The sequence below is a fragment of the Ambystoma mexicanum genome, chromosome 3p, assembly GCF_040938575.1.
Source record: "Ambystoma mexicanum isolate Mex_15411 chromosome 3p, UKY_AmexF1_1, whole genome shotgun sequence".
NCBI classification, from domain to species: domain Eukaryota; kingdom Metazoa; phylum Chordata; class Amphibia; order Caudata; family Ambystomatidae; genus Ambystoma; species Ambystoma mexicanum.
The window spans coordinates 338,842,238-338,986,416 of record NC_090925.1 but is presented as its reverse complement, the minus strand read 5'-3'; the positions used below and the strand labels follow the sequence as shown (position 1 = coordinate 338,986,416).

General features: G+C 48.7%; 1 protein-coding gene across 1 annotated transcript; it reads right to left on the bottom strand.

The window, feature by feature from the left end:
* Positions 1–27,990: 27,990 nt before the first annotated feature.
* Positions 27,991–101,867, bottom strand: RSPO4 (R-spondin 4). Its single transcript, XM_069650934.1, has 5 exons — positions 101,762–101,867; positions 86,626–86,811; positions 84,865–85,008; positions 78,102–78,299; positions 27,991–29,788 (listed from the first exon to the last, which is right to left on the bottom strand). The coding sequence occupies exons 1-5, from the start codon at positions 101,838–101,840 to the stop codon at positions 29,718–29,720; spliced, it is 678 nt and encodes a 225-aa protein (XP_069507035.1). The 5' UTR covers positions 101,841–101,867; the 3' UTR covers positions 27,991–29,717.
* Between the last annotated feature and the right edge of the window lie 42,312 nt (positions 101,868–144,179).

Here is a 144,179-nt window from a genome sequence, read left to right as displayed (position 1 = left end):
CACAGAGAATCTAACCCTCACTCAGGCATATACTCCACTGAACACAGAGAATCCCGACCCTCACACAGGCATTTACTCCACTGAACACAGAGAATCCCTACCCTCACACAGGCATTTACTCCACTGAACACAGAAAATCCCGGCCGCCACTCAGGCGTATACTCCACTGAACACAGAGAATCCCGACCTCCACACAGGCATATACGCCATTGAACACAGAGAATCCTGACCGTCACTCAGGCGTATACTCCACTGAACACAGAGAATCCCGACCGTCACTCAGGCATATACTCCACTGAGCACAGAGAATCCAGACCGCCACACAGGCATATACTCCACTGAGCACAGAGAATCCCGACCGTCACTCAGGCATATACTCCACTGAGCACAGAGAATCTCGACCGCCACACAGGCGTACACTCCACTGAACAAACAGAATACTGACCGTCACTCAAGCATATACTCCAATGAACACACAGAATCCCGACCATCACTATGGCATATACTCCACTGAACACAGAGAATCCCGACTGTCACACAGGCATATACTCCACTGAGCACAGAGAATCCCGACCGTCACTCAGGCATATACTCCACTGAGCACAGAGAATCCAGACCACCACACAGGCATATACTACACTGAACACAGAGCATCCCGACTGTCACTCAGGCATATACTCCACTGAGCACAGAGAATCCAGACCGCCACACAGGCATATAGTCCACTAAGCACAGAGAATCCCGACCACCACACAGGCATATACTCCACTGAACACAGAGAATCCCGACACTCACACAGGCATTTACTCCACTGAACACAGAATCCCGACCCTCACACAGGCATTTACTCCACTGAACACAGAGAATCCCAACCCTCACACAGGCACTTACTCCACTGAACACAGAAAATCCCGGCCGCCACTCAGGCGTATACTCCACTGAACACAGAGAACCGCGACCGTCACTCAGGCATATACTCCACTGAGCACAGAGAATACAGACCGCCACACAGGAATAAACTCCACTGAACACAGAGAATCCCGACCGTCACACAGGCATATACTCCACTGAACACAGAGAATCCCGACCATCACTATGGCATATACTTCACTGAGCAAAGAGAATCTCGACCGCCACACAGGCATATACTCCACAGAGCGCAGAGAATCCTGACCACCACACAGGCATTTACTTCACTGAACACAGAAAATCCCGACCCTCACACAGGCATTTACTCCACTGAACACAGAGCATCCCGACCACCACACAGGCATATACTCCACTAAGCACAGAGAATCCTGACCACCACACAGGCATTTACTTCACTGAACACAGAAAATCCCGACCCTCACACAGGCATTTACTCCACTGAACACAGAGCATCCCGACCCTCACACAGGCATTTACTCCACTGTACACAGAGAATCCCGACCGTCAGGCGGGCATTTACTCCACTGAACACAGAAAATCCTGGCCGCCACTCAGGCGTATACTCCACTGAACACAGAGAATCCCTCGCGCCACACAGGCATATACTCCACTGAACACAGAGAATCCCGACCGTCACTCAGGCATACACTCCACTAAACAGAGAATCCCGACCGCGACACATGCATATACTCCACTGAACACAGAGAATCCCAACCGCCACACAGGCGTATACTCCACTGAACAAAGAGAATACCGACCGTCACTCAGGCATATACTCCACTGAACGCAGAGAATCCCGACCATCACTATGGCATAAACTCCACTGAGCACAGAGAATCCCGACCATCACTCAGGCATACACTCCACTGAACAGAGAATCCCGACCGCCACACAGGCATATACTCCACTGAACACTGAGCATCCTGACCGTCACTCAGGCATATACTCCTCTGAACAAAGAGAATCCCGACCGTCACTCAGGCATATACTCCACTGAACACAGAGAATCCCGACCTCCACACAGGCATATACTCCACTGAGCCCAGAGAATCCCGATCGCCACACAGGCATATACTCCACTGAACAAAGAGAATACCAACCGTCACTCAGGCATATACTCAACTGAACACAGAGAATCTCGACCGTCACACAGGCATATACTCCACTGAACACAGAGAATCCCGACCATCACTATGGCATATACTCCACTGAGCAAAGAGAATCTCGACCACCACACAGGCATATACTCCACTGAGCACAGAGAATCCCGACCGTCACACAGGCATATACTCCACTGAGCACAGAGAATCCAGACCGCCACACAGGCATATACTCCACTGAACACAGAGAATCTCGACCGTCACACAGGCATATACTCCACTGAACACAGAGAATCCCGACCATCACTATGGCATATACTCCACTGAGCAAAGAGAATCTCGACCGCCACACAGGCATATACTCCACTGAGCACAGAGAATCCCGACCGTCACTCAGGCATTTACTCCACTGAACACAGAGCATCCCAACCCTCACACAGGCATTTACTCCACTGTACACAGAGAATCCCGACCGTCACACGGGCATTTACTCCACTGAACACAGAAAATCCCTTGCGCCACACAGGCATATACTCCACTGAACACAGAGAATCCCGACCGTCACTTAGGCATACACTCCACTAAACAGAGAATCCCGACCGCCACACAGGCATATACTCCACTGAACACAGAGAATCCCGACCGCCACACAGGCGTATACTCCACTGAACAAAGAGAATACCGACCGTCACTCAGGCATATACTCCACTGAACGCAGAGAATCCCGACCATCACTATGGCATAAACTCCACTGAGCACAGAGCATCCCGACCGTCACTCAGGCATACACTCCACTGAACAGAGAATCCCGACCGCCACACAGGCATATACTCCACTGAACACAGAGCATCCTGACCGTCACTCAGGCATATACTCCTCTGAACAAAGAGAATCCCGACCGTCACTCAGGCATATACTCCACTGAACACAGAGAATCCCGACCGTCACTATGGCATATACTCCACTGAGCACAGAGAACCCGGACCGTCACTCAGGCATATACTCCACTGATCACAGAGAATCCCGACCGCCACACAGGCATTTACTCCACTGAGCACAGAGAATCCAGACCGCCATGCAGGCATATACTCCACTGAACACAGAGAATCCTGACCGTCACTCAGGCATATACTCCACTGAACACCGAGAATCCCAACGGTCACTCAGGCATATACTCCACTGAGCACAGAGAATCCAGACCGCCACACAGGCATATACTCCACTGAACACAGAGAATCCCGACCGTCACTCAGGCATATACTCCACTGAACACAGAGCATCCCGACCCTCACACAGGCATTTACTCCACTGTACACAGAGAATCCCGACCGTCACACGGGCATTTACTCCACTGAACACAGAAAATCCTGGCCGCCACTCAGGCGTATACTCCACTGAACACAGAGAATCCCTCGCGCAACACAGGCATATACTCCACTGAACACAGAGAATCCCGACCGTCACTCAGGCATATACTCCACTGAACACAGAGAATCCCGACCGTCACTATGGCATATACTCCACTGAGCACAGAGAATCCAGACCGCCACACAGGCATATACCCCACTGAACACAGAGAATCCCGACCGTCACTCAGGCATATACTCCACTGAGCACAGAGAATCTCGACCGTCACACAGTCATATACTCCACTGAGCACAGAGAATCCTGACCACCACACAGGCATATACTCCACTGAACACAGAGAATCCCGACCCTCACACAGGCATTTACTCCACTGAGCACAGAGAATCCAGACCGCCACGCAGGCATATACTCCACTGAACACAGAGAATCCTGACCGTCACTCAGGCATATACTCCACTGAACACCGAGAATCCCAACGGTCACTCAGGCATAAACTCCACTGAGCACAGAGAATCCAGACCGCCACACAGGCATATACCCCACTGAACACAGAGAATCCCGACCGTCACTCAGGCATATACTCCACTGAGCACAGAGAATCTCGACCGTCACACAGTCATATACTCCACTGAGCACAGAGAATCCTGACCACCACACAGGCATTTACTCCACTGAGCACAGAGAATCCAGACCGCCACGCAGGCATATACTCCACTGAACACAGAGAATCCTGACCGTCACTCAGGCATATACTCCACTGAACACCGAGAATCCCAACGGTCACTCAGGCATAAACTCCACTGAGCACAGAGAATCCAGACCGCCACACAGGCATATACCCCACTGAACACAGAGAATCCCGACCGTCACTCAGGCATATACTCCACTGAGCACAGAGAATCTCGACCGTCACACAGTCATATACTCCACTGAGCACAGAGAATCCTGACCACCACACAGGCATATACTCCACTGAACACAGAGAATCCCGACCCTCACACAGGCATTTACTCCACTGAACACAGAGAATCCCGACCCTCACACAGGCATTTACTCCACTGTACACAGAGAATCCCGACCGTCACTCAGGCATATACTCCACTAAGCACAGAGAATCCAGACCGCCACACAGGCATATACTCCCCGACCGTCACACAGGCATATATTCCACTAAGCACAGAGAATCTCGACCGCCACACAGGCATATACTCCACTGAGCACAGAGAATCCTGACCACCACACAGGCATTTACTCCACTGAACACAGAGAATCCCGACCCTCACACAGGCATTAACTCCACTGAACACAGAGAATCCCGACCCTCACACAGGCATTTACTCCACTGTACACAGAGAATCCCGGCTGCCACTCAGGCGTATACTCCACTGAACACAGAGAATCCCTCGCGCCACACAGGCGTATACTCCACTGAACACAGAGAATCCCTCGCGCCACACAGGCATATACTCCACTGAACACAGAGAATCTCGACCGTCACTCAGGCATACACTGCACTAAACAGAGAATCCCTACCGCCACACAGGCATATACTCCACTTAACACAGAGAATCCAGACCGCCACACAGGCGTATACTCCACTGAACAAAGAGAATACCGACCGTCACTCAGGCATATACTCCACTGAACGCAGAGAATCCCGACCATCACTATGGCATATACTCCACTGAGCACAGAGAATCCCGACCGTCACTCAGGCATACACTCCACTGAACACAGAGCATCCTGACCGTCACTCAGGCATATACTCCTCTGAACAAAGAGAATCCCGACCGTCACTCAGGCATATACTCCACTGAACACAGAGAATCCCGACCGTCACTATGGCATATACTCCACTGAGCACAGAGAACCCGGACCGTCACTCAGGCATATACTCCACTGATCATAGAGAATCCCGACTGCCACACAGGCTTTTACTCCACTGAGCACAGAGAATCCAGACCGCCACGCCGACATATACTCCACTGAACACAGAGAATCCTGACCGTCACTCAGGCATATACTCCACTGAACACCGAGAATCCCAACGGTCACTCAGGCATATACTCCACTGTACACAGAGAATCCCGACCGTCACTCAGGCATATACTCCACTGAACACAGAGAATCCCGACCGTCACTCAGGCATACACTCCGCTGAACAGAGAATCCCGACCGCCACACAGGCGTATACTCCACTGAACAAAGAGAATACCGACCGTCACTCAGGCATATACTCCACTGAACGCAGAGAATCCCGACCATCACTCAGGCATATACTACACTGAGCACAGAGAATCCAGACTGCCACACTGGCATATAGTCCACTGAGCACAGAGAATCCCGACCGTCACTCAGGCATTTACTCCACTGAACACAGAGAAGAATCCAGACTGCCACACAGGCATATACTCCACTGAACACAGAGAATCCTGACTGTCACTCAGGCATATACTCCACTGAGCACAGAGAATCCAGACCGTCACTCAGGCATATACTCCACTGAGCACAGAGAATCCAGACCGCCACACAGGAATAAACTCCACTGAACACAGAGAATCCCGACCGTCACACAGGCATATACTCCACTGAACACAGAGAATCCCGACCATCACTATGGCATATACTCCACTGAGCAAAGAGAATCTCGACCGCCACACAGGCATATACTCCACAGAGCACAGAGAATCCTGACCACCACACAGGCATTTACTTCACTGAACACAGAAAATCCCGACCCTCACACAGGCATTTACTCCACTGAACACAGAGCATCCCGACCACCACACAGGCATATACTCCACTAAGCACAGAGAATCCTGACCACCACACAGGCATTTACTTCACTGAACACAGAAAATCCTGACCCTCACACAGGCATTTACTCCACTGAACACAGAGCATCCCGACCCTCACACAGGCATTTACTCCACTGTACACAGAGAATCCCGACCGTCAGGCGGGCATTTACTCCACTGAACACAGAAAATCCTGGCCGCCACTCAGGTGTATACTCCACTGAACACAGAGAATCCCTCACGACACACAGGCATATACTCCACTGAACACAGAGAATCCCGACCGTCACTCAGGCATACACTCCACTAAACAGAGAATCCCGACCGCGACACATGCATATACTCCACTGAACACATAGAATCCCAACCGCCACACAGGCGTATACTCCACTGAACAAAGAGAATACCGACCGTCACTCAGGCATATACTCCACTGAACGCAGAGAATCCCGACCATCACTATGGCATAAACTCCACTGAGCACAGAGAATCCCGACCGTCACTCAGGCATACACTCCACTGAACAGAGAATCCCGACCGCCACACAGGCATATACTCCACTGAACACTGAGCATCCTGACCGTCACTCAGGCATATACTCCTCTGAACAAAGAGAATCCCGACCGTCACTCAGGCATATACTCCACTGAACACAGAGAATCCCGACCTCCACACAGGCATATACTCCACTGAGCCCAGAGAATCCCGATCGCCACACAGGCATATACTCCACTGAGCACAGAGAATCCCGACCGTCACTCAGGCATATACTCCACTGAACAAAGAGAATACCAACCGTCACTCAGGCATATACTCAACTGAACACAGAGAATCCCCACCTTCACTATGGCATATACTCCACTGAGCAAAGAGAATCTCGACCGCCACACAGGCATATACTCCACTGAGCACAGAGAATCCCGACCGTCACTCAGGCATATACTCCACTGAGCACAGAGAATCCAGACCGCCACACAGGGATATACTCCACTGAACACAGAGAATCCCGACCGTCACACAGGCATATACTCCACTGAACACAGAGAATCCCGACCATCACTATGGCATATACTCCACTGAGCAAAGAGAATCTCGACCGCCACACAGGCATATACTCCACTGAGCACAGAGAATCCCGACCGTCACTCAGGCATATACTCCACTGAGCACAGAGACTCTCGACCGCCACACAGGCATATACTCCACTGAGCACAGAGAATCCTGACCACCACACAGGCATTTACTTCACTGAACACAGAAAATTCCGACCCTCACACAGGCATTTACTCCACTGAACACAGAGCATCCCAACCCTCACACAGGCATTTACTCCACTGTACACAGAGAATCCCGACCGTCACACGGGCATTTACTCCACTGAACACAGAAAATCCTGGCCGCCACTCAGGCGTATACTCCACTGAACACAGAGAATCCCTTGCGCCACACAGGCATATACTCCACTGAACACAGAGAATCCCAACCGTCACTTAGGCATACACTCCACTAAACAGAGAATCCCGACCGCCACACAGGCATATACTCCACTGAACACAGAGAATCCCGACCGCCACACAGGCGTATACTCCACTGAACAAAGAGAATACCGACCGTCACTCAGGCATATACTCCACTGAACGCAGAGAATCCCGACCATCACTATGGCATAAACTCCACTGAGCACAGAGCATCCCGACCGTCACTCAGGCATACACTCCACTGAACAGAGAATCCCGACCGCCACAAAGGCATATACTCCACTGAACACAGAGCATCCTGACCGTCACTCAGGCATATACTCCTCTGAACAAAGAGAATCCCGACCGTCACTCAGGCATATACTCCACTGAACACAGAGAATCCCGACCGTCACTATGGCATATACTCCACTGAGCACAGAGAACACGGACCGTCACTCAGGCATATACTCCACTGATCACAGAGAATCCCGACCGCCACACAGGCATTTACTCCACTGAGCACAGAGAATCCAGACCGCCACACAGGCATATACTCCACTGAACACAGAGAATCCCGACCGTCACTCAGGCATATACTCCACTGAGCACAGAGAATCTCGACCGTCACACAGTCATATACTCCACTGAGCACAGAGAATCCTGACCACCACACAGGCATTTACTCCACTGAACACAGAGAATCCCGACCCTCACACAGGCATTTACTCCACTGTACACAGAGAAGTCCGACCGTCACTCAGGCATATACTCCACTAAGCACAGAGAATCCAAACCGCCACACAGGCATATACTCCACTGAACACAGAGAATCCCGACCGTCACACAGGCATATATTCCACTGAGCACAGAGAATCTCGACCGCCACACAGGCATATACTCCACTGAGCACAGAGAATCCTGACCACCACACAGGCATTTACTCCACTGAACACAGAGAATCCCGACCCTCACACAGGCATTTACTCCACTGAACACAGAGAATCCCGACCCTCACACAGGCATTTACTCCACTGTACACAGAGAATCCCGACCGTCACACGGGTATTTACTCCACTGAACACAGAAAATCCCGGCCGCCACTCAGGCGTATACTCGACTGAACACAGAGAATCCCTCGCGCCACACAGGCATATACTCCACTGAACACAGAGAATCCCTCGCGCCACACAGGCATATACTCCACTGAACACAGAGAATCCCGACCGCCACACAGGCGTATACTCCACTGAACAAAGAGAATACCGACCGTCACTCAGGCATATACTCCACTCAACGCAGAGAATCCCGACCGTCACTCAGGCATACACTCCACTGAACACAGAGAATCCCGACCGCCACACAGGCGTATACTCCACTGAACAAAGAGAATACCGACCGTCACTCAGGCATATACTCCACTGAACGCAGAGAATCCGGACCGTCACTCAGGCATACACTCCACTGAACACAGAGCATCCTGACTGTCACTCAGGCATATACTCCACTGAACACAGAGAATCCCAACCGTCACTATGGCATATACTCCACTGAGCACAGAGAACCCGGACCGTCACTCAGGCATATACTCCACTGATCATAGAGAATCCCGACTCCCACACAGGCATTTACTCCACTGAGCACAGAGAATCCAGACCGCCACGCAGGCATATACTCCACTGAACACAGAGAATCCTGACCGTCACTCTGGCATATACTCCTCTGAACACCGAGAATCCCAACGGTCACTCAGACATATACTCAACTGAGCACAGAGAATACAGACCGCCACACAGGCATATACTCCACTGAACAAAGAGAATCCCGACCGTCACTCAGGCATTTACTCCACTGAGCACAGAGAATCTCGACCGTCACACAGTCATATACTCCACTGAGCACAGAGAATCCTGACCACCGCACAGGCATATACTCCACTGAACACAGAGAATCCCGACCATCACACAGGCATTTACTCCACTGAACACAGAGAATCCCGACCCTCACACAGGCATTTACTCCACTGTACACAGAGAATCCCGACCGTCACTCAGGCATACACTCCGCTGAACAGAGAATCCCGACCGTCACTCAGGCATATACTCCTCTGAACACAGAGAATCCCGACCGTCACTCAGGCATATATTCCACTGAGCACAAGAACCCCGATCGTCACTCAGGCATATACTCCACTGAGCACAGAGAATCCCGACCGCCACACAGGCATATACTCCACTGAACACAGAGAATCCAGACTGCCACTCAGGCATTTACTCCACTGAACACAGAGAAGAATCCAGACCGTCACTCAGGCATATACTCCACTGAGCACAGAGAATCCAGACCGTCACTCAGGTATATACTCCACTAAACACAGAGAATCCAACCCTCACTCAGGCATATACTCCACTGAGCACAGAGAATCTAGACCGCCACACAGGCATATACTCCATTGAACACAGAGAATCCCGACCGTCACTCAGTCATATACTCTACTGAGCACAGAGAATCTCGACCTCCACACAGGCGTATACTCCACTGAACAAACAGAATACCGACCGTCACTCAAGCATATACTCCACTGAACACACAGAATCCCGACCATCACTATGGCATATACTCCACTGAACACAGAGAATCCCGACTGTCACACAGGCATATACTCCACTGAGCACAGAGAATCCCGACCGTCACTCAGGCATATACTCCACTGAGCACAGAGAATCCCGACCACCACACAGGCATATACTCCACTGAACACAGAGAATCCCGACACTCACACAGGCATTTACTCCACTGAACACAGAGAATCCCGACCCTAACACAGGCATTTACTCCACTGAACACAGGGAATCCCTACCCTCACACAGGCATTTACTACACTGAACACAGAAAATCCCGGCCGCCACTCAGGCGTATACTCCACTGAACACAGAGAATAGCGACCTCCACACAGGCATATACTCCACTGAGCACAGAGAATCCCAATCGCCACACAGGCATATACTCCACTGAGCACAGAGAATCCCAACCGTAACTCAGGCATATACTCCACTGAACAAAGAGAATACCAACCATCACTCAGGCATATACTCCACTGAACACAGAGAATCCCGACCATCACTATGGCATATATTCCACTGAGCAAAGAGAATCTCGACCGCCACACAGGCATATACTCCACTGAGCACAGAGAATCCCGACCGTCACTCAGCCATATACTCCACTGAGCACAGAGAATCCCGACCGCCACACAGGCGTATACTCCACTGAACAAAGAGAATACCGACCGTCACTCAGGCATATACTCCACTGAACACAGAGAATCCCGACCGTCACTCAGGCATACACTCCACTGAACACAGAGCATCCTGACTGTCACTCAGGCATATACTCCACTGAACACAGAGAATCCCAACCGTCACTATGGCATATACTCCACTGAGCACAGAGAACCCGGACCGTCACTCAGGCATATACTCCACTGATCATAGAGAATCCCGACTGCCACACAGGCATTTACTCCACTGAGCACAGAGAATCCAGACCGCCACGCAGGCATATACTCCACTGAACACAGAGAATCCTGACCGTCACTCTGGCATATACTCCTCTGAACACCGAGAATCCCAACGGTCACTCAGACATATACTCAACTGAGCACATAGAATACAGACCGCCACACAGGCATATACTCCACTGAACAAAGAGAATCCCGACTGTCACTCAGGCATTTACTCCACTGAGCACAGAGAATCTCGACCGTCACACAGTCATATACTCCACTGAGCACAGAGAATCCTGACCACCGCACAGGCATATACTCCACTGAACACAGAGAATCCCGACCATCACACAGGCATTTACTCCACTGAACACAGAGAATCCCGACCCTCACACAGGCATTTACTCCACTGTACACAGAGAATCCCGACCGTCACTCAGGCATACACTCCGCTGAACAGAGAATCCCGACCGTCACGCAGGCATATACTCCTCTGAACACAGAGAATCCCGACCGTCACTCAGGCATATATTCCACTGAGCACAAGAACCCCGATCGTCACTCAGGCATATACTCCACTGAGCACAGAGAATCCCGACCGCCACACAGGCATATACTCCACTGAACACAGAGAATCCAGACTGCCACTCAGGCATTTACTCCACTGAACACAGAGAAGAATCCAGACCGTCACTCAGGCATATACTCCACTGAGCACAGAGAATCCAGACCGCCACACAGGCATATACTCCACTGAACACAAAGAATCCCGACCGTCACTCAGGTATATACTCCACTAAACACAGAGAATCCAACCCTCACTCAGGCATATACTCCACTGAGCACAGAGAATCTAGACCGCCACACAGGCATATACTCCATTGAACACAGAGAATCCCGACCGTCACTCAGTCATATACTCTACTGAGCACAGAGAATCTCGACCTCCACACAGGCGTATACTCCACTGAACAAACAGAATACCGACCGTCACTCAAGCATATACTCCACTGAACACACAGAATCCCGACCATCACTATGGCATATACTCCACTGAACACAGAGAATCCCGACTGTCACACAGGCATATACTCCACTGAGCACAGAAAATCCCGACCGTCACTCAGGCATATACTCCACTGAGCACAGAGAATCCCGACCACCACACAGGCATATACTCCACTGAACACAGAGAATCCCGACACTCACACAGGCATTTACTCCACTGAACACAGAGAATCCCGACCCTCACACAGGCATTTACTCCACTGAACACAGGGAATCCCTACCCTCACACAGGCATTTACTCCACTGAACACAGAAAATCCCGGCCGCCACTCAGGCGTATACTCCACTGAACACAGAGAATAGCGACCTCCACACAGGCATATACTCCACTGAGCACAGAGAATCCCAATCGCCACACAGGCATATACTCCACTGAGCACAGAGAATCCCAACCGTAACTCAGGCATATACTCCACTGAACAAAGAGAATACCAACCATCACTCAGGCATATACTCCACTGAACACAGAGAATCCCGACCATCACTATGGCATATATTCCACTGAGCAAAGAGAATCTCGACCGCCACACAGGCATATACTCCACTGAGCACAGAGAATCCCGACCGTCACTCAGCCATATACTCCACTGAGCACAGAGAATCCAGACCGCCACACAGGCATATACTCCACTGAACACAGAGAATCCCGACCGTCACACAGGCATATACTCCACTGAACACAGAGAATCCCGACCATCACTATGGCATATACTCCACTGAGCAAAGAGAATCTCGACCGCCACACAGGCATATACTCCACTGAGCACAGGGAATCCCGACCGTCACTCAGGCATATACTCCACTGAGCACAGAGAATCTCCACCGCCACACACGCATATACTCCACTGAGCACAGAGAATCCTGACCACCACACAGGCATTTACTTCACTGAACACAGAAAATCCCGACCCTCACACAGGCATTTACTCCACTGAACACAGAGCATCCCGACCCTCACACAGGCATTTACTCCACTGTACACAGAGAATCCGGACCGTCACACGGGCATTTACTCCACTGAACACAGAAAATCCTGGCCGCCACTCAGGCGTATACTCCACTGAACACAGAGAATCCCTCGCGCCACACAGGCATATACTCCACTGAACACAGAGAATCCCGACCGTCACTCAGGCATACACTCCACTAAACAGAGAATCCCGACCGCCACACAAGCATATACTCCACTGAACACAGAGAATCCCGACCACCACACAGGCGTATACTCCACTGAACAAAGAGAATACCGACCGTCACTTAGGCCTATACTCCACTGAACGCAGAGAATCCCGACCATCACTATGGCATATACTCCACTGAGCACAGAGAATCCCGACCGTCACTCAGGCATACACTCCACTGAACAGAGAATCCCGACCGCCACACAGGCATATACTCCACTGAACACAGAGCATCCTGACCGTCACTCAGGCATATACTCCTCTGAACAAAGAGAATCCCGACCGTCACTCAGGCATATACTCCACTGAACACAGAGAATCCCGACCGTCACTATGGCATATACTCCACTGAGCACAGAGAACCCGGACCATCACTCAGGCATATACTCCACTAATCACAGAGAATCCCGACTGCCACACAGGCATTTACTCCACTGAGCACAGAGAATCCAGACCGCCACGCAGGCATATACTCCACTAACCACAGAGAATCCTGAACGTCACTCAGGCATATACTCCACTGAACACCGAGAATCCCAACGGTCACTCAGGCATATACTCCACTGAGCACAGAGAATCCAGACCGCCACACAGGCATGTACTCCACTGAACACAGAGAATCCCGACCGTCACTCAGGCATATACTCCACTGTACACAGAGAATCCCGACCGTCACTCAGGCATATACTCCACTAAGCACAGAGAATCCAGACCACCACACAGGCATATACTCCCTGACCGTCACACAGGCATATATTCCACTGAGCACAGAGAATCTCGACCGCCACACAGGCATATACTCCACTGAGCACAGAGAATCCTGACCACCACACAGGCATATACTCCACTAAGCACAGAGAATCCAGACCGCCACACAGGCATATACTCCCCGACCGTCACACAGGCATATATTCCACTGAGCACAGAGAATCTCGACCGTCACACAGTCATATACTCCACTGAGCACAGAGAATCCTGACCACCACACAGGCATATACTCCAATGAACACAGAGAATCCCGATCCTCACACAGGCATTTACTCCACTGAACACAGAGAATCCCGACCCTCACACAGGCATTTACTCCACTGTACACAGAGAATCCCGACCGTCACTCAGGCATATACTCCACTAAGCACAGAGAATCCAGACCGCCACACAGGCATATACTCCCCGACCGTCACACAGGCATATATTCCACTGAGCACAGAGAATCTCGACCACCACACAGGCATATACTCCACTGAACACAGAGAATCCCGACCCTCACACAGGCATTTACTCCACTGAACACAGAGAATCCCGACCCTCACACACGCATTTACTCCACTGTACACAGAGAATCCCGACCGTCACACAGGCATTTACTCCACTGAACACAGAAAATCCCGGCCGCCACTCAGGCGTATACTCCACTGAACACAGAGAATCCCTCGCGCCACACAGGCATATACTCCACTGAACACAGAGAATCCCGACCGTCACTCAGGCATACACTGCACTAAACAGAGAATCCCGACCGCCACACAGGCATATACTCCACTTAACACAGAGAATCCCGACCGCCACACAGGCGTATACTCCACTGAACAAAGAGAATACCGACCGTCACTATGGCATATACTCCACTGAGCACAGAGAATCCCGACCGTCACTCAGGCATACACTCCACTGAACACAGAGCATCCCGACCGTCACTCAGGTATATACTCCTCTGAACAAAGAGAATCCCGACCGTCACTCAGGCATATACTCCACTGAACACAGAGAATCCCGACCGTCACTCAGGCATACACTCCACTGAACACAGAGCATCCTGACCGTCACTCAGGTATATACTCCTCTGAACAAAGAGAATCCCGACCGTCACTCAGGCATATACTCCACTGAACACAGAGAATCCCGACCGTGACTATGGCATATACTCCACTGAGCACAGAGAACCCGGACCGTCACTCAGGCATATACTCCACTGATCATAGAGAATCCCTACTGCCACACAGGCTTTTACTCCACTGAGCACAGAGAATCCAGACCGCCACGCAGACATATACTCCACTGAACACAGAGAATCCTGACCGTCACTCAGGCATATACTCCACTGAACACCGAGAATCCCAACGGTCACTCAGGCATATACTTCACTGAGCACAGAGAATACAGACCGCCACACAGGCATATACTCCACTGAAAACAGAGAATCCTGACCACCACACAGGCATATACTCCACTGAACACAGAGAATCCCGACCCTCACACAGGCATTTACTCCACTGAACACAGAGAATCCCGACCCTCACACAGGCATTTACTCCACTGTACACAGAGAATCCCGACCGTCACTCAGGCATATATTCCACTGAACACAATGAATCCCGACCGTCAATCAGGCATACACTCCGCTGAACAGAGAATCCCGACCGTCACTCAGGCATATACTCCTCTGAAAACAGAGAATCCCGACTGTCACTCAGGCATATACTCCACTGAGCACAAGAACCCCGATCGTCACTCAGGCATATACTCCACTGAAAACAGAGAATCCCGACCGCCACACAGGCATATATTCCACTGAACACAGAGAATCCAGACTGCCACACAGGCATATACTCCACTGAGCACAGAGAATCCCGACCGTCACTCAGGCATTTACTCCACTGAACACAGAGAAGAATCCAGACCGCCACACAGGCATATACTCCACTGAACACAGAGAATCCCGACTGTCATTAAGGCATATACTCCACTGAGCACAGAGAATCCAGACTGCCACACAGGCATATACTCCACTGAACACAGAGAATCCCGACCGTCACTCAGGCATATACTCCACTGAGCACAGAGAATCTCGACCGCCACACAGGCATATAGTCCACTAAGCACGGAGAATCCCGACCACCACACAGGCATATACTCCACTGAACACAGAGAATCCCGACCCTCACACAGGCATTTACTCCACTGAACACAGAGAATCCCGACCCTCACACAGGCATTTACTCCACTGAACACAGAGAATCCCGGCCGCCACTCAGGCGTATACTCCACTGAACACAGAGAATCCCGACCGCCACACAGGCATATACTCCACTGAACACAGAGAATCCCGACCGTCACTCAGGTATATACTCCACTAAACACAGAGAATCTAACCCTCACTCAGGCATATACTCCACTGAACACAGAGAATCCCGACCCTCACAAAGGCATTTACTCCACTGAACACAGAGAATCCCTACCCTCACACAGGCATTTACTCCACTGAACACAGAAAATCCCGGCCGCCACTCAGGCGTATACTCCACTGAACACAGAAAATCCCGACCTCCACACAGGCATATACTCCATTGAACACAGAGAATCCCGACCGTCACTCAGGCGTATACTCCACTGAACACAGAGAATCCTGACCGTCACTCAGGCATATACTCCACTGAGCACAGAGAATCCAGACCGCCACACAGGCATATACTCCACTGAGCACAGAGAATCCCGACCATCACTCAGGCATATACTCCACTGAGCACAGAGAATCTCGACCGCCACACAGGCGTAAACTCCACTGAACAAACAGAATACCGACCGTCACTCAAGCATATACTCCACTGAACACACAGAATCCCGACCATCACTATGGCATATACTCCACTGAACACACAGAATCCCGACTGTCACACAGGCATATACTCCACTGAGCACAGAGAATCCCGACCGTCACTCAGGCATATACTCCACTGAGCACAGAGAATCCAGACCACCACACAGGCATATACTCCACTGAACACAGAGCATCCCGACTGTCACTCAGGCATATACTTCACTGAGCACAGAGAATCCAGACCGCCACACAGGCATATAGTCCACTAAGCACAGAGAATCCCGACCACCACACAGGCATATACTCCACTGAGCACAGAGAATCCCAACCGTAACTCAGGCATATACTCCACTGAACAAAGAGAATACCAACCATCACTCAGGCATATACTCCACTGAACACAGAGAATCCCGACCATCACTATGGAATATACTCCACTGAGCAAAGAGAATCTCGACCGCCACACAGGCATATACTCCACTGAGCACAGAGAATCCCGACCGTCACTCAGGCATATACTCCACTGAGCACAGAGAATACAGACCGCCACACAGGCATATACTCCACTGAACACAGAGAATCCCGACCGTCACACAGGCATATACTCCACTGAACACAGAGAATCCCGACCATCACTATGGCATATAATCCACTGAGCAAAGAGAATCTCGACCGCCACACAGGCATACACTCCACTGAGCACAGGGAATCCCGACCGTCACTCAGGCATATACTCCACTGAGCACAGAGAATCTCGACCGCCACACAGGCATATACTCCACTGAGCACAGAGAATCCAGACCACCACACAGGCATATACTCCACTGAACACAGAGCATCCCGACTGTCACTCAGGCATATACTCCACTGAGCACAGAGAATCCAGACCGCCACACAGGCATATAGTCCACTAAGCACAGAGAATCCCGACTACCACACAGGCATATACTCCACTGAGCACAGAGAATCCCAACCGTAACTCAGGCATATACTCCACTGAACAAAGAGAATACCAACCGTCACTCAGGCATATACTCCACTGAACACAGAGAATCCCGACCATCACTATGGCATATACTCCACTGAGCAAAGAGAATCTCAACCGCCACACAGGCATATACTCCACTGAGCACAGAGAATCCCGACCGTCACTCAGGCATATACTCCACTGAGCACAGAGAATCCAGACCGCCACACAGGCATATACTCCACTGAACACAGAGAATCCCGACCGTCACACAGGCATATACTCCACTGAACACAGAGAATCCCGACCATCACTATGGCATATAATCCACTGAGCAAAGAGAATCTCGACCGCCACACAGGCATATACTCCACTGAGCACAGGGAATCCCGACCGTCACTCAGGCATATACTCCACTGAGCACAGAGAATCTCGACCGCCACACAGGCATATACTCCACTGAGCACAGAGAATCCTGACCACCACACAGGCATTTACTTCACTGAACACAGAAAATCCCGACCCTCACACAGGCATTTACTCCACTGAACACAGAGCATCCCGACCCTCACACAGGCATTTACTCCACTCTACACAGAGAATCCCAACCGTCACACGGGCATTTACTCCACTGAACACAGAAAATCCTGGCCACCACTCAGGCGTATACTCCACTGAACACAGAGAATCCCTCGCGCCACACAGGCATATACTCCACTGAACACAGAGAATCCCGACCCTCACTCAGGAATACACTCCACTAAACAGAGAATCCCGACCGCCACACAGGCATATACTCCACTGAACACAGAGAATCCCGACCGCCACACAGGTGTATACTCCACTGAACAAAGAGAATACCGACCGTCACTCAGGCATATACTCCACTGAACGCAGAGAATCCCGACCATCACTATGGCATATACTCCACTGAGCACAGAGAATCCCGACCATCACTCAGGCATACACTCCACTGAACAGAGAATCCCGACCGCCACACAGGCATATACTCCACTGAACACAGAGCATCCTGACCGTCACTCAGGCATATACTCCTCTGAACAAAGAGAATCCCGACCGTCACTCAGGCATATACTCCACTGAACACAGAGAATCCCGACCGTCACTATGGCATATACTCCACTGAGCACAGAGAACCCGGACCGTCACTCAGGCATATACTCCACTAATCACAGAGAATCCCGACCGCCATACAGGCATTTACTCCACTGAGCACAGAGAATCCAGACCGCCACGCAGGCATATACTCCACTGAACACAGATAATCCTGACCGTCACTCAGGCATATACTCGGCTGAACACCGAGAATCCCAACGGTCACTCAGGCATAAACTCCACTGAGCACAGAGAATCCAGACCGCCACACAGGCATATACTCCACTGAACACAGAGAATCCCGACCGTCACTCAGGCATATACTCCACTGAGCACAGAGAATCCCTACCCTCACACAAGCATTTACTCCACTGTACACAGAGAATCCAGACCGCCACACAGGCATATACTCCACTGAACACAGAGAATCCCGTCCGTCACTCAGGCATATACTCCACTGAGCACAGAGAATCCAGACCGCTACACAGGCATATACTCCACTGAACACAGAGAATCCCGACCGTCACTCAGGAATATACTCCACTGAGCACAGAGAATCTCGACCGCCACACAGGCATATACTCCATTGAGCAAAGAGTATCCCGACCACCACACAGGCATATACTCCACTGAGCTAAGAGTATCCTGACCACCATACAGGCATATACTCCACTGAACACAGAGAATCCCGACCCTCACACAGGCAATTACTCCACTGAACACAGAGAATCCCGACCCTCACACAGGCATTTACTCCACTGAACACAGAAAATCCCAACCGCCACTCAGGCGTATACTCCACTGAACACAGAGAATCCCGACCGTCACTCGGGCATATACTCCACTGAGCACAGAGAATCTCGACCGCCACACAGGCATATACTCCACTGAGCACAGAGAATCCTGACCACCACACAGGCATATACTCCACTGAACACAGAGAATCCCGACCGTCACTCAGGAATATACTCCACTGAGCACAGAGAATCTCGACCGCCACACAGGCATATACTCCACTGAGCACAGAGAATCCCGACCACCACACAAGCATATACTCCACTGATCACAGAGAATCCCGGCCCTCACACAGGCATTTACTCCACTGAACACAGAGAATCCCGACCCTCACACAGGCATTTACTCCACTGAACACAGAGAATCCCTACCCTCACACAGGCATTTACTCCACTGAACACAGAAAATCCCGGGCGCCACTCAGGCGTATACTCCACTGAACACAGAGAATCCCGACCTCTGCACAGACGTGTACTCCACTGAACACAAAGAATCCCGACTGCCACACAGGCGTATACTCCACTGAACACAGAGAATCCCGACCGTCACACAGGCGTGTACTCCACTGAACACACAGAATCCTGACAGCCACACAGGAGTATACTCCACTGAACACAGAGAATCCCGACCGTCACTCAGGCGTATACTCCACTGAACACAGAGAATCCCCACCATCACTCAGGCGTATACTCCAATGAACACACAGAATCCTGACCGTCACTATGGCATATACTCCACTGAGCACAGAGAATCCCGACCGTCACTCAGGCATATACTCCACTGAGCACAGAGAATCCAGACCGCCACACAAGCATATACTCCACTGAACACAGAGAATCCCGACCGTCACTCAGGCATATACTCCACTGAGCACAGAGAATCCAGACCGCCACACAGGCATATACTCCACTGAACACAGAGAATCCCGACCGTCACTCAGGCATATACTCCACTGAGCACAGAGAATCTCGACCGCCACACAGGCATATACTCCACTGAGCACAGAGAATCCCGACCACCACACAGGCATTTACTCCACTGAACATAGAGAATCCCGACCCTCACACAGGCATTTACTCCACTGAACACAGAGAATCCCGACCCTCACACAGGCATTTACTCCACTGTACACAGAGAATCCCGACCGTTACACGGGCATTTACTCCACTGAACACAGAAAATCCCGGCCGCCACTTAGGCGTATACTCCACTGAACACAGAGAATCACGACCCTCACACAGGCATATACTTCACTGTACACTGAGAATAACGACCGTCACACAGGCATACACTCCACTGAGCACAGACAATTCCGACCTTCACACAGGCATACACTCCACTGAACAGGCATATACAAGCTCCTTTTGGTGGCTGTAGTAAGTCACTTGAGTGTCTGCAGCAGCTCCAGTAAGTACCTGCAAGAGCCAAGCCTGATCCCAGTCCAGGCTCGAACTGGCCTATAGGGCAACATCGCAATGCCCGGACCAAAAACACAACATTCTAGGCTGGCCAGTTTGTTGGGTCAAAGGGGCCCATTTTTTGGGAGTTTGATAAGTAACTTCACCATGTAGCTAATTGTTCTGACCAGTGCTATTGAATAAATATTCTTTAAAAAGCACAATTTGCATCACATTTTATCAAAAACCTCCCCCTTGGGTGCTACTCAAACCGTCTGTCATAAAAGGAATGATTTGCCATTTGCATCCGCGGGCCAATTTTTCATTTGTGACTGAGACAATCGGCCTCATTACACGGTAGGCGGTGAGCCATGGCGCTATTAGTGCCATGGCTCATGCCGGTAAAATACCGGCACCGCCTTGGCGGAAAGGGGATTTACCGCCCCATTCCAAGGTTGGAGGGGCGGTAAATCCCCTTTCCGCCATTGCCCTTCCCCATTCCCATTTCTGCCCCATAGGGCTCTATGGGAATGGGGAAGGCGCTAATTACGGCACCGCAATTTTGCGGTGCCGTAATTAGCTCCGAGGTCCCTTAGCGGGTTGGATTTTAACGCCTGCAAGTAGCAGGCGTTAAATCCTCCAACCCGCAAAGGTCCTCGTAGTACGGCGGTAAGGGTTAACGGTCACCGTTGCCATTAACGGTGACCGTTAACCCTTACCGCCGTCCGTGTAATGAGGCCCAATGTTGTGCCCCAGTCCAGTGTATAGTGCAGAGACCATGTCTCTTTGACAGCAAAATGTAGCCGTTCTTTATTGCTTCAAGGGAAAGACAGCCTCAAGGGTATTTTTCTGGACTTGTTAATTTTATTTGATACACTTTTCATTCATGTCTCACCACATGTTCATCGGCTTCTATATACATTTCATTTAAAAGCAGGGGATTAAAACGAAAGACGTTGTTACAGCAACAACACGTGCAATTTCTAGTGGATTACTCTAGCCGTAGAAATGCTTACAATAACGTTAAATGTTTTGCCCCGACTAATTCTCAATGCCCAAAAGATGCTACATATAGTCCTACTAGTACCACCCTCAGTCCCCTTCGTGCCCCAATGAATCTGCAGATAGCACCCAGGGTGCCACTGGTGATATGATATTTTATTTATATAGCGCCTATACAAAATGTGTTTCAAAGCACTTCAAGTCAAGGGAGGGAACAAGGGCAAATACAATGACATTCTTACAGGCCATGAACTATCGTACTCGGCCTGACGACATTTCAGATAGTGCAAGAGCTAAGACATAGGGCCTCATTACACGATAGGTGCTAAAAAACGGGATTTACCGGCATGGCGCTAGTAGCGTGTCCGCCCTCACAGGAGACCGCCAATAGCGTACCATTACGAGTAAGCGGACACACGCATAGGGCCATGCCGGTAAATGACCCTACCGCCATGCCGCAAAAGCACCTTACCGGGGCCGCCCAAAGTGCTCATAGCACCTCCGCCCTCACTGTACATGCTATTAGCGGTCACCGCTATTAGCGGTGACCGCTATTAGCATCGACCGTTAAATTGCGGAACCGGAAATAGCGTCATCGCACCGGAACGGGAAAGAGCACGGCGGCCATCTTTAAAAACACAATCCATTGCCATCCTCTGCCCCCTGGACCATTTTGGAGTTGGGAGCTGTGTGAAATCATCCGTGACACCTGCATCATGCCCAAGGCCTTGAAGAAAACCTGTGACAGGCAGCGGAAGGAAAAGTATACTAACGAGGAACTGGTCATGTTGACACAGACCCTTGCAGAGCATGCAGAGGTAGTCTTTGCCAATGACATGCGCCGCGCCACCTTGCTGAAGAAGAAAGCCATCTGGGAGGAGGTGGCTGTCAAAGTCAGTCCCGTGGGCAGCAGCATGCGCACTGTGTGCGAATGCAGGAAGAGGTGGGACGACCTCAGGCTACGGGTGAGGGGCATCCTGGCGGAGAACCATTGCCAGTGGAGATGGCTCCCCAATACGCCTGAAGGAATGGGAGCAGACATGCGCCAACATGATTGCCACCGAAAGCATCGAGGGAGTGGGCACCATGGAGGTCGGCGTGGCTACCACTTCCGATGGAGGTGAGTGTACACATGACAGGATGCGGTGTGAATGTACAGTCACCCCCATATGTGAGCACAGACCCCACTCATGCATGGACACACATCCACACATGCATCCATCCATCACCATGTCAGTGTCAGACCCAAACACACACACATGCACACATCACCAGAGACAAGTCCCACACTCAACCATGCATGGATGAGGCACTGAACTGGCACATCACCTGCATCCACAACTGCTAAGTCCCAATGGCCACAACTGCATCATTCCTGTAATTTACATTGAGTATATTGAAACGCAACCAATGCCACCCCCCTTCTCGTCCCTGACAGGTTCACATACAGATGGGGAGGATGCCGCTGATGCATCAAAGGCACCACCTACATCCAAGAGGCCAAGGGCACAGGAGCCGGAGGATACCCCTGCAACATCCAGGGGCAAGGGGGAAGGCCACACCTGAAGAGTGGCAGCCTACGTCATAATGCCACTGCCAGGGCAGCAATAGCTGCACCACCAACTGTGGCCCCACCACCGGAGGCAAACCCACTGTCAACAATGCCAGACACCCAGGGCCAACCATCAGCTGCGGCAAGCTCTGCTGGTGAGGCAGCCGCCACTGGCCCCCTGTCCGATCCAGAGGACACCCTACTCCAGCACATGGAGATGCACACCCCAAGCCCCCCAGGAAGCCCAGAGGCAGTGGCATCCCAGACCCCTGGTTCTGATGGGACTTTCGAGGACACCAACCCTGCAATCATGTCACCCATGCTACCATCACCTGTTGCATTGGAGCCATCTGAGGGCACGGCATCCAATGCACGGTCACCCGGCACTGACCTCCAAATTTCCACCATCCTGCAGCGCCAACAGGAGCTGACCATGCTGGTTGGCCAGCATGTCGCTGAGGCTGCCAATCTCACTGAGAACATAGTCCAGACGGTGAGGCACTCCACTGAGCGCTTGGACGCCAACACGGACAGGCTATGCAATGAAATTGCAAGTCTTAGGGAGGTGCTTGTCCGCATGGCAGACACAATGGACCGCCACTTTCACCAACAAGGCCAGTCTGCCCCATCCTCATCTTCCGGGTCGACACAAACAAGCCCCCTCAGGCGCTCGATGCGAACCACCAGGCGCACGTCTGGCAACCCTCAAGATCCTTCCAAGGACAATTGAAATTATTGGGTTGATGGGGATACCTCGGTGTGCATTGGCCATGGCAAAAATGGCAGAGACATGAGGGACTGTTGTGGGGGGTGGTGGGAAGGGTGTTATGGGTCTGTTGTGGGGGGTGGTGGGAAGGGTGTTATGGGTCTGTTGTGGGGGGTGGTGGGAAGGGTGTTATGGGTCTGTTGTGGGGGGTGGTGGGAAGGGTGTTATGGGTCTGTTGGGGGGGTGGGAAGGGTGGTGGGATGTTGTGGGGCTTGCACTTCTTCACCTTTATGTTAGTCAATACACTGGTTTCTGATGAAAACACAGCCTTGGACATCTTCATTGTGTGTGTGTGTACTTCATTGGCGACAGGGTCCATTGCGTGCTCTGAGACATACACCAGTGCATTCCTCCCCATATCCATGTGACAGTACGAAAACATGTTCCACAGATTGATTGGCTGATCAGATGCTGTCTCACAGCACGTGCCTCCTGGCCATCCCCTCTTGCAACACCTGCATCCCCTTCACCTCCGTCCACATCAACATCATCATCCTCATCATGTGCTTCTATTCCAACGTCAGGGGGCAGTGGGCCATTCCGTCTGTCACACATATTGTGCAGCATGACACATGCCATGGTGATCTTGGCCACCTTCTCATGTCCATACAGGAGAGCAGCACCAGACCTGGTAATGCACATACAACGTGACTTCAAAAGTCAAAAGGCCTGCTCAGTCACGATGCGGGTACGGGTATGTGCACGATTGATTACCTCCTCGTGCCTGTTCTGTGGTCTCCGTACAGGTGTGAGGAGCCAGGTTTTCAGGGGATAGGCCGCATCACCTGTATGGGGGGATGAATGGGGTCCTGTTACTGTTCACCTCAAGGGCGGCCTGTTCACATCACACAAATTGACATAGCATTGTGATGCAACTGCTAAAATGAGCGCATACATGCAGATGGTCTGTGTGACAGCAACGTGCAAGTGTGTGGCCGACCCTGCAAGTAGAAATGGCACAATAAGGCCTACAACAGTAATTTTCACATGTCCTGGGTGTGGCCAGGTCTTAGGTGTCCCTGGCCCAGGCAAATTTTGTAGCACACTGCTTGTGTACCGACATTCTGACACCAATGTTGCCATGCTGTGAAGCATCACTTCCGTGGTGCTATAGGTGTGTGGGTCAGTGCTATGTCTAGGGGTGTTCCCTTTGCATGCATTCAAGGGTACATTGCTGGATTGATGCTGTGATGCGCTGATTCTGTATTACCATCTTGACGCCATGTTGCTGATTTGTGTAATATGTGGCGTGGCATGATGTGCAATGGGGATGGATGTGTAATATTTTGCAGCCTGCATTGTTCTCATAGTCGTGCACCTTCAAATTGCATGTGGATTCTTCTCAGGTACATCGTGGCCTTCCCTGAAGGACATTGGCGTACATCTGTATGTCCATTTTCCCTACGGACGCCAGTCAACACCCAGTTGGAGTATGTATCTCTCCCCCCCCATTCACACCCAGTTGGAGTATGTATCCCCCCCCCCATTCACACCCAGTTGGAGTATGTATCTCCCCCCCCCATTCACACCCAGTTGGAGTATGTATCTCTCCCCCCCCATTCAAACCCAGTTGGAGTATGTATCCCCCCCCCCATTCACACCCAGTTGGAGTATGTATCTCCCCCCCCCATTCACACCCAGTTGGAGTATGTATCTCTCCCCCCCCAAATCACACTGCCATGTGCTTGCCCAGCTACTCACCAAGTAGCCACGAACGTTGTCCGGTGTGTCGCTCCATGTAGCGTGGCATACTTGAGTCCCGCAGCACCATGGAATCATGTGTTGATCCTGGGAATCTGGCACAGCAATGTGTGATTATCTTGCTGGCGTCACATACCATTTGGACATTGATAGAGTGGAATTGCTTCCTGTTTCGGTACACTGCTTCATTGTGATGTGGGACCACCAATTACGCATGGGTACAGACGATGGCCCCGATGCAACTTGGAATGCCTGCCAGTGAATAGAAGCCAACTTTTGTGTTTGCAATCTCCTGGGCAGTCTGTGGCATGGATATGTGTTCAGGTGCATGCTTCAGGAGTGCATCGAGTACCTGGTTCAGCGTGCATGAGGATACTGGTTGTGAGATGCCATGCATCTGTCCCACTGTATGCTGATAGGTGCCTGTGGGCAGGAAGTGGAGCACACTCACCACCTTCAGTAGCGGGGGGATGGCAGTTCTGATGTCTATGAGGCTCGCAATGTCGTCGTGGATCATGTCCACGATGCTGGTGATGGGAGCCCTGTCCAGACGGTACAGGGTGTGTATCTGCTCAGGGGTCAGGTTGAATGGACTGGCTCTGATCCTGGGTACTGGTGGGTGCCTCTGTGGTATGATTAGGTGCCGTTGTGGTGCCTGCTGTGCCTGTCTTGCCCTCCTCCTCCTCCTCCTCCTGCGTCTCCTTTGTGCTGCCTGTTGTTGTAGCAGCTGCGCTGCAATGAGGTCCTCCAGGCCATGTAATGCTGCCAGTATCGGAACCATCTTGGTGTGGGGAGGGGTGTGGGAAGGGGTGTGGTGTGCTCCTTTTGAGCTGCCACAGTGTCCATTGCCTTCACCTGTGCTGATTTGGTCCACCTGTGGCAGGTGGGAACACTGCCCATTTCCCTTAACGGGTGGTCAGCAATGCCGGTATTTGCACCATGGCGGTAAGGGGTTTGGGGGGATTTACCATGCCGCTATTAGCATGTGCACTGGCCTTGTGATGCTGTGCTAATAGCGGCATGGCGTAATTAACGGAATGGAGGGTCGCGCGCACGCGGCCTGCCCGCTATTAGTGGCACCGTAATTAGCGGTGCCGCTAATAGCGGTGTGCCGGGTCGTGATCCACATGGGGATTTAACATTACCGGTAATACATTACCGGTAACGTTAAATCAATACCGCCTTCCGTGTAATGAGGCCCTATATAGATAAGGAAGGAAGGGGGAGAGTGGGAAAACACAGCAGTCTCATTGGCACTCACCAGTACTGCCCATGGGCCTACTGTCGCCACGCATGGGCCATCCAGTGCCACCCGTGGGTCTATTGCTTTCTGGGACTCTATTGGTACACCCTGCCCTCTCTTTGGCACCCTTGGATGGGCCTACTGATAACTAGCCACTGTTGGGCTTATAAACCCCCTGCCCTACTGGCTTGCACCTTAACTCTACCACCCTCACCCATGGGCCTAGTCCCACCGCACTGTGTAAGAGGCTGCCCTGTCCAACTCCTGCCCTACTGGCTTGCACCTTAACTCTACCACCCTCACCCATGGGCCTAGTCCCACCGCACTGTGTAAGAGGCTGCCCTGTCCAATCCATGCAGCTCTGGGAGCCCAAATCCTAACTTTTAGGGATCCCTCAACATCCACCGAGACCCCGCCACCCAACTCCTGCAGAATAGTGTCTTCATCCAGCACTGATTTTTATTTTTGTTGAAAACAGTTGACTTTGTGGTAACCATTCCATCTTTTTTTAGTATTTTATTTATTTATTTGCATTTATATAGCGCGCACAAAGCCCGGGGGAATATCTCACTGATCCCGTTCAATGAGGCTCTGAAGATGGCGTCTGTCACAGTCTCTGAAGACAGATTCCAAAAGGCAGCAAATGGAGCCCTCCCGCTTCTTTTACTTGCAGATGGGTGGCTTCTCTGTGCATGCAAGCAGTCGCTTGGCCCTACAGGGCACTGCCCTTCAGGCAACAGTGGAACACTTGTGTTGCCCAGCATGCCATATATAGCCCTTAGAAGTTCTCATGCTTGTGCAAAGCGTGAAGGCACCTCCAGCTTTCTGATATTGGATTGGTTCTTCCTGTTGATTGTGTTCTATGTGGTCGGAGGCAGACCCTCTTGTGTCTGGAAACTTCATTTATAGGCAAAAATAAAACATAGAAATCAGCACACTAGGCAGATTGGTCGAAAACAAAGCTTTAAGTGTCCCGGGGCCAGCCCGGCTGGAGCCCCAGCAGTCTCCAAAATCTATCTTTCAGCCAGGGCTCCCTCAGTCCCCAATAAACAGCACCTGGTGTGACCTAAAAAGAAAGGTATGCAGGGAAGTGGTCTGCATGCTAAAGAAGGACCACCAGCACCTAACACCCAAAGAAAAACGTGACAAATGTGTATATATTGCTTGTAAGTTGCCGTCACTTCAATGCTAGGGTGCTATTATAAATGAAATAAGCAAAAAGGCCAGCGTGAATCATGTGAATCATGTGTTTGCAGGCTTGAATTACTGACACTGATATATGTCATATATAAAAATATGAGCTGCTTGTGACATTCCCAAAATGCTCTTTGATTTTATGCAAAGCACCAAGTACTTTACATTGCTGTTTTTTGTCTTCCTGCCCTTTCCCAGGAGTGCTTCCTTCCCTAGCTAGCACAAGTCTTCTCTAGCTAGAGGCTGCGCCATTTTGTTGTCTGTCTTTGGCCAGCGAAAGCACATTCAAAATGGCGCAGCCTCTGGCTAGAGAAGATTTGTGCTGCCCGAGAGAATATGCACATACCATTAAGCCCTCCTTGCAGGGGGGTAATAGCTACAGAGGATCACGGGACAGGCAGACAGCAGAGGAGCTGAAACCCCACCATGGAGGGGATTTACTCGCTGACTGGAGTGCTTACATCCCAAGTCAGAAAGGGGAAACTGAACCAGAGGGAGTTTTATTTACAGTATGCAGACTCAGTGCAACCAAGGGCCTTAGAAAGTAGTGTTTGTTGGGGCAAGTGGCCCTTGCCATCTACACCTTCTGTAGGCCATGCCCAGCACAATTTGGCCATGACACCTTCCAGAGGCCCCCACCCCGATGTTGAATCCCACTTAAAACACAGGTTGGAAATATGGGTCAATGCCTTCCAAGGCACTGAGGGAACACTCAAAGAAGTTAGTGAACTATACATGAAGACTAACTCTGGAGGCCCTGGGGGCAGCATCATGACTAATCACTCTCTGCAGAAACACTACTCCACATTTAGTCTGTGCCTCCCCTTTGGGGGCTCTGGGAACAGCACTTTCAAATCTGCGCAGTGTACGGTTTGCATCTGAGAAGTCTTTTGGAGGTGATGCCACAGCTCCTGTTCTGAGTCTTTCTTTCTTGTTCAGTGTCTCGCGAGATTCACAAGTGCTGATGAGCAAGTCTTCATTAGGCACCCTTCTGTGGCACCCTCACCCTCTCCTTCTCCTTCCGCCCTCTCCTTCTCCTTTCAGTCCTGTCTGAAGACAAGAAAAAATAATCAGATTTGTGGAACTGTTTTGTATCTCTTTGCAAATGCTGTACAACCCACCCCACTCCATCGCTATGAAGTACTACTGTCCTTTCCCAATCATCTCTCCCCTCTCCCACGCTGCTTTAAAGTGCATGGAATGTGTGGTGCTGCACCATGTCCCATTCTGACACATGCTACCTATGATATGATAAGTCATTTATAATGCGCCTGTACACTTGTGTTTCTAGGTGCGATAAGGGTATAGATGGAAGACAAGACAAACTATATTACTAGGCCTTGTGTCATTCAGATCGTGCAAGTGCAGGGTAAGGGAACTAGGAAGTGCAAGGGGGAGGTAAGGGTGAAGTGCAGCCAGGGCAAAATGGCTCTGGGTAAGTACAAGGAGGCGGGGGACTGTACAGTTTACAGTTACAGCCCCTAGTGTGAGACAGGCCCGGAGGCAGTGTGGGGAGACTGGTCAAAGAGGAGCCTTGTACCCAGTGAGACTCTGAGGGTAACCAAGCAATAGTCGGCGCAGCAGACAGGTAGGTTAGCAGGGGAGAAGGAGAGAGAAAGCAGAGGAGAAAAGGAAGGCCTTGAGCTGCTTTGGGAACTTCAGATGGACCGACTCAAGTTTGAGAGGGGCAGGGAGGCCATTTCAGAGGGTGGCACCTGCAGAGGAAAGTGATCTACCCCCTACTCTCTGCCTGGAGAAGCGTCTGACCCTCAAAGAGTTGGAGGCAGTGGAGGGAGGGGCTTGAGAAGGAAGGTATTTAGGAAGAGAGTGTTGAATGTATTGCAGGCCCTGGCCCCAGACAGGCTTGTGGACAATGCAGAGGGTCCGGAACTTGATCTTTGTTGACACCTAGAGCCAGTGGAGGGATTTCAGGGCTGGAGAGATACGGTCGCTGGGCTTGAGGCCAAGGAAAAGTCTCGCAGTCCTATTCTGGATTAGTTGCAGAGGGAGGAGACTGAAGGAGAGCAGATTGTTACAGTATTCCAGCCTAGAGAGAACGAGGGCACTGGAGACAGTACCACTGAGGCAGTGCAGATGGCAGTAGGCCTTCTTGGAAAAGGTCAGTGATGTGCAGAGAGGAGAGAGTGGAGTTGTAGAGGAGGTCCCAGATATGACCTGCACCCCTGCCCCCATTGTGAGTTGCCAGTAAGGTACTCGCCGTGGTACGTGACATATGAGGAGCAAATGAACCAACAGAGAGCCGGACTGGGACTCTGCCCCTTGTACGTAAGGAGATCAATACCGGTTGAAGCAGCCATAACGCGACAACCCTGGGCAGCACGATACCCTATCGGACAGCCATACCAGCCACTGATACGAAATGAGGAATACCTGCACATGGTCCACGAGGAGACCCCTAAAGCCTTAATGGAAGGCCAATAAAAATAAACCAAGGGTCCGAGCAGCCCCGAGAACAGACAGACTTGGCTACTGAAAGCACGAATGCCAGTACTAGTAACTGCAAGGATAATGATAATGGATGCAGGGGAGAGACACTGTTAAAACGTAAGAGAATGGTGCCATAAGACAAGATGGAAGCAACCGCCCTGCTGAATGTGTGTAAATAAGATTCAAATGCAAGAGGCTAAGAAATCGATAATGCTTGCAATGCCTAGTAGAAGAGTAGAGCGGCAAGCGCCAGCCGTATATCTACCTCAATACTGCACAATGTACACGTGCGACTCCATTTTGTGAAAGCAGAAATGTACCCAGGCGGCCAAAGGCCTGACAGGCCGAGTTTAGAAACCCAGAAAAGACCAGAGAAGGAGCGGAATCGAAACTCAACAAAGAGAGGCTTATGCTGGGGAGGTCGAGGTCAACCAGAGAAGGGGAGGTGAGCATGAGCTCACGAGACTCCAACTGCAGAGAATACCAGCCCGCCCGTGAAGGTCAAGATAAGAGAGGCCCATGCAGGTGGCCAAGCGCACACAGAATCAAATGCACAAAAGGTTGGAAACTGAAGCAGATTCACGGTGAACCAACACGTGACCAGACAGGCGCGAAGATGTACCACCGCCTGATGTCATCCAGAACCAGGGGGTGCCATAACATTTCCTGATAAGAGACTACAGATCCGAGGCCATACCCAGCCAACTAATTGACACACAGCCCTAAAACACTGATTGATGGAAGGGAGGAAGGGTGAATCTTGGGACACTAGGCACCTGGGTGTCTACTCTAAAGCTGCTAATTAAAATGGAGATTTATGTTTAGGGGTGTAACTTGCCCAATCACAAGGGACCATGTAATCTAGGGTCCTATAGACACTGTAACCAATGAGACGTCGTACTTGTAGTGACGTCAATCATGTGTGGTGTAGAGGGAAGGGCGTAGACGCCCACTCGATAAGAGTTATCCAATCCACTTGCATTATTCCCATATACAGATATAGCACCTATACTTAAGTTACCTTTCCCAACCAATTGTATTGCATGATGATTTTTTGTAGAATTAGACGTCAATGATGACGGATTTTGCTCATAAAAGAGGCTGTTTGACTAATGTTCGAGGAAGTCGAGGTGAGGCAGGTGTTTGTGATGCTGCTGATTTCCATAAACTGATGTATGTATCATTAAATGGACTTCCCTTTGCCAATTTACTGAGTCCTGATTATTGAACCTTGCCGGAGTATGTGAATCCTGCACTCTGTCCTCGCATGGTGCAGCTATCTTGTATTACTAGTTTTCGAGGGTGAGTACTGACCAATGGGCCCGTCAGTAATTTCCTCTCCTCGTCAACAGAGTCGAAGATGACACCAAGGTTTTTTGCATCGCAGTAAGGTGAAGGAAGAGGGCCCATTGAGGGGGGCCAGAGTGAGAGAGGGAAAGGAGGAGCAGGGGTCCCGATGAGAAGGATCTCCATTTTACTGGCATTAAGGCAGAGATAGTTGGAGTTGCACCAGTACTGAATTGTGGATTGACAGTCTGGAATGAGTGAGAGAGGAGAGGAGGCTGTAGGGAGTCTGAAGGAGAGTTGTGTGTCATCCATATAACACTGAAAGTTAGAGGATGAGGTAGAGATTAGGTGAGCCAAAGGGGCCACGTAGAGATTTAAGAGCCAGGGCAAAAGGTTAGAGCCCTGGCGAACACCACAGGTGGAGCTAGAGGTGGCAGAGAGAAAGGACCCAAGTTGGACCTGGGAAGGTCAGTCCAGGAGAAAAGAGGTCAGCCACTCCAGGGCCTGATCTACGATGTGCAGGTGCTCACAGAGTCGATTGATCAGGATTGATCAGGATGGTGCGATTGGCCATGTTCAAAGTAGAGGAAAGGTCAAGGAGGATGAGGACAGAAGGGGTACTGGTGTCGAGATTGGAGAGCAGATCTTCATATGTGTTCAGGAGAGCAGTTTCAGTGCCTCTGGCTGCTCTGAAGCCAGACTGGTGGTCATGGAGACACCCAAAAGGTTCAGTGTGGAGAGTAAGCTTTTCCAAACGTTTGCCCAGAAAAAGAGTGATAGAGATTGGGCGATAGTTAGCCAGACAGGTAGGACTGGCAGAAGGTTTTTTAAGGAGGGGATGCGTGAGGGAGTGCTTGAGGAGAAGGGGAAAGAACCAGTGGCGAAAGAGTGATTGCCGAAATCGGCCAAGGGTGGAGCAAAGGTGTCAATCTGGTCGTTGACGGTTCTAGAGGAGCAGGGGAGCACCTGTTTGGGCAACACTTTCATATATCAGACTTGGCTGGAAACATCGTCAGTTGTTATGATAGATAAAGAGGAGAAGGGAGGAGGAGAGGCGGCCAGTGGGGGGCCGAGAGCAGTAGAGGGAGAAGAAGATGTAAGCAAGGACAGGATATCCTGAGTTTTAGTAGTGAAGTGAAAAGGCAGGGCCGTACAGAGAGCCTGGGCGGGAGCAGGAGAGTTGGAGACTGCAGCAGGATTGACCAGCTCCTTGCAGATTTGAAAAAATGTAACTGTGTTGTTTGAGGCCACAGAGACGCGGGCTTGGATGTGGACTCTCTTCTTGGACAAGATAGAGAGTCTGTATTGCCTTTGGAGCAGGCGGCAGGCCAGTTTGTCAGAGGGTGCACCCGAAGCCCTCTACTTCCTCTCAGCCACCCTGCACTTGCATTTCATGGCGGCAAGGACAGAGTCATACCAACAGAGTCATACCAACAGTTGCACTTAGAGGCAGGCTTCAGGCGGATCCTCATGGTAGGGGCAAGGATGTCCAGAGTGTTGGAAATGGCAAGATGCAGATTAGAGAGGGCTGTGTCAGAGTGTGAGTCAGCCGCAGGAGTAGGAGGAGCAGAGAAGGGCGAGGTGAAGGCATCAAAGGACACATGCTTCATGGGCTGAATGACCAAAAAGGTAGGTGGCAATGCTGGGCTGGGCTTAACCTGGGGGGCAGAGAGTGTTAGGTGAGAGGAAACCAGAAAGTGCTCAGTCCAAGAGAGAGGAGTAGTGAGAGGGTTAGAGAAAGGGATGTCTGAGAAGATGAGAACATCCAAGGTGTGTCCAGCAATGTGTGTTGGACCAGAGGGTAGAATAGAGAGAGAGAGAGAGAGAGAGAGAGAGAGTCACAGAGGTTGCATAGGAGCCCAAAGGAGGGATCAGAAGCATCCAGGTGGATGTTGAAGTCTCTGAGGAGAAGTTGAGAGGTAGAGGCAAGGAGAGATGTGGAGAAGTCCGCCCACTCTGAGAGGAAGAGGGCAGCATGGCAAGGTGGCCTATAGATGGTGGCCACAGTCAGAGGAAGTCCAGGAGAGATAAAGAGCCTGAAGACCAGGCGTTCGAAGGAGGAGTAGTCCTGCATAGGAATGACAGAGGCAGGGACCCACTCCAGAAAAATGAGAGCTACCCCCTTATGGGTTGGTTGGTTCTGGGCACAGAGAGGATTTTGTAGCCATCAGGGAGGAGGGTGTCAAAACTCATGACTGAGCTGGCCGTGAACCATGTCTCAGTGAAAGCAAGGACATCCCGGTCAAGCTGTTCGATGAGGTGACAGATGTCAGAGGATTGTTTGGCAGCAGAGCGAGAGTTGAGAGTGGCAACGTGGAGCAGGTTGCCACCTTTGAAAGATTTCCAGGGAGGAGTACAGGCTTGAGGTACACCCGGCTGAAGTGGTAGAGGGGCCCAAGAATGGGCAGAGGTGATAGCAGGTGGTGGCAAGGCCGGAGCCAGAGAGGTGCTGGTAGGAGTAACAGGAGAAAGAAGGAAATTGATAAGACAGGGAGACACCTATGGAAAAGGAGAAGATTGGGCTGAGGGCCCTGGATCAAGATGGTGCCATTCAGATAGACATTAATGATGGTCTTGGAGGAGTGGAAGAAGGCGAAAAGGACCGCCCACAACGTGCCACCATTAATGGGAGAGGAGGAGATAGGAGAGAGAGCCGAGACCATGTTAGGGGTCCATGGGTCTGGTGAGGGAACGACAAAAAGGATGTCGGTGAGAGTTTGTCTGGAGGAAGCACTGGTGTAGGTATCAGCGATGGGGAGGCCCGGGTTGGAGACCAGGATGCCCCTCTTGAACTTCTTCCTTCTGGACTTAGTGAGAGGGATAGGATAGGAGATAGAATAGCAATTAGAGAAGATGGGAGGAATGGAATGCACCATAGGGGGTGCTAGGAGGATGGTAGGAGGAGGGATGGGGCAGTAAGAAGGATGGACGCACAACCCAGTGCTGCACAGCGCAGGATATACAGAGGGGGAGGGTGAAGGTCAGATTAGTCACCCCCTCCAATCTGGGTGCTGCAGTAAGCACTCCTCATGTCTCTAATCCCGTTGCTACTGCTCCCCAAACCAAACTCTTCCATACTTCTCTTCAGTACACACTCTGTTATCATCGTCCAGTACACTGTCCTTTAATGGATTGCCGCCAACTTGTCTGACCACTCGTTCTCCATCTCATGAAAGAACGGTGCCTGCATTACCAGTTCCCGGCCCAGTGGCAGTTTCCCGTGGATCAGTCCTTGGTTCCCTCCTCTTCACCCTCTTTCTAGACCAGCCAATCTCCTCCTTTGGCTTATCATATCACCTCTTAATGATGATACCCAAATATGTCTCTCCTTTTAGATCTCCCCTCCTGGAGCAATACACTCACAATTCTAATGTCCTACCCATTCGCGCCTCTACTCTTATTTCTACTTGACATCCTCATCCCATTCCCCAAGGCTTGTGACCTAGTTATTTTTGTTTAAAATGACCTTAAACTACAGCAGTGTATCACCCCCACATCCATAGCAACCAACGCTAACTCACTAAACATTCACAAAACCCACACCCAACTTTTGCTTTGCCAAAACCCTAATCTCCACTCTGGTCTTCAGCAGACTTCACCACTGCCCTGGCCTCCTGGTAGGACATCCCCTCTCCTCCTTCTCCCACTTATCAAAGTACTCGATTGTTCCGCCGGTATGCTGTTCAACCTCACACACTCCTCCACCACCTCGGCTCATTACCTGCCCATGAGCTGGATCTCAATGCAGCACCTCTCCCGCTTTAGCATGCTTCTTCTGGTCTTCAAGCCTATTAACAGGTACCGCCCAAGCCCTGAAAACTGTATATCCATCTACACCCCACCCACTTCAACCCTGGAATCTCAGGCCCAGCTCGACCTCTCTGTCACCCCAAACCCAGTTGTGTACCCCAATCTTGCTCCCTCTCCCTCCTGGCTTTCTTCTCGTATTTGAGGCATCAAGGCCAACTGAAGTCAACCTCTCATATCTCTCAAAGAGGCTCCAGCAGCCTCTAGCAGCATCGCCCCACCTCTGTAAACATCTTCCATCCTCGTGTTCTCTTCTCTGCTACCTCAGCACAGTTTGATTGATATCTCATCAATATTCCAACAGCCTACTAATGCTTAGTGTTGCTCTGTTTGTACAGTGGTCCTGTTCCAAGTACTATGTTACTTGTGACAAATAAATACAAACATAACTGTGATTCATATTTTCTAGGCGTCAAGCACTAGGTTGCACTACTGAACCAATCTTGGGTGACTCCAGCAAAGAAGATGCGCTGGCCCTTGGGGTTCATTAGATCGCTTTGGCTCTTTAAGACTTAAGAGGATTTGCAAATTTAGCATTCTTCAGGTAAAGGATTTTCAGGAATTGTGAAGCTCTGGGGCCCTATAGAGGTTCCACATGTCTAATGGTGGTGGGTGAATTTTTGAACTCGAGGGGCATACATGTATGCACTGAATATGCAGGAGCGGCAGAGCGCAGCGAGGGACCAAAGAGAAAATAATGGGGTTCGGCTGTGTTTCCCTTGCCTCCCTCCAGAACATTTTTTAAATAACGAGTTAGATGTTGCATTTTACACACTTTCTGTGATAAAATTGGCAAAACGCCACTCAATTGCAAATCAGTTTTGTATGATAGCATGAAACATGCCTATAGAAGCAAGTCACCAACAGTTCACAGGACATTTCCATTGCAAGTTCATGAAGCCGTTGCCCACAAGATATGCCAGTAAAAAATAAACAGTTTCATAGGCACCATACATGCCCATGCAGACTGCACCAAACTATGCCAGTATTATCATATAAGGACTCGCAGCCAATAAAAATGCCATGCCACAGAAAGAGAGTACATCCAGACTGGATATACCAACATAGGCCAGTGTAACACGTAATCAATCTTACATTTGCTTTTGCCCTTGATGTCTAATACAGAAATGCCATGACACAAAGAATATATGGGCATTGGAGCCAGCAATGTAAGCCAGTCTAGCCACGTACTAACACTCATCATGTTTGCTTTACCTTTGATGCCAAATAAAAAGTAACAAATGCCATGCCATGGTAAGAAAGTAAATGATCAGTGGCACTACCAATATAGGGCAGGCTAGCCACATAAGAACACTTATCATGTTTTCTTTACCCTAGTTGGCAAGTAAAAAAATGCCATGGCACAGTAAGAAAGTATATGGAGACTGGCACCATTATTGTAGGCAAATTTACCCATGTAATACCACTTATCACGTTTGCTGTACCGTTGATGCCAAGTAAAGAATCTCGTGCCCAAGGGTGCACCTAGGCTAACATTCTGGGGGAGCTAACCCTCCAAATGTTGGGAGTGGCGCTAACTTCAGAGACTTTGAGGGAGGGGCAAACTTACTTGTGTGGGGGCATCTAACTTTACACATTCTAATGAGACTATTTTAGTGAAGCTTCAATGTTACAATCAGTAAACTCTCTCCTTCACGCCTGAAACCACACAATTGAGAACTGCATGGCATGCAAGTACTAATCACCCATCACATTTTCAATTGCCTCAACATGTATGCATACAAATGCATTTGCGAACAATGAAATGCTTTACATTAGTAGTGGCCGGGTCTTTACTAACTGTGCAGCCGAGGCACCATTTATTCTCTGTGTCCTGTTCTGTCAGCCAGGTCACGACAACATAGCCCAAAATTTCAAGGGGGCTAACCCCTAATCTGCCCGATGGTTGTGGCACAACTGGTCATGCCACATTAAGGAAGTGCATCCAGACCACCCACAAACCAAGGAGGAGACGAACGGTGATGAGTCAACCAGTCTGTCGACCAGATGTGAGAAATGTCCTCAAATCTCCTTATAGAGCTGGCGGTTCACTCCATGCTCTCCTTGCCTGTCTTCAAGCTTCGGAAGAATCTGGCGCTCATGAACCCGGTCTTTCACTAGAGGGCACTGTCTGGACTTCTAGAGCCTCAAAACCAGCATTATTTCCCCCTCCTTTTTTTTACTTGGTCATGAAGCCCCTGCCTGCCATGATTCATCAAGCTGAGAGGGTTGGGGGGCATTCTTATGGGTCTGTGGGAGGAACGGCTCGGACTCTCTGCGGATCAACTGCTTATGCTGAGCTCAGACCCCCAGATCTCCTGCCCGCTGCTACTGAGTATGCTAGAGTGCAATAAGAGTGCCTGGCCAAAGGATCAACTAGGAGCAAAGGGGGTTCCCCTTAACTCCTGCTGCCACAGAGACATGTTCACACTTCGCATCTCTGAGTGGGGCAAGGTGGGTCTTGATTATCTCACTATAAACATCTATATCTATCTTTATGTCTGTCTGCAGTGGTCACAGGAGTATTGTTAAGGTTACATCACACTTAACATAGCAAAATGGACAAATGCTTTCTCCCTTAACTTTTGACCCAATAGATGCAACTTAACAAATTTGGCATGCAGCTGATCCAGGGACGTCATTTCACCAAAATGCTAGGGGTAGCGGAAGTGACATCACACGACCCTTGGCCTTTGATGACATCACAGGAAGTGATGTAATTAGACCCTACCCCAAAGTGACATCACAGAAGCGATGGAACATGACCTTTAACTCCACGACAAAACAGGAAGTGGCATCACATATAATTGTTTGTGAGTACACTACGAAACATATGGTTAGGATATCACTGTAAAGTGATATGCATTTCATACAGGAATGGATCGCCATATGTATCATTAATACCAGTGTGTATAGGCCCATATTACCAACTCACTGTGAATGCAAGCAGACGTCCAAGGCCACACGATGATGATGTGTTATTATATAGCACCAGGGGTCAAGTCCGAAAAATTAAAGTGGGGGGACTCATCAGCAAAGGTAATGGGATGTGACGCTGCCAGAAATTAGCTTATTAAGGTGAAATATGCACATTTCATTAAATTGGGTTTGTATAACCACCCACATTGCACAGGACGAATGGCATTTGCCTTTCAGAAAATCAACACACACACAAAACCAAGAGAGGACTTTAAAAGGTGTGCATGTTTGAAACTCCAAGAACCAATACAAATGTTTTCCCTGGAACTTGCAGTACCAAACGGGACATTTCACCTTTAGTGGTTTGTTATTTTTCATCAGGTAATATAGTGCAGCAGTGAAGTGTCCGGCCTACAAACCTGACGACTGTGGTTTGATCCCCGAAGTCAGAGGCTGGATTTAATTAATACATTGAAAGAGGACATTCTGAATAAAGAGGGTGGACTCCGTCCCCCCACGTGTACCCTCGACTTGAGCCCTGTATAGCACTTACGCTTAAGCGCTTCATATAGAACAAATATACATACAATACAATATCAGCCAATCTGTGTTGGTACTCATTTATCAACCCCAGCAGGATGAAAGGCTGAGTTGACCTTGCTGGGAGTCGAACCTGCAACCTGCAGATCACACACACATTGCAGCAGCCAGCTCTCAACCCACTGAGCTATCTTACCGACTATAGCCATCACAAAACCAGCCACTCCAGAAACAAAGAGCCATATGCTGCTGGCCACAGCCCATGAGCCTCAATGTAAAATATATATATATATTTTTATTTTTTTTACATTATCTTTAGGGGTAGCAAGGGAGACGCAAGAATGACGTCCATGAGCTGATCCAATCAAGCATACCAAGAACCCATAAACAGGTTCAAAAACTCTAAGAAGTTGGGGGGGGGCGTGTTTCATTTTCCTAGACTGGATATCTCCATAGGGGAAATGTGTAATTTTATATGCGAAGATACAAACATGCATCTGAAAATGAATCTAAAAATAAGGCATTGTGTGTCAGCACAAAACAAATGCACATAGGCTCGTGTTGTAGAAAATGTAAACTCTTGTAATGTATCTCTATTGGTGATGTGCAATAAGAACAGATAGCTGAAGAGCTAGGTAAAGGGATAGACGAATCCAAAGACAGGCAGAGAGCTAGGGAGAAAGATGCAAATATAGATAGAATAGATGAAAATGCCAAAAACAGATATGTCGCTAGAGATAGAATGATAGATGGATAGATAGATAGATAGATAGATGGATAGATAGATAGATAGATAGATAGATAGATAGATAGATAGATAGATAGATAGATAGATAGATAGATAGATAGATAGATATACATGCCCTGGTTTGAAACTTCGTAGTGTGTGTCTATTGGAAGTGTGTAATGTGAAATACAAAAGTTTGAAAGACTGTCTGAAAACATCTAAGAAATACCACCTTCTGTCGCAGAGCAAACAACTGCAGGGTAATTTGTACCGTAGAACGTCAAAGGTCTCCCAGTGTATGGACATTTGTAATTTGTAATGTGATATACGAACATGAGAAAATACATCTGAGAAACGATCTAAAAATAGGACATTCTGTCAGCGAAACAAATGCAAGGAGCGTGGCACTGTAGGACATTAGAACTCTCCTATTAGTATATGTCTGTTGGGAGGGCGTGATGTGAAATACAAACAAACTGACATACAGATTATAACTCATTTGAAAATGTAGTATTCTGTCTCAGCAGGAGCCCCCACACTCGCCTTCCACCACCCTTACCATAAGCTTCTTCCACCATCGGCACGCCATGCCACCACCCACCCACACCCTTGTCCAACAGTCGCACTACACAGAACATCACATGCCCGATTACATTTAAGACCTTTCGCCACCATCTCCATCCTCCACCATCCGCAATATCAGCCTCTTCCACCATAAGCACGACCATCCACACATACACCATAAGCCTATGCCATCACACATGCCCTGCACCACCATCCACACAAACTCGCCACCATCTCCACCCATCACCTTCCGCAATATCAGCCTCTTCCACCATAAGCACGACCATCCACACATACACCATAAGCCTATGCCACCACACATGCCCTGCACCACCATCCACACAAACGTGCCACCATCTCCATCCTCCACCATCCGCAATATTAGCCTCTTCCACCATAAGCACATCCATCCACACATACACCATAAGCCTATGCCACCACACATGCCCTGCGCCACCATCCACACAAACTCGCCACCATCTCCACCCATCACCTTCCGCAATATCAGCCTCTTCCACCATAAGCAGGCCCATCCACATATACACCATAAGCCTGTGCCGCCACACATGCCCTGCGCCACCATCCAGACAAACTTGCCACCATCTCCATCCTCCAGCATCCGCAGTATCAGCCTCTTCCACCATAAGCACGACCATCTACAGATACAGCATAAGCCTATGCCACCACACATGCCCTACGCCACCATCCACACAAACGTGCCACCATCCGCACCGACACCACCATCCATAACATGAGCATCCACCACCATATAAACCAACATGCACACATACACAACATCAGCCCATGCCACAATACGGACCACAATCTGCTCATAACATCTACACTGCAACCTAACAAATATTAGAACACGGTGAAAAGAATATTTAAAAAAAAGGTTGGTTACTATCTATAAAAAGTAAAGCCTGCAAACATTGGACAAACCAATGTGAAGGTTATTAGAAACATCTAATATAATTAAACATTCATAAACATAGTTTCTCAAACTACAACTAAAACCTTAACTAAAACTATAGCACTACATCATGACACTCATGTTACACATAAGGCTATGAAATGAGCGTGTGGTTGTCTGCATCCTTGAAAGTTGTCTGTCTTGGGTTGATGAAGTTATATATAAAAGAGTACTGCCCAATAAGACAAAGATAATTTTATGGAGCGAAAATACATTCTTTTCAGCTAATCTGTATGCCTGCAGTGCACTGCTCTATGGCTCTGAACTGCTGGTGACTGTCCAGTGATGTCTACTTGGTGATGTTGCAATGGTTGCAATGTTAGCTGAAATGGCCTATTCTACTTTCACATTTAAGGTAGAAGGGGATTTAATGCATGTGCAAACCCAGCATAACCCTGATGGTGTTTGCAAATCGTAACCCAATGGTCCAGTCACACGGATATCAACACTCATAATCACCGTGGTGGGTGAAATGTGTATGTGGTTGTCTGCATCCTTGAGAATATACTAAGCAAATGGCATCTACCTGCGAATGACCGAATACCTCTTAAAAAAACTATAATGCATCCACAACACAGCGGCAAGACTACTACAGAGACAAAATAGAAGAGACCACATCACTCCACCCCTGAGAGGTCTACATTGGCTACCATAAAGAAACAAATCAATTTCAAAGCCCTCTGTGTTGCCCGTAAATCACTATACAGGCAAGGAGTCGAATTCCTCCAAGCAAAAATCACCCAAAACATACCCAAAAAAACCTTCAGATGTAGCACTGGCCTCCAAATAGAAACAAGACTCTATGAGGCATCCAAGGAGAAGCTCAATTCCGAGGGAAATCAGGACTATAGAAGGCCACCTAACTTTCCGCAAACAACTAAAAACCTGGCTAGTCAACTCACCTGGAAAAATACTGGTACAACACCTACTACACAACGTTCATGCTTATATGGAGGAAACTCCAACCCGTATAGCGCCTAAACCACACTCAGAATTTGCATGTGTATGCAAAGATAAACACCCTAAAGTAAGAAAAGAATGGCACAGGAGCACAATATCCTGAGACCACACGACAACCTATTAACCCTTTCCTTTTCACTCTACCCCCTCCCACCACACACCTACCGCACTCAACCAGTTGACAAACTGACGACCCCGCTAAAACTTCCAAAACCGCACATCATGCTCAAATCAACTCTCAAACCAAAAAAGCCTCCAACACACAACCACTGGACACCGCTCATCCGGAAACGAACATCCAGTTGAACAAAGCAAAACACTTCCAGAAAGCAGACACACACACACACACAGATGTCAGTTACTCCTGGTTCTAAACACACCAACAGATGAGCACAATACCTGTCTTACCCCTCCCTTCCTCACTAACCAACGCACCCCAATTTCCCTTACAGAGCCACGACAGTGCCCGGAGATGGTGGTGCGGGGTATAAATCAACATACCATAACATGCATGTTCTTATACATGTAAGTTCTTATCTGTGAATTGGCCAGTGTAAATTGATTTGCTGTTGATTCTGTATGTTTCTTACTACACTTACCACTTACACTTACCACACTTACTCGATGTAGTAGAACAAATCGCACATATGAGTATGTCACCAGATAACATCGGTCTAACTGGAGGAGAATGCTAGGTTTGTGGATGTTGCTTTCTTGGGGCCTCGTCTTCGTCTTCTTTGTACACCCTACTCTTGTGTTCTGAAAGAGGGGTGCAAGTGTAGTCGTGACATGATAGTGTGTGAAATATGTATGTAGTGTGACAGTGTTGTACATACAGTGAAAGTGTGTGTGTTTTCTGAAGGGTATGTGTTTATATTGGTGGGTTCGAGTATTCATTTTAATTTTCTTTTGCATCCTTAATATTCTAATATTACAGAGCTTTTTTAATTGATGGGGGTTTGTCAGTTTGTGAATGGACTGTGCTGTGGAGTAATGTTTCTGTGCTATTTGTGTTTTCCTTTTATTGATAGGTATTTAGATCGCTTTTGATCATTTATATAGGTTTTTGAGAATCGTTGGTGTCTGTCCATTTCTTTAATGTGCAGAACCCTTGATATATTGTACGGTGCTTATTGGGTGTGTCATTTTATTCATGGGTGATCTTTTTGGCTGACGGGGGCTGTGCACTTTGGCTAATGCCGGGCAGGCTTCCATCCATGCTCATTTTGTGTTTTCATTCGATTCATGACTGTTTAGATTGATATAGTTCTTTTTAGTAATATCATGAGGGTATCTTTTGAATTCCCGGGAAGTCTTTCTTTAATCTTGATAATATCATCGTTACATTCATGCCAAATTGAATTGTTTAGAATGTCGGTGGCATAATGTTCCCGGGTTTTGGAATTGGCACGATGATAAAGAATTGTATTTTAGTTTGTCCCTGACACTGTGGTGATGCCGTGAAAAGAGAATCACTAAAAGTGAGTGTGCAGTCAACAGGATTTGTATTAATTGTACACGGCTTAAGGTAAGTGTTGGACAAACACCTATAGGAACTGGGGAAAGGCTCTAGAAATAATGAGGGATACGTCTGTAAAACAGTGCCAAGGATGTTACAACGCAAAATGGAGGTAAAAGTGGGGCTCTCCGGGTGCTCCCCGGACCTCAGGAAGGTGTGTTTGCTCAACATAAAAGTCTTAACCCTAAGCTTATAAGTCTGTGCCCTTCCAGGGATGCCCCAATCTATTACCCAATGTCCAAAAGTGCTTAACAGTTCAAATCTACTCTTAACAAGTACTTTAGCCTCAGGCTAACCCTATCCTCAAAACACAAAGGTTTTCCAGGATTGGTCAAGAAAGGTGTTCAAAATCCCAAGCTTTCAATGTCCTGTAAATAAATCAACACAGGATCCTCCGTTGAGCGATCCCTTTCTGGGAGTGTTGAGCGATCCCTTTCTGGGAGTGTTGAGCAATCCCTTTCTGGGAGTTCTCACAGTTCTGACCTCTTCACACCCTCTTCTTCTTCTTCTGAGCACCTACTCCCCTCCAGTCTCTTCTAGGCATCTTTTTCACATTTTCTCTCAACATGTGAGACTCTCAGACCTCACCACGCCTCTCCTTCTTCTGCAATTCTTATAGACCTTTTCCACAGCCCATCATTCTCCGCACAATTCTCAGAAGCTTTTTCCAGGTCCCCATGTTCTCGGGACACTTATCTTAGATATATCCACGAATTCAGATTTTCGATACAACTCTCTTAGGTCTATTCACGACCTCTGGTTCTTAGATCCTTTTAGGTCTCTTCACAACATCTGGTTCTCTTATGATGCCAAGTATTTCTCCCATCCCACCCCCCACTATAGGATTTATTTTTATTTTTAGGCAGACACTATGTTATCACTTCTGCCAGGGATTCAACTCTTTAATCTTCTCCTGGAAGTACCCACTGTGCAGGCTCTGCTTCTCCGTTTCATCCTTGCTGGCTCACGGCTCCACCCTCCGTGCACCACTAGTCCTGCTGGTGTGGTCTCTGCCATAGATCTGCCAAAGAATCTGCACCACAGCTGACAGCAGGTAAACTACCCGAGTCCAGGTGGACGTCTCCCCGTGTGTTCAGGGAGAGGTGAGTAGCATGGCTGCTTCCTCCCACCTTGCAGCGCTCTCTGGGATTCCCTAGTCACTTTTATACAGCTGGGCCAGATGATTTCTCTGTAAACTGGCCCAGTATTGGTCTTTCTCCTGAGTCTGGGTCTTTTGTTTGGCTTGGTCTCCAGTGAGGTTTTAATTGAAGGGTTGCCTCATTATTCTCCCATCTGGCATTGGGAAAGAGTTAATATATGTGCATATTGTTTAATGGCCATCTTCTAGGCTTTTAGTATGTGCCTAGCTATATGTGACATCTTGAAGCCACTGCCAGTCCCCCTGGGATTGGCTGGCTGCCCCTCTGCCCCTTGCAGAAGCCATTCTCTTGTCCTTGCAGGAACGGCTTGCCTCCTTGGCCTCACACGGCCTGTTGCAGCTATGACACCGTTTGGCTACTCCAAAGCCAGGCAAACCCCAGCCCGTCTCAGCTGCTCCTTGCCTGACAGCCACTTACTTCAATGGAGAGAGAGAGGGGTCTTCTCTTTTGGGGGGCGCTGGTGAATACCTCTTAACTGTCCTTTTGTTCTTTCAGCTGCCCCCCCAGAGCAGTCACACACAGGTTTTTTGAATCTCGTAGACAATGATACGAAGTGACCTCCTGGTACAGATGCCACTGGAGTCCCAGGTAAGAGAAAGGCTATTTTACTTAGTTCTAAGTCACAGGTAAGAAGTAAAAGGTATTGCTAGGACAATTACAGGTAAGTTACAAGGGAGGCAGACATTCACTGGCACCCTCTCTCAGCCAGGCCCTCTTCAACTGCCACACTAGCAACACTCTGCCCACAACATTCTCACAGCACTCCGCATCCAGGCAACCAGAACATTCTTCCATACATAGCAACAGAAGGGAAGGCAAATCCAAGTCACAACACTTTCATCAATCTGATTGCCTCTTGTGCTGCTGTGCATGTGTACCATTACAGTGTCGCGCGCTTCGTTTCTGTGCCAGCTATGTTCCACTTGGTTCTGTCCTCCTACGTGGCCATTTGTTGCACTGAAACACCCACACATCAGTGGCTCTGTATTTAGATCTGTTCTCCTCCCCCTTACCACTGGGGAACCTACAACATGTGGCTCACCGGTTTTCTCTGGCTTTTCACCTTATTTACATTATGTGTCTACGCTGTTGCTCACACGCACCTTTCCCCCTGACGTCAACACTTTCATGAGTATTTCATGGTCATATGCCAAACTAATGAATGCCCCGGACTGCTATGGAAGCACTCACACTCCTATGCGTGCCTGGTGGGGTATACCATTGATCCTTGTTCCCTTGGAATTGGCCGACTGGTGTTTCATATCAAATATTACTAGCACTTCGTGTCCCAGGCACACACATCCTTTCCCGCAGGATTATGTTACTCCCATGAGTGGCAATGCACGTCCTCCTAGGGTACAAACAGCATTTGTCCCTACAGCAATGATTTCCTGCACTCAAAATGGCACCACTCCTCTTGATTTCATGCCTTCCACAAACAGTGCTCTTGTCCTAACTATGCACCACAATATCACGCTACCATTACTTTGCGCAACACAACATAGTAGAATGAACACATACAGAGGGCTGTATTTCCTTTGTGGCTCGTTTGCCCACCCATGGCTTCGCTGAAACTGGAGCATGTCCTGCACTGTTGGTTTTCTTAGACCCGCACTCAGGCCCAGCTCACAGGTCCTCATCCGTTTCCCTCCCCCGCCGTAGTAAACGCTTGCCCTGGGATTGGTTCAAAGGAGTTATAGGTTTCCTTGTCCCTAACTTTGGCACAGATATCAATCGGCCTGACATGCATGCTCTCTCCCTCCTCCTTGAGCCAGTTGCCATCAATACTGCGCAAACTCTCGCTGTACTGAAGAAGTGGCCCTTAGAGCAATGGTGCAGCATAATAGGATGGCGCTTGATCACATCCTGGCAGCCCAATAGGGTACTTGCAAAATTATAGGGCAAGAATGCTGTACATGGGTGCCGGATAATTCCTCCCGAATTGCTAACATTATCCCTCACCTTAGGGACGTAGGGTCCATCCTCCATTGTACTAACTAAGCTAACTGGTGGTCCCTCTTCTCCTGGATTCAAGATGTCTTTGGGTCTATTAGTTCTTCTATTCTTCATGGTGTCATGATCTTTCTGGCTCTCATTGTTGCCCTCACCATGATAGGTTGCCTGGTTTGCTGCCTGCTGCACTGCTGCGCTCAGCAGGCCCTGACATGCCCACAGACACCAAGTTAATGATTCTCGAATTGGTCAAGGACCCAGAGGAGATAGAAATGGCTCTCCAGGGTGAGGTGTGGGGCCTCATGGCTATTGACATTGATGGCCAGCTTTCTGTCTATTTTAAGGTGTGACTCTGCTGTTGTTCCATGGCTGTATTTTCTTCCTGTGTCAGTGGTTTTCGGTGTCCATTCTGGTTATGTGTCTCATTTTCTTGCCCTATTGGGGGGTATATAAGCTAACAGTTTCTACCAACCTTGATATTCTGCTTTCTGTGGTCTACAACCTTCTTTGGGTATGACCAAATGGAGGGTTGCTGTGGCAAAATATCCATGTTATGCCATGTTATGTTATACATTAGGCCTATTCTGTACATACGCCTTTTGCATGCTACATTCAGTACACATTGAAGCCCAGGTCTGCCTGGCAGATTTCTGCTTCCCCCAGCAACACTCTTCACACTTTCCAAAGTTACTTCTCCTTGCTATAGAAATAACTTATTTCTCATATAATTACTTGTGTTGTTATTTCCTACATAGAAGTGGCATGATCGCTGACCAATATTACAAAAAGTGTTACAACATGTAACTGCAAGGCTTCCTGAGTCTGAACTCCAGCTGGGGCAAGAGCTTGTTACTGTTATGCACATTTGTAGGTACTACCCACATGGATTCAGGTAAACCATACTTTAATATTAGTGATTTGCCTTTAAAAGACGCCCATCTGAGAAAAGAGCTCAGAGCTCCTTCTGACAACGTCTGTGACTTGTTATAATGGGCTCCCCAAATCTCAGCGGACAATTTGTGTATCTGTTTATGTTGTGCACAATATTAAACCTGTTAATGCACCAGCCTGGCCTCATCGTGTTATTTATATCTGGTCCTTCTTATGACTCCCTGGCCCTTTTTAGGCCACAACAATATGTACGCTAAGCCATTACACAAGGTAGGCAACTCACTTTCATACAGTAAGTTGAACAAACAGTTGTGATTTAGTCTAAATTGTGGATCATATGACTTGCTCTGTATTCAAAGGCAGAGGATTTGGCTGGTCTGTCATCTAATCTTCTACCACAACAAATGGGGAATCATTTTGAACAGCACTGTTATCTCTAAATGTTTTCCCGGATGCCTAAGACTCCTTTCAGTGTGTTGCATTTGATACTGTTCTATAGAGGGACTGATTACATCACAAGAATGAAGTTAATGAATGATCTAATCTTCATTAACACCTTTATGTTTATTTGCATATGTGCTATTATATTTATGTCAGTATAGTTGTCATTATGTTTTTAAGTATATCTTGTGTAAATCTACTATCTCTTGCCAATTCTTTTTTATTTTTGGTTGGAACTCCATTTACAATTGTGAATAATGTGTTTGCAATTGCATGAACAACACATAGGGCCTCATTACACGGTAGGCGGTAAGGGTTTACCGGTACCGGTATTTTACCGGTACCGGTAAACCCTTACCGCCTTACTACGAGGTCCATTTGCAGGTTGGTGCATTAACGCCTGCTTTTAGCAGGCGTTAAAAAACGAACCCACAAAGGGACCGGGGTGCTAATTACGGTACCGCAATTTGCGGTACCGTAATTAGCGCCTTCCCCATTCCCATTATGTCCTATGGGGCAAAAATGGGAATGGTGAAGGGCAATGGAGGAAGGAGGAATTACCCCTTCCCAACCTTGGAATAGGGCGGTAATTCCCCTTTCCTCCAAGGCGGTACCGGTAAATTACCGGCATGAACCATGGCGCTAGTAGCGCCATGGTTTACCGCCTACTGTGTAATGAGGCCCACAGTGCTTTGAGGTGTGCATGCATGTTTAGTAGTAAATACACAGGGTTGCCTTTTAATGTTTTTGCTAACTCTTATTTGAGTCTTTGTTTGAATTTCCTATCCATTCCTTCATATGCTACTTATGTTCTGGGGTTTACAGTGTTTGCTTTGCAGCGCTCACCTTACAAGCTGCGTTGACTGAGCCGGTCCAGCTGCCCCTTCCATTGGGGAAAGCAGTAGTGTCACCTTGTTGCCTTTTGTCATAAAACTCTGCCGCTTATTTGCTCGGTCACAGCGCCCTCCAGCCCGGTAGCTCCGCTGTGCAGGGAAAACGCGACCGCTGTTCCCTAAGACACCAGGGGTCCGGCGTTCTCTGTCGTTGTTGCCATAGCGCCTGGGTGGCGTGCACCGGCTTGGGTCACATGCTCGGCACATCAGAGCACGCGTCACTTGACTTGTTATAGTCAAGTGACCTGGTAACCAGGAAATCGCGCTATTTAAGGATCCTCCATTCATTGCTCCTTGCCTCTCAACTCCTATCGGTAGCTACCTTCTTCATGGTTTTATTGCTTGTCATTTTTATTACCACCTACTTCTCCTTGGATTGTTCTGGCTCCTATGCACCCTTGGCTTGTGTGTTGGATTGCTCCTGGATCATCCCTCTGCTCCTGCTGTTCTTGTAATTTTGACCTGGCTTATTCTCCTGGATTGTCTTTTGGATTGCCCATGCTGCTTTTCTGATGAACTGTGCATTTTTGATCTTGGCCATGCTTCTTGGACTGCCTTTGGATCACCCTTTGCTCCAGTGAACTTGTTATTTCTGGGCTGCCTTCTTCCCGGTGGATTATCCTGGAACTTGGCGAACTAAGGGTGGGCTGGACTTTTGTTTTTTTTTTCCACGCATTGTGCGCCCTCTGGCTCACAGCAAGAACCTTTCTGATTTTGTCAGTGCTCTCTTGGTTGGTGTGTTTCCACCCTTTCAAGGGTCACGTCATCAATGCATCAACAGAACTTGGGGTTCCGTGGTATCAGGTAAGATTAGGTTGTAGGTTTACTGAGGGGAAACCCCTAACCATACTCTAGTTATTGTTAACCCCTGTGTTTCCCTTGGAGCTACCGAGGATCCGGTGCAGTGCATCCAGTCCCAACTGTGGTCTCAGTAACTGGATAAGGACTGAACCTTACTCTCCCTGGCTGGTACTTGGGAACGGAGATATAGGTTCACCTGGGAAGGCCATCAGAACACCTTTCAACACTGGTTCCTCCATGTCAGCCACTGGCTTACAAAGAAGGATTCATTGCTACTCAGCAGGCATTCAGTGTTTCAGCTCCCTGCTGAGTAGCAATGCATCCTTCTTTGTAAGCAAGTGGCTGACATCTGACTGCTGGCTCACCGTCTCGTGATAATTGGCAGCTATTAACCTTAACCTTATCCCCATTATAATATATGCCCCCCAGGGGTGCCTCAGACTGCTTTCCCTTCTAAGCAAAGGAGGGGTGCATACATTAAAATGGATATAAACATAAGGTTAATAGCCATTCCAAAAAAGGTGCAGACTATTGGCAAGTATGCTTCACCCCAGTAATAGTCCTGGTCAAACTGTTTACTTATGTGATGAAATGCGGCCTACTACTTGAAGTGGCCTATATCTCATGACAAAAGTTAACACTCTTGGCGGGCCACATATCGCGGAATGGAGTGCCGCTTTTGGCCCGCAGGACGTATGTTGGGCACCTCAGCCCTAATGTAGAACATCTTTACGGATGGTTAGCCATCAACATGATAATTCTCTCCTGGTAACCCTGTGGCTTACTCTCCGAGAGGGCAGCTAGCTTGTATACGGATCCCGATGGTGTATTGGCACACTGATAGATGCTTCAGTGCAATCATAGTTCCGGGCTGGAATGGGGTTTAGTGGTGGTGGTGCTGGGTCTCTCTCTCTCTCTCTCTCTCTCTCTCTCTCTCTCTCTCTCTCTCTCTCTCTCTCTCTCTCTCTCTCTCTCTCTCTCTCTCTCTCTCTCTCTCTCTCTCTCTCTCTCTCTCTCTCTCTCTCTCTCTCTCTCTCTCTCTCTCTCTCTCTCTCTCTCTCTCTCTCTCTCTCTCTCTCTCTCTCTCTCTCTCTCTCTCTCTCTCTCTCTCTCTCTCTCTCTCTCTCTCTCTCTCTCTCTCTCTCTCTCTCTCTCTCTCTCTCTCTCTCTCTCTCTCTCTCTCTCTCTCTCTCTCTCCTCCCTTGGGATGTCCACCCTAGCCCAGGCTCTGTGGGCCCAGGTAGTACTACTGACCGGTAACTTAAGGTCTTCTTTCTCTATTGGTGCTCTCACCTATAATATATGACATTTATATAGAGGAGGCTATCTTACCTGAGGTACGGGAGGACGGCTCAGGGACAGCCGCAAGTCTTTGGAACAAGAAAATGCTGAGCAACATGGGTTCAATACCCGGTCCCGTGCTTAGTGTTCTATAGGAGATAGGCAATAGTGCCTTGCACTTACTCGGCTGGAATCGTCTAAGGCCAGCCACGCTCGCTCTCACCTACTCTACTTCCTTCTTCCCGTCTCCTCCCCATCAAAGTGCTGTCCATCCGATGGATCATGCCGCCTGCCTCCACGTTTTTATGTCAACTCTTCTCTTTCTGCTCCTACTCTACTACTACTACTCTTGTCTCACTACGACCACTACTCTCCTCCTGCTATTACCACTACTCTCCCCCTGCTACTATCACTACTCTCCTCTGGCTACTACCACTACACTCCATCCACACTACTCCTCCTCCAACTACCACTCCTCCCTCCACTACTTCTAGTTCTACTCCTTCTACACTACTACTACTCCCACACTACTATTACTACTCCTTCTACACTACTACTACTCCCACACTACTGCTCCCACACTACTACTACACTACCGCTCCTCTTCTCCCTCCACTACTGCTCCTCTGCTTCCACCTACATTCCCCATCTCCCACTGATCAGACAAACACCCTCCTTTCAGCCAGTATCATTCAATTCATAATTGCTCCTTACACTCCTAAACGTCTATCCACCTGCAACACAACTCTGCAGTACCCTGGCACTCACAAACCAATGCCTCAGCCTTCTCTAATTAATGCATCCATACTCCACTGCTCCTTCCTTCCTACCGCCTACAGGTCTCTTGGTCCACCGTCACTCCACTGCTGACCTCACCCGGATAACCCACACTTACTCTTTCCTGCCCCCCACTTAAATCTCCCTCCTTCTGCTCGGATAGTCCTTTCCCCACCTGGGCATTTATGTTTGACAGAAAATCCATAAGAAGGGGCTGGGACTGCCAGGGTTATCATTTGTGGTCCCGGGGTCCAAGTATTCCAGTTCATAGTACGGGTGTGGGGTGATCTTTGACGTGCCATTGGGCCTCATTACAAGTTTGGACTTGCAGGAAGAAAGTGGCAGTAATTCCATTGCCACCACTTTTTTTGGCATTAATGGAATTACCACCCTTGTTCCCACACCACCAAATTATAATTTTTGCCAGATTTACTACCAGCTGAATTACTGTGTGGTAAATCCACTGATCTCTGGAGGAAAAATTGCGGATTCACCTGCAGCCTGTTGCTGCAGGTAAATCCTGCACTTTACCTGCTTGTATTTTGGAGTTGGTGCCCCTTCCATTTTAGTCTCTGGTGATCTATAGGCTGGGGAGACCACGGCACTCTCGGCGGGATGCTGCCAGGATGCTCCGTGAAACACGGGTGGTCGACATGCAAGGGATGCTCAGCAGTCGGTTCCTCTCTCTCTTCTTGCCGCCCCGGGTGGTTGGTGCCAGACTTCTCGGGTGGCTTGTTGAAGCCCACATGGGTATGGGTCACCTGTCGATTCACGGACATAAAGGGCTCTGAAGGGTTTTCAGATTCATTCTCACTTCTTCTGCAAAAAAGAGAAAGCATCTGGCCCACTCTTTGGGACTGAGGCATTGAGTGAGACACAGATGAACTGCAAAGCACTGCTCTGGCACCAGGGTGGGGGTTGGTAATGGTGGTGCCTTCTGATACCTCATTCTCCATTAGGGTCATTAGAGGCTCTAGGATTCTTTGTGTTGAGACTCCCCTTCGTCCTCTTGACAAGGCCAGAAGACTGGCCTTGTCACACACAACGTAAAGATTCCCTTACAGGGTGGGAGACTGTAAATTACCATAAAATAACCAATACGAATAGTGAATTTCTTTATTTATTTTTAATTATTCATCTGAACTCCATATCTTGACTCAACAGTTACAACAATTAAGATGCAGCAGTCCCACCCTCAGCTATAAGAACATATGTCAACACTCTGGGATACCGCGCAACTGTATTTGCGTTACTGCCCACCCATCCGGCAATATTAGCACCGGATCAAGGGTTGGGCGGTAATGGGTATTCCCCATTCCCCATTTGGTTCATTGCTGCCAACTCATGTTTGGGCGGACCCTTAATTGCAGCAGCAATAGCATTACCGCTGCATTCAAGGGCTACCGTCCAACTCGTGATGAGGCCCTCTATGTTTTGGCCTTAACAAAGTAGATCATTGATCTTCTGTTCACAAGAAACAGACTTTACCAGTTCTTCTCTGCCTCAACATTATTATTATTATTAGACTATTTATTGAGCAACAATCTAGTCTCAGGAAGTAATGGAGCGCTTTACAAATCATAGGGGTAAGGACACGTGAGGGAAGCATAGAGGAAAGGGACTAGGGAGCTAACAAGGGGAGGGAGCAATTTGTCAGGAAGGGATCTACAAGCAACCAGGGGAGGAAACTCGCAGGAGCAAATCACCCAGTCTCAGGTTAGGTGGGGAGTGGTGGGTGTGTAGAGCTAGGGCATTGCTGTGTGTGATGGCCTGAGGTTCATGTGGGGGGTGACTTTGCACAAAACTCAAGATAAGCAGCTTTCCCCTTGAAGATCCTGTCCCAGGGTTGCTGGGACCAAGAAAAACGCCTAGACCATATGCTTGAGTTCACCATCCTGACTTCCAACATCTATTTCTGATGTTACTACCTCCTCCTTCACTCTCTGAGCTCTCACCAGCTCCTCGTGCACTCCTCTGCTGCCACCTCTACAACCTCCTCTGTTCCTCTAGCCTCTGATATCTTCAAGTCTCTCCTATTTCCAGCCACTGACAAACTCAAGCGTCCTGCTCCTCCAACCCACGCTCGCAGACTTGAGTCTCTTATTTTTATAATTGGTTGTGCTTTTGGTGTGTTGCTGCACCTCTGTCTGGTAATTGTGGTAAGGTTAAGATTGACACCTGACCTCAATTTGTGACAAGGGGGTCAGACCAAGCCTTCATTTCTGCTCCTTTTTTCCCTGCAGCGTGCAAATGTCAATGTGAATGAACCTATGATAAGCCTTATGGATCCTCTGAAAATGTGGAGGGCGTTACTTCCTAGAGAACGTATCCACGGCCAGGGATGCTCATACAGGAGACAATGAATGGGCAACTGTGTGTCATATGTGGGAGAACCTGCAGCAGGGGAACCGCAAACGTGGAACATTGTAGCAAGCTCGAGTCGGTGGAGCTCAGCGAGTCTCAATAGGGATGGAGAGAAAATCCTTTGATACTGCGGTCGAAGGCCGTACGTATGCAACACTATCATGTGAGTGAAATTGATTTCGGATGAACCGAAGAATTTCTTTTCCCTACTTACGATTTTAGGTCTGCTCAACAGAGTTTCTCACAGTCAGTGAGGGGGTCCACTAGAATTGTCCCACAAGCTCAAGTCTAACAGAACTGTCCCCCCCCCGCTACTGAAGGGTTGGTAACAGTGCAGATCACCAGGCCTAAATGGCAAAGTGGGACTATGAGGGTCCTCTGCCCTGTGGCAGGGACCTAGAGAGGGTGGCCATGTGTTCTTCCCCGTACTGCCCCTACACCCAGTATCCAATGGCTCAGGGTGGCACACAGCCACCTAGGGCACCACCTTGGCGGGCCCATGAACCAGGCAATGGAATTCAGCACATACCCCACTCCCAAGCCCTCACTGCAGCCTTGTGAGGGATCTCCAATTAATATCCTGCCCTCTCACCAGAGAACTGGGGACTAGGGCCTTCTGTGGTTTAAGCCTCATAAAAAGGTTGTCCCTGATGAGGACTAATGGAGCTCTGAGGAGAGAGAGAGAGAGAGAGAGAGAGAGAGAGAGAGAGAGAGAGAGAGAGAGAGAGAGGGAGAGAATATATATATATATATATATATATATATAATACAAAAAACGCAAAAAAAGGAAAACGAATGAACCTGGCGGACAAGATATTTAATAAAAAGTGAAGCAACTGTCGGGTGTATTTACACGAGGCATTAGTCCTGAGGTAACCACACAACTATTTATGTGTGTAATGAAAAGACCTCTCTTTATGAAATGTTATGTTTAAGTTTCTCTTATTAAATAAAGAGAAGTGTTATATTTCCAGTACAAGAAAAAAAAGTGCTAGTTATTTTTTATTTTTTTATTTTTTGTTTGTTTTTTGTTGGTTGAATATAACCTTTTAGCAGCAATACAATACAATACAATTAAAAATACAATGATTCTCAGGTGCTAGTTATGGCTTTTACAGCAATCACAACTGTGCTACTGCCAGGCACTGGTCATGACGTCTCTCTGAATGGTGAACCTCCCGAGAAGTCTGACATTTTTGTTTAATTTTTACAGTTGACCACCTTGGCCCTCATATGAACTGTAATCAAAGAATATGCTTTTTTTTAATTAGGAAATTGTTGTAGTTCGATTCAAGGTTTGTAACAGACATGTAATTCGTGTTGGCGTGTGTGGTGCCATGAGCAGTGCGTGGCAGTGAGTGAGTTTATGTTTGCTGTACGAATCGCTGTGTCGCACTTAGGGTCGATTCGGAAACAATAACAGCTGAATTTGTATGTGTTCCCTCAGCTGCAAAAATTAAGTCCCTTTAAGAAAATGTTTTCACTAAGTGTCAATTTCTTTTTCAGGGAAACTGAACAATATCGTCTATTTAACAGTGTTCAATGATTTGTTTTCTGGTTTTTCATAATATCCTAATGGCAGTGCCCCCGGGGTACTCTCAAGCCAACCTATGGCCAAATTAAGCATGACCCGTGCCCATGCCCAACTGCCACTGTACTCCTATTGCTGATTCATGGGCCACTGATCATGCTGCGCACTTTTCCCGGGTCCGGCCAATCCACCTAAGTATCCACTGGTCGAGGCTGCAGTCATCAGTTTACCGTCCCTGTAAGTCCCAGGGCCAGCGGACATAATCCTGCTGAGTCTGTGAGCTGTTAGTAGTTCCCCGATTCAGTCAGCAGGTCCAAGCCTGGTCCGGGCCAGGTCTGAGGCAACACACCAGGTGTGGTGCACACACCTGTACAAAATCAAGACTGTATTGCTATTTACGGGTAGGGGAATGCCAGGGGGCCAGTATTTGTGGGATCGCTATTTGATTGCGTGCGCTGTTTACCACTCTTAAAACCTTAAAAGAAAGGTCAGCAGCAAGTAATATCCTTCCCTCAAGCTTCCCACAGAGCTTGTAACAAGTAAACAGAAAATATCATAGTTCGGGAGGATATCTCGCGCTCACACCATTCACAGGCTGTTCTTTTCTTCATGAATTAAAAACATTCAAATTTGAGAAGCACTATGCAAATGGATCTTTTGGATTGACTTCGAGTGATTTTAAGAATAGTGATGTTGGACTTATAATAGTTTGAAACTTAGATCAAGTGTATGGTGTGAGCACGAGATATCCTCCCGAACTACGATATTTTCTGAATGCCAGGGGGGCTACATTAGGCTCTGTTAAACAAGTTTCCCATTATGGGGTCTGCAGGATCCCGCAAAATGTCTGTAAACAACAATTTTTTAACGTTATTGTTTAAAGCGCATACCTAGCTCGAGAGCAGCGGAGCGGTGTACAGAGTGTGGGCAGCCAGCATTTGATCTAGCATCTTTTAACAGTAGTGCAGTACTGTGAGGTCTGTGCGTTGGTATGTGTGTCCATTGAAATTAGTCCTTGGTCAGGTGTTTTTGAAAGAGCAATGTTTTGAGAGATTTGTGAAATTGGAGAATTGTGGGGGCATTCTGAGCCGACTCTGTGATTGAGTTCCAGAGGGTGGGTGCATGACAAGAGAAGGATTGTTTGCGGGTCCTCCCTTTGCGGACCAGTTATGATTCAAGCTGGTTGGTCGATTTGCTGCGCGAGGAGCGTGTGCCACCAGATATCTGGAGCTTAGCTGCAAGGTACCCTGGCGTGCTACTCGTGACTGCTTTTTAGATGATACATGCAGTCTTGAACAGTATCCTGGCTTGGAGTGGAAGCTAAAGTAGTTAGCATAGGATGGGGGTAATTCACTTACATTTCCGTGCTCCCGTAATAAGACGTGCTGCAGCGTGGTGGACTGCTTTTAGGGAAGCCAAGTGAGCCGCTGGGAGCCCTGTCAGGAGAGCATTTCCCCCATCGATGTGCAAGACCACAAGGGCCTGCACTACGTTCCGGAAGTCCTGCAGCCAGATAAAGGGTTTAATTCTTCGAAAGTTAGTGATTCTGAGCCAGGCTATTTGGGCCTTCTTGGCTATGTGGTTCTGAGGGACAGATTGCTGTCAATGATGGCCTCTGACAACTGTTTCCTCCTGGTAACCAAAGAGATTGCCTCTTTTGTGTGCGGGTCCCCAGGAAGCATGCCTGCAAAACCAGAGCCCAAAGTATCCAATTAGGTAGAGCATTGGCTATATATGAGTCCACAGACCATACTGGGTGCCATGATGTGTATCTAATTAAAACCGTCCGAGAGATTTGCACCAACCGACAAAAGGATTGCAAGGCCAGACGGAAGGTCCTGCCAAAAGCTTTGTCCTGAATCTGTTCAGTAGTCCAGGCTGTAGATGTGTCCAAAAATTAATCTTTGACAAATGAATGGGAAAATATATGTATTGGGATACTCCTATGTTTAAAGTGGGATAGTCAAACAGCGCCATACTTGTGAGATTGCTCAAAATGCTCTTCCTGTGAGGAGTCGAACTTAACCATAAGGACAGAGTCACTGCCGCAGCAATATTCATATGGCTTACTTGGTCTGCCAAATATTGGGGCAAATTGAGGAAAGGTATATGTTCCTGAAAATGAAACCAGGAAAATCTGAAACGGGGTCCTAGGGGTCATTTAAAAGAGGCTCGCGTGCTGTACCGTGATCGTTTCTTTTACACAGGTAGCTAATAACAGGTTGAGTCATTATTTGGGCCGTATTCTTGCTATATTTCCAGGTAATTCGTTTACCCTGACTACTTACTTAGGTTCACGGATGCCATTCAGTCAAAATGGTATTGTTTACTGTTACGAACCCACCATTTGATGTTGGCCCCCAAGTGTCATTATCTTTGCCTATTGATACTTTTCCAGATCCCCCATGATATGTACGGTCCCGGAAGAAAACAGAGATAGTCCATAATACAAGGACACCATGTGGAAGCTAGTGCACAGCTGTCAAGCTGACGTCATCACTCGACGTCATTACTAGTTGACCTTTTCAATTGTCCGTGTCCTTTTCACCTCTATTTGATTTTTATCAGAATTGCGTATTTCAAGCTTTGTGCATTAATGGGTGTTATTGACCGTGTGCTATGCTGTTGGCTTTTCTGATTGATTGAACTTGTTGTATTATTCCCAGTTGCAGGTTTGTTTTGATTAAGTTTTGCATCAGAAATCATGTCATGGAATCTTTCTATGGCATCTGGACAATCGTGAAATATTGCCCGTAGATTTGCCCACGGCCTTTTTTAGAATGATGTAGCGAAAACATAAAGAAATATTAAAGGTATTTTTCCACTTATTGCTATGGGTTTTCGGGTGCTTTTTGGGTAACGTTTGGCATGATCGTGGCAATTATTTCATTCAATGGCCTTCTGCAATATAAGTGCTAATTCAGTCCAGCAGACGCATCTCCTTGGTTTTTATTTTACTTAAACCCCAATATCTGCGGATGAAGGGGCCCCCAGCTCTTACCAGTTTGCCACACGGGTATATGCACAAATAAAAGGGTGACTGCAATGACACGAGCAGATGTGAACATCTGCACCTCAGCACACACACTCACCATCCAGACTTGACATGTGTGCACTCCGTGGCGAACCCACTTCCTTTTACTAAAGCACACTTCTTAAATACTCTGTTCACACATCCTAACGCCGCCCTGTGCACTTCTGTAAAATAAAAAGAATGGAATTTATTTTTTAAAACAAGTTTTCAAAAGTAGTTATGGTCGGCCACTGTACAGACACGCCTGAGCCATACAAGGCCACTGCCACTAGAAGGGCATGTAGAATGGGATCTGTTAGCAAATGCTACCCACAAGGCTTAGCACAGGAGACACACATATTGGAAGATGGTACAGCAACAATTCTGATTTCTGCAGCGGTTATTAGGCGACATTCTATTCTCTTCAATAATGCACTTTGTGATGTGTATTAATTATACTAGTAGGGCTGCTACCTGTTATGAATATGTTTTTTTAAATCATTTTATGGGCTATATTTAGGTTATATAAGTTAACTGATGCTTTTAATCAACACTATAAAGGTGCCATTCTACAGTAGACCTGCATCAGCAGTGGCAAGAATGTTAGTGGTTTATGTATACCTTTGAACAGCCTAATGTGTCTAGGGCCTCTGACTTCCGGCTCTGGTCCAAGCAAGAGTGTCTGTCTCCCCCACCCCAGACCAGTGGCGTCGCTAGGGGGGTGAAACCCTGTGCCCCCTTTGAGCCCCCCCTACATAAGACGAGCAGTGACCATGTTCTCCCCCTACATTTGTCTGTGCCCCCCTACATTTGTCTTTGGCCCCCTCTGTGCCCCTCCTAAATTTGATTCCTGGCAACGCCACTGCCCCAGAACAGGGACAGTCCCCATGGGCACCACCACCCCCATCCACCAGGCAAGCCGGATAGGGAGGGGCACTGCACCTCTCAAATATAACTGCTGTTAACAGGATATGGGCTTCACCCGCATGTTCTTACCTTACTTCGATTGGACACAGACACTGAGGTGGATTTTATCGGGATGCCAAAGGGACACCTCTTTATTTATTAAACAAAACCATGGACACCTTTAAAAATCACTGCCTGGGTAGAGGTCCGCCCATCCTCAACACCCCAGCCCTGAGGCACAACGGATCTTCTTGGTGGTACCTAAGGCCTGGGGGGCCGTCTGACATCACCCCCGTTACCTGCTGACACCTTTTCATCTTCTGGCTGGCCCTTGTTGTGCTCCACCCTCGTGGGTTCCCTCGCGCGCACGCTAGCGCTCTAAATGATACGCGGGAGCCGGGGTTGTATGCAACCTTCTTTATTAACATATCGGCGGGAACTGCCGAAACCCCTGCCTCGTCCCTCCCCTTCCCCTGACGTCACGTCCGGGACGTCGTGTCCTTGGGCCTCAACGGCGACCCGCCCAAACACAACGATGTGGGCTATCTGACATCTCCCCCCTTTTTAACATGTGAGTCCCATGGCTTTTACTCTCACCCCATTTCCTCTATGAGTCGAGTTGGCTTCATGCGGCTCCTCTAGGGTCGCCTCGCCTTGTTTGGGGTTGGTCTTTCCATGGCAGGGGGTAGGGTGTGTGCTTCACCTACTGACTCTTCCCCATCTCCTTGGTACACTTCTTCTTGTGGCCTGTCGTCTTCGCTGTCTCTGTCCATTGACCTCCCTGTGTCGGTATGACACGCTTGAAGTGCGCGCTGTTCCTGGTCACCACTGAGCAGTCATTCCTTTGTGCTGTGACCATGGTGCCTTTCTTGTGGGTTATGATGAGGGGGGTGGATGCAAAGGTGGCTTCTTCCTTCCGATTCTTGGGTTGTCTGAGCCACACTTCGTCACCTGGTTGCATTATGCTTTCGCGAGCTCTTCTTTTCCTGTCTGTGACCTCCTTTGTCTTTGCCTTCCTCGCGGTGTCATTTGCTTTCGCTTCTTGTTCCAGCGGCTTCGGTTCTTGTAGCCTTGGGTCCTCAGGTAGCCTTGTGGTGATTGGCCTCCTGAACAGCAGGTCTGCTGGGCACACTCCCGTCGTGCTGTGGGGCGTGTGCCTGTACTCCCTGAGTAGTTGATTGAGGGCCTGCTCAAAGGGCTTGTTTTGAACATGGGCGATTTGTAAAGTTCTCTTTATGTTGCCCATGAATCTTTCGACCATGCCGTTGGCCTGGGGCTATCGGGGGGGTTATTCGTCGATGTTGGAACCCCATGTACTTTGCAAATTTCTGGAAGTCCTGGCTAATGAATGTAGGGCCATTATCCGACTTTATGATCTTGGGGATGCCATAAGCAGAGAGCATCCTGTCGAGTGCTGGGATGACGCTCGACGTTGCACTACTTTCCACTATCTGAGCGTCCGGGTATCTCGAATGTTCATCCATGAGTATGACCACGTGTGTCCCGTTGCTCAGTGGTCCAAACAAGTCTACCGCTAGCTCCTCCCACACTTTGTTCGGCAGCGGTGATGTCTGTAAGGGGTTTGGATGTGGCGGTGGCGCCACTTGTGCACAGACGTGGCACCTTCCTACGATGGTTTCTACCAGGCGGTCGAGCTGCAGGAACCAGGCTTTCTGGCAAAGGAGGCGCTTCGTGGCGACTACTCCTCTGTGTCCTTCGTGGGCCAGGTGTACTATCCTCTCCCGGAGTGTTCTCGGGATGACGACTTTGCAGCCCTTTAGTATTACATTGTCCTCTACCACCGTTAGTTCTTCCCGGACTTGGTCAAGCCACTTGACGTCCTCCCGTGTTGTCTCCGATTCTCCTCTGGCCTGTTGCCTCATGAGGGTTGTCTTGTCTGTTTGTAAGCAGTGACCTGCGATTCGAAGTGCCGGGTCCGCCTCTGACTGCACCGACAGTTCAGACCATCCTACTGGTAGCGGTTGTAGGTGATGTATGATGTAGTTTATGTATGCGTCCGCTATGGATGGTTGAGACGCGGTTGTGAATATGGGGTAGCGAGAGAGATAATCTGCGGGGTTCTCCTCTTTCCCCGGGCGGTGTTGTATTTGGAATCTGTAGTCCTGCAGGCGCAGACCCCATCTGGCTATTCTCGGCGGCATCCTGGCTTTCGGGCTCCCATATATGGTAAGCAGTGCCTGGTGATCGGTGATAATGGTGAATTCCTTGCCGAACAGAAAGAGATGGAAGTATTCGCAAGCCCAGACTACCGCTAGGCTTTCTTTTTCTGCTTGCGAGTATGCCTGTTCCGTGATTGTCAAGCTTCGGCTGGCATACGCCACTACGTGGGTGATGTGTGGTTCTCTGGGGTCTTTTTGTGTCAGTATGGCGCCGAGTCCCACAGGGCTGGCATCTACGATCAGTTCAGTGTCGCGGCTGGCATCAAAGTATGCCATGTCTTCAGCTTGTGATATGGCTTTCCGTATGGCCACAAATGCTTCTTGGCACTCTTTCGACCATGTGAACGGCGTGTCCTTGCGAGTGAGTAGGCGTAATGGGTTACGGACGGTGGCATAGTCTTTCAGGTATCTGGAGCAGTAACTGGCTAGGCCTAGGAATGACCTCAGGTCCGTGGTGTTCACGGGGGGTGTGGCTGCATTGAGAGCCTCTACTTTTTCCGGATCGGGTCTCATGCCTTTGTCCGAGAAGATGTGTCTGAAAAATCGCAGAGAGCCTTTCAAGAATTCGCACTTTGATTTGTTCAATGTTAGCCCTGCTTTATCCAGTGCCTGACATACCCTGTGGAGCGCTAAATCATGTTCCTCCTCTGACTTGCCGTAAACTAAGACGTCATCTGAATAATTTAAACAGTTAGGGACGTGTCTGATCACCTTGTGAATCTCCTCCTGGAAAATTTTGGCGGCGGAGGATATGCCAAAACTGAGTCTTTTGTACTGAAAAAGACCGAGGTGGGTAACAAACGTGGTGATATATCGGGATTCAGGCGCAATTTCAATCTGGTGATAGCCTTTTGTAAGGTCCAGTTTTGAGAAAACTCTTGCACCGTGAAGAAGATGGATCATGTCAGTGATCCTGGGCGCCTGATGCCTCTCTCTTTCAATGGCGGTGTTGGCTCTGCGCATGTCTACGCACAGGCGTATGGATCCATCAGGTGATTTCTTGGGGACGGGGACGATGGGGGATACCCATGGTGTGGGACCCGACACGGGTTCAATGACCTTCAATTTGATGAGTTTATCCAGTTCCTCTTCCACCTGGCTCTGGATATTGAATGGAATCCCTCGAAAATGTTGGGCCACCGGTTTAACATGAGGATTTATGTGAAGGTGTACCTTTCTGTTCCGCAATTTGCTGAGGCCGGTGAAGAGCTTTGGGAATGATTGTTCGATTGCGTCCGGTTTGGCAAAGTACTTATGCGCCATCAGCTGGTATAAGATGTGCACCAGTCCCACGTCTACCGCGGTCCAGAAGCTCAATATGCATCCGCTGTTAGCTTCAGTTTTCAGGATATATAGAGGGACCTTTGCCGTGTGTTCTTTGTGAGTGCACCAGGCTGTGATCATGCCTTTGCACGGCAGAGGGGTCGTGGAGCCATAGGGCTATATGTCTACTGTGGCTTTCTTGATTTTGGGCTGCGGGGCCAGGGATTGGTATGCTCTTTCGCTGATGTTATTGACCGTCGCTCCGGTGTCTATCAGAAACTTTAGTGGGGTGTGGTTCACCTGAAGTGTTAGTATGGGACTGTGTTGGGTGGCAGCCGTATTGTCGTTTAAGGCCCACACGTAACCTTTTCTCCTTTGATCATGATGATGGGGTGTCACTGCTGGCGGGTTTCAACATACCTTACAAACCGCCTTCTGTGTGAGCGTCTTGTATCTTCCGACGAACGTTTATCTTCACGAGTGTATCGGCTTTTGCGGTCACTGTCCTCTTTTTTGGTGTGTCTCCTTTCGCTGTCCCCCAGGGATCTGGGCGGACTCTGGGGAGCGTATCGGCGCCTGTCTTCATTCCGGTGTTTGGTCGGCGTGTGTGTTGGTGCGTTCTTGCACATGGCCCTGTAATGATCCATTCCTCCACATGCGGCACATTTTTGTCCTATGGCTGGGCATTCCCCCGTGTGTGGGTACTCGTATCCGGTATTACCGCCGGCGGTATTAGCCCTACCGCCGAACTCCCCGGCGCTAATAGCGCCGGATCACGAGTTCGGCGGTAATGTAATTCCTCATTCCCCATTGAGCCCATTCGGGAATGCCCCATTCCCCATTGGGCTCAATGGGGAAAAATCGCGCTCTTACCGCCTGCGGATTTCCCGCCAGCGGTAATAGCGCAAATTTTCAGCGGATTTCCCCCCAGCCAAGAGCTGGGGCGAAATCCGCCAAAGTCCTGATTTGGCGGACCCTTAAATCCGGCGGTAATAGCGCGACCGTCGGATTTAAGGGTTACCGCCAAAGTCGTGATGAGGCCCTAAATCTCAGGAGGGGTGAGAGTGATCGGAAGCCCACAATGAGGACACACAGTAAAACCCCACAGATTACCCTTAGACAAGTGTTTATCAAAAACACATTTATTATAGGCCTTTATAACAAAACACAATTAAATCACAGTTATCAAGAAAACAATTACCACCCATGCTTCTTCACTATGTAACATATATACAAAAATGTGTTTAGCCTAATGCTGATGATAGGGGAGAAAATAACACTAGCTGCCTTGCGCTCAAAGTACAGTAGTGCGTTAACAACGCACAGTCGTGCTTAAAGCGAAAAGCTGGTTCTCTTCAGGGAGTTGTAGCTGCTCACGAAGGGGCTTGAGGCGATGAAGAATAGAGCCCTATTCCTAGAGGAGGGTCTACGCTTGCGGATAGAGTGACTTTCGGAGTTCAGGAAAAGCTGGGGAGTGCGGGTTAGCCCAGCCAGGCGAGTATCTTTTAAGGGATTCTTGTGAGTAAAAATAGGTAGATTGTGCCAGGGGGCCACAGGTAAGTGATGAAAGTACTCACCAACCATAAACACAGTCCAGACCAAACGTTGGCAGTCTAGTCCACTTCGCTCATATGTTTCAACCCTGCAGTTACAGGATGCTTCAGCTCTCAGCGGCTGCAGGATGGGGCGATGGTCTGTGGCAGGACAGTATGTTTTTTTCAGCTCTCAAAGAAAGGAGAAGGATAGTTTCGGTACAGCACATCTCAGGACAGGGACCACAAATGCTCATGGCGTGGTGTACTCTCATAAATCACAACATAGAGGAGCTAGATTTTGGCGGGAGAGGGCCCAGGACCACAAGTAAGCGATCGCCCACGTCTCGAGTCTCAGCTCAGGACATTGGCGTTCCTGTGCGAGACCCTGGGTTCAAGCTGGACAGTTCACTGGATGGCCCACGAACACTTCCGAAGGGGCTCTTTGCGAAGGTAAGTAGGAGGTGCCGAGAGTAGTTCCCACTACTGCAAAGGGGTCAGGGTGCCAAACCTTCCTAGCATGCCACTGGCAGTTCCTCGGGTCTGCTCTTTCATTAAGGATACTTGGATCCTTCTGTAGTTTGGTGTGAACTTTAGTTGATTGACCTGGAATGGATGCAGAACCCCTTCTCTTATACAAGATTTGTTTCATACTCAAATCTCACATAGCCAATGGAATATCTGCCCTCTCGCATGCACTCCAGGCTTTTGGCTAATTGTGACCCACGGTGGTTTCAGTTATTCAGGACTACCAGACATACTGGCACCAGTAGTGTGGATTGGGCTCAGACAGTCCCAACCCTCTTCCTGGGCACTAGCACACATGACAGGGAGGAGCCAGTGAAAGATGTGGTTTTTGCAGGAGGCTGCATGCCCAAATAAGGAATACCTGGGTCTCTCGACCTGGGGGAAGCCAAAGGGACAAAATGGCCAAAGGACAGAACAAAAGTCTTTGCGGCACGGCCATTTTCAGCACTGGCCACAGTCTTCGGCCAAATGTGGTAAACGCGTAATAGTCCACAAAAACAAAGCAAAAAATATTAAATATAAACTGCTGCCACCAGGTTGTCCTAGACACACTTGTAAAAACACCAAAAATTCCTTAGAGGGTGGCTAAGGCCACAAAACAAAAGGAACCAACCCTATGCGTGGTACTGTAAGGTACTTGGCACTAGATAAAAAGTTTCCAAGAAATGGCAACATAGTCGAAGTCTAAGGGAAACATAAGTTCCCAGTACTGACAGCCTGAATGACATGTCAGTTTCCCCATAACAAATGAGTGAAAGCGCAGAGGAGTGCATCTGAAGGCTGCACTCCACTGGTAAAAGTCAGGTTAGGTAAGCCAAACAAAAGCAAAAAGATTGGGGGGGTTTACAAATGGAGGGAAAATTGCACCTAAGGGAAATCTTTCCTAACACTCGTCCCCCACCCCAGACCTAAGGAATTAATCCACCCCTGGATGAACCTCATTGTTCAGGTCGACTAAACATTCAGGACTACCCATCAGCGTTGCTATGTTGGACACCTGGCCTGTGCTCAATGGTGAAGACAACCCCTTGCAGGCTTATGGACCACCTGAGCAACTTTGGATTCTCTCTCTTCATGTTCATTAGCCACTTTAACGACTTATGGTCAGTTTGCACGGTGAGCAGGGTCCCATAGCGGTAGGGCCTCAGCTTGCTTAGGGCCCACACGACAGAGAAACATTATTTCTCTACAGTGGACCACCTGAGCTCTCTGTCCTTAAGCTGGCCTCTAATAAAGCCAATCAGGTGTACCTTGCCTTTCTCATCTACCTGTGATAGCTCAGCACCTATCCCAGTGTCAGAGGCATCTGTCTGCACAACAAAAGCATGTTTATAGTCAGGGGCCCTGAGCACAGGGGCCTGGCACGGGGAGTCTTTCACACCATTGAAGGCCTTCTCACACTCCTCAGACCAAGAGACCGTCTTGAATTTCTTTGGAGTTGTGAGAGCAGTCAGAGGGCCAGCTATGATGCCATAGTCTGCCATGAAGTTTTCATAGTACCCAGTGAGACCTAAGAAGGCTCTCAACTGAGCTTGTGTAGAGGGGGGTAGGCTGTCATGGTCAGGTGGGCCTTCTGAAGAGCCTGTAATACTATTCCCAGGTGTTTCACATGTTCTTTTCAGGTGGCACTGAAGACTGTTATATCATCCAGATATGTTAAGCAGAATTCACCCAACCCATTTAGGGCATGATTCACAAGCCTTTCAAAACTAGCAGGTGCATTCTTTAATCCAAAGGGCATTATCCTGCACTGGTAAAGACCCTCTGGGGTTGGGAATGCTGTCTTCCCCATGGCATATTCTCATAAGGCTATTTGCCAATACCCTGCAGTGAGGTCAAATGTGCTGAGGTACTTGGAGGCACCCAAGGTATCCACCAGCTCATCAGTTCTAGGGAAGGGGTGAGCATCTGTCCTGGTCACATCATTCAGAGCCATGTAGTCCACACAGAACCTCAATTCAGAGGTGCCTGCCTTAGGCACCAGTAACACAGGCCGGACCATGTTCTACTAGAGGGTTCAATCACCCCAAGATCTAACATCTTGTTGACCTCCGTCTTGATGTAGGATCTCACATTATCTGACCTCCTGTCCCCCCTATTTTTGGTAGGTACACTGTCCCCTTTGTCAATTTTATGTTTGCACAAAGGTGTAAAACCAGGAGTCAGTGAGAACAAGGGGGAGAACTGCCTAAGCAAAGTTCTTACTTCCTCTTGCTGGATAGGAGTCAGGTGAGGGGCCACTTTGACACCCTAAATTGAGCCATCTGAAGCACTACCTTGGAACAAGTCAGGCAGAGGTTCAGATTCCTGTTCTTCTCTGTCTGATGCCAAAAGTAGTGCTGCTATTTCAACCCTAGGGATGAACGCCTTCAGCCTATTTACATGGAACACTTTGGGTGCCTGACCAGGTCTCCTAAGGTACACTAAATAGTTTACCTCACCCAGAGGCTCCACAACTGTGTAAGGGCCTGACCACTTGTCCTGTAGGGCTCTAGGCCTTATAGGATTCATAATCAGGGCTTCTTGGCAAGGGTGAAGCGAATAAGTGAAGTCTTCTGGTCATACCAATTTTTCACCAGAGCCTGACCTGCCTTCAATTTATCACTGCCTGAGCCATCAGGAGGACCATTGTCTTCCTTAACTTAAACCCAGCACATAGTCTACTACATTGGTAGTGATGGAAGGAGTAGGGAGCTCCCAACCTTCCTTGATTATGGGCAGTGGTCCCGTAACAGGGTGACCAAAAAGAAGCTCAAAGGGGCTGAAACCAACACCCTCCTGAGGTACCTGTCAGTAGGCAAAAAGTAAGCATGGTAACAGGAGATCCCACTTTCTCCTTTGAGCGTATTCCAGTGCCCCAATCATGCTTTTGAGAGTTATATTTAACCTCTCAACTAAGCCATTAGTTTGTGGGTGATAAGCCGATGAAAAGGTATAAGTGACCCCACACTCTTTCAATATGTATTGCATGTACTTTGACATAAGGTTGCTGCCTCTGCCTGACACAACTTCTTTAGGGAAGCCAACCTTAGAAAAAACTCCAAGTAATGCTTATTCAACTGACTTGGTAGTCATAGTCTTCAATGAGACAGCTTCAGAATATCTGGTGGCATGGTCAACCAGCACCAAGATAAACATATTGCCAGAGAATGTCTGAGGGTCAAGAGGACCAACAATGTCAATCCTTAACCTTTCAAATGGCACCCCCACCACAGGGAGTGGCACCAATGGAGCCTGGATTGTTGAGCCACTCTTACCAGAAATCTGGCAAGTGGCACAATTCCTACAATGGCCTTCTACCTGGACCCCCATCTTGGGCAAGTAGAAATGCATGAATAGCCTCTGCTTGGTTCTCTTGACCCCAAGGTGACTAGCTAGAGGAACTACATGCACCAGTTGTAGGAGGAAGGGTCTTACTTGAAGGGGGACCCCCAACCTCCTATGGTCACCTTCAGTAGACTCTGTGCGCTCACTGTACAGGAGTCCACCATCCCAATAAATGCTATGTTTCCCAGGAGGTTTTCCCTCAAGTTGGGAACAAGCCTAAACCCTTAGGCCTTCTAGAGATGGGCTCTCACGTTGGCCCTTACTAAACTCTTCCCTATCAGGACCACCTTCAACTCATAAACTTTGGGGTTCAGGGTGGTCATGTGGGTTAAGAATTTCAGGCAGCATCTCTTCTTTGTCAGGTTCATGTGCTTGGCCAACTACCTCCACCCCAGTGGTAGGTGAGTTTAGTTGGAATATTTTTGTTCTCTTTTCTGAGTTTCCTGACTCCCTTAGCATTGGGTTTCCCCTTTGGCTTTGGCCCAGCCTTGGACATGGCCAGGGCAGCCTTTGTTTGTGTCAATGTGCATGGTCTTTCTGCTCTGTCCCCCACAAGACCTAGGTCTCCGAGGTCATGTCCCAGCAGAACATTTCCAGGGACTTGCCTCTGTACACTCTTAGGTATCCTTATTACTGTACCATTAATGGTTAGATTTACAGGCATTACTGTGAACTTGAGTGGGGGCCATCAGCTAACTTGGTGGGCATCAAGGGAGCTCTGGCAAGCTCTTCTTGGTTTACCAATGTGAAATCCATCACAGTTCTGCTGGCCCCACTATCTCTGAGGGCAGGAATGTCAACTCCATTTATTAGCACACTGTCCTTAAAGTAGTGCTTGGTGTTATCAGGAATACTAGCATAAGTTTCTGAGACTCTAGGTTCCCATGAACTCAGCGATACTAAGACTACTTCAGACTCTATCCCACTGGGGAAGGAGTCTGAAGAGAAGGATGCCCATGTGATAATGTCTTCCTCCTCATAAGAGGGAGGGGAAGGCCAAATTCACAGATGGACCCTCACAGTTTTGACCTTACATCTGGGGCCCCCCTTCATGTGGTCACTTGCTCCACAAGCCACACAAGATCCACTGGGTCTTGGGACATAGGGAGGCTTAATGTGACCATAGATATGCTTGGGAGGATGATTCACACTATTTTTAACATTCTCATCTGATTTAACCTTGTTATGATTTTTGTGGCCGTTATGGGAGGAGGGTTTATCATATCACCAATCTTCCTTCTCTTTGTGCTTTTTCCCTCCTGTTGCTTCCCAGGAGCAGGCTTGTCCCTATGGGACACTATGTGTGACACCCATAAATCTGCTGCACTGGCTAACTTCTTTGGATCTAGCTACTTAGAATCAGCAAAGTGCTGCTTAGGCTCAGTGGAAAAAGATGCAAAAATATGTTCAAGCAAGACTAAACATATCATACTCTCAAAGGTGGTGACCTTATAGCCTTCAACCCAGCCAGTCAAGTTTTTCAAGGAATCAGTTAGATATGAGACCCAAGTATTACCTTCTTTCTTTTTGTAATCTCTGAATTGTTTCAAATATTAGGCGGGAGTTTTCCCAAACTTTAAGACTAGAGTTTGCTTCAATTTCGCAAAGTCTTTTCTGTCAGCCTTAGACATTTCCATAATGGCACTGCAGCCAGAATGGACTAGGCGACTGAGCAACCATGCAATCTTATCAGCATCTACAACTTCTTGCACTTCACATGCATACTCAAATGCAGTCAACCAGTCCATTATGCCATTCTTGTCATCATATATACTAAGCAGATATTTTGGGAACCTTGGATGAGAGGAGGAGATAGACCCATTACCAGATCCACTATGGGAGCCATTGGCAGTTTGTAACTTAGCAAGCTCCAACTGGTGATCCCTGTCCTTCTGTTTCTCTGCTTTCTCCAGTTCTATCTTAGCCAGAATTCAAGCTCCTTCTACTTAAACAGCAGTTCTTGTCTTTTGCATTCCAGCAGGGCCTCGGCCTCAGAGCCAGCAAATAAAGCATGGGACTCTACATGCTCTTGATCATTCCCTGTATCCTCGATGAAGGCAGCAACAGTCCTCTCAGCAGTGTTACTGGGAGCAGCCCCAGTACCAACTGCAATGTCATCGGAGGGACAAGCTGAGATCTGATTTTCCTGCCATTCCATGATCTTTTGGATCATCTCAGCTTTTGTGCCAGAGACTGACAAGCCTCTTTATGCACAGATCTTCCTTAGCATTTCTGATTTGGAAGCAATCAAAGTTATGTTCGCAATTGCCTCCATGTTATAAGTGAGGCAGGTGGCTTACAGTTAAATTTAAACTAAGGTCACTGGGCCACATTATAATATTGGCGGGAACGGTATGAATGGTGCCGTTAAGGCACCAGCACCGTTCATACCGTCCCGCCGCATTACGAGTTCTGCTTGCGGGTTCCTGACAGCCCGCCAGGTCTTACCTATGGGGCAGAATGGGGATTGGGAGCCCGGCAATGCCGTCACTCGCAAATGGGCAATTACCGACCCATTCAACTCGTAATGGGCCGGTTATTGCCCAATCGTGGGTGGCGGGCCGGTAGCTAGCATGGCGATAGCCGTGCCTGCCATACAGGCACGCTACCGCCATGCTCGTAATGAGGCCCACTGCGTTTTCTATGTAAGTACAACCTCGGTGTTTCACCAGTGCACAACACTGGGTACCTCCGATCTTATCCCATCGCTGTACATCAATTTTTTGAGAGAGATTTCCAAACTCTGACCTGGTGGGCAGAGGTTTAGGAGGCAACCCTAGTTTAATGGAACTGGGGAACCTTCAGGACAAACCAGACCAATCTACGGTAGCTTGGCAGGCAGTCAATACTAAGTCTCAGGAGGGGTGAGAGTGATTGGAAGCCCACAATCAGCACGCAATGATTACCCTTAGACAGATGTATATCAAAAAATACATCTATTATAGGCCTTCATAACAAAACAGGATTAAACCACAGTTATCAAGAAAACAATTACGACACAAGCTTCTTCACTATGTAACATAGATACAAAAATGCGTTTAGCCTAATGCTGATGATAGGGGAGAAAATAACCACAACCTGCAACAGAAAGGGGTAAATTCAACACATATATCAAATTAGGCAATTCTTTGTAGTCAATCACTAACTTATGAAGTCCACCGCTAAGAAGTGAGGAGCCTTGCGCTCAAATTACAGTAGTGTGTTAATGCGCGGTCATGTGTAAATCGAAAAGGGGGTTCTCTTCAGGGATCTGTAGCTGCTCAGGAAGGGGCTTGAGGCGATGAAGAATAAAGTCCTATTCCTAGAGGAGTGTCTACCCTTGCAAATAGAGTGACTTTCGGAGTTCAGGAATAGCTTGGGAGTGCTGGCTATCCCAGCCAAGGTGAGTATCTTTTAAGGGATTCTCTTGCGTAAAAATACGTTAATGTCCCAGGGGGCCACCGGTAAGTGATGTAAGTATTCACCGAACCTCGACACAGTCCGGACCAAACTTTGGCAGTCTAGTCCACTTCGCTCCTCGGTTTCAACCCTGAACTTTCAGGACGCTCTGGCTCTCAGCGTCTGCGGGACGGGATGATCATCCCTGGTGGGGCAGTAGCCTTTTCTCCGCTCTCGAAGAAAGGAGAAGGATAGTTCCACTGTAGTACGTGTCAGGGCATCATGGAGCAAATCTGCAGGCACTTACAGCAACAGTCATCCCAGCGGCGCGACACATGGACCACAAATGCTTGCAGCGTGGTGCACTCTCATAAATCGTGACACAGAGGAGCTAGGTGGAAGAAGGCCCAGGACCACAAGTAAGCTATTCCCAATGTCTGGAGTTTCAACTCGGGATGGCGGCGTTCCTGTGCGATACCCTGGGTACGAGCTGGACAGTTCACTGGACGGCCCAGGAACACTTCCGACGGAGCTATTTGCGAGGGTAAGTATGTGGTGGCCGAAAGTAGTTGTTCCAACTACTCCAAAGGGGCGTAGCGCCCTTGCGGGCCTTCTTGGTACGATGCAAAAGCAGGGATCTGATGGGACAACAGCGAGTCAGGGTGCCAAACCTTCCTAGCACATCACCAGCAGTTCCTTGAGTCTGCTCTTTCGTTAAAGAATACTTGGCTGCTTCTGTAGTTTGGTGTGAACTTCAGTTGATTGACTTGGATTGGAGCCCCTTCACTTATGCAAGATTCATTTCACGCTCAAATCTCAGATAGCCAATGGAATATCTGCTCTCTTGCATGCACGTCAGGAGTGGGCCAATCGTGGCCCACAGTGTTTCCAGTCATTCAGGACTACAAGACATACTGGCACAAGTAGTGTGGATTGGGACCAGACAGTCCCAACCCTCTTTCTGGGCACTAGGACACATGACATGCAGGAGCCCGCGAAAGATGCGGTTTCGTGGGAGGCTGTATGGCCAAATAAGGAATACCCGGGTCTATCGACCTTGGGGAAGGCAAAGGAACACAAAGAACCAAGGACAGAACAAATGACTTAGTGGCACAGCCATTTTCGGCACTGTCCACAGTCTTGGGCCAAACGAGATATGGTCCATAAAAACGAAGTAAAAATACTTTAAAAGTAAACTGCTACCACCAGTTCGTCCTAGGCACACTTTCACAAATACCAAAAAATCTTTAGAGGGCAACTAGGGCCATAAAACAAAAGGGCCCCTATCCCTATGCGCGGTACTGTAAGGTACTTGGCAAATAGATAAAAAGTTATCAAGAAATGGCAACATAGTCAAAGACTAAGGGAAACATAGTTTCCCAGTACTGACAGCCTGAAGGATGTGTCAGTTTCCCCATAACAAATTAGCGAAAAACCAGAGGAGTGCAGCTAAAGGCTATGCACCACTGGAAAAAGTCAGGTTAGGTAAGGCAAACCAAAGCAAAAGGTTTGGGGGATTTACAAATGGGGGGAAAATTGCACCTAGGGGAAATCTTTCCTAACAACGGGGCACAGCCAGGTTACCCAGTTCGGGCCAACCCCCCTACATAGCTCAGCCTGGGCAGCTCTCCTGTTCTTTAGCCTGGGCCCTGTTATGTAGATGGACCCATCAGTTCTGGCCCCAGGCGGGCCTCAACAGCCCAAGGGCACCCCAGCTTTTCTGGGCATGCATCCCTGACCAAGGGTTACGAAGCCGGGTCGCCCACCTCACCTGACCAAATGCCAGAAATGTCTTCAGGCCTTGGCTGGCCACGTAAGGCCATGCCCTCCCCCACCAGGGAGTTGTTTTCTTCTATCTCTCTGCTTTTCTTCTTCTCTTCCTTTTACTATCTACACTCTCTCTTATGGTCTTTCCTTTTGCTTCTCGAATGCTCACCTGCCCAAAACATTTCAGTTCTATACCTTTGGGGACAACCATGTGCCCCTTCTAGCTGGGCTCTATTTGGGTCATGGGTTACATTACTCCCCCCTTTAGGAAATTCCTATCCCCAGGAATGCCACTCACAGCGACGCTAGGCGGCATCGCAATGAGCATACCCCGGGGCCTCAAGAGCCGTGCCTCCATTGTAGCCCCTAATTTCTGGCCCTGGGCCAACTAAGGGTGTCCTCCTCCTTCACCCCTGACCAAGGGCAGTGCCCATGGGAACCACCACCCCCACCCATCAGTCCTGCCAGATAGGGAGGGGCACTGCACCTGTAAAATAAAATTGGTGTTAACAAGAGATGGGCTACACCCTGAGTTCTTACCTTCGTTCAATCGGACACAGACACCTAGGTGGGTTTATAGGGATCCCTACAGGGGCCCCTCTTTATTTATAAAAATAACATGTAAACCTTTAAGAATAATCTTTCCTGTTATCTATCTCCTATTTCCCTGAAATGTCCCCCTGATAGCAGCCCCTTCCTTGGAGGGGTCACAGGGAGATCCAATAGCTGAGACTGATGGAACAGACCCCTGTCAATATCTGCTACCACCCACCCCTTAGACGACCTCAGGCAAGCCTCCACCTTCTTCAGCTACCTCATACCAGAGTCCTTACCCCCTCTACATACTATACATATGGCCTACATAACATTTCCTACTTAACATTTCCCATAAATACCGTTTACCCACACTACAATCCCCCTACTTAACATTCTTATTTTATGCATTAAATGCTATTATAAATATAAATGACCTTTACTTTAAATATACAATTAACATACAAGACATAGATAAGATAGAATACATGTTTTTTTACACAGCAGTGACTGTTGCAATCAGCCACCCATTTCAAGGTACCTTCATGGGCTGGCTCTATGGGGCTGGTTGGACAGCCGGCCCATAAATGGCGTTGGGTCCCTCCCCACTGTTCTTTCTTCTCAGAGGTCCTGCCCTCAAAGTGGGGCCACCTGAACTCACAGCACATGACCCATGGATTTACTACGTCTCTGACCATCCCCCTTCCCGCTTTGGGGTTCGCTCTCCCTAACCACTGCAGAAGATCTTCTTGGTAGACCCCATTGCCTGGGGGGCTTCCCAACATCACTGTCATGACCCGCAGCCATTTTCCCATCTTCTGGTGGTCCCCGTGTTCTGGGCGGATGCCCACAGACACTGCCATGCCCACAGCACCATCTTGCCCTCACCGTTGCCATGGGGATGCCGTCATGTACACCGCCACACCTGCGGCACTGCCTCCACCCTTGTGGGCCCACCCCCTCTCCATTGCATTATAGATGCGCAGGGGGCTGGACTGCAGTTCTTCCTGGAGACCTGGCCGGCATGCCAGAGCTCCCTGCTTCAGCCCGGCTGCTCTGCCGTGGCAGCCTGGGACTTTTCTCCAGCCGGGCAGCCTTCCGGGCAGCCCGGAACTTCTCTTCACCATTGCACCATCTGGGGTGAGCGGACTTGGCTGCACTTCACACCTTGGGCCGCTTGGCATGCGCAGCTCAGGAGGACTTTTCTATTGGTCCCAATGGCCACGAGCTGTCTTGGTTGCCTATTTTGGGCTGAACCCTGTAAATGGTTCAGACTGGGCAGCTCTTCTGATCTTCCGCTTGGTGGATCGACACTCGCCATCTCCTCGTGGGTGTCCGTTCTGCTCCGGCCACACAACTCCAAGCCCACATCTACTAAACTGGGTCACCCAGCTCATGCGGCCCAGGGCTACAAGCAACTTTAGGCCCTACGGGGGGCACTCAAGAGCACAGGCCTACCACAGAGTTGTTTTCTTCTCTTTTTCCTCAGCTATTCTTTTCTTCTTCTCCACCTTCTAATTTTCCCAACTCTCTTTTCAGTGTTTCTTTTCCTCCAACAGGTTTTCCTTTCCCTTCTAGAATGTTCCCCTACCCAGCTCGTTCTTGGTGGGCTGGATGGAGTAGCCCAAAATAAGCAAATACACACACACTACATAACACACTACAAACAATAAAGTACTTAATTCAAAACTGTGGTGTCTGGATCTTTATTTATAGGATTCCCTTTGGGATGCAAGCATGTAGCCCATTGTAGCTGGGCCTTATTTGGGCTACGGGCTCATTGTATTTTTATTGTGGCCCTATTTTTATGCATTGTTTTATATGTACTGAATCAGGGATTTGATCCCCAAATAAAGGAATGAACAACAACCACTATGGCAGTGATGGGCGCAGTATAGAAGCTTATTATGCTAATGGTTCAAGCCAAGTAAAAGTCACAATTAAAGCTTGAATATCATTCAATCATGTAATCTAAGTTCAATATATTAATGAACATTCTTCATCATTGAATGTGAGCGTCTTAACTCAGGGAGGCACTCCTGAGTCTTCAATCTTGAGCTGTATCATACTTGTCAGACCTTGAGCAGACTGTCCCCTAGTTCTCAGTTCTTAAGGACGCTGCCTTCTGATTCACAGCTCTTGAGCAGACTGTCCCCTGATTTTAAGCTCTTGAGCAGACTGTCTCCTGATTCTGAGCTCTTCGTCAGACTGTCTCAATATAGTTGGATCTTGAACAGATTGCATCCTGATTCACAGGAATTGAGCAGACTGCCTCCTGATTCTCACCTCTTGAGCAGGATATCCCCTGATTGATGGCTCTTGTGCGGTCTGTCCCTAGATTGTTGGCTCGATACTTTCTCCTGATTCTCAGCTCTTGAGTAGGATATTCCCTGACTGATGGCTCCTGTGCGGTCTGTCCCTAGATTGTTGGCTCTAGACTGTCTCCAGATTCTCAGCTTTTGAGCAGGATATCCCCTGATTGATGGGTCTTGCGCAGTATGTCCCTAGATTGTTGGCTCTAGACTGCCTCCTGATTATTATTCTTAAGCAGGATATCCCCTGATTGATGGTCTTGTGTGGTCTGTCCCTAGGTTGTTGGCTCTAGACTGCCTCCTGATTCTCAGCTCTCGAGCAGGATATCCCCTGATTGATGGCTCTTGTATGGCCTGTCCCTAGACATGGCCTGTCCCTAGACTATTGGCTCTAGACTGTCTCCTGATTCTCAGCTCTTGAGCAGGATATCCCCTGATTGATGGCTCTTGTGCGGTTTGTCCCTAGATTGTTGGCTCTAGACTGCCTACTAATTCTCAGGTCACGGCTAGTAAACAGAATCTGCCCTGATTGTCCTCTCGAACTGAGCTAATGGGGAGACCTGTTTCTGCCCTCTTCTCGCACACACAATAACTAAAATTGTGCCTGCTATTCTACCTGTGTGTAAAATGTAAGAATGATTAAGATGATGAAATCAGTGATTCTTTCATTTTTGATACACATTACTGAACATGTATTGCAGGATGCAGGCTACACTTCACATAGCTCCGCAAATGTCCAGAAAGATTTGCCAACCCCTGCCCTGCAACCACCTCTATTGCGTCTCACCTCCAGTGCAGAATCTTGGTAGTCGGCAGCGCTTCTCCTCCTGCGGCAGAGGTTGGCAGCTCCCCAGGCGTGTGTCCTCCTCCTGTCCACTGGGCAACCTGTCATCCTCACGGATGCGCGTCGCTGTCCCCCACTTGTAGCCACATCTTTCCCCATTCATAGAACATGGACTCCAAGTGCTCCAGCTCAGCTCACATTCTGAAAGAGAAGGAAGGAGGTTTAGAAGGAACTTTGCTCAGCTCAAATGCTGAATATAGAGTATGGTTGTTCAGGAGGACTTGAAGGGGAGAGGAGCAGAGTGGTAGGAGCCCCTGTGGTAAGCTATGGAAGAGAGGGGAGACCTACAGGCCTAGCTTGCTATTTGGAGACAGTGGGGACAGGGCTAGAAGGTGTATTAATGAAGATGGAATCCCCATGGTAATCACACCTGTGCAAAATGTAGTATGTTTATTTGCCTTTCATTTGTTACAGGTCAATTGCAGGAACAGGAGTATGCAAAGGGGCACCCCCACCAGATCCTCAGGGTCAGCCTTTATGTAATTGCCGTTCCTGAAACTCATCCCTACACTACACGTCACATCATGCATGCAGCATTCCACATTCCATCTCTCCTCCATGTTATGACATTACACAAGCAAGCATTCCACACACCAAGACCAACACCAAACAAGGTCCCTCTCAAATCCACGAACATGAACGTTACTAATACATTAGAAAGTGACAAACAAGAGAGAAGGCAGTGAACGACAAGCACACAACGACACAGCGCCTCATGCAGACGCCAGCCAGGAGGAATGGCCACTGTGACAACACCTGACATGAGAGCCACATTTCCAGTGAGATAATGCACAAATGCACCCTAACGTGGAATCGCCAAACACAACTAGCACTGCATACACTGCCCATCTACACAGACCTCAAATCATCCCCCAGACAAGCAGTCCTCAAGCAACCACTCTGCACCACTGCAGGTCCGCTCGAACAATCCAACAAAGACATGCATATAGCAGCTCCCAAAATGGCCACACGATCCCTAAAATAGCACTGAAACACCACTTCACAAAGCTGTGGAGTAATGCAAGACACTCGCCACCACGGGTGCTTCACCACAACCAGCACAGAGATCTGTGTCACTCGCCCATAACAAAGGCATGACAGGGGCATGTGCTCAAAGAATGACTCTGCCCTGCAATATAATGCCATGCCCATTAATAGCTCAAAACAAACACACGCACTACAAATGCAAAACCAAAATCCACAGGGAGACCTGCAACACACACCAACAACATGGCATGACAAAAAATAATGTGCACAGAAGTACACTATACCCATTGAGACAAAGCCAAGTAAACAGCACATTCAAAAGGATGACACCAGGCTCTCCAAGAAACCCGCCCGAACAAGTGCCAATATGACACAACCAGTGAAAAGCCTATATGACCCAAGCTAGGCAACAACCAGCAAACCAATTCGACGCAGTGAAGGAAAGGACGATACACACTGAACTGTGACTCCAGAGTCTCCTAGCAACCCACACTAAGTGGTGCTATGCAACAGCCAGTGAAAAGCCTATATACACCTAAGCTAGGCAACAACCAGCAAACATGTGTTTTTGATATAGACTTTTATTAATAAAAAGAGGGTTGGAACAATGACTCTCTATCCCCAAAGCTAAGAGGGTTTTCCCTACCTCAAAGGAAACAAATGAAATTGCCATGAAGTCCAAATTAAAAGGTCCATCACTGTCGTGTCCCAAAAGCCTACTCATGTCCCTGGCACTTATTATCTAATAATAACTGTGCAAGGATGATATCTTCTCAAAGTGAAAAGTGTTCTTTGGGTTTTCAAGCAACAGAAAAGTTCCCAGTTTCGCTTGTAGTGAAAAGTGATGAAAAATAATGTTCCAAAATACCAGATTCCAATGCTAGGGTTGTGCTCCTTTCCCCTAGATGTCTTCTTATCCCAAGTTGCTGGATAACTGATGAGGAACTGATTCTTAACTTTAATGTTCTTCTATCCTACCAGCTTGGCACGCTCGCTACCAAGCATACGATGCCTTTTATTAGTCCTAGGGTTCCTCACCCTCTTATTCTCTATCTCCGCTGGCCCCAGACTAGACATACTTTATATGGCTTGGTGCACTCTCCTGCTAAGCAAGTGATCTTTCCTGAGCTGTCTCTTTTCCTCTTACTGGGTCACAGACCCTCTTTGCTCTAAAGTTTGTCCTCTCATTTGGGTGCGGGTCACAGACTCTCACTGTTGCGTTGTATCCGCTTGGTTCACTCTCCTGCCAAGTATACAACTGTCTCTCATTTACTTCAGGGTCCCAGACCCTCTCTTTCATCAGGGTCCCAGACCCTCTTATTCTTGAGTGCGGGTCACAGACTCGCACTGTTGTGTTGTATCCGCTTGGTTCACTCTCCTGCCATGTATACAACTGCCTCTTAGTTAATTCAGAGCCCCAGACCCTCTATTGAATCATGGTACCAGACCCACTTGCTTCAGTACCTGAGCTCACCTCTTTGCTCCCCCGGACCTCTCACAGCTCCCGGGCAATCCGCGTACCTGTTTGCTTCCTTCTCAGAGTTACCGGTGGTTGCCGGACAGCTGTATCCCTTCTGGAGGCGCTGGTAGCATTCGGGCATCCAGCGGGGTCTGCAGCGGCCCTACAGACTGAGGTCTTTCGACCACTGTGCGGTCTGTCTCTTCCACGCTTCACCAGGTCCTGCGGCTCACGTAAGTTGCTTCCCTACACGGCTCCCGCTATTCCTCTTCAGGGGACAGTTCTCTCTCGTGTCTCTCCTGCGATTAGGTTTGAGCTTGAAGTGTCTTCAAATTCCTGCGTCGGACTGACGTACTGCTCAGGGCCAAACAGTGGCTTTTGGAAACTAGACTGCTCGCTCTGCTTCTTGCTATCTTCTTTGTCACAGTAACAGTCTTAAAGCTACATACAGGATACTTTGTATTATCTGGGTTTTCAGTGTTGTCATGAAGATTAGGTTGACTGACTTGACCACAAAATATATTAGCTATATCCTGAAGGCGCAGGAGGATTTAGTGTTGGAGAAGGGGTTGTATACGGCAAAGCAGCGTGATACCGCGTTCTCTGGTAATGGTCGTCCCCAATCCCATAGGGGGATTCCATCCCCATGTGATCCTACCTCGGTGCACAACCCCCATGTGGACTATTGTACTGTGGATGCACCGCCCTGACCCCATGGGAAAGATCTCCCAACTGTGCACCACAACATGCATTTACGGACAATATGGATAAATGGTGGAAATGGCATGTGCCAGGTCACATCCCAACTGAATGAAAATAGCACAGACCAGGCAAAGGTGGTGCAATGCTTCTCAGAGGCCACTGGTGTCCCCTATGGAGTACCCCAAGGTTCCGCAGAGCTATAGCACCCTCTACCAGAGGGCAAAAGGGATTGCCAGCAGGCCATGGACGACCTTGTCCATGTTCAAGAGTGGCCGTGCAGGAACTGGATCTGCCTGAAACTGTAACAAATGGGGTCCTGCAGCAGGGAGCTCATCAACCCATCGCTCATCCACTGGACTGGCCATCAAGCATGGTCGCTTCTGCAGTGCCTTCCTGTAAAGTCACCAGGGTGAATGTCACTTGCAATGCTGAAATATCATTCATGCCATAGGTCAACAATGACACCAGGGGCACCTCTTAACTCAGCAATAGCCTCGTGCCACTGCTGCTGCAACACATTGCGTTGGTCCTTCTAATGGTCATCCCCCCAAATCAATTATGGTAAGTGGTAAATCATATCCCATATGATTTACTCCGGGTCATGGTAGTCAACAAACTTCCCCAATTTCAGTGATGTCAGAACCACACCACCCGCCTAATCCGCAGCCAGTGGTCCTCAGACCATGAATGCATGGAATGGTTTCCGGTCTGGGAGCAGAGGGTTCAAATGAAAACTCACTGCCTGACCCAAATCTCCCTACACAACCGCGGATCCCCTACCAACTGATCAGAGGTTTATGATAAGGCTTCTGGAACAGCAGCACCCTCCGACCCACACTTTGGAATCAGATCATTCCAAGCAGAAGGAGATTGATTCGGAGCTTCTCGAATTTAGAAACTTCTGCTGAGGACTGAAAACTCATTATTTCAACCATTGCCTGCCGACGCAGGCCTCTAGGCAAGGGGGGACTTGTGGCGGGAGGAGTCACCAAATGGACTGGCACCCAGGCCTCCCTCCACAGTGAACATAGGTGTCCAGTGCAATGGGATCATCACCTTGCACCAAGCCTGGGTATTAGTAGGGTTGCTGTTCCTCGCCACGGTCTGTTTGTGGCGTTGCGAAGTCAGGAGCTTGTTTTTTAGTTTAGGCTATTGGGTGGCGCTTGCGACACCTATAAGCCGAAACTATTGCATTAGAGTACAGATAGGGAGAATGGAATATGAGGAGGGACACAAACCTTGCAGGTGTTGTTTGGTTATTTATCCACCCATTGACTCCCCAAGTCCACGCTAACCTATGTGGCCATTCCCGCACAGTTCCTGCCCCTCCATGCCCAAAACACAGCCTCATGGGAACTATTTGAGGTCACTTTAATCAAGCCTTACCATCAAGCATTGCACTCATAGTGCCTGCTTGTGTTTTTTTAAAACATTCTTCTAAGGGTTAACGACTTAATTGGAGCTGTAAACACGCTAATGGTGCAATAAAAATATCTTAACCAGGTCTGTCTTCAGCCACTCAAATAATAAGCACTATGTGTGTGCTTCACTGATGTCCTGTTAAAAACAAGCATTGGCCAAGTCAACAGTTTGGGCTTGTGCTTAAGTATTAGGCATTAGCCAGGCACTGCTATTAGATGCCCAGGTATTCGCACCATTTTGCAGCTGCTACCATCGATTACCAGTCAATGCCACTATGGCAGTTTCTGGCAAGCGCCTTTCCATGCCTACACAAAAGCCCAAACTGTTGGCATTGCCAATGCTTGTTTTCTTTTCTTTCTGCCTGCTTGGAAGCTCTGAGCAGCGGTGAGGGACCCAGCAGCAAGAGCAGATCACCCATAGGTTACTTCTCTACTTCCATCCTCTGTAGTTTCCAGGGACTGGAGCAGCAGGAGGGTGGGAGTGCTGGAAGGAGAGGAGTGAGAGCAGGATAAGAACAGCATGGGAAGCCATCAAGGAGAACAGCGCCAGGCAGAGCAGAGGTGTGGAGCTCCGTAGGGAGGGAGAAGAAAAGGACTGGGCCGACACCACAGAGGGACTCGCTCGCACCCCTTCTGCCGGCTGCCCTGTTCATGGAGATACCCATTAGAGATCCCAAAAAGATATAAGCCGGGCAAGAGGTTGATGTAGGAAGGCCCCAGTTGACCACTGTGTGATATTTGCCCAATGTTAATAGCAGATGCCTACTGGACAAGCTCCCCTGGACCACCAGGGAATGTTGTCCAACAATGCACCATTAAGACCGCCTCCTTGTGGTGAAAGGCAGGGAGTGAGGGGGACCAGTTGAGCTGTAGGCCTGAGGTATGTGCGTATATGACTGAATATATGGCTCCTAGTTTTCATGGGAGTGTGGTGAGGATTGTCAGGGGAGGTTGTGCGGGTGCGCCCAGCAATGGAGGGTTTAAGGGCTTGGCGGGTGTCAGTTGATGCCCCTGGTGGAACAAGTTCTGTTTGAAACTCTTATTTCGCCAACCACGAAAGTAGGCAGGTTGAGCGACCAGAGCCGAGAGGCCCAGCAACGGCATTATCCGGGTTCTATAAACTCTGATGGTGCCCCTTACTCTGATGGTGCCCCCTACCATGGCCTGCCCCTTGAGTGAAACAGAACCGAGGTAGGTTGGCAAGCTCTTACTGCATCACAAATGGTCCGATTGAGTGAACCAATCTATATTATAAGTAACAAACACTTAACATGAGGTGCGTCCTAGGGAAGGATGCTAAGCACATGAAAGAGCGGGGGTTCAACCCAAAAACGTGATTACCCCACGGGCTAAGAGGGATTTTACCGCCCAAGTAATTTGACCCGCTAACGTTAATATTAATATGCTGGTTGCAGCCTATTTTAAACCCAAGCCAAGTTATCGTGTCTTTCTGGGCCTATGTATATCATTATTTCTGTGCCCAAATGTCTGTGTGCAAATAGGATTTCGTGTGGTGCTGAGGGTGCGGAGACGGCCTGGCCACGGGGCCTCCCTGGCTGTCCTGCAGGTGTTAGGTGTCCTGGGAATACCACCCTTGGCTCTAGCTGTGTAGCTGGCCCACCACCATCACAGCCACCCATTGCCCCAATCACCTTCCCCCTATAGAAGCCCTGAAAGGGGTCATACGGCAGTGGGGACACTACACAAAAACAATACATTCAATAATATATTTGCTTCCCTGGGTGCTGAGCTGGGGTTGGGGGGGTAGGGGAGATGAATATGACAGACTCACTTGCAGAGGCGTTGCTAGGGGGGCTGAGGGGGCTATAGCCACGGGTCTTTTGGTTGTAGCTCCAGATTGAATCTCAGGGGGTACAACCAAAAGTCTAGCTAGTTCCCAGTCCCGACAGTCCCAAAATTAGCGTAGCCCCGGATCTTTGCCAGACCTAGTAACACCCCTGCTCACTTGCACCCCCCAATCTTCTACAGGGCAACATCACTCTTCTCGGCCTTTGCGGAAGCTTAGCCAGGAGTCGGGGCTCGGGAGATGTGAATAAGGTACTACTCATGAAGGGCCTTGCCCTGGGTGTCCTAAACCAAGCGTTTCCAGCAGGGCATTTGTGAATGTGGCACTCACCTTGGCACTCGCGGGTGCTGAGTTGGGCAGAAGTGCCAGTCGGGCAGGTGTCGAAACATTTGCCCTGGTGCAGGTACCATCCTTCCTTACATGTCATACAGAAGTCTTTGCTGAAGCACCTGTCGCAAGATGGCGCCTTGCATTCTGAAAAGACAAGACCAGTGTGAGGAGAGGCCGGAGCCGCTGAGAGTAAATGGCGAGCAGCAGTCCAAAGAGGAGAGGGGGAGACCAAGAGGAGGAGAGGGGCAGACCAAGAGGAGGAGAGGGGCAGACCAAGAGGAGGAGAGGGGCAGACCAAGAGGAGGAAAGGGGGAAAAGGGGAGACCAAAAGGAGGAAAGGGGGAGACCAAAAGGAGGAGAGGGGGAGACCAAGAGGAGGAAAGGGGGAGACCAAAAGGAGGAGAGGGGGAGAACAAGAGGAGGAAAGGGGGAGACCAAAAGGAGGAAAGGGGGAGACCAAAAGGAGGAGAGGGGGAGACCAAGAGGAGGAAAGGGGGAGACCAAAAGGAGGAGAGGGGGAGACCAAGAAGAGGAAAGGGGGAGACCGAGAGGAGGAAAGCGGGAGACCGAGAGGAGGAAAGGGGGAGACCAAAAGGAGGAGAGGGGGAGACCGAGAGGAGGAGAGGGACAGACCAAGAGGAGGAGAGGGGCAGACCAAAAAGAGGAAAGGGGGAGACCAAGAGGAGGAGAGGGGGAGACCGAGAGGGGAACAGGGATTGGAACAGAGAAAGAAGTTATTTTAACAATGTTTGGTTGAGGTGAGAAGCAGGGAGGGACTAAGAGTCCAGTACCTTTCATGGGCCAATGTTGTGGCACGTGGAATCCGTGAGATGCTAAAGTGTGTGAGTAAGGGGCGTGTGTGTCTCTGTGTGTTGATCAAGTAATGTTATGTTCAAGTGCAGGCAGCCTTAAATTAAGTTATATTTAAGTCTGTGTGTGGCCTCTTTGGGGGAAGATAGAAACATTCAGGGACGGTGTCAGGGCCTTTCAAGTTTTCAGTTGACTTGGGCCCCGGGGTTCTGCAGGCCCCCAGCAGCTGCCCACATATTGGCACAGAAACATACTTCTTTAATGCGGGACATTAAACGTGGGCAGCGTGCACGTTACAGCCAGATTTAGTTGGTGCCCTCCGGTGGTTAACGCCCTCTTAGAGTATGCGACAACGTTTTTACCACCTCATTGCCTTTTTACTCAGTTCTCCCTGGCATTAGCACCCTGCTGTCAAAGAGCGATCAATAGCTTTTAATCTGACATTTAATGTTTCACTTCCCTCCTGGCTGCCTGTCCCGTGCTAATCTGCAGCCATTAATCACTTGCTTCAATCTTTCGACTTCATTATAGTTTAAACTCCCCAGGGGTGACTCAGACTTTTCCCCCCAGCTCCAAGGCAATGGAAGACCCCAGGCATCATTTGAGATGAGCCCCCACAGGCCCTAACACATCTCCAGCCGGCCCAGGTAACATTCCACGGAAGTGTGCCGGAGAAATGGCATGCCATTGCCATGTCTGCAGCCGAAGAAGGGAGGGTGAGAGAAAGTGGAGGAGAAATCTGGGCAGGTCAGTCAGAGCGAGCTATGTTTGAAGGTTTTGCGGGCATGCTGGGTGCGTGCATCTTTCTAGGGACAGGTGGGTTAGGTTGGGTGCCGTTGCGTTTGGGGTGGACTTTATGGTGCTGTCTACCCGCCATTTTGAACACGCGATGATAACCCCATATCACAGTGGTGATTTTCATCACTCCTCCTAAGTGTGCGAACTCCATACTTGTGCACCTGTTGACGTCTCGCCCTCGAACGCTGAAGTAGCCCGATGGACAGGTATGGACGCACGCCACGTGCTGCTGGATTCCAACCCTCCAGATGAGCAGGAAGAGGCGTGGCCGACACGGTGAGCAGGACTTCTCAGAGCAGGGCGCGCATGCAGGGCAAGTCCTCTTCATACCCGGAGTGACTGGAAGAGGGAGAAGAGGTGATTGAGTGCATGTGTGAGTGAGGGATGCTCGCACTCATGCCCATTCTCACTCAACTGGGACCCCCTGGCTAGAACAAAAACTTCTCAGACACATTTTGTGAAGCACTGGTTGCCAACCTCATCCTACACCCAACCCTCACCATCCTTGGAGACTTCAACATATGATTTGCCTCCCCATCAAACCCTATGAACAGGGCATTCCCAGACAGTCTACATCCACTCAATCTGAAACACCACACCTCCACTCCCACCCACACAAGAGGCCACACCCTCAATGTAATATTCAGCACCGCAAACCTATCTACCCAGCCCCCGGACCCCCTGTCATGGACGGATCACTCAGCACTCTGTTTCACAATACCACTCAACACTGTGCTCAGCGGCCAACACCCCACACGACACCACCAACCGCCCTCAACTGGGTGAGACCGAGATCGGGTGGTCAGAAATAATTCCAAGACTGGAATGGAGGGGCACGGAGAACCACGCGGTGTTGGAAAGATCGAGGAGAAAATTGAATTGCGCTATGTCAAAATTATGCAAGGGCAGAGGTTTCCCACAGATGAGGCATGGCTTGATCAACTTGAAATCCCTGGAATATTATCTAAAGGATAGAGTACATTTGTCAACGATGGGGATGGACCTCTTTTACTGGAATGTGTGCACAAAGCTCTTGGATTTGTAAATAAGGAAAGGGGGGAGCCACGGTGGACGGTAACCCACCTGTGGCTTGGCGTTGTTTGGGCGACCAATCACAAGAGACAGATTCCGAATGAGCCATGAGAAAGCCGGAGGGGTCTTCGCACTTTTCGGACCAGCACCTCTTGGGAGCCTAAGCGTCAGGGGCATCTGGTGGTAACAATAAGGGCTCAGCTTCCCCCGAAGAAATGGCGCTCTCCCCGCCCACAAACACCTACAAGGGCAGACGGTGCTCAGACACAAAGTGTTGGGAGAGTTGGGCCTACTGTGGACTTTGTGCAAGAAAGGGGGAAGCAGGTTGTTGGACACGTAGCAGGTGCCGCACCTTCAGAACTATTTTCACTAATGTGTGCAGTGTTTTTTATGATGTTGTGAAAATAAATCTGCGGCTGTTTTATGCCAAATGAAGACAAGTCTCATTCTGTACCTTACAAAGGGGAAAGGAAAGGAACTGAAGAATAAGCAAGTATAATGTTTTATTGGTATGAATGGACAAATGCACGGGTTATGCAGGTGATGACGGAGAAACTAGAAATGGAGGAGGCACCCCGATAACTCGGGCAGGGTCCTCCTCCTCCGTCCCCCCAGGGTAAAGGGGAGGGTGCTGGCCAAAGCACTGCAAAGCATCCAAAAGCCTGCAAAGGGCAAACAAAAGAAAGGGGCAGGGGAAGCCCCTTATAACCAGCAGGCGTCCTGCTGCAGGTAACATCCAGCCTCTGCAGAAGGACGCTCGCCACGGAAGAAGGACACATTTTCGTTTTACACCCACCCACCCTACAAGAGGAACAGAGGTTGGATGAGGCCTGGTCGTTGACGTCGCAGGACGGCGAGGCAGTGTGGCGGTGTTTGGGCGACCAATCACAAGAGACAGACTCCGAATGAGCCATGAGAAAGCCGGAAGGGTCTTCCTCTTCTCGGACCAGTGCCTCTTGGGAGCCTAAGCGGCAGGGGTGTCTGGTGGTAACAATAGGGTCTCACCTTCCCCAGAAGAAACAGCGCTCTCCTCGCCCACAAACACCTGCAAGGGCAGGCGGGGCTCAGACACAAAGGGTTGGGAGAGTTGGGCCTACTGCGGACTTGGTGCAAAAAAGGGGGAAGCAGGTTGTTGGACACGGAGCAGGCGCCGCACCTTCAGAACTATTTTCACTAATGTGTGCAGTGTTTTTTATGATGTTGTGAAAATAAATCTGTGGCCGTTTTATGCCAAATGAAGACAAGTCTCATTCCGCACCTTACTAAGGGGAAAGGAAAGGAACTGAAGAATGAGCAAGTACAATGTTTTATTCGTACAAATGGACAAATGCACAGGTTATTGCAGAAGAGGTTTGGGGGAGGCACGGAAGGAGACATATTCGGTGGGGCTCAGGGTGTAAACTCCCACCTCCCTCCCCATGACAACAGAATCTCGCCAAAGGTGGCTTTTTTTGAGGATCCTAAAACAGGCGGGATAAAGACCCCAAACCAACCAATCACCCACCCATTATCATGTGTGTCTGTTTCCACTGATGTAATCGCAGCACTGGAGGAACTTGTGTATAGGCGCGTTATAAATGCCATATCATATCACTCTTTCAGGGCCCCACTCTCATCCAGGTGTTGATAGTGTGGTTCCTCAAGGTGGGTTTATGGTAGTTCTTCCGTGACCCTAAAATGATAATTTACCACTAATCTTCAATAGCCACACTCTTCTTCGTCACAATTCTCGATTGTCTACACGTCACACCTCTGTGGTGTGATGTGTAGGCAGCTGTAGTGTTGCTTTGCTGCTACAATCATAATTATTGCTCATCGGTCAGGTGCTGCAGTCTCTTGCCAGAGAGATGGGCTAAAGCATTTTTCTAAATGTAAGGGACAAGTACGGTTGCCTGTTTTCTAGACACCACGCATCCCCCGACTGTCTGAGTGTGACAAGGAAAAGTGTGACTGGGTGCAATAAAGATTACCAGCAAGTGCTCAGGACATAACACGCCCTCTACTGGACAATACAGGCCCTCTACATGACAAAATCCCATGATCCTGCCTGCCTCCAAAAATCTCCACAACATAACCCTGCGACCTCCCCGCCCCCAACAGGTAATACCTTTCTTCTTTTCATATTGCATAAGAACCACATTCAAAGCTTCCTACCAATGGTACATTGTACCCTCCCTAAGTAAGCCACAAATCCCACCTGACACTCTCCATGCACCAGAAAACCCACGTTTTTTTGCCTCACTTCTTCACAGATCTAAAGCTGCATCCACTCAATCCCACAAATTCTGCATTACACCCTCACAGTGGCACAAATTCCACATTACACCCTCACAGTGGCACAAATTCCACATTACATCCTCACAGTGGCACAAATTCCACATTGCACTCTCCCAGCAGCACAAATTCCGCATTACACCCTCAAAGTGGCACAAATTCCATATTACACTCTCCCAGTCGTACAAATTCTACATTGCACTATCCCAGCAGCACAACCTCCACATTACACCCCCACCAGCATAAATTCCACATGACACCCTCCCACCAGCACAAAGTCCACATGACACAAACCCCCAAGGAGGAGCAATGTGAGAACAGCGCATAGGGGGTTTTCAAACACAAGTGGATCATGAGCTAAGTGAAGTATTAAATTATAAAAACAAAAAGCTCAAAGTACTCACCCCGGAGGAGAAACAATACAATAACAATGCATAAGGGGTTCAAACACAAGTGGATCATGAGCTGAGAAAACGCTAATTAAAACACCAAATGGGGATACACAAAGGCTAAAACGCCTGCACAAAAGACTCAAATTATAATAATATACAAATTCAATGGCTCAAAGAACCCACCTCCGAGGTGAAACAATGCAATAACAGCACACCGTAGGTTTCAAACACGAGTAGATCATGAGCCAGGAGAATGGCAATACTTCACCCTGTGAGCATGAAAGGGCACAAGTCCCAAACCCAGATCAGGTTGGATGCTAGTAGAAACACAAGAACCCACCTCTGAGGAATCAGGTTGGCCCCAGATGGAAACACAAGAACCCACTGCTGAGGAATCAGTTTGGCTGCAGGTGGAAACACAAGAACCCACCTCTGAGGAATCAGGTTGGCAGCAGATGGAAACAAAAGAACCCACTGCAGAGGAATCAGGTTGGTTGCAGGTGGAAACACAAGAACCCAACTCTGAGGAATCAGGTTGGCTGCAGGTGGAAACACAAGAACCCACTGCTGAGGAACCAGGTTGGCTGCAGGTGGAAACACAAGAACCCACCTCTGAGGAATCAAGTTGGCTGCAGGTAGAAACACAAGAACTCACCTCAGCTGAAGAACCCTCCTAGCAACCCAAATTCCACATTACACCCGCATTCTACATTACATCCTAAATTATTATATATTCACAGCCACACAAATTCCACAATGTACTCTCGCAATCGTACAAATTCCACATTGCACTGTCCCAGCAGCAAAAATTCCACATTACACCCTCCCACCGTCACAAATTCCACATTACACCGTGCCAGCGGCACCACTTACAGATTACACCCTCTTACCGGCACAAATTCCATATTACACCCTGCCAGCAGCACCACGTACAGATTACACCCTCCCACCGGCACAAATTCCACATTACATCCTCCCAGCACCCCAAATTCTGCATTACATCCAACATTATTATATTGGAGGTTGATGACATTCTGGCCAGCCTGGTGGGCCATTCATCCATGTCCACGTAGGAGGCTGCGGTCAGGGACCTGTGGACCGGAAAGTGGATTCTGCCCTAAGGAAATCCTCCGTTGGGACCCATCCGGCTTTGCCGGCCTGCACCTATGGGTCCTATGCCACGGATAGGGTGTTGGCTGGCTTTCATGGACTGCAACAGGCCTTGGCGGATGGCACTGACTGTTCCTAGCTCCTGTCTGACATGCAACGTCAGACCAAACTTTATGTCAGACATGTTTTACGATGGAGTTCAGGATACTGCTATGGCAATGGGCACCATTTGTGTCTGCAGGACTGGAAGTCGGAGGGTTCCCAGAAGCCTGCTGCTTTGAAGCTCCCCTTTGAGGGTCGGGAATGATTTGGTGATGCTCTAGAGTCTAGGGTTCACCGGGTCTTTAAGGCTGATAAACATGCCGACAAGTTGAGAAAGGAGGTGGCTCCTGCGTCAGCCAGTGGTTTCCGTCGTCCTCACAAGTCTTATGTCCCTCGCCCCCAAATGGATCGGAGGAAGCAAGGTTTCAGGTGCCCTTTCTGTCATCCCAGGCCCCCCCCCCCAAACCTCAGAAGTCCTGACACCCAGTCTTGGCCGGTGGTGGAGGGTGGGGAGGGGCGTTTGTCTCAATTTTCGGAGTTCTGGGACCGGTTGACCTCCAATTCCTGGGCTTGGTTCATGGTTCACCTGGGTTACCAGCTGGATTTTGTTCACCCCCCTCTTGAGTCTGGTCTCCATGTGACTCCCCTGCCCAGGTACTTCGGTCAGCGGACGGCCTTGCAATTGACTGTCCTGGACCTTCTTTGCAAGTGTGCTGTGGTCCTGGTGCCGTCGGGCCAGCAGGGGTCTGGCTTCTCTTCCTGTGTGTTTCTGGTGCCCAAGTAAGAGGGTCTCTCCTTTCATCTCATCATCAACCTGCGGAAACTGAATGCCTAGGTTCGATCCTGGCACTTCAAGATGGAGACCCTCCAGTCTGTCATTCTGACAGTGACGGTGGGGGATTGACTGGTTTCCTTCGACCTACAGGACGCCTATTAACATGTCCTGATCTACCAGAGTCATCAGTGGTTCCTGAAGTTTGCCGTGGGGCAGGATCACTCCCAGTTCCGTGTTCTGTCCTTCGGTCTCAAGTCAGCACCTTGAGTCTTCACAAAGCTGTTGTCTCCCCTGGTGGCGTCTTTACCCGTGGTTGGGATTCAGGTGTCCCCCTACTTGGACAATTGGTCCATCCGGGACCACAGCGGGCTTCAAGTGGTGATTCATCTTTGTGTTGTCTGTTGTATGCTGGTCCAGTGTAGGTTTCTGCTCATTCTTCCAAAGTCAAACTTGTCTCCATTTGCAGACTCTTCAATTCATTGGGGTCCAGTTCGGCACCACAGAGGGGTTGGTTCGGCTCCCCCTGGACCGGGACTCCCAGCTCCTGTCGCTCCTGAGGGTTCTCAGTCACAAGTCTTGGACTTTGGCCAGGGACCCTTTGTGTTTTCAGGGTCACCTGGCTTCCTGTGTCTTTGTGGTCACCTTGGCCCGGTGCATTTGAGACCATTGGTGCACCACCTGCTGTCCGATTGTAACCCGGAATCCCTTCTGTACGACTCGGTCTCTCCTGCCCTCTAGACGTTGCTTAGCTGGTGGTTTGTCCGGACTCATCTCCAGAGGGGCGTGCCCTTGTCCCCGGTCTTGCTGATCATTCTTACCACTGATGCCAGTGGCCTGGGTTGGGGACAACTCTTCTGCACTTGAATCATCAGGCAAGATGGTCTCTTTGGGACTTGGATCCCCTTTAATTTACCAGGCAAGAAAGATCTAGGGCAACGCATGGGAGGTGCTAAACACAAGAAATCAGTAAGAACCTAGAAAATAGTTGTTGTATTAATGAGACAGTGTTTTAATTCCATTTTCCTTAATCAGAACATTATAGTATTCAGGTGTGATCCCAATTCAAGATGGCATGAGTACTTATTAGAGTTGATTGGTTCTACTCACACTAAAGGTCGCATTCTGGATTGGTTCGCAGATATCAATTGCCCCTCCTGCATCACTGCCACTGAACCTTGTGCTTGGACAGATCACTTTCTGATCTCATTCACTATCCAAGATTGCCCACTAACTAACTTACCTAAGCCTTTGACCCGCAAGCCCTAACCAGATGTAAAAAAAATAACGATTGCTAACCTCCTGCCTCTGATTCAACCCATCACCAATCCTGCCCACCTCTCTACTGACCCCACAGAAATTGTTGATCTGTATGATTACACTATCAACGCTGCCATAGACACCATAGCTCCACTTAAACTAAGCAAGCAAAAACCTATTGCGCATCATAACACCTGGTTTACCCCCAGTCTAACAGCCCTTCGCAAAGAAAAAAGATAGGCAGAATCTACCTGGAAAAAGGACCAATCGTCCCAGAACAAAAATATCCTCACCTCCCTCACTGCCAGATACAAAAATAAAATCATACAAAGAAAAAAAGAAACTTTCAACTAAACAATTGAAAAAGCTAGCTCAAGTACCAGAGAAATCTTCTCGACACTCAGAGAATTAGAATCTCCTACTGCCACCAACGACTCGTGCACCAAAAACAAAACTTGGTGCACTAATATACAAAACGCTGTATGCAACAAAATCACCATGCTCTGAGATAAAATACTAGCCAAAAGAAAGTGCTTCATGAGATCGCTCTTACAACCCAAGATGCCATCCTGCAAGAACTCACTAACAACCAAATCAAACTAACTACTCTATTTAAATTTAGATCAATCTCAACCAGTGAGTCCGAAATCATCATTAGATCACTCAAGCCCACCCATTGTCTTGGGGATACCTGTCCAGCACCCATTATTAAAGAAGCTGCTAAGGACCAAAGGCCCTTTTGTCACATCCTTCATTAACTCTTCATTTAAATCCTGCTCCGTTCCCACTAATCTCAAAGATGCTTGGGTACTACCCCTCTTAAAAAAAACAACCTGGACCCTAGCGTCCCGACCAACTATAGGCCAATTACGACAGTTCTGTTTCTCCTCATAATCTTAGACAGAGCCGCCTATTTCCAGATCCAATCCTGTCTGGAAGTCAATAACCTATTAGGCACCCGACAATCTGGTTTCAGGCCAAGACATGGAACCGAGACAGCCCGTCTCGACCTTAAAAACCAACTGGTTGACTGTAAAGACAGAGGTGAAATCTCTATTCTCCTACTCTTAGACCTCTCCGCTGCATTTGACTTGGTTGACCATAAAGTACTATGCAACCACCTCAAATCTGCCGCCAACTTTTCTAAAGAGGCGTTGTCATGGATAAACTCTTTCCTAGACAACAGGACTATTAGAGTCTTCTCGCCCTCCTCATCTGCTGACCCAGTGCCTATCACTTGCGGTGTACCGGTTGTATACTAACTGACCTTTTCACAATTGACCTTGGGCGAATTGACCTAGGGAGAATTGACCTAACTTAGAAGGTCAATTAGGACATATATGTGGGGGGAAACCCCCTGCATCCCCCCACCCAATCCAAAACCCCCTGCAACGCCCCACCCAATCCCCTTATATTATTTATAATCCAAAACCAACCCAATACATATATAAAATAACTAAAATAATATAAAGGTCAATTGTGCAGAAGGTCAATTAGGACCACTATAATTAGGTCAATTGTGCAAAAGGTCAATTGTAAAAGGTCAATGTGGGTAATACCAGTGTACCACAGGGATCCTGCATCTCCCCTACTTTGTACAATGTTTTACAAAGCCTCTCTTTGATATACTAGACAATCTGGGTGGCTCATACACTAACTATGCTGACAAGACCCAGATCCTCATCCCTATTCAGGGTGACTATGACAAAGATGTAGGACTAATCAACAAAATCTACCAAATTGTACAAACTTGGATAGCCACACACTGTCTATGTCTTAATGACGATAAGACTGAACTCCTTATCATAGGGCCCACCAATAAACTGAGCAAACTCCCTCACCAACACCACTCCATCGCCATTGATGGCATCCAGATTAAAGTTGCTAAGGAAGTAAAAACCCTAGGTTTTTACTTAGACTCAGCACTCAACTTCAACAAGCAAGTAACTGCCACAGCCTCGGCAACTAGCTACACGTGCAAACTGATCTACGCATGCAAACCATTTCTGACTACCAATAACTGCATCACAGTTGCACAAGCTCTAATCTTATCAAAGTTAGATTACTGCAACGCATTATACCTGGGCACTAGTAATTACAACATCAACAAACTCCAAACCCTGCAAAATAATGCTCTAAGAACTGCCTTAGGCATCCCCAAAGGACACCACATCTCGGATGCTAGACAATCCACCAACTGGCTAGCCATCAAAGACAGAATCAAGCTTGAATCACTCAACCTAACCCATAACTGCCTTAACAATAAGGCACCCATCTACCTCTTGGAGAGGTTCACCAAACATACATTCCAGCATCCTCCCTTGCTAATACACTTCGTGAACAGAACTACACTCAACTTAATACCCTACCCACACATCAGAAAGGCAGAACTTTAGACTGGCTCGTTGCCCACAACTGTAACATTATCTGCAAGGACCCACAACCACTTATGACCATTTCCTACTTTCATTTGACATCAGCACTAATAACCCACACCTTAGACAGTGCCCACCAGCACCAGCATGTCTGACAAGAAATAAGCGGAACATCACCGCTGAAGCCCTCATCCCACTGGTTCTACCCACTCTAAATATGGTCCCTAACTCATTGGACCTTAACCTACTAGTAGACACCTACAATAACGCCATGTCCAAAGCTATTGATCTTGTTGCCCCTCTAAAACTATGTAAAGGTAAACCTAAAGCACATCTTAACTCATGGTACACACCAGAACTTAAAATTCTAAGAAATAAAAAGTCCAAAATGGAAACCCTTTGGAAAATGAACCCATCAGAGGAACATAAAATCAATCTCACTAATGCATCCTCCCTATATAAAAGAGAAATAATTTGCACTAAAAAGGAGGCCTATAATACAAGAATAAGCAATGCTAGTTCCAATACCAAAGAATTATTCACCATTTTGAAGGAGTTAGAAAACCCCATTCCACCTACGGACCTGTCAGTGAAAGACCAACTCTGGTGCACTAGCATCCAAGATGCCCTTGCGAACAAAATCACTGGCCTACAAACAAAAATTGAAAATAAAAGACTACAACTGTCCAATAGTAGCCTCACCTCTAGCCCCCCTATCCCTAGCCCACCCACCACCTCTAACACTAATTATGGCTTCACCTTCAAAAAAGTAACTGCAATAGAAGTGCAAAAAAGCATAACTTCACTTAAACCGTCAAACTGCAAAGGGGACAGTTGCCCTGCACAGATTATAAAAGATGCTTTAAGAGACCTCGCCCCCTTCATCTCTAAGCTCATAAATGTGTCATTCTCTACCAATTCAGTACCCAATAATTTGAAACAGTAATGGGTCCTCCCGCTACTAAAAAAACAGACCCTGGACCCAGCCATCCCTACTAATTACAGGCCTATCACTACCGTTCCCTTCCTGTTAAAAATCCTTGACAGAGTCGCTTACTTGCAAATTCAGCATTACCTCGAGTCCAACCAATTACTCGGATTGCGTCAGTCTGGCTTCCGACCTCAACATGGAACAGAAACTGCCCTTGTTGATCTCAAAAGTCAGATTGATGAAATCAAAGATAAGGGCAAGGCTGCCATCCTACTCCTCTTAGACCTTTCAGCAGCCTTCGACCTGGTTGACCATAAGATACTCTGCAACCACCTCTCAGTTGCCGCCCACTTTTCCCCCTCTGCTGTCTCATGGATACAGTCCTTCCTGGGCAATAGAACCATGAGAGTCTTCTCTCCGGTGGCTGCAGCAGACCCCATCCCTATCACCTGCGGTGTCCCACAAGGCTCTTGTGTCTCACCGACCCTATACAATATCTTTACAAAGCCCCTCTTTGATAAACTGGACCATCTGGGTGTCACCTACACAAACTATGCGGATGACACCCAGATACTCCTCACCATCTCGTGCAACTACAATACTGATGTAGCTAGGATCAATGAAATCTTCTCTGTCATTCAGGCATGGATGGCCACACATGGCCTCTGCCTGAATGACGAGAAGACCGAACTGCTCATTGTTGGCTCTCCGAACAACTTACAAAAACTAAGTCCCAACTACTCCAACATCATAATTGATGGCAATACCATCCCGGTCGCCAAAAATGTGAAAACACTTGGCTTCTATCTTGATGCCAATATTAACCTCATCAAACAAGTCAACTCAACTGCTTCAGCCACCGCCTATACAGGTAAACTAATTAGAACCTGTAGACAATTTCTTTCCCCTAACAGTTGCCTCACGCTAGCGAGAGCTCTTATACAATCTAAGTTAGACTACTGCAATAGCCTCTACTTAGGTGCCAACTAAGCGATAATAAGTAAACTCCAAGTCCTCCAAAATAATGCGTTACGGGCAGCGCTAAACATTCCCAGGCGAGAGCACATCTCTGCCACTAGAACTATATGTAAATGGCTTACTATCCAACATAAAATTGATCTCAAAACCCTCTGCCTTACTTACAAAGCTCTCATCTATCTAGCCCCCTCCTACCTTACAGATAAATTCACCATGAAATCTTCCATCAGAACCACGAGATCGTCCAATACCTTATGTCTTACAGTACCTAGATTTACCTCTAAAAGAGCCAGAGGCTCGAGCTTCACTGTCCTCGCCTCCCAACTCTGGAACTCCCTGCCACTGAATATTAAGTCCTCCAAATCCTTCCAGTCGTTCAGGAAACTTGCCATTGGGTGGCTTCTGACAAAAAGTCAACCGTTAAGTTAGACTTAGCTATAAATTGTACATATTGCTTGGGTCTCATTTTATCTTGATTTGGTTGCTATTACCTCCACTGTCTGTATATTCTGTAGATATCTGTTGACCTACTATTACTGTTTTTACCATGTACTGTGCCTTGTAACTTGTACTAAGCGCCCTTTTACTCCCGGGTCTGGAGCGCTATAGAAATAAAATAAACAAACAAACAAACAAACATCAGAACGACCTATCAGAAAGGCATACTCCAACAGCATCAGAATCCCCAACTTTAAACTAAAAAAAAACAGGAGGTTCCAGCTTTCCAGTTTTAGCAGCCCATCTCTGGAACTTGTTACCTGACACCTTAAGAGCATTACCATCCTTCCCCTCCTTCAAGACTAACGTTAAACTATGGCTACACGCCAGTGACCATTAACATCACCTACTTAAAACTGTAAATATTGTACCTATTGTATGTAAACTTTTGTACACTCACACTTAGACCTGCCTGCCAAGCACCTTGTTACCTGTACTACACTGCATTATACTGTATCTCTATGTCCTGATGTACTGTACTGATGTACTGTTATCCAATAGGTACCTGTAACCCAAACTTGCAAGCGCCCAGATGCCTGAGGACCAGGCGTGCTATATAAATAAATAAACAATACAATACAACAACAATACAACAATACAGTAGCCGTGATGTAGTTTGGAACCTTGTGAAAGGTTCTAAACTGCCTTTCACTCAAAACACCAGCAAAGAAGGTCACATACATTTTGTCTCCTGAGGAAAAAACTTAATTGAGAAAATCTTCCATGAAAAACCAGAGACTTCAGCAACAAGTCGCTACTAAGAGTAGAACTCAAGCAGCTAACACAGATTACAGCAACTAAAGGAAGCTAAGTGAACATGGAAAGTTTATAGCAATTAGTGAGTTAGGCAAAAACCCATGACTGTTAAAATGCTGTAGATTAGAGAGGTTAAGGTAACTTCTTAACTGATAAATGTTAGTAATGCAATCTAACACCATGCAAGAGAAATCTAAAGGAAATGTTTTGGTTGTCACTGTATGAGCAACTACTGTGAACTGTTTTCGTTGCGCGCAATTTGTTTTAAGTTATGCGCATGTTTTTTCTTTGAGTTACACTAATTACTCTCCGGCTGCTTCGAGCGTACTTTTTGAGCGCTTGGCAGTGGAGCAGGAAGAGACTTTGCTTTGTTTTAATTTCTCTGCGGTCTCCGTAATAGGCACTCGCAATCTGTAAGGTTAGACGAAAGTGCCTAACAGCGCGCGTGAATGTGTCATGCGCATCACGTTATGAACTGAATTCAGTTGCTTCCCTTTGATCATATCGTAACAGGCTTCAAGGGTTTGGGTGTGTTTGACGAATTATTTTTGTTCGCGGCAACCTGACCGCAATTTATCTAATCTGATCAAATGTATCTATCTGATAAAAATATCAAAATAAGACAAGTCCTAGAGTCAAGTTCAGTCCTGGAAAAGAGCAAGAAAATAAACTTGCATTAACCTTTCAGCCGCAGGCAAAGGCTTACAGGTATAGTGGAAAGTTGGGATTAATCGCACACACATATTAGATAGACCAATAGAAGAGACAGGGTGAATTGTAATCAGTGCATGTTTTTTCACAGGTCAGAGCAAGTTGTCAAGATCTTTCAAGACTTCAGTTGGCAGCAAGCAGGACTTGGTTTATCATTTTATCCACTTCCCCTTTCCCCCGGGGTTATCTGCACTGCAATTTTAAATTCAAGCATTGCAGGGTGGGCAAACCAGGGGGGGTCTGTGAGGCTATCCTGTGCTCCTGCAGGAAATAAGAACTGGGACCCGATACCCAGTTGGCCATCTCCCTTCTCTCATCCTTTGGGGGGTATTGAAACTGAGAGGAGGGGTCTGCAGGCGTTTGGCCTTTCGACGGCTGTTGCTGGGACGGTTCAGAGGGTGTGTTGGACCTCTATCTTTAAGTCTTATGACCATCATTGGGCCGATTTTCGGTCTTGGTGTTCCCCAAAGGGTGTTCTGGCTCTGGTCTGTAGGCTGCTTGACATTTTGCAGTTTCTCCACGAGGGGGCTGAGAAGGGGTTGGCTTTCTCTACTCTCTGTTCTCGGTGGGCTGCCATTGGGCTGTTTCCTGGTCCCCTCCGGCTGGGGGGTTGAGGGGATGCTCTGGTTTCTAGGCTCTTGAAGGCGTTGGTGGACTCTCGTCCTTTGGGTCTAGTTGGGGATCCTCCACTGGACCTGCCCTTAGTATTCGCTATGTAGCAAAAGCCTCCCTTTGAGCCTCTGGAGGATGTCGAGCTGAAGTGGTTGACCCTCAAAACTACCTTTTTGGTGGTTGTCACTTCTGCTCACTGTCTGGGGGAGATCAGGACTCTCATGTGTTGTCCTCCATTTTTGATAGTCATGGAGGAAGCCTTGGTTTTACGGTGTGACCCTTACTTTGTGCCTAAAGTCTCTTCTCGGTTCCATCGGTCTCAGGAGGCCGTCCTTCCTGCCTTCTTCCCTGTTCCTTCCTCTCCTGAAAAAGAGGCGTGTCATTGCTTGGATGTCAAGCGGGTGGTCCTACCCTATATTTCCTGGACCTAGTCCTTTCATCTTACTAACCATCTCTTGGTCACCTTTGGGTCTGTGGGCTGTGGTGGCAGGGCTTACACTCCTACTATCAGCCGGTGGATTAAATGCTTAATTCTCCTTGCCTATGATTCTGCGGGGAATCTGCCTGGCGGGATGGGTCCAGGGCAGGTCCACTAAGGGGGTGGCCACCTCCTGGGCTAACTTGTGGGGGTGCCCTTACTGGATATTTGCCGGGCGGCTACCTGGGCTACGCCCAACACCTTCATACGTCATTACCAGCTCAACATGGAGGGGCCCTATTCCACTTCCTTTGGCGTGGGGGTCCTCGGTGCTGTGTCTGCTTGAGGTGTCTTCCTGCTGTTTTTCTTCATTGAATACATATGGTTGGTTTAGCAATACCCTTGGTGTCTGTATCTTTTGTGGTGGGCATGGGCATCCTTCCTGTTTTGCTTTGGTACGACGACTCAAAACTTAGCACTGGGACGAGGAAGAGGGACGTAGTGGTAATACCTGGATTACTTACCGGTAATCTTCATTACTCCTAGTCCTAATCTTCCTCGGCCCAGTACAGATTACCCTTCCCTCCCACCTGTCAGCAGAATTTGCCTATTTCTTAGCTTTGGTGTTACTGCCTTGGATTGGGTAAGTGGGGGGTTATTCCTCCTGGGGAGGGAGGGGCCAGAAGAGACTAGCTTGTAAAAATGAGTTCCTGAGAGTAAAACATACTCAAGGGTTAGTACTGGGGCGAGGAAGAGTAGGACTAGGAGTAATGAAGATTACCAGTAAGTAATCCGGGCATTCCACATTAAACCTTTCCAGCTGCAAATATTTCGCGTTACACAATAATCCTCCCTGCCCTACAAAATGCCACACTTTGCCCTTTCTACTTCAATAATGCATGCGCAATGCCTACCTCACAGACACCCACATTACAACCCCATACCTCACAAACTCCCACTATTGTACTTCCTGATCTACAAACCCCACAGTGAAGCCATCCTACCCAGCATAACACTGCCTTGACTGCATGCACATTGAATCCTTCATACACCACAGCCCCCATCTCGCTCACACACAGTTCTCTCAGCCCGGGAATAGCATGCCGGCTCATACTGCACCCTCATTACCCTGACGTTCTCTTCGACTGGCCTCTGCCATCCACTCAGAGAGGGCGAAGGTCACACTCAGAAGCAGAGCCCACTGCATCGGGCCGGAGAGCTGCAGCGCGCCTGGGCCTGTCACCTGGACGACCTGCAGCGCGCCTGGACGAGGATGAGGAGTGCTGGGCCAGAGATGATGAGGGTGGATGGTGCGCCTTGAGGATGAGAGTGGGCAGTACACCAGCGGAAAGCCGATGGGCAGTGCACCTTAACAGCGATGCAGGGAGGTGCACCAGCAACCGCGAGGACGGACGGTGAACCTGGACGACGAGAGTTGGCAGTACAACAGCGGATGCGGCCGGGCAGCGCACTGGGGATGGTCAGGCTAGGCAGCGCACCAGTGACTATGAGGCTAGACGCTGCACCCCGACAACGCTGCTGGGCAGAGGCAGAACACCAGCAATGATGAGGATGGACGGGGCACCGTGACAATACAGATGGGCCATGTGCCTTCCCGGTGAGAATGGGCAGTGGACAGGCAGCGATAAGGATGGGCAGTGCACCTTGATTGTGAAGATGTGCAGTTCGCCTTGCTAATGACGTCGGGCACTGCACTAGTTACTATGAGGATAGGCAGTGCACCTCAAGAATGAAGGTGTGCAGCACGCCAGCAATGATTAGGATGGGTAGTGCGCCCTGACAACGAAGATTGGCAGTGCTCCAGCAAACACGAGGATGAGCATACACCGTGATAAGGAATGTTGGCAATGCACTACTCACTATGCCGATGGGCAGGGCACTTTAATGATAAGGGTGGGCAGCCCGTCAATGAGTAGGGGCATGGGCAACGCACCTTGACAACGAGGACGGGCACTGCATCTCAATTATAAGGGCGAGTAGTTAATGATGAGGACGCACAGCGCATCAGCAATGATTAGGAGTGGCAGTGCACCCTGACGATGCGCAGGGGGGGGCGCCCCTCGCTTCTTACTGCCCGTCTGGCGGGGGTTCCTCTATGGCACAAGTCCATCGGGAGTTGATTCGGTTGAGCTTGGGCACCCGAGGCACTCCTGGGCGGTGTCTGCGCTCTCCGCAGCTCAGCAGCTCTAGAAGTGTCGATCCTGTGCCAGTCGCTCACCAGCTGTACAGCGAGGAGTCCCTGGGAGCTGGTGCCAGCTCCCTCGGGTGACCGGGGAAGTTGCTTCTGGTCAGTCAATGCCCGGCTGGTGCAGATTGGCCCGCAGTTAATACTCAAGATCAGTGAATGGGTATCTGGCTGGCACAGGTCTGCTGGTCTGTGGGTATCTGGCTGGCACAGGTCTTCTGGTCTGTGGGGGTCTGGCTGGCACAGGTCTGCTGGTCTGTGAGTATCTGGCTGGCACGGGTCTGCTGGTCTGTGGGGGTCTGGCTGGCACAGGTCTGCTGGTCTGTGAGTATCTGGCTGGCACAGGTCTGCTGGTCTGTTGGGGTCTGGCTGGCACAGGTCTGCTTGGTCTGTGAGTATCTGAATGGCACAGGTCTGCTGGTCTGTGGGGGTCTGGCTGGCGCAGGTCTGCTGGTCTGTGGGGGTCTGGCTGGCACGGGTCCTGACAGTTCCTTTTTCTTTCTGGTCTATGGGGGTGTTGCTGGCACGGGGGGTAGTCTGGCTGGCACAGGTCCTGGCAGTTGATTTCTGCTCCTGGGCCGTGCGGGGGTCTGGCTGACAGAGGTTCTGTGAGTTGTCTCCTGATGCTGGGCAGCCAGTGGCCGGCTGGCACGGATCCTGGGCGACGGTCTCTTTGCTAGAGAACCGGCACCTGGCTGGCACGTGTAGCCCCTGCTGGCTACTGTGCCTGGGATGCTGGTGGGCAGCCAGTGGCCGGCTAGCGCGGATCCTGGGCGCCTGGCTCTTTGCTGGGCAGTTGGCACCTGGCTGGCATGTGTTGCTGGCTACTCTGCCTGGGCTGCTGAACGCCGGTCTGGCGGATTGTGTGGCGGGACGGGTAGCAGACCCCACCGCAGTAAAGGATGCAGGGCGGAGCCGGCAGTGGGAACGCAGCCAGAAGACGCCGACCCTCCATCTGGACTAGCCCGCCTGGCCCTTGGCGCATGGGTGGGACTGGCACCCCCATACCCCGCTCTACCCGTCCTAGTCTCCCCTTGCATTCCCTCGCCCGCCCTTCACGACTCTAATGCCTAGTTCTTTCTGCCTTTCCTTGCTCTATCTTCACCCCTCTTCTCGCCCATATGCACCACTTCCTTGTTCCCCTCACGGCCGCTGACATTTGTTTTTGTTTTCCCTTGACCCTTCCTCTTTTCTGCAACGCCTCCTTCCTTTATTTCCCTCTCCCGTGTTCTCCCTTTATTTCCCCCTCCCGTGTTCTCCCTTTATTTCCCCCTCCCGTGTTCTCCCTTTATTTCCCCCACTCCCGTGTTCTCCCTTCCTTTACTTCCCCCTCTCTCGTGTTCTACCTTCCTTTCCCCCTATCCCGTGTTCTCCCTTCCTTCCCCCCTCCAGTGTTCTCCTTTCCTTCCCCCTCTCTCGTGTTCTCCCTGACGTTTTCTCCCTCGCCCGTGTTCTCCCTCCCTTTCCCCTCTCCCGTGTTCTCCCTTCCTTTCTCCCTCTCCCGTGTTCTCCCTTCCATTCCCCCTTTCCTGTGTTCTCCCTTCCTTTCCCCCTCTCCCGTGTTCTCCCTTCCTTTCCCCCTCTCCCGTGTCCCATGTTCTCCCTTCCTTTCTCCCCTCTCCCGTGTTCGCCCTTCCTGTCTCCCTCTCCCGTGTTCTCCCTTCCTTTCCCCCTCTCCCGTGTTCTCCTTTCCCCTCTCCCGTGTTCTCCCTTCCTCCCCGCTCCCGTGTTCTCCCTTCCTGTCTCCCTCTCCCGTGTTCTCCCTTCCTTTCCCCCTCTCCCGTGTTCTCCTATCCTTTCACCTCTCCCGTGTTCTCCCTTCCTTTCTCCCTCTCCAGTGTTCTGCCTTCCTTTCCCCCTCTCCCGTGTTCTCCCTTCCTTTCCCCCTCTCCTGTGTTCTCCTATCCTTTCCCCTCTCCCGTGTTCCCCCTTCCTTTCTCCCCTCTCCCGTGTTCTCCCTTCCTTCCCCCTCTCTCTTGTTCTCCCTTCCTCCGCTGCTGCCTCTCTTTCTTTGCCCCTTCTGATCTCTTTCCTCTCCCTCTTTTCACCTCCACCCTTCTTTATTTTACTCTCCCACCTGTTTTGTGTGCCCTTCCTTCTCGTTTTCTCTTCCTCGTCCTCTTTTCTCTGCCCCACCTGTCTCTGGATGTACCCCTTTCAGGCGACCCTTTCTCTCTTTAGTTCTCCTTGCTCTACCCTCACGCTTTCTCTTTTCTCTCTCCACATTCACCCTTTCTCCTCCCACCTTCTTCTATCCTCCTTGTCCTCTTTCATTCCCGGCCACTCTCTTTCTCGGTCTGTTCACATGGAATGCCTGCCCCTCCCTCTCTCTTCTCCGTTTAGAAGAGAGGCATTGGCGGATCAAAGCATTGAAGGGTGCGTGTGGGGGGCAGAGTGTGTGCGTGCGTGCGTGCGTGCGTGTGTGAGTGTCAGGCACGCAATGGCCAAGCGTGCAATGCCCGAAGCGCAGGCCCAAGATAGCGTGGGACCATTTTTTGCGTCAAAGTGGGGCACTGTTTGGTGGTGGAATGGCAGTCTCATCAGTTACTGCACTTTGCCGTAGTACTTTTGACTATTGGCACTGAACAAATATTCTTTAAAATGCACATTTTAGCAACAACTCTGCCTTGGGTACTACTCGGTCTGTCATATTTGCAACTCTGGGCCAGTGTTTCATTGGTGCTTGCGCCAATGTTTCATTTATTTATTTATTTATTTATTTGAACATTTATATAGTGCACCAAGCCCTGAGGCAACTAGGTTAACGTCCAGTCTGACCCTGGTGTTAAGTTACTCTATTTTAATAGTGTGCCACATCACCACCGTAGTAGTTTCCGAGTGGCGCCTTGCCCTTGCCCATGGCGCATTGTGCACTGCACAGGAGCTCCAGACTTTAGTCAGTACGATTAACCTTGTGCCATCCTGCCCACACGAGTTCTGCGCTTTGAACATTACATCTCAGGGCATTACCCCCCTCGGTGATATAGATCCAATCAGAGTCGGACTGGGGCATGGTATTGTCTCGGGCACCAATGAAAAAGTGGCCACAGATGCAATGCCTTTTGTGACGGACGGTTTGAGTAGTACCCAAGGGGGAGGTTTTTAGATCAAATGTGATGCAAATTGTGCATTTTAAAGAATATTCATTCAGTAACACTGGTCAAAACTACTAGCCACAGGGTGAAGTAACTTATCAAAGTGGCACCACATGGGCGAAAAAGGTGGCCCACTTTGACCCAAAAAACGGACCCACACTAGCATTTTGCGTTTTTGGTTCGGGTGTTGCCCTAGTGCCCTACAGGCCAGTCTTAGCCTGGCTCTGTTATAGGAGCTTGCCCCTTTAAGGCAGCTCTTCATGAAGTAGAACGTCACACAGTAAATGACGTTCGGATAGGGGATGTGAGGAAGGAGGAAAGGGAGTGGCAGTTATGTTGTAGAAAGGGAATAAAGAAGATATTTGATATCCCCGCTGATCTGCGTGTGTTTATTTGGAGCGGCTTACGCCGCTAACAACGGGCGACAAGGGTAGTACACACCAGCGGTCCTCCTTACGGCATGTCAGTGATCCCACCACGCAGCCGCCTCGCAGACGACAGTGATCCTGCTGTCTCGCAGTCCTCCTTCCACAGCCTCCAGAGCACTAGAGAGCCAACATCCAGCTGCGGCCCACCTACACTCGCTGGGGTAACAGTAACCGCACCACCATGCGGTCCTCCTTATCCAGCCCCCAGAACTGCATGCGCGTGCAAGCGTCCGCGGTTCCGCCTACGGCCACCCGCCAGCTGACGCGTGGCCCGGCTGCGTCACTCCAGCCACCTGCAGCAGGCCACCTAGGAAAAAAAAAAAAAAAGACAAGATAAAAGAAGAAGTGCATAGGGCAGGCGGGACGCACAGTCCCACTACGTATCGAACCAAAAGACACACAGAAGCAAACTCTCCGTGCCTGGAAGACATCCACCCAGACGGCACCCAGAGCGGACATCTCCATCAACACTCCTCGCACCATGTCTCATGCCCGAAAGTCAAGAGCACACACACCTACGTGCATCAAAACAAAGCAACACCCTACAGGCAGGCCACATCACAAGTGCAACTACTCCAAGCCTACATACTCACCAAGTGAGGGCACAAAGCAACACCCACACAAACAAACAACGTGGTATACACCCCAAATAACGCCAGGTTTCCACCCAAAGCCAACATGAGTATGTCCGCAGACCAAGCAGGCCAAAGCACACCACCAACTGCACCAGCAACAAGGTCAACTGCAACTGCGCATGCCCCCATTTTCCATGACCCCCCAGGCCGATAAAGGAGCAAGATGGGTGGAATGGCTTGAAGATTTCAACAATTTCATAGATGCAGCGAGTGAAGAAACCTCCCCACCCCTACGCAGCATGTTCATTAATATAGCAGGCACAGAAATAAAGACACTAATCAAAACCATTCCTCCATTAGAACTTACTGACTTTGCAAGCTTAATAACAGCCCTAAACAAAAGGCTTGTCATTGCCCCCAACAGGGATTATGAAAGATACATTTTTAATCAGTGTACGCAGCGCACCGATGAAACAGTTGACAAATTAATTACAAGACTCCGAATAAAAGGCGCGCACGGCCAATTCGATGCGTTTTCACTGGAAGAGGCCATCCGTTTACGAGTAATTGAGGGATGCATATCCCCGGCACTAAAGAAACAGCTGCTCAAAAAGCCCATCACCAGTGAGGAAGTGAGTGAGATGGCCCGAATACTTGAGAGAGTTGACAAGCAAGCTACACAAATGTCAAACACAGCGGCTACCAAGCAAGACAGAAGTGATGTCATAGCAGCAGTTCAGGCAGGCAATGTCAGGAGCAGCGAAAGAACCAGTGGTTCAAGTGGCACGTCAAGCCCACGCATGCAAAGGCAATGCTACATGTGCGGAATGACTTTCCCCCACGCTGGCTCATGCCCTGCTCTCACTGAAAAATGTGGAAACTGTGACAGAATAGGATATTTTCAAGCGGTATGCAGAGAAGGAAGACCCTTTCCCACACCTCGCATGAACACATCCCCACAATACAGGTAATCCCAAAGGCCTGGCTTTACTCAGTCCTACCAAACATGCCCATACCAACAAGGGCTGAGGAGGTATGTGAGAGTGGTGGAGGAAGTATACCCAGAGGACGACTATCAACAATACGAGACTCCAGAACCTAATGCACAGCTGCGTGATGAGTATGACGGTCCACCGTCACGAAGACAAGTCTTGTATGCGGCATCGCAAGGAAACCCAGACTACGAAGGAGACCAGTATGACCTGCACGCACAAGATGAGTTTGTGAATCTCATGATGGACAAGGAAGTGGCACGGAAAGCACCCAGAATACAAGTAGACATCTGCAACCAACAATTCTATTTCCTAATTGATTCCGGAGCGACAGTAAACATCATGGGTGAAAAGGAATTCCAACGACTCCAAAGAAAACCCGCACTGACTCCGATGACGTCCAAGATATATCAATGGGATGCAGACGCCCCTCTGCATAGTGTGGGATCATTCAAAAGACGTCTCACATTCGGCGACAAATCTACTACCACCATCATTCATGTCATCAGAAGCCCCACCAAAGGACACTGTCTACTGAGCTACAAAACTGCGTCGCACCTAGGCCTCATTAACGTACTTGTGCAAGATGGCAACGTCATTAGCTCGACTGAACCCCAAACTCAGAAACGTGCTAACATATACAACATGGATGAAAGATCCCCTGACACCTTCGTCATCACAAAAGATGAAATACTGAAAGAATTTCCGCAAATTTGTCATGGCCTAGGCAGAATGAAAGGCGCACCAATCAAGCTGCACATCGACCTAGATGTCCGCCCGGTCCCACAACACCCGCGCAGAGTCGGGTTCCACTTACATGAAGCAGTCTCAAAGGAACTTAACCAACTCCTATGCGATGACATTATCGAGCCGGCCACTGGCCCAACACCATGGGTCTCCCCTCTCGTAATTGTCCCGAAGGAAGGTGGTCGTTTAAGGCTCTGCGTAGATATGAGAGTGGCCAACACCGCCATACAACGAGAATGGCACCCAGGTCCCAAAATTGAAGACATGATTGTCCAACTAAACAAAGCAGTTCTTTTTTTCGAAGCTAGATCTAAATAAAGGGTACCACCAGCTCGTACTCCATCCCGATTCCCGGCCAATTACCATGTTTGCTTCGCACAACAGGCTTTTCGGCTACAAAAGGCTGAACTTTGGGATCTCCTCAGCTGCTGAAATCCATCACTAAACAATCCGGCAAGTAATATGACCAATAAAAGGTACTCTAAATTATAGCGATGACATTCTTGTGTTGGAAAGACCCGTCACGACCATGATGACGCTCTTCGAGCCACCTGCACTGCGATACAAGGACTAACCCTCAACATAGAGAAGTGTCGGTTCAGCAAAGCTAAACTTAAGTTCTTCGGACACATCTTTTCGGCTGAGGGAATGACCCCTGACCCCGACAAAGTCTCTACTATTCTGCATCTTGAGAAACCCTACCAAGTAGCGGACATCAGATCATTCCTGGGCATTACAGGGTACTGTGCCCGATACATACCACAGTTTGCGACAATTACTGAGCCCCTAAGATGTCTACTGCAAAAAGATGTCCCATTCAAGTGGACTAACGAGTGCCAATCTGCTTTTCACACCATCAAGCAATCCCTCGCTGAAGCCAGGAAACTTGCATATTTTGACCCTGAATGGCACACCGAAATCGTCATTGATGCTAGCCCAGTGGGCCTAGGTGCCATCCTCGCCCAAACCAGTGGACAAGACACACATCCGAGACACGTGGTAACCTACGCCAGTAGGGCCCTAGCTCCCTCGGAATCAGCTTACTCTCAGGCAGAGAAAGAAAGCCTAGCGGCCGTCTGGGCCTGCAAGCATTTTCATCATTTTATCATTGGGAAAAAATTCACTCTTATCACCAACCATCAGGCTGTATTATCTCTCTTCGGAAACCCACAAATGAAGATGCCCCCTAGAATTGAACGGTGGGGAATCTGCTTGCAAGAACATAACTTCAAGATCATCCACAGACCGGGAGGTGAGAACAATCCTGCAGACTACCTTTCGCATCATCCGTCCGGCATTCCCACTCCTAGACCAAGTGACTACGAATACATCAGTTACGTCACCGCCGATGCCTTACCACCTGCTGTCTCCGTCGAGACCATCGCTGCTGCCTCATCAGCAGATCCATCAATGGCCCTGGCTATAAGTCTGATGGAGAACAACAAATGGAAAGACTTTCACAGGGCAGTCTAAAGACACCCAGGAGCAAGCCGAGATGAAATCGGGAGACTCGCCAAAGTACACACGGAATTAGCGGTGCAGGACAAATCAGTTCTGCTAAGGGGGTGTAAAATGGACATTCCCACTACACTAAGAGCGGACATCATCAAAACTGCTCACAAAGGCCATAGAGGAGCGGAAAACACCAAAAGACAGTTAAGGTGCCATGTCTGGTTCCCCTTCATGGACGATATGGTCGACCGGTGGGTCAAAAACTGCACAGCCTGTCAATGCACAGCAAAACCAGAACCCCCAGTGCCACTCAGAGTGACCACAATCCCAGACCACCCTTGGGAATGAGTTGCGACAGACTTTTATGGACCACTTGATTCGGGAAACTACCTACTACTGTTTATCGTGAAACGAGTGAAGTCCACCGCATTCGCTCATGTAGCAGCCATGTTCGACGAGGTCATCAGTGAGTGGGGGATCCCGGACACGATAAAGTCAGACAATAGCCCACCTTTCAGCGGACATGAGTTTGGAGTGTTTGCAAAACACATGGGATTCCGCCACCAAAAAGTCACACCAAGGAGGCCCCAAGCCAACGGGATGGCAGAAAGGTTTATGGCATCCATCAAAAAGACCATGCAAAGGGCACCCATAGAAGGAACCGATCCACATCAAGCTTTATGCAGAATGTTGAGAGACTATCGAAACACACCTCACGAGGCAACCCACACCAGACCATGAAGTCCTCCGAAGAGACGAAGAAAGGAAAGAGAAGGCACGAGAACAGACAGACAAAAAGAGGAGGGCACAAACAAAATACTTCCAAATAGGAACAAGAAGACAGACCCCCAATTCTCACCCGAGCCACTACAAGTCGTTGCTGTAAAAGGGACAATGGTAACGGCGGCAAATGACGCAAAAGAAGTGACACGGAATAGTTCATTGTTCAAGCATGTCATGAGAGGAGCGGAGGAAAGGCCACCACCCATTGACCCGGACTACGTTGGCATTCATGATGAAGAATGGGTTCCCCTTGAACTACAGGTTCTACGTCAGCAAAACCCCCATGGACATGCTGACGGCGACCCCAGTCAGGAGTTGCGAGGATGGCCTCACAGGATCATCAAGAAGCCTCCGAGACTAGTGGAAGAATGTTAGTAATTTGTAAATAGTTAAGTTGAAAATGTTGCAAGGACATTTTGTCCGGGGGTGTTGTTATAGGAGCTTGCCCCTTTAAGGCAGCTCTTCGTGAAGTAGAATGTCACACGGGAAATGAAGTTCGGAAAGGGGATGTGAGGGAGGAGGTAACGGAGTGGCAGTTACATTGTAGAAAGGGAATAAAGAAGACGTTTGATATCCCCGCTGATCTCCGTGTGTTTATTTACATTATGTAATGGAGACCTCAGAGCACCGAGGCCCCATGGCACCTGTGGCCCTAGCTCTTATTGTGTGAGGAGTGCCCTGGTATGCATGCAGTACGATGCACCGCCGAGGGGTGGCGCTGCATGCACCAGCACTGATGGCAGCTGACTGGATTGGTGTGGTGTCCTTTCCATAACAAGGAAGCGATGGTCTCTGAAAGGTGGGAGAAGTTTCAGATTTCGTGTGACTAACAGCAAAGTGGGGGTGGGGGTCAGATGGGGTCTAGCCGAGTTAGTAACCTAGACTGGTCAGTCTTGGAAACAGAGCAAAAGCCAAATGAGGCCTTGCCCAGGGAGATCCTGTGAAGACAGAGAGGGTTACAGCCCCCTGCCTTGGGGCGCTACTTAACAAGGAGCAGAAGATGAACGTATGGTCACACGATCACAAATGCACTAACTGTTGTGGGCAATGGACAGAGGGCAGTTTTTAGACAATGTTGCACCCAGGGCAAAAAAACAGAATACTCCCACACACACGTTGCTCCTATACTGCTGCCATGCACTGCACTCCCGCTCCGAAATATTTCATCATCTCAATTTAAATACCGTTTTATTGACTTCTACTTAAAAATAGTAACTTTTTTAAAATTCTTTAAAAATGAATTTAAAGTGCAAATTGGTTCATTAAAACCATATACACTAGAATTAATAACTAGACAACACCATATAGAACAATGTGTAAAAGAGGAATTCCTTTTCTATCTCCTTGTCTAAATGCAGGGCGTGCTCCTAGATGGCGCGCTCCTAGATGGTTCTTTTGCAAAAGCGTCTATTGCTGCTGCGTGATCTATTTTCCCAACAATTTGGCTCTCAATTGAAAGTGCAGCAAGAGAGGGGGCGTTGCGTTCAACAGGCAAAATGACTGCCTCTCGTTGAACCTACGTATCCGTCGCCTGCACAAATTGAATTTGCCCGAGATAAGCTGAGAGGGAGAGCCCATGAGTGCAGGCCCATGATACGCAGACAAGGCTGCGTCGAGAGAGGGGTCGCCGTGCTCCCAGGACGTAGTGAAAGCAAAGGAGAGTGGAGCCACGGACCAGGTGAGGGGCGGCGTATTGTTGCAGTCTCCTCACTCCTGCCGTGGATAAGCCTGGAAGTGGCATAGTGCGGGGAACTGTTAGTGAGCAGGTGGGTGTATGCAACAAATGACCACTCGCTGACCCATACATAGTATGCATATTTAATAACAGACCCATAAGCAAGGTAAGGTGGGGAAACATAGGTCGTAAGCTTTATTACACCAAACAAAATACTCATAATAAAAGCACTGATAATAAACAACGTGAGATATGCTTTTGGGGAACATGGGATCAGGTGAGCAGGGGCCCTGCTCCATCATAGGGGCCAACTCGAGGCTGATCCCTGTCGGCACCCTGAGAGGGTACACAGCCACTCAGGTCCCCCCAAAAGTCCCTTATATGCATCCTCTTTCTGCCAATATCCCCTAAATAATTCTCGTGAAAATCTCCATCCCAGCTATTGTGAGATGGACCTCGTGTTGGTGGAACAATTCGTTAATATTCAAAGAAATAGCCCCATGTTTGATGAACTTGAGGCCGATGTACGAGCAGAAATTGCTCAGTGCTTTGCTTAATTTCCTTCTGGATATTTCTATTGCTTTATTTGAATCTTCTCCCCGCCAGTGCTGCCTCTGTAGTATCTCAGAGACCATGACCTCGCTCTCTCTCCAGCACCCTGCATTCCGCCTAAGCGAGGTGCACATTTCCCCCAAGAGTGCCTTCCTACCCAATTGTGTCCAATCATTGCCCCCTAAATGTATTACCAGAAGTTTGGGGGGAGTGTCCCTGACCCCTAAATGATCGGCTAGCCTGTCGTGTAGGTCCCCCCACTTCATGCCAGGTGTGCCCCACCAAGATGTGATTGTTCCTTGAAAATGTAGACCCTCTTGTGTGTCCTCCAGCAATCTATTTGCTCTTGCCACAAAAGAGTGGCCCACAATCCAGGCTGACTTAAAGGGGGAGTGGTCTATGGGGAGAAAGGCCAATGTTAGATGAAATCCTTCCTGATGTATTTCTTATAAGCCCCAGATTTGCAGCCCCCAATTCCTCTGATTGCTTTCTCATCCATCCCTCCCACCCAAGCTGAGGTTGCTGCCCCAATACGGAAAGAATCAGACCCAATCTCTGCGGGATCCTAGCCTACTGCCCTGATTGCTTTTTTGAGGACAGTCTGTAGTTGGAACCTGCTGAGGGCCTTGGCATTTTTATGCCTAAAAGTTGCCCACCTGGTTGTGGGCGCATGTGGAGGAATGCCCTGGTGGTGCAAATGGGGCAGTACCCTTTGTTGTCTATACAGTGCAGATTAATTATTCTCCCTTTTGCCAGTTGATCTATTTTGGATCTACTTAATTTAATTGCCATGCATTCCTTGTCCAAAATGATGTCGGATAGTGCTAGACCTTCCTTAGACAGGGTGTTTTTTGCCACTATTTCACTGATTCTAAATGCCCCAAAGTAATTCAGGCCGCCCTGAATAATGTCTCATATGTGTCATTGCATACTTTGTGTAAGATGTCTTTTCCATTTTTTAGTTAATCAAAGTTTAAAGGGTGCCTTGTGTCTTTCTTAACACCCTCCAATTTGGCCCAGCCTTTTAAGGCATGCTGTGTCAGTGAGCTGTGTGTGGGGTCCACCCCCCTGATAACCTACTATAGTAAGAGACAGCTGCCAGATGTGATGATGTCCACGTTTTTTCTTGTTTTGTTTGAATGCCCATTCAAGAAAATCATTCACACGCCTTTCTTGGATATCTCTGATGTTCCCAACTTTAGTTGGTATGGTAATGTTTATTTGTAAAGCGCCAATACACAAGGCAAGTGTTTTAAAGCGCACATGAAGGGAGGAACAAGGGGAAAAACAACAGTCATTCAGAACGATACAAGTCTGCACAGGCAGAGTAAGTGCATATAATACAATTAACAGTGTAGATAACAGCAAATAGGTCTGACAACGATTCTGAAGTTTTTCCAAGTGCACTGAGGCAGCACCATGCAAGGAGGGGAGACAGGGAAGATAGACAATCTTCAAGGCATGCTAAATTCAGATCGTGCAAGTGCACAGACAGTACAGGAGAGTGGGGGACAAGTGCAGGAGGAGTCCACGTGCGACGGTCAGTCAGAAACTGCGGTAAGCGTCGAGGGATGCCACTCTCATGGATCATTGATCAAGTGCAGTAACGATGAGGCAAGTGTAGGCCCGGAGGCAAGTGCATGCCCAGAGACAAGTGCGAGAATACTGGTGAGGGTGCCAGGGACTGTGAGACTCTGAGTTACACCCGTCGGCCAGTCAGCAAGCTGTTTGGAAAAGGAGGGAGAGAGGGTTAGAGCAGAGAGAGGGGTTAGCAGGGTAGAGGGAGAGAGAAGGAAGAGGAGAAGAGGAATGGCTTAAGGAGTTTCCGGAACTTAAGGAGATCAGGCTCAAGACGGAGGGCGGCAGGGAGGCTTTTTCAGAGGGAGGCCCCTGCAGAGGATAAAGCTCTCCCTCCAAATCTCTGCTTGGAGAACAGGCTCACTCGCAGAAGGTTGGAGATAGATGAGCGAAGGGCTCGGGAAGGACAGTATTTAGGTAGGCGTTGTTCCAGATAGGTAGGTCCCAGGCCCCAGAAAGCCCTGTGGACAATGCAGAGGGTCTTGAACTTGATCCTTGAAGCCACGGAGAGACAGTGGAGGGATTTCAGCGCCGTAGAGATGCAGTCCAAGGGCTTGAGGCCTAGGATAAGTCTTGCGGTTCTGTTCTGGATAAGTTGCAGAGGGTGCAAAGCTGAGGCAGGGAGGTTGAGAAAGAGGCTGTTGCATTAGTCCAGCCTTGAGAGAACCAGGGCTTTGGAAACAGTGAGCCACTTGGGGAAGGTGAGAAAAGGAAGAGTACCTCTGAGGAGATGCAGCTGGTAGTTGTATTTTTTAGAAATGTCCAAAATGTGAGTAGAGAAGGACAAAGTGGAGTCGAAGATGACCCCATGGTTTTTTGCCTTGCATGTGGGTGCGGGCGCAGTGCTAAGGGAGGCCGTCCAGAGTGAGAATGGGAAAGCGGGAGCAGGAGTCCCAATGCAGACGATATCAGTCTTGCTGGGGTTGAGACAGAGGTAATTTGCAGCACACTGTGACTAAATTACAGACAGACAGTCAGATATGAGGTAGAGGGTAGCCTGAAAGAGAGTTGCGTCTCAACCTCACAACACTGGAAGTTAGAGAAGAAATTGGCAATCACACATGCCAGGGCAGCCATGTAGACATTGAAAAACCAGGGGATAGGTTAGAACCCTGAGGAATGCCACAGGTTGAAAGAGTGATAGTAGCACTTTTTGGAAGGCTTCAGTCGGACCCTCATGACAGGGGCAAGAGTACCAAGGGTGTCAGAGATAGAGCGATTGAAATTAGCAAGGGCTCTGTCAGGGTGGGAGTCAGCCACAGGAGTAGGAGGCGGAGAGTAGGTGGAAGCAAAGGCAGCCGCTGTCACTCTTTTCATGGGTCTGGTGACTTTGAAACCGAGTGGACGCGCCGGGTGTGCCAATGCAAAGGGAGAGGAGAGGGTACAGAGAGGATCTTGTATCCTTTTGGGAGGAGTGTGTCAAAGCTCGTGACAGATCTGTTCTTGAACCATGTCTCTGTGATGGCGAGCACATCTAGATCCATGTCTTCAAGGAGGTTGCAGATGTCAGACGAGTGTTTGACAGCAGAGGGAGAGCTAAGTGACATGGGTGACAAGAGAGCCAGAGGGATACTGGAGGATGCCGGAGGAGCCAAGGCCGACAAGGGAGCTGGGACAGTGAGGCAAGGCAGGGGCACCTGTGCAGAGGAGGGAGGAAGGCACAGTAGGCAAGGGAGCCTGTGCAGAGGAGGAGGAAGGCACATCAGGCAATGGAACCTGTGCAGAGGAGGAAGAAGGCACAGTAGGCAAGGGAGCCTGTGCAGAGGAGGAGAAAGGCACATCAGGCAAGGGAGCCTGTGCAGAGGAGGAGGAAGGCACAGTAGGCAAGGGAGCATGTGCAGAGGAGGAGGAAGGCACAGCAAGCAAGGGAGCCTGTCCAGGGGGAGAGACAAGGTTTGAGAGAAGAGGTAGGAGCCTGACAAAGAGAAGGAGGTTTGGTTGATGGCCCTGAACCGTGATGGTTCCATTCCGATAGACTTTAATGATCACCCTGGAAACGGCGAAGAGGTCAAGGAGGACCTTTAATGCCACCATTAATGGGAGAAGAGGTGATAGGAGAGAGAAACCTGATCCACACTAGGTTGCTGAAAGTTGTTAAGGGTTTTGATGGTTGTTGAGAGCAGGGTTTACCTTGCTCTGATTGGGAGGGCGATGAGGGTGGGTTGGGTGGAGATGGGGTGGGATACAAGTTTTCAACAGTTGTGCTTGACAAACGATGCTCAGCGTAATAGCAGTTTCCAAATGTTAAACTTGTGGCAATACCCATTGTGGGGAGACATTGCTATTATACCCTTACACCATTTGAGAATGACTAGTATTTGCTTAATGAGCTAGAATATCGGAGGGATGGGTAACCCTGCAAAGTTGTAAAAGCTCATGGGCTATGTGAATAGACACAGGGTAACCATTGTCTTCCTCCAAGAGACACATGGAACAGGCAAGCTCAATGATAACTTTGCCAAAACATGGGTAGAAACAGGTATTCAATTAGCTATTTGACACACTACCAGGGAGTAGCAATTATATTCCATAAGTCGCTTAAATTCCTTTATTTTGGTCAGCACATGTGTAAAGAAGGTCCTTCTGCATCTCCTCAAGTATTCTGACATCTGTGGACTCTGACACTGGGGCTGGACCAAAGGAAGAATGGACACCCAGGTACAAGTTCACAGTCATCTTTCATACAAGTTCAAACATACACACTGGAAGCACACAGAGCTCCTGCAATCAGCTTGCTTATATAGGTCTTTTCAATGATGAAATACTTTCATGCACATTCAAGATACATATCTGATTGGTTCCCTTAGCCAGAATAAAAGTCCTCCTTATCTTTGATTGGTTGGCTTATCTGTTACTCATAAAGCCCACATGAGTTCATCCTTGGCAACCCCTGGTTGACTGACACATAGACTGATAAGCTTATTTTAGGCCAGCCAGACAAAAGTACACATCCTTTAACTTCTGCCAAGAAACAGTCCTTATCTGCTTCTCGAGGCCCTGCCAAATTTAATTGGCATCTTATACCTTGGGAAGCTCAATAAGCTCATTTTATTTGCTGTCAAGTATTTCTGCTGATCTGTACTAATTTGTAACTACCTTGCCTTTATCTGATTTACTATTAATCATGTCTACTTTCCCTGCCAAATATTCTAAATATATCCTTCCAGGCGTGATAATCTTATATTAAAATGCTGCCACAGAATATTCATTATCTGCATTAGTCAAGGCTGTGCACACCTGGTCTCACTATGCCATTTTGGATCTTGCATCCATTTTAGAAAATATCTCAGTCTGTTCAGCCTCGATACCAAACGGTAAGTCATTATTCACTTTTGATAATAACTAATTTTGTATCCAGTTTCCAGAATATATTCTTTACATATTCATGATGTGCGTATAATACCTGAGACACCCTTCACTTCCTGGGTCATTCTGACCCCAAAAACATATGTTGCCAACATGTACTCTTTATCTTCAAAAAGCACTATAATTCTGATTTTTGCAATACTTGAACCATCGATCAGCCTATCATGTTATTTGTACTCAGTTTGAGGGGGAAGGGGGTCTGGTACCCTTATACACTCCCCCTTCTGGTCAGTATTAGACAACTGTTCAATACACGACCACTATACCAGGTGTCCTCCCTCCCCCATATGAAGTGTAACTATACATCCCTGTCTCAGTCACTTCCCTCAGTGTGGTGATTTATCTCAACACGGGAGGTATCATAAAAACACTTCTACAGAATCAACAGTAACTTGAATCATTTTGTACTCCCTTAATCTAAAGCATATATGTATCTCGTTTTGCCAAAAGATCATTGCAACGTTTCGCCCTCTTTGAATTTTTATGCGTGTATCCTCAAAGAACAACTTTATTTGCTCTTGTCTGGATCCCACCCCAAATTAAATGTAAACATAACAGGCACAACAAGCGATTTTTTTTGCCCACTACGAGAATCGGGAGAAATCATTCCTTGAGGGAACCCACCAGATATTAAGTTGCACAAAGTGTGTGTGGAGGTTACCAACTGCAATTCATGACCCTAGGATAAAATTATGTGTGAATGATAATTATGATCATCGGACTTTAAGCAAGGCCGTTAAAAGCATCAAGAGGGTGGGCCTGCTCACTCCAAAAACACATACAAATACAACACACAGTAACAAACTGAAATTCATAACACGCTTCAATGCAGATAGTTCAAGTATATATAGAATTGTCAAGAGGCATTGACACTTCATTTAGATAGAGATATGATGACATGGTTGGACCCTTCCCTCAACTTTATCTAAAACAAAGCGGGAACCCTAAAGAATATATTGTGCCCATCATTCATGTCCAACCCACAATCAAAGCATACTTGGCTTCACCAAACCCACAACAACGGTTTCTACAAATGTGGGGGTTGTTCAATGTGTGCCTACGTGTTTGAAACTAGAAAAGTTGATTTTGGCATGGACTTTATGCTAATATGGCTGTGTCTTTCCTCTCTTTTTTGTTTTGTCGCTTTCTCTGGCTACATTGCATCCACTCAAATCTGAAAATCCTGCCACATCTAATTGATGACCAATATCCTTTTTTTATGTGGGCCTGTTTTAATTAACTCTGATTAGTATGCAAAGCTTCCACTAGCAGAGCTAACAAAGGACAGGGCGGATCCATTGAGCCTTTATTAGTTAATTAGGCTGGCCACGGCAGGAGGAAGGTTTTGCCCTTCCCCTTCTGAGATGCCTTGATGTACTCTTGGCTGTCATATCCCAACTAAATATGACAGGGGGACAGTGCCTGTAGGCTGTGTCCACCCAGATTACACAGGTCTATGTGTATGTCATGTGGTGAACATAGGAAAATGTGTGCGGATTAGCCCCACACATTTTCCAGAGGTTCATCTACCATCATTCAATTTCATTTAAAATTTCTAAAAAACCCAGGCAAGCTCACTCCCATAGTGCGGATAGTCGAATTCCTCACAGCCAGCACTCCGGAAATGGTCTCACTATATGCGGGGAGGACACTTCTCTTTATTAGAAACCCGCAAGACAACATACACCCGATTATGGATGATGTCACCAAATTCGTTGAGTTTTCAGGATTTAAGGTAAACTACACTAAGTCAGATATGTTTTCCTTCACATAAAACACTACTAAGCCCCAGTGTAGATACAAGCTAAATTGGGCACACTATAGCATTAAATATCTGGGAGTTACTATTTCCAGGAATAAGGACCTCCTCCAAGACCACATATTCAGGGTATATGTGGGACATCTTGAGGCTAAACTAAGCAAATGGAAGTACATCCCATTTTCACTGGCAGGAAGAATGGCCATAATCAAGATGATAATTGTGCCCAAATTACTATGTCTATTTTAAAAATACCACTATGGCTGGGTCGAGCCTTTGTCATTACTTTGCAGAAGGACTTGTCACAGTCGTACATAAAACATGGGAAAGCATAGCGCAACCACATAACCTAGTTGGTTTAATGGGCCCGAATTTGAGATATATTCGATAGCAGCCAGGCACACTTTGCATCCTACTGGTTTGGGACAGAAGGGGAACCCCCCCACCCCCAAGTCAAACTGGAGCAGGCAGCGGCCAGAAGGACATTGTTGAAAACACAGTTGACAGGAGGAACATATCATGGTGACTGTCAGTTCGACCTTTTAAGAATAACGCTTCTAGCATGGCCCAAAATGTACACTAGGATGGGCACAGTGACGCCCTATTGTAAACACCTGCCATTGTGGAAGTTCCCGGACATCCCACCCACATGGAATACAGCAATACAGACACATTAAGTAATGCCTCTTTTATGGAAAATAAGAAGTCAGACCTTTTGAAAAATGTGACCGTTACCCCATTGATAAAAAAATCTCCTTCAGACCCCAAAAACGTGGCCAATTACAGACCTATCACCAATGTTCCCTTTCTCCTGAAGTTGATTGACGAAATAGCTACATTGCAATTTCAGGAACATTTGAATAAGGGTGAAATTCTGCATGCCAGCCAATCGGGTTCAGATCTCGTCATAGCACAGAAAGTGCCATACTTGACCTGCATACAGAAATGTTATGCATCGTTGATGAACGTAAATCTGGGCTGCTGATGTTGTTAGATCTATCAGCAGCCTTTGATTTTTATCCATCATGAAACATTGATTAATAGGCTAGCTACTACTGGGCAATGCTCTAACAATGTGATTGCTTGGTTTGAATCTTTCCTGAGTAACAGAATGGCCAATATTACATGGGGGAATGCCCTTTCTGAGGCCAAGAAGATACATTTTGGAGTGCCACAGGATGCATGCTTGTCCCCAGCACTTTTCAATGTGTTCTGCCCCCCTTTATGCGATCTCCTAGATTCCCTAGGACTCTATTTCACGAATTATACAGATGACACAGCTCATTCTGGAGCTGAGTAGTAACTACGAGAAAGATGGCGAGCGCATTTCATTCATCTATGATTCCATCAAGTCCTGGATGACAAGAAATGGTTTTTGACTAAACAGGTCCAAGACTGAATTGTTGATTTTTGGGTTTGTGAAATCGCGGGCCAAATTGGATGCACAGTTCTCAAGTTCCAACATTGATCAACATATGATCAAAGTGGTGAACCAGGTGAATACGCTTGGCATGATGCTAGTTTCAACACTTAGTGCTGATGCCCAAGCTACTAATATAATGAAGAACTCTCAATATTTTCTAAGACTCCTACGCCTGATGAAGCCTTATGTATCTCCTGTCAATTGTGGGACACCGGTTCGTACCCTGATCTTACTGTAATGCCTTAATAGGGGGTGCCGGAAAAGGCTGCATAAAGACACTACAGATATTGCAAAATGATGCAGTAAGAATTGTAAAAAGAATTCCTAGGAGGGACCCCATTTCAGAACATAGAAGGGAACTTCATTGGCTCCCGATGGAAGCCAGAATTCAGTTCAAAATAAATCTCAGCACACACGGATGTTTGTTTGGTCAAGCTCCTTTGCACCTAAAACACGCTCTTCAGTTCGACAATTGGTCAGAATCACGCGATCTAGAGACACAATACTGTTGGCCTGTCCGAAAATAAAACGTGTTAGGGGAAATTAATGGTCTTTCCCTGTGTTAGCTGCATATTTTTGGAACAACCTCCCACTGGAATTGCGGTTGGAAAGGAACGTACTCACCTTCCAGAAGGAGCTGAAGACGTTCCTGTTCATTTAACCAGGTTTCCCCTTTATTTTTCTGTTTTTTTAGCAAGTTTCTGTGCTGCTGTGCTTGTGTTTGTCTTTCCGTGCCCTGAAGCCTGTGGGCTTTCGGCGCATAACAAGTACATACATTAACATTGGAGCGATCTAGCCTATACCACCATTGGGGATATGTACCCAGACGGCCATTTTCTGGTACTGCAGAAATGGAAGAGAGAACATAGGGGTATGCCTATCAAAACACTGCAATATTACAGATTGAGGGCAGGGTTTAAAAGGCCATGGCAGACTTTCCCCTTGCAACCAGTAGATAATGCATATGCAGCATATATAGCAAACTCATATGGATGCTGTAGAATGGTAGCTACATTATACAAGATGGTTATTGATCAAACACTGATGCAAAGAGAGAGATAAATGAGCATTAGACCTTGACACTGCAATCATTAACAACGACTGTACCAAGATGTGTAGCCTCACTGGCCAGGTCTCATTAAACACGAGATTTAAATTGATCCAATTCAAAATATTAAACAGACTACACTGCACGCCGGCAAAACTGTGAAAGCTCTTTAACAATAAAACAGGTCTATGCCCCAGATGAGGGGAGGAGGATGCGGGCTACATACACATGTTATGGGACTGCCTCAGATGACGTAGCATATGCAACAAGCTGACAGTACAGAGACACCAGTGCATGTAACTCCTACGGGATGTCTGTCTGGATTTTGGGGACGTGTCCCTGAACATAAGAGGCCTTTTCTTAACTTCGGCTGCCTGTTGGCGAAAAGATGTATTTTGAGGGAGTGGATTGGCACATTGCTCCGACACTGGAAGAATCGATGAAGGTTGTCGTACAGGCAAATCGCGATGAAGAGTTCATCGTGACGCTGCCAGTGATGTCAAGACCAAAAGACATTTGGGGAGACTTTAAAATCCTCCTCCTGAGAACGGAGACACAGAATCAGCACAATCTACCTAGCTAGGGCCACGTGGGGGAGGGGACAACGTGATTATGGTGGGGAAGGGTGGGGAGGCATGTGACTCCTGCTGTCGATCACCACGATATGTACCCAGACGGAGAATAATATGAACCTGGGGTGTTGCTAGGTCTGGAAAAGATCAGGGGTACGCTAATGTCGGGATTGTCTGGACTTGGGGCTAGCTAGCTTTTTGGTTGTAGTTCCTGAGATTCTATCTGGGTTTACAACCAAAAGACCAGGGGCTATAGCTCCCTCTGCGCCCCCCAGAAACGCCTCTGGCATGAACACTTGTGATAATACAGTAACAGTGGAAAAGTTGGAACCTGTGGCATTTGTCAAGCAAATAAATAACTTAAAAAAAAAGAAAAATAAATTGCAGCAAGAGCCAGTAGCTATCATCCGTTAGTGAACACAGCGCGCAGAAAATGTTCGAAATGTTTCGGCAAAAGAATGGAAGAAGGGTGTGAAATAAAGGCAAAGATTTAGGCGGTGGTGAAAGGTAGACCCTTCTTCATTCTCAGGGCGATGAAACAAATACCATCAGTCGGTAATAATAACACGGTTTGATACAGAGCTTAGAAGTGGTCCATCTACATGAAGCTCTATGAAAGTCACCAAATTATATGATGCAAGTACAATGTCAACATAATGAAATGGCTCAAAAATTATGCTGGCTGCAGTTATCTGATTGCAAAAGCTGGCCATTTGTGTGACTACATGGCAATGGTGCGCGTTCCGTACTGTATAATGACAATACCTGTGATAGGTTTTATATCAACATATCCTGCAAAACCTATGAAAAGATGATAACTCGGGCATGCACTTTTAAATGTACAAAGGCATGTGATCGCAATACCTACAGTAGCAAGAAAACACCTTTTCGATAGACACATGTCAAAACTGTTGGCTTTGACATTAATTGTAACTACAATAATTGTTTTCTAACTTTGCATATACACATTTCTACAGTAAATAGCACAGACACAAACACGCACCACCAAACACAGGAAGTAATCCCCTTAAATGCAATCCCCTCAGCCTCCAACCTTTCCATTTCTCCAACTTCTGAACTCCTTTGCTAAAACCTAAGGAGCAGCAAGTAACAATGGGTACAAATACTGCCTTTTTCCACACTTACTCAAACTGTTTTTGCCTCCCAGTGAAGAGCATAGTTTGGCAAATGGGGTTCCATGCCCGGGGGAGCTGTAGTCTTTTGTTTCAACTGTCTTGACATACCAGAAAAGAATGATTTTCAAAAGAATTTCCAGTGGTGTTCAGGTGATATTGGGTCACTCGTTTGATTGCCCCAAAACCTCCCAAAAACATGAAAACTAGGAAATGGGCTTAGTTACCTGCTAAAGGACCATACCTGAATGCCAACACCTCCCTTCCTCATATGACGACTTCCTTTGGTCGTTTACTTTGGTTCCCCTTCTGGACTCCACAGCCACCTACACCTGCAGGCTATCTCTGGCCGTTTTGATTAAGCTAGCACAAACAAAAGCAGCACTTCAGTCCACCATAAAAGCCCAACCCTCCATTCTGGCTTGCCAGTGCTACACAGATAATGTCACACTGTTGGAGCATGATTCGTTTCTTTGGTAACAAGGTTACAAGATATTGGCCCTCATTACGACCCTGGCGGAAATCGAAAAACGATGGCGGAAATGCAATACCGCCATCGAATACCGCTCGGTGCGATTATGACCCGTCACCGTAAAGTACGATGCCATTAGCGACACCGTAGTGAACGCCAACGCTAACTGCACCAAGCACGCGCGCGCGCGCCATGCCAAACCGTAAATACCACCATGGCGCAACGGTACGCGAATTCCGACCCTAGCGGACATGTACCTAACGCCATCAAGCACGGCGGAAAGTACCATTCCGCCATGGTGAGAAGTACGGCATCGCGAATCAACCGTAAACGGCCCCCCTGAGTGCCTGTACACCGCTCCCTGGCCACATTGTACAACTCCCCGTAGGTGCAATGAAGTCACAATGCAACCAGTGAAATGTACAAGTCACCCATGCATGCCAACGAACAAAAGAATCTCAAGAGGGGCCAATGGGAGCTGCAGGGCACAGATGGCACGAATACAGAAGCCATTCCAATGGACATGACCTCAGTCTCCCACCAAGAAACGCACGCAAACACAGGCACCTGTGACCAGCAATATTCCGAAAATCACATCATTCCACCAGTCCACCTGGCTGACCGGCATCTGTTACACAAAACCTAATCCCCCGCCCCTGAGCATGACATCATTCAAACAGTCATATTGGCAGCCCTCATCCCTGACCTCACTGGGCTTCGTAGGCAAACGCGCCCAGCACAGTACCACGCAACTATACTCCGAAGCTGGAACACAATGCAGATCTCCTCACAATACATCGCTCCCCAAATAGGAATATGCCACATCACTTGCAGAGAAGAACGCTACACGGCCCATATCAGAATAGAAATTTAATGCACAACAAATTCACCAAGCCCATACAGCCATTAGGCCATGAACTCCAAAACACATTTCACCATTGTGGGCTGCATCCGCAAGAAATGACCAGCTACTTCTTGTGTGACGCCCTGTTCCTTCATGGTACACAGGGCCACATTCTCGTACGAAAAGGCAACATGGAAGCGCACAGAACCGCAGGGCCGTCCCAATGGGGAGGCACTAGTCCAGCTGAAAGGCCGAAATGTTGCTCCGAGCCACTAGTACTGCGTAAGGGCATGTGGCCCATTGGCGATCATCCCATAAGATCGTAATGCTGCTCCACTGATTAACACGAAGCAGCAGGTGTCGGGAGTAAAAGCCATCTGCAGGAGTGGCATACAGATGGCAGTGGCAAAAGGGGAGGAGATACCTGTCAACCAAAAGAAAAGAAAAAGAATAGAATGGCCATCAGAACTACATTCGAACAACTCACTTCAATGATCACACTAAATCCACAGCCATATGCATGCTAGCCCACTCCAAAGGATCATCACCACCCAAAAACCACTTGCGACTCATAACTATCTATATTGAGGTGAAAACACCATCACAAACGAGTGTACCTGTGCATGCGTCTGTGAAAACAGAATCCATCAGATGGGATTGGTAACGTGCATGGACACAAGTGTCTGAAGGCGCGTCGAGACAGGGAGGGCTCAACAAGGCCAGATAGACGATGGTCCCACTATGGCAGCCCTGCATCACATAGCGCAGGGGAGGCGGACAGATTCCAAGAAGCCCTGTACATGGCAAACACTGTATCAAATCATCTGTCCATGCATCCATTCATCATTCCCTCATCCCGTAATGATAACGCCTGTTTCCATACTCACATAACATGTGAGAATTCCATTGAGTCTGTGCGTTATGCAGCCTGCAAAATCCACTGTGCCCCAGCCCGTAATTCCAGTGTTGTGAAGTAACATGTATTTGGGAACGTCCGGCCTCATCGTCCACTTCGCTATTGCGCATCCCAAACTATTCATAGCAATAATTGCATCCTCGCCATGGCCCCTGTCCCAAGGACATTGAACAATAGAACGTTATATTTGCAGTCAGACCTGTGGGCATCTCCTCGCCGCTAGCTGATAACCGAAAGCGCCGCCCTTCGAATTCCTCATTTGCAACATCACGTCGAAAAGGCATCTGTGGCCGCTTGAAATCACAAATTAATCCATCGAGTGCGGCTGTGTGTGAAAATGGCAACTGCCTTCACTCACAAATGGGACGCCCCGCCCGTCGTTGCAACTCGGTACAGTGATGCATGAGGGTCCACCGTTACTCGAGTACTACGTTCCACTGACCCTTCACAAGTCTGTTCGCGACTGCTAAGATAGTATGTGAAACAATGGGACCATAGCCGAATGAACATATCAACCAATTTTACACGGCCATCGGGTACAAATACATGATAGTAATAGCAAGATGCCATTCCTCGAATTGCAGCGTTGTGTGCGGGACGTGCTCGGCCAAAGGGGAGAGCAGCTTGCACAGGTGGAATGAATCACCACAGGTGGAGGCCATACAGCCTGAAAACACATAAATTGCACACCCAGTCTCCTCCCACAACCACACCCACTCCGAAATGCTACCGGCAGGACTAGCTATGTTGGCCCTGGGGGACCTGATCGCACTGCAAGTACTCCAACTTCAAGAAGAAGACGAACACCAACTACAACCGGCCGCACGGAGGGGACGCAGGAGGAGGAGGAGGGCAAGGCAGGGCCAGCAAGGGCCGCCAGCACAGCCACTACCACCACGCAGGCAGCCCGCAATCCCACGCCTCCGAGCACATCCGTTCAACCTCACTGATGAGCAGATCCACACCCTCTACCGTTTGGACCGGGACACCATAGCCGCCATTGTGGACATGACACAGGCTGACCTTGTCAGCATGATAGATAGCCCAACCGCCATCCCACCCCTACTGAAGGTGGTGTCTGTACTCCACTTCCTGGCCACAGGCACCTACCAGCACACAGTCGGACAGTTGCATGGCATTTCTCAGCCACTGTTCTCACGGACACTATTGCAAGTGCTCGATGCCCTCCTGCAGCACGCAGACGACTACATCTCTCTACCACGCTCGGAGCAGGAAATTACCAACACAAAAGTGGGATTGCATGCACTTGGCGGCATACCGGGTTGCCTTGGTGCCATCGACTGCACCCATGTGGAATTGGTCGTCCCACATGCCATGGAGGCCCAGTACCGCAACCGAAAACAATTTCATTCTCTGAATGTACAAATGGTGTGTGACTCCAACAGGATCATTACACATTGTTGTGCCCGATTCCCTGGATCAACCCATGATTCTATGGTCTTGAGGAACTCAACAATACCACGCTACATGGAGCGACACGCAGGGTACAGATCCTGGCTACTCGGTGAGTCTCATTTCATGCATGATGATGTGGGGTATGTGATGCGGCAATGACCTGGCAGGAAGGGGGGGGGGTGCGTACGTAGCAATGGCATTCCACATAATTCGTTTATCGTCCACATACAGGTGATGCCGGATATCCACTGAAGAGATGGCTCCTCACACCAGTCCGGAACCCACGGGACCAGCATGAGGAGGACTACAACCATGCCCACTCACGTACCCGTGTAGTCATTGAACAGGCATTCGGCCTACTGAAGACTCGTTTCCGGTGCCTCAGCAGGTCTGGCGGGGCACTCCTGTACCGCCATGAGAAGGTTGCAAAGATGGTGATGGCATGTGTCATGCTACACAACATGTGCGTACGTAGAAATGTGCCCATGCCCCCTGACGCAGAACTGCAAGCACCTGAAGATGGTCATGATGAGGGTGGGGATGTGGCAGCACCTCATGGAGTCCGCGAGGCACAGGAGGCCCGTGACATTCGTCAGCATCTCATTGATGCATGCTTCTAGCACTCACGCCTGGTGGCTGATACATGGACACGGGACTCGTGGCACTGTGTGTGTCTGGTACATGCACAATATGGACTGTACGCCTATGATGGCCTAGTACACAAAGATCATTGTCCACACATTTCATTGGTTGATCGTGCATTGTTTATGGCATATGTGATATCATGTTGAACACCCTATCGACCCGCCACCCAAGTGAGCCCAACACACCCCCTCCACCCTCCTACCTCCCCCCCGAACACCAGTGTCCAAAGATGCACATTGTCAGTGGGCAGTCGCTATTGCAAGCCCCCTCTGCGGGTATCAGGGACACCCCTGCCTGTGGAGCGCAGGTTCCTCCCAGATCTACGTTGGGGGCTGCCCTGGACGGAACTTGCAACGGATGATGTCTCTGCCTGCTCACGTCCATGCATGTCCCTAAGGGTTTGTGAGAGCTCAGTGAGCACACGGCGCACTGCGGCAAGTTCGGCACATACGTCTTTGGACGTCGCATGCAGTTCCCCCCTCAGGCTCTCGGTGCTTCTCTCCATTTGGACTCTCAGGCTCTCGGTGCTACTCTCCATTTGGACTCTCAGGCTCTCGGTGCTACTCTCCATTTGTGCCCTTAGTGTCTCTGTACTTCTCTCCATTTCTGCCCTGAGTGTCTCAGTTGATGTTTCTATGTCTGCCTTAGTGCCCCCACATTCATCGGCATGGTCCTTGAGGAGCGTGGCCAGTTGCTGCTGTTGCACGATTAACTGGTCGAGGGACTGTTGCCTCTGCTGGGCCATGGCCATTTGCGGTGGTGTCACAGAGTGGCTGGTCGCCTCATGTTGCCCTGCCACAGGGCTTGTGGGGGATGGCCAGTCGACGTCTTGTGGGTGCCCCTGCGTGGTATCCTCATGGTGTACGGGATGGAACAGACAGGGGGATTGGGACAGGTCATGGATGGATCTGACTTCGACATCCCCGTCTTCTGTGTCGGAGCATGCTGCCATTAATGGGGTGTCACCTATGGTGCTGCTGCCACCAGAGGCAGTGCCTTCTGTGGCATCCATTGGGGGGACCTGTGGTGCTGCTGTTGTGGGCATGCTGGCTGCTGGGCTGCATGTTGATGTTCCCTCCTCTGCTGCCACTTGATTTGTGCTGCTGCCGTGTCTTGATGCGTGCAGCTGAGGTGGAGGGTCTTTGGCCGTTGGTCTTGGCCCTCTTTGCAGGTGTGCTGGTAGGGGTGTCCTGAAGCTCGTCGTTTGGATCGGACCCTGTGGTGGAGTAAAGGAGGGCGAGCATTATTAATGGGTCTGTGGGAATTGGAATGGCAATGTATCACATGCATTGGGGTGGTACCTGAGGGTGATTTGGGTCGGGGCCTTGGAGGTGCTTTCATTTGTGTGTGGAGTGAGGGTGCAGTTGTTTGGCAGCCTGCAGTTAGGGTGTGCCTGCTGCACGTGTAGTGGGTGTTTTAGGGGTTTTTAATTATTTATGTATTTATTGTGAGTTTTAAAGTGCGCTATCAGGCCAATGTGTGTGGACGTTCTCCTGGCCATGTGTTACTGTTGCGATTTGTGGACACATGTGATTCACATGATTGGACATTGTGGATTTGGCATGGTTTTATTTGGGACACCTACCTGATTCTCCGGATGTCTGCACTCCTTTCTCCATCCCTCCGACTCCCTCTATGCTCTCCATTCCTATGGTGGAGGCACAGATTTCTTCCCAGGGGGTCAACTTGATGGGTGATTCCGATCCTCCCCCGGTGGCTGTGGCAATGTTGCGGTTGGCAGACAGTATGCTACGGACGCGTATCCGCAGGTCGTCCCATCGCTTTCTGCATTGCTGTGGGTTGCGGGGTGCGGTCCCCACCGCACTTACCCGCTGTGCCACCAGGGCCCATATGGCCTTCTTGTTCGCAAGTGCCGTCCTGGTCATTTGCGTGGAGAAGACGGCGGCGGCATTCTCCTGGAGGGTCTCTGTAAGCACGGTGAGTTCCTCACGGGAGAAGTGGACCTGCCGCTTGCGGTCGCACGCTTTCTTCGCGACTTTTCCCATTTTTCTTGGTTTCACTAGGGTGGATGACGGGTTGGGATGTGTCTCAGGGTAGTGTTTTTAGTGGTTGTGTGGATTTTGTGGTTTTATAGGTGTACGGCGTGTTGTTTCCCGTTCCGGGCCCATGTTTTTACTTCCGTTTCCGTATATTTACGGTCACCGTACTTTCCGGTTGGCGCTCACTGCGGTGTCCGCTAAGATGGGTGGCGGTATTGCACCTAGGGCGCCGTACGGCGGCGGTGTGGGCCGTTTTGGGGTAATTTCCGCCATCGCGGACTTTGCACTTCCGCCATGCCGTGGTGCTCGTGCCCGATGGGTCGGAATGGGCCGCACTTTGCTCCATCGTGCAATGGCGGAAACGCTATTTACGCTGTGGCGGTCCGGTCAGTCACTTTCCGCCAGGGTCGTAATGAGGGCCATTGTATTTCTATTGTGCTCGTACACAAGTGTTTCAGAGCGCGACAAGGCAAGGGAGGGGAACAGGGGAGAACAAAACAACGATCTTACTAGGCCCAGTGACATTGAGAATGTGCAAGTGCATGGGGGATGGGAAAAGTGCATGGAAGGGGGAGAAGTGGAAAGTGCAAAGCAAAGGAGAAACAGATAAATAATAATAAATAAACAAATAAATAGATAGTAAAGGCAACAAACAGTGGTAGGGCAGCCAGCTATTTGCAAGTGCTAGGTTTAAGGCAGCAGACAGGGTAGGGCTGATACGTGCAGGAAGAAAAGGGGGGGCTGTATGGGTACAGATACAGACCGCAGTGCAATGGGTGGGCAAGGAGAACAGATCAGCATGGGAGAGGAAGTGCGAAGGCAGAAGAAAAGAGGAAGGTCTTGAGGTGCTTCCGGAGAAGGTTCTCCTCAGGTTTTAGACTGGCAGGGAGGCTGTTCGAGAGGGAGGCTCCAGCCGAAGACAGAGATCTACCCCCAGCTTGTTTCTTTGAAAAACGACTGACCCTCAGGGAGTTAGAGGTAGAGGAGCGAAGAGCTCAAGAGGGGAGGTATTTGCAGAGGGATTGCTGAATGTATTTTGGACCCAGGCCCCAGAAAGCCTTGTGGACAATGCAGAGGGTTTTGAATGTAATCCTTTAATCCACTTGGGGCCAATGGAGAGATTTCAGAGGTGGAGAGATATGATCCCAGGGCTTGAGGCCAAGGACAAGTCTTGTAGTCCTGTTCTGGATTAGTTGCAGAGGGCGGAGAGTAGAGGCAGGTAGATTTAGAAAAAGGCTGTTACAATAGTCCAACCTAGAGAGAACCAGAGCTTGGGAGACCATGAGTTTTGACTTTTTAGAGACCTCAGAGATGTGGGCAGAGAAGGAAAGTGTGGAGTCAAAGATGATCCCGAGGTTCTTAGCCTCGCAGGTGGGGGTAGGAGGAAGGCCAAGGGAAGCCGGCCAGAGAGTGAGGGGAAAGGATGGTGAAGGTGTGCCGATGAGGAGGATTTCCATCTTGCTGTCATTCAGACAAAGATCACTGGCGGCACACCAATCTTGAAGGGCAGTTAGGCAATCAGAGATGAGAGAGGGAGAGGAGGTGGCCGGGGGCAGCCTGAAAATGAGTTGAGTGTTGCCAGCGTAACACTGGAAATTTGAGCAGAAAATGGCAATGCAGTGGGTGAGAGTTGCCAGGTGTTGGTTGAAAAGCCAGGGCAAGAGGTTAGACCCCTGGGGAACACCACAGGTAGAGAGGAAGATAGATGATAGGAAGGACCCAAGTTGGACCTGGGAGGGTCGATCAGAGAGGAAAGAGGTCAGACAAGCCAGGGCCTGATCAGTGATACCCAGGTTATCACAGAGACGGTTGAGCAGGATAGTATGGTTGACCGTGTCGAAGGCAGAAGAGAGATCGAGGAGGATGAGGACAGAGGGAATGTTAGTCAATGTTGGAGAGCAGATCTTCACAGATGTTCCGGAGAGCAGTTTCCATGCATCTGCTAGCTCTGAAGCCAGACTGGTGGTAATGGAGACTGCCAACAGAATTGAAATGAAGGTTAAGCTGAGGGATGGCCAACTTTTCAAGGCGTTTGCCCAGAAAGGGAGTAATGGAAATTGGGCGATAGTTAGCCGGACAAGAAGGATCAGCTGTGGGCTTCTTGAGAAGAGCTGCAGTCAGTAAGCTGATCAGGTGGTGTCATTCTGCATAGAGAGGATGCATTGCACAGAATAATGTTCCATTGCACACCTTCAGCAGCTTGTGCTAGCTTCTTGGGGTCCAGTTCCTTAGTGTCAGCAAGGTGCTGTTTCAGGTCTGGGGAACAGGTATCAAAAATACTTTCTAGCATGACAAGGAATCTCATACCATCATAAGTGCTCACCTTGTAGTGGGCCTATCCACCCACCTAAGTGTTTCAGGCTTTCACACACCCAAGTGACCCACAAGCTTCCATCTTTCTTCTTGTGGTCCTTAAACCTTTTTAGGTATTGGGAAGGGGTCTTCCCAAACCTGGCTATGAGAGCAGTTTTTACCATCTGGGGAAGCCTAGAGATGCAACCCATGGAACAAATTCACTATCATACATACCTTGTACTTTGCATTTAACATTGTGTTTTATAAGCAGAAGCAGGTTCCTGGCAGGTGCATGATTTCCATGTATGCATTGTGTTTTTGCTGTGCCTTGGGACACCTGCTTTGTGTTTGGAGACCATTCCCTTGACCCCTCCTTCCCTCCCTGCCCCCCTGTACACCCACCAGAACCAGATTGGATGCTGGGGCCAAGGCAGTGACCAGAACTCTCAGTCTTAAGTAACTTCCCCAGGGCAGCCACAGCCCAGGCAGTCAGCAAAGGGCCACAGATAAGCGCATCTCCTCTACTAAGCAGCTCCACTCCATGTTTGACCGTGTTCGCCTGGGGTAACTGGAGCAGCCAACCAGCAGCAACAGACAAGGTAAGTGTGGTGTGGGGAGGGGTTACAGCCATCACTGTACTCCAGTAAAACCCCACACTACTACCATTACCTATCATTATTTAGCCTAAATTACGTACGGTAGCCATACTTCACATCCAAGCTGTTGGTATAGCCAGAGGCATAGACAGGGTGGAGCCTGAGTGGGCAAAGCCCACCTAAATCTGTAAATTCCCACTCAGCAACACTGTGTGAGCATTTACAGATGTTAATGTCACTGCGCTGGGCCCAACTACATCAGCTTCAGGCCCCGCTTGTTCGACAGTACTGGCTATGCCTTTGGATGTAGACTTTATATCCCCTCTGGGTTTAGATGTGCCCTCCATGATTCCAGAACACATGTGAAACGACGAAGATGATCCATGATGTTCAACCCAGAGGTGTCCGTTCAGCCCAGTGGAAGAATCACACCCGGGTACCCCTCTGGTGCTGGTGGGAGAGCAGTGTAGAATCCCAGCCCGGGCCAGGCTGGAGGTATATAACCAGCCCGGAACTGGGAGCAGTTCCCCAGCACCACAATAGAATGACCTTCCCACTATTAACGTGGTAGCGGGCAGTGCAATCACTGAAGGTGGGAGTCCTTGATACTCAGGTGAGTACAGAAAAGGAGTGAAGAAGGAATCAGCCCAACGCAAGGTAATGAAAGAGGAGACTGCAAGCAGCCAAGCAGGAAGTCCAGGGCAACAGAAAAGAAAAGGCTGGTCAGCAGGGGAAACAGGAGGCCAGAAGGCAGGCAAGCCAGCAAGGAGGACAAGGGCAAGCCCAGAGCACAGCAATAGGTAAGGCAAAGGTTCAGTAAAGTAGGATTTCCTCTAGAGAAAAGGTTGCGACGCGCCGAGCACCATGGTCGACGGGTTTACATGGGACAGGGTGGCCAATGGGGGCTGTGCACAGAGGCGCTGGTTGCCCGTGACAACAGACCACACCATGTACACAGCACATGTGCGAAATCCAGCCGCCGCCCCCGGCACATACGTGGAACGCGCAACATGGTGGCCCCCAGCCATCAAAGATGATCGGCATGCCGACGCGGCTACAGGATGTCCCGTTGCCGCCAGCGGGGTAGCCAAGGTAGGACACTAGCACGTGCTGTGACACCCTGCTGGACTCTGAGATACAACTGCAGTGCGCCCTATAGTTGGTCATTGTGTTCAGCACCATAGCTAGTTTCTGTTGAATGTTAACAAGCCCTATAACAGCTTTATTAATAGGCATTACGGGCGAGAAGCACAACGATTGCTGAGCTCCAGAAGCCAAGCCACTCTTACACGACTACTGCTATATAAACTATGCTAGCATAGTTGGCCTCTGTGCTGAATTGTAATACCCTCTATAGTCAACCCTTGTGATTAGCTTCATAGTTAGCCACTGAACTGAATTGTGTAAATGTGTTAGACCTACATGTAAACTAGGGGGCAGACGTCATGCAGGATTTAGATGCATCTTGTGGGAAAGAAATGTGTTGTGCCCAGATGTACTTTTGGGGAAGGAAATGTGTTACAATAGACATTTTGGAAGATTAGCAATGCGTCACACTCAGATAGAAATGTGAAGAAATGTGAAGATTAGCCATGCATCACATTTAAATAGAATTGTGAAAGGTTAGCCACGCGTCACATTTAGACAGAATTGTGAAAGGTTAGCCATGCATCACCTTTAGATAGAATTGTGAAGCTTAGCCACGTGTCCCATATTGCGAAAGATTAGCCATGTGTCACATTTAGATATAATTGTGAAGGTTAGCCATGCATCACATTTAGATAGAACTGTGAAATTAGCAATGTGTCACATTAAGATAGAATCATGAAGATTAGCCACCTAGAAGAACTTTGAGAGTACCCAATGTACTAACACCCCCTCTCTTGCTCTCCTGCTTCACACCTCCCTTGTATGAGGAGGACTCTGGTGGCTTTACGTGAAAAGGCAGAGGAGTTTGGGACTCATTCTTTCAGAATAGGGGCAGTGTTGGAGGGGAGTAGGATAGGATTGTCCGAGGATGGTGTGAAGAGTATAGGGCACTGGAAATCGGCAAAGTATAAGGCATACATTAAACAGCTGGGTGACGTGAGCTCTTAGGTGAGACAGGATGGTGGGGGGTTTTCAGCCAGGAAGCTCATTGTCTTTTCTCTTTGAGATGCGTCTCGAAGAAGCGGTGAGGTGCCTCAGAGATGGATATGCGGCCACTTCATGGTGAAATGGGCAGGGAAAGCTGGGTCAAAGAGGACATTTGGTAACCAGTTGGGGTGTAGCTATGAAATGGCTTTCTTGAGCTGGTCTGGGGAGGGGGGGTTCAGGTGGGACAAGTTGCTGATAAAGTTGGCAGGTATGAGGGAACTCCATGGGGCGCTGGCGGCGCTGCCGTCACATGCTGGGGAGAATGATTTCGTTAAGGAGCCAGGTGTGGCGCTGCTAAAGAAAATGCAGAGGGACCTCAGTTGGTTGAGGGAGATTTGGCCAGCGGTTATTTTGTTCTGGACTGAGTTGATGCCAAGGATAGTGTGGAGGGGAGCTGTGAAGGAGGGGGGGATGGAGCTGTTGAGGAAAAAAATTTAAAAGGGAAATGTTGATATTTTGCAGGTCTTTGAGGTTCGGACGCTTGTGCACCCGGGCATTAAGCATGAGAATTTCGATTGTTCCGTAAGGATGGCGTTCATTTGTCAGTTTTGGGGAATCAGCACAATTTGTTGGACTTCATGTTAGCGGTGGTGAATATCGTAAAAGGATGGAGGTAAAAGGGGGGCAGAAAGAACACCCGGGGGAGGGTTTTTCTTGTGCCGGAGACATGGCCCTTTGCAGGGTGGTCGGGGGAAGCAAAAGGGGCAGTACCGCAGTAAAGGAGAGGAGTAGCACTGTTTGCATGGAAAGGCTAGCCCGGGGGTTACACAAAGGAGGAAGGGGTATGGAAGAAGGTGGGGCGTGGCTTCTGGAACAAGACAGGTATACCAGTGGAATGAAGGGTGAGATGATTTGAGCGAAGGGGAGGGAAATAAGGGGCAGGAATTGAAGTAGTGTTTAATTAATTAATTGATTTGGTGATTGTTAATTATTCGTAGTCTGTAAGTCCAAGGCACCAAGTTAGCGTGTATTTGTAAGCTGTGGCCTGTCACATTAAAGCGTTCTTTTTCACTAAATGCAAGTCTGGGATGTTTGTGCAGTTGAGCCCAAGGGAGGAACCTGGGGGTACACGTATGCGCTTCCCCCGGGGTATTTGGACACTGTACAGGCCAGTGAGCTGTCAGGGAGGTAGAATGCCCCTCTACCCCCCTGCCAGCTTTCCTTGGGATAATTAAGGGCAGGTAAGGTTCCTTGGGATAAAAAAGGGCAGGTAAAGTTCAGGAGCAAGCAACGATTGGTGGCTGTAGTCGTGTTTCGCTCCCTCCCACAGTTTAGGTGTTTTTTTTTCTTTTTGGGCAGGCGCCAGAGAGGGATGGTAGGTTTTAATGGGAGGGCAGCCTCATAAAGGGGGGGTGGCGTTGGTGAGACAGGCTGGGGCATTCGTTTTTTTATATGTTAAATGGTTATTGCTGTTTCTGATGTGGCAGGTCAGCCGGGCTGTGCTGCCAAGAGCAGGACAGAAGGAGATTTGTGTTTAGGGGAGCATGAGGGAGAGGTCTATGTGAGGTGGGGTTGCCGGGAACATGGCTCTTTGGAGGATGGTTGGGGGAAGCAAAAAGGGGTAGTAGCATGGTAAAGGAGGGGGTAGCACTGATTGCATGGATAGGCTAGCCTGAGCGTACAAAAAGGGTGAAGAGGTGTAGAGGAGGTCCCAAGTACAGCTGCACTCCAACCGTCCATTTTGAAGTACCAGGAACATTCACGCCAAAGTATGATATGATATGATATGGCATTTATAATGCCTATACACAAGTGTTTTAAGGTGCGACGAGGCAAAGGGAGGGGAAAACAGTGGAAGACAAACAACGATCCTACTAGGCCAGGTATCATTCAGATCACGCAAGTGCGAGGGAAGGGAAAAAGGGAAGAGTGCCAGGGGGAGGGGAAGGGGAAAGTGCAGTACATGGGATAGAAGAATAAATACGCTAATAAGATGGCCTGATGGTGGCAAGTGCAAGGTAAGAGCAGACATAAGGGCTGGGAGGGAGACTGTAGGGATACAGAACCAGTCCCTAAGTGCAGGGGGTTGCCAAGGAGGCAGGGCAGGTGTGCAAAGGTGGGACCTGGCTACAAGATCAGAAGGGGTGGCTAGGTAACCAGTGCAGGATTGGCAGGGAATTTCAGCAGGGGAGAGAGGCAGAGAAAGCAGTATGTGACGTACGAGGAGCAAACAAACCAGCAGAGTGCCGCAGTGGGGCTCTGTACAGTACCTATCAGAAGAACCGCACCCATTGAGGTACCGACACCTAAGAAAATCTGGACAGTAAAGTATCCATTGAGAAAACCATATCAACAAATGAAACAGAATGAAGGTTGTCAGAGTACAGTCCCTGAAGAAGCCAAGAAGGTCTTAAAGGAAGACGAATGGTGATGTCACAAGAACCCGGACTGACTCACATATAGAAGATATGACGACCTGCAAGTGACAAGAGGAGACGAAATGCCATGGATAAGGGACATTGTGAATCTAAAGTGAAAGGACAATGTAAAATGTAAGAAACATATGCCATGAGCACGGCGAAGATATTCAGTTAGTTTACATGTGTACATATGCTTGGAACCGCAAGAAAGCTAAGAAAATTGTGTGGCTTGCTATGCTTAGTAGTGAGAAAGATTGCGGCAAGCGCCACCTATACATGCCTCGATAGAAGCACGTTATATAAGTATACTTCCACTACGCACAAGGGCAGAATCAACCAAAGGTTACTGGCGGTCGCATGAGGAGAGTTTCATAGTTAACAAATCAAGAATAGAAGACAGGAGCAAAACTCAGACAGAGACAAATCGTGCCAAAAAGCCAAGGTCGTATCAGGTAAAGTAGGCCAACAGTAGCTACAATTAATGAAGTAAGGAACAGAATATCCTGCTCTGAAAGGTCAAGATAAGAAACAGAAGGCTGAAACACGTGAGCAACCGAGCGAGAAGAAAGTGTGCCATGCAAAGATATCAGAAGTTTTCCAGACAGAGATGCAGTCTCAAGGCCAACCACAGTGAAATAATTGACACATGACCACTAAAGTGATGATTGATTGTAGCAAGGCTGGGGGAATAGATGTGCACCCTGCACCTGGCCGACCATTCTGCATACTGCTAGGCAAAGTTGAAAAGTATGAGTGGGGTTGTGTTACGCTCACCTGGCTCCCACAGAGGCGTGGATCTGAACTGGACAGCTGCGGTCTCCACCAGTGTGACACGTAGGGCCGAGATGACGGACCGGACTGGCCCACCTAGCTTCGTTTGCTTGGCCCGTAGGAATATTCTTCTGTAAATGGAGAAAGGGAATTAACCACCCATGGGGTTGAGCGTAAATCCCCCCACCCCCGCTGTTCTCCCCACAGATCACCTTTGATGTCCCCTCTTATAGTCTCACCTGATGGTTTGAAAAGATGAGCTCTCCATCCTGCATTGAGCACAGGGGCGCTTTGATAACCAGTTGCTTCACTTGCTAGAAGGAATTGGTGAGTTCCAGAACAATATTGTCTCCGAAAAGTATGTAGTTCGTAAGAGTTCACATGTCTGACTTTCACTCTTGTCCGATTCCTTGCAGTTTGCAGCTTGACCCCAGCGAAGAGTTCCTCGTGGTAGCTGACGAAGTTCAGGTAAGGATTTGGCTTATCCTACACTTCAATAAAATAAGGCCAGAATGTAACCTGTGGCTTGCTCCCTTATTCAGGTGTGGAGAGAAAATATGAAGTTCGCGGAATAATGCCTCCGGCGGGAAAATTAGGTAAGTCTATTGTGGTGAGAAGAGTTCCCCTTGTTTGTCCCTTCGTCTCACCTTGTTGTCCTTTTGTTCCCCTTAGGGGCTGGGGTATGGCGAGGATGCAATGGAGACTGCGCCAACCCATGAAGAGGAATAGTACCCCCGGCGGTAATCAGGTAGTCTATGGGGGTAGTTACTATTGCCTCTTTTTATTCCCTTGGCTCACCTTTGCTGTTCTTGTGTTCCCCTTAGGTGCCAGAGTCCGGCGGGAACGTGCAGAAGGATGCAGTGGATCGTGAGGATGCTGCGAAGGCCAGTGAGTTCAGCGCGGTGCTGCAGCAGGCGAGGCGGTGCGCGTAAAATGCTTCTTTCTCCCAGCTCAAAGGCGCGGTGGATCCGGAATTCAGGTAAGGATCGAAGGTTTTGTTCTTATTCTAACCTCTTCTCCTTCTGTTCCTCCCTTTTTCTAGGAGCTGCAGACTCGAGGCGGGCGTGGCAGAAGACTGGATGCAGGCTTGCAGACACGGTGAGCGTTACGCTGCTGGATGCAGAATAACACGAAGCGTGTGCAGCTCTTCGGGCGTGGTTTAAATAGCCTCCAAAGTAGTCCCAGGTAAGTATTCCTCCCCAACCCCACCCAAGTAAAAAAATAGTCCCTAGGTAAAATAGTCCCTTCCAAGCCTCATTTGGCTTGGAGCTCTGTAGCATGGTCTGCATCAGGTAAGCTTGCATTATGGTCTGCATCAGGTAAGTTCTACTCTATGAGCCTGGCGCCATAGGCGCCAGGACTGACTCTCCATATGAGCCTGGCGCCATAGGCGCCAGGACCGCACCCAAACAGCCCCTAGCAGGGGTTTTTGGGCTTGCTCAAAATAACTTGATGCCTGCTTCCGGGGTTGCTAGACCTGGTCTGGTTCCCCGAAAGTAGGCATCATGACAGCACTCCCCCCCAAGGCCCCTCCTAAAGTCGTTCTTCCCCGTGGTTTTGGTTTGTCTGGGAAATTTCGGTGGAATCTTTTTACCAATCGAGGTGCATGCACGTGGTCACTAGGTTCCCAAGACCTTTCCTGTGATCCGTAAACCTTCCAGTCGATTAAATAAAAAAGTTTTGACTTCACCATCTTGGAGTCCAGGATGTTCTTAACTTCAAATTTGGGTTCCCCGTCTATAAGGATGGGGTCTGGTGGCTTGGTTAGTCTTGTCCCTGGTTGCACTGGCTTCAAAAGTGACACATGAAAGACGGGGTGAATTCGCATATTAGCAGGTAAGTCCAACTTGACGGCCACCGGGTTGATAATGGCCTTAATAGAGTAAGGTCCCAAATATCTAGTGTTAAAGGTCCTTGTTCCCTTGAGAGGTATGTGTTTTGTGGCCAACCATACTTGGTCCCCTAGCTGGTACTGTGGAGTATCACTTCTATGCCGATCAGCATCTTTCTTATATTTCCCCTTCGCTTGTTTTAAATGTGCAGTTGCCTCCTTAAAGGCTTGTGTAATCGTAGCGTGTAGATGGTCCACTGCGGGCATTTCTAAATGTTGGGGTGAGTCAAGGTCTAAGGTTCGAGGGTGGTGCCCATATAGGGTATAAAAGGGGCTTTGTCCAGTTCCAGAATGTACTGAATTGTTGTATGCATATTTGGCGATCCAAAGAATGTCCTTCCAATTACTCTCAGTCTGATGTAACATACAACGCAGGTATTGTTCAAGAGTCTGGTTGGTCCTCTCCGTTTGACCATCGGTCTGGGGGTGGTGACTGGTAGATAATCTCACGTCGATTTGCACCAATTGACAACATTTCTTCCAGAAATGTGAAATGAATTGACTGCCCCGGTCAGAGACCAACACGGACGGAAATCCATGTATGCAAACAATGTTTTCGAGGAATTCTTTGGCCAGGATTGAGGCTGAAGGTAGTCCTTTTAAAAGAATAAAGTGGGCCATCTTGGAAAAAAGATCTACAATAACTAGAATGGTGTTAAACCCATTATAAGGAGGTAGATCGGTAATAAAGTCTAACGATAAGGTGTGCCATGGTGTTGGTGGAATGTCTAAAGGTTGTAAGAGTCCAGCTGGTTTTTTCTTTTGACTTTTGTTTTGGGCGCAAATGCCACAAGACATCACAAATGACTTAATATCCTTTCGCCAGGTGGGCCACCAGAATTGTCTTTTAATTTTAGCTTCAGTTTTTGCAATACCTGGGTGCCCCTTCTTTAGGGTATCATGATAACGGGAAATGACTAGCTTTTGTAGTTCCTTGTGTGGCAGAAATAGCCACCCTTGGTAATAAGGCAGATCATTGGTGACAGAGTAGTCCGGGCCTTTCTTTACTCAGTCCTGCAGGGCTGTAAGATCAAAGAGTTGCTGGATCTTTACCTGAATGTCCTCTAGTGTCTGTAGAGTAGTCATGCCAAGAATCCTTTGTTCGGAAATTACAGGTACTGGCTCTGGGTTCACTTCTGCCTCTCCCATCCCAATCCGGGATAAGGCATCTGCTTTACCATTCTTACAACCTGGTCGATAGGTTATCACGAAATCGAACTCGGCAAAGAACAATGACCATCGGAGTTGACGTGACGATTGGGCCTTGGCTGTTTTTAAATACTGTAAGTTCCGGTGATCGGTGATCACAGTAATGGTATGCCTGGCACCGAGAAGATAGTGCCGCCAAGCCTTGAAGGCAGATTTAATGGATAATAACTCCTTGTCGGTAACCGCATAGTTTAACTCGGGTGCCGAGAACTTTCTGGACCGAAATGCTACTGGGTGAAGCTGGCCAGTTTCAGGGTCCTTTTGAGACAGGACAGCTCCCATGGCTAGACTGGATGTATCAGTTTCCACTATGTATGGAAGTTCAGGGTGCGGATGCTTTAACACGGGTGCAGACGTGAATTTCGCTTTCAGCTCTTGGAAGGCATTTTCAGCTTCTTCAGTCCACATAAAGCGTTTATTTTTTCGCAAGAGTGCTGTGATGGGATGTACGACATGTGAAAAATCTGGGATGAATCTGCGGAAGAAATTGGCAAAGCCGAGCATGCTTTGTACTCCTTTAACTGAACTTGGTGATGGCCACTTAAGGATTGCGTCCACCTTTCGTGAGTCCATTCGGACTCCCTTTGGGGCCAGGATAAACCCAAGGAATTCAACTTCTGTGGCATGAAAAACGCATTTTTCTAGTTTTGCATATAGTTTGTGCTGGCGCAATTTCTCAAGGACTGCTCGGACATGCTTCACATGGTCAGATTCTGAAGAGGAGTATACTAGAATATCATCGATATACACGACAACACAAACGTCAATGAGTTCACAAAGGACATCGTTCATGAAGTATTGGAAGGCTGCTGGTGCATTGCACAATCCGAAAGGCATCACCTGGTATTCGAATAACCCATACTTAGTGCGGAAAGCACTCTTCCATTCGTCGCCCTCTTTTACACGTACCAGATGGTATGCCCCCTGGAGATCTAATTTAGTGTATATACAAGTGTGCTTCACTTGGTCCAGTAGTTCAGGGATCAGAGGCAACGGGTATCGGTTCTTAACAGTTATCTGGTTCAATGCGCGGTAGTCTATGCACGTTCTGAGATCACCTTCCTTTTTGGGTACGAAGAACAAAGCTGAAGATGCAGGGGACTTGAATGGGCGAATAAAGCCATTGGCAAGGTACTGATCTAAGTACTGTCGTAGGTGAAGGTTCTCAGGTTCCGTAAGGGCATAGATCCTGCTACAAGGGGGTTGTGCACCGGGTATGAGATTGATTTGACGATCGTACGATCTGTGAGGAGCTAAGGTGTTTGCCTGTTCCTTTTGGAAGACATCCTGGAATTCTTGGTATTCTGGAGGTAGTTGCATGACTGTTGTGGTTACTGTGGCCAGGCCTGCGTTCTGATTTTTCTTTGGGTAACAGGTTTGTGCACAATCCGGGAAGGTTATTCTCTTCTCTCGCCAATCAATACAAGGATTATGTGTTTCCAACCAAGGTATCCCCAGTATTATTTGGAACTGTTGGGCTTTGATTAGATCAAACACAGTAGTCTCTCGATGCCCATCCTGACCCAATAGTGTCATCTCTGCGGTGGAATTAGTTACAGGCCCAGAGGCAATTTCAGTTCCATCGACTGTGGTGATGACATCTGAGGTGGTTTTTCGGCAGAGAGGTAGATTCATCCTGGAAGCCAATTCATAGTCCACATAGTTTCCTATGGCCCCGGTATCAATGTATGCCCTTACTGCGTGCATACGCGATGGCTGCCCTGGATCTATGAGGACCATTGGTATGATGAAATGCGAGGTCTGAGTATCCTTCTTCAAGCTCGGCAAGCGGACCTCTACGCTTGTCGGGCGTGGTCGTTTCCCGAGTTTGACTCCATACGGCTTTTATCAGCAGCTCTTACCACCTTCTTAGGTGGTTTTACAGGGTAATCCCGTAGAAAATGTCCAGAAGTTCCACAATATAGACACAATTGCATTTGCCGTCTTCTTTCTCTTTCCTTCTGGGTTAAGGGTCCTTTAACCCCTCCGATTTGCATGGGTTCTGAAGCATCTGCTCCTTTGGGGTTAGCGTGAGTTTTGACCAACACCCAATTCTCAAACTTGGCTCGATCAGCCTTTCTGTTCTGAAGTCTGTGATCTAACTGGACCACTAAGTCTACATATTCAGCGCAGTCTTGAGGTGGGTTCACGACTTGAGCCAAGACATCCTTGAGTTCTCCTCGAAGCCCTCAATGAAATAACGTGTTTCGTTTTACCTCAGGCCATCCAGTTTCCACTATTAACCTATTAAAGGTCGCGATGTAGGATAGAAGATCCTGGTTACCCTGTCGTAGGGACAAAAGTTTGCTATCCAGGGCCTGTCCTTGGGAGTGCCAGGCAAATAGTGTTTCCATGCTAGTTTGAAAGCCCTGAAAATCCCGAAGAATTGGGTCATCCTGAGTAACTAGTGGAATTGACCAATCAGCTGCACTGCCGCTGAGATATGACAATACAAAGGCTACCTTGGCTTGATCGTTTGGGAAGGCTCCAGGTCTGCATAAAAAGTGCAAGCGGCATTGGTTCATAAACACGGCGAACCTTTTGGGAACTCCAGCAAAGCGTTCGGGTGGGGCTAATGGAATATGTCCTGGTAGGTTTATTTGCACAGGGT

What these genes read in the sequence shown, in the direction of transcription:
- RSPO4 (XM_069650934.1), bottom strand. Translation starts at nt 101,840, where the DNA reads ATGCAGTGGGCTCTGCTTCTGAGTGTGACCTTCGCCCTCTCTGAGTGG. An exon ending in CAGTCGAAGAGAACGTCAGG is followed by an intron (nt 86,812 to 101,761) that starts GTAATGAGGGTG and finishes TCCCTCTTCCAG; the next exon opens with TCACTCCGGGTATGAAGAGG. An exon ending in AGACGTCAACAGGTGCACAA is followed by an intron (nt 85,009 to 86,625) that starts GTATGGAGTTCG and finishes TTGTCTTTTCAG; the next exon opens with AATGCAAGGCGCCATCTTGC.